General features: G+C 45.0%; 1 protein-coding gene across 4 annotated transcripts; it reads left to right on the top strand.

Annotated features, from left to right (window-relative positions):
* Positions 1-42503: 42503 nt before the first annotated feature.
* CASP6 (caspase 6) lies at positions 42504-127088 on the top strand. Of its 4 annotated transcripts, none has more exons than XM_069743841.1 (9): positions 42505-42609; positions 58644-58802; positions 92091-92132; positions 104094-104136; positions 107480-107629; positions 118573-118649; positions 119069-119244; positions 121295-121454; positions 125891-127088. In XM_069743841.1, the coding sequence occupies exons 1-9, from the start codon at positions 42591-42593 to the stop codon at positions 126121-126123; spliced, it is 1059 nt and encodes a 352-aa protein (XP_069599942.1). In that variant the 5' UTR covers positions 42505-42590; the 3' UTR covers positions 126124-127088. The 4 variants fall into 4 exon arrangements, with proteins under 4 accessions (XP_069599943.1, XP_069599942.1, XP_069599945.1 ...); XM_069743843.1 differs by lacking the exon at positions 58644-58802 and adding an exon at positions 88986-89062 and having other exon boundaries at positions 42516-42609; XM_069743842.1 differs by lacking the exon at positions 58644-58802 and having other exon boundaries at positions 42504-42609.
* The last annotated feature ends 8837 nt before the right edge of the window (positions 127089-135925 follow it).

Genomic DNA, 135925 nt, shown 5'->3' with positions numbered 1-135925 from the left:
GAGGAGGTCTCCTCCTATGGTTGTTGATGGCAGATTGCTATGAGCGCCACCCTGTGGTCGGTGCTCATAGCAAGCCTGTAATTCTGCTGCATAGGAACAATCTGAGCATCGTCTCTATGTAGCAGAGGCGATCGAGTAGTGGATGCTTCAACTTACCATGGAGGCTATTGAAGCATGGCAAAATGTAAAAAAAAAAAGTTTAAAAAATATAAAAAAAAAAAAACTATAAAAGTTCAAATCACCCCTCTTTTGCCCCAATCAAAATAAAACAAAAAAAAAAATCAAACCTACACATATTTGGTATCGCCACTTTCAGAATCGCCCGATCTATCAATAAAAAAAGGATTAACCTGATCACTAAATGGCATAACGAGAAAAAAATCAAAACTCCAAAATTACGTTTTTTTGGTTGCCGCGACATTGCATTAAAATGCAATAACGGACGATGAAAAGAACGTATCTGCACAAAAGTGGTATAATGAAAAACATCAGCTCGGTACGCAAAAAATAAGCCCTCACCCAACCCCCAGATCACCAAAAATGGAGATGCTACGGGTCTCGGAAAATTGCGCAAGTTTTTGAGTTTTTACCACTTAGATAAAAGAGAACCTAGACATGTTTGGTGTCTGAAAACTCGTAATGACCTGTAGAATCTTAATGGCCGGTCAGTTTTAGCATTTAGTGAACCTAGCAAAAAATCCAAGCAAAAAACCAGTGTGAGATTGCGCTTTTTTTGCAATTTCATCGCACTTGGAATTTTTTTCCCATTTTCTTTTTAACGACACGGTAAGACCAATGGTGTCGTTCAAAAGTACAACTTGTCCCGCAAAAAATAAGCCCTCACATGGCCATATTGGTGGAAAAATAAAAAGTTATGGCTCTGGAAAGAAAAAAGCTTTGGGGGTTAAGCTGAAATTTATACAGATTCTTTTTTTTTTTCTGTAATTATTTTACAGTTATCAATAAATGCAGCTGATGTCTTACCAGAATTATGGCCTATATACATGTATCGCTTATAATAATTTATTATGGTTTACAAATGTTTTTTTTTGAGAAGCTGTCCATAAAAAATTAAAAAGCCAAGTTGGCCACCCTGACTAGCTCTTCATGAAAAATGTACATATAAATTGCTTGCGGATAATATAATTTACTGTGAACAATTTTCTTATATACATTTTGAAACACCAGATTCACCATAAATGTGTTAGGCTATGTCTCCACGTTCAGGATTCCCTGCGCTTTGGACGCAGTGGATACCCCGCTCTGCCCAAAGCACTGCCCTCTGTTGTACGCGCGGTGATTCCAGATGTGTTCATTGAAAATAGACATGCTGCCGTCTGTAAAGACGCGCCGCATGTCTGATAACGCAGGGAAGCCGGATGCGGCCCTGCACGCATAGTGGAGATGGGATTTCATAAAATCCCCTCCACTATGCTGCAACATCTGGACACCGCGGTTGTACGCAGCGTCCAATCCGCAGAAAATCCTGAAGGTTTCCTGACCGTGGAAACATATCCTAATAGATGCAAATACTACCATACACTGACCATATAAGAGTCAGATACCTGTTTGACACTAGCTGCAGACTATGCAAGAAAATGCTGTAAAAAGCAAAATTCACACTCCATGCCAGACTTGTAAATCAATCCAGACCCCAGATGTAACGCCACATAAGGATATTGCAATTCTAAATTATTTTATTGATTTTCGGTCAGCTAAAAAGTAGAAATTCACCATGACCTGAGTATATTTATTTACTTTCATTGTGCACCACAGAAGCCAAGATTGACAACCAAAATATTTTATCCTGTAAGTTAAAGGAGTTGTCTCATCCAAATCGATAAGTCTGGATGAATCCCCAACAGCGCACGCAGCTGTTCTCTTGTTTTATTGAGAGACAAGATGACATTTTTATCAATACCATTTTTTTTTCCAATTCAACTTTTTGATTGTGTTTTATTCCACTTTTTGCTTAGCGGTATAATGGAAAAAGCATAGTTTTTTTTTTTACACTTAATTTCATTGTTTTACGGTGTTAACTGAAGGTGTAAACTAGTGTGACCGTTTTATAGGCTAGGCCGTTCCAGATGCGGCGATACCAAATATGTGTACTTTTTTTTGTTCTTTTTTTTTTTTTTTTTTAAAGATAAATGTTTATTGGTTTAACCTCTTAAACCTCGGCTATTTTTGCATTTTCGTTTTTTGCTCACCTTCTCGGGGCCATAACTTTTTTTTATTTTTTGGTCAAAATGGCCATGTTAGGGCTTGTTTTTTGCGGGACGAGTTGTACTTTTGAGCGACAGACACCATTGGTTTTAACATATCTTGTACTGGAAAATGGGAAAAATATTCCAAGTGCGGTGAAATTACAAAAAAAAAGTACAATCCCATGGTTGTGTTTTGTTTTTTTACCATGTTCACTAAATATTAAAACTGACCTGTCATTATGATTCTCCAGGTCATTACGAGTTCACAAACACCAAACATGTCTAGGTTTTTTAAGTGGTGAAAAAAAAAATCCAAAATCTGTTCTGAAAAAAATAAAATTGCGCCATTTTCCGATACCTGTAGCATTTCCATTTTTCGTGATCTCGGGTTGTATGGGGGCTTATTTTTTGCGTGCCGAGCCGATATTTTTAATGATACAATTTTGGAGCATTTACGATTTTTTGATCGCCCATTATTGCTTTTTAATGCAATGTAGCGGCAGCCAAAAAAACTTAATTCTGGCATTTTTAATTTTTTTTCTCATTTAACGATCAGGTTAATTTTTTTTTTTTCACTACACAACTATATTCTTTGTACATCAAGTTCACAGAGATAGGTGGCAAAGAAAAATTTGAAGTTACAACAGATAAATTTTTAAAACTATATTAGATTTTATTCAATTAAATAAAAAAAAACTAAAAAGATATTCAGGAACACAAGATAACTGGAAAGAATGGAGATTACAAAAAGGAAATTACAGCAGACATAAAATTGGCAGTTTACCTAAATGAATATAAACCAGCTCATCCGTGATCCATAAGCTTAGTTTTGTGAGCTTCGCTTTCAACCAACCGGTAGGGCATCATCTCTAACGAGATTAGTCTAGCAATGTGGGCGTTCAAACCCTGTGTACGCGGATGAGAGGATGAGTACATCCTTTTCCTAACGAGAGTCTCTTGTAGGGCAGTCCCACACGTCCAGATAATTCCGGTACCGGAATTATCCGTGTCCGTGTGACCGTGCGTTTCTGTGGCACATCAGTGTTGCACACGTGTGCCGCCCGTGTGCCCACTGGGTACCACACGCACCGTGCAGGAGACAGCGCTAAAGTTTAGCGCTGTCCCCTGCATCTGGTGCTGAAGCTGCCATTCATATCTTCTTTGCAGCAGCGTTTGCTGTAGAGAAGATATGAATATTCCTTTTTTTTTTTGTTTCTCGTGTTTAAAATAAAGATCCATGCGCCCACCCCCCTCCCACCCCCTGTGCGTCCGCCCGCTGTTCTTAAAATACTCACTCGGCTCCCTCGCTGGCGCTGCTTCCTGTCCTGGCCGCACCTTCTACTGTATGAGAGAAAATTACAAAAGAACAACCCAAATAAAATAAAGGCTATATATAAATCAGTATCACAATCATAAATATAGTGATGTTAGCTCACCTGGGTGTCTTTTGAGTAAAATTCCGATACCGAATTCCGATACTTCCCGCGTATCGGATACCGGAATCGGAAGTTCCCGAAATTCAAACAGCACGCAGCAGCCAATGAGGAATGAATTGAAGTGTGGGCATATCCTGTTTAGCATGGTGGGCATGTAACTACTGGCAAGGCTGTGATTGGATGCTGAAATGATGTCACTCAGCACTATAAAAAAAACGCTGCCGCCATTTTGCGCTCACTCTGCTGTGATTTCAGTTAAGGACAGGATGCTGTGTTCTAACTGAGGGCCAGTTGAGATAGCTGATTGCTTTATTTTCCTTTCCAAAGGCTAATTTAGCAAAACGCTGTGTGTTCTTCACTGTTCACCTTGCTCTTGCCTTGCAGCGCTGTTTTAACAGCGTTCTGCAAGGTCTCTCTGTGTGTGTGTGTGTGTGCAGCCATATACCCGGTTGTATTCAGCTCAGGGGGGTTCACACTGCCTCACACAGTTGTCCTTTTTTGCTCATAGTGCAGCCTGCTGCACATTTTTTCTCAAATTTCCTATTAGTGTTTTTCCACCCGTCTCCAGCTAAATTGTGGAAAAACACTACATAGGATAACCTAGAGGAGGGTTTTTGGGCCTTGCAGCGCCGTTTACGGCTGTCTACACGGTCTCCGTGTGAGCGCAGCTCGCCCTGTAGTCTGTGTGCAGCCATAGCCGGTTGGATTCAGCTCAGGGTTCGTTACTGCCTCATACCTTGAAAAAATTTTTCCTTTTTTTCAAATAGAGCAGCCTGTTTAAAATTTTAAAAAAAATTTCCTATTAGTGTTTTTCCACCCGTCTCCAGCTAAATAGTGGAAAAACACTACATAGGATAACCTAGAGGAGGGTTTTTGGGCCTTGCAGCGCCGTTTACGGCTGTCTGCACAGTCTCGGTGTGAGCGCAGCTCGCCCTGTAGTCTGTGTGCAGCCATAGCCGGTTGGATTCAGCTCAGGGTTCGTTACTGCCTCATACCTTTTAAAAATTTTTCCTTTTTTTCAAATAGAGCAGCCTGTTTAAAATTTTAAAAAAAATTTCCTATTAGTGTTTTTCCACCCGTCTCCAGCTAAATAGTGGAAAAACACTACATAGGATAACCTAGAGGAGGGTTTTTGGGCCTTGCAGCGTCGTTTACGGCTGTCTGCACGGTCCCCGTGTGAGTTAAACTTGCTCTGTAGTCCGATTTGCAGAAAAAAAAAAAAGTAAAGTTCACCAAACACCACTTAACACTTGTGTAGGCCACATTTGAAAAATAATAAAGTTTAGTCCACACTTTACAACATTAGTGTTTCTTACACCTGTTAGGAGGAGCATTTCAGGAATAAGCACACTAAGGCCTTAGTACTTTTCTGCTTATCTTTATCTGTCAACCAAGATGAAGAGGGCAGGGAGTAAGGCACGTGGGCGTGGGCGCGGAGCAGGGAGAGAACGTGATTCTGTGCCTGCTGCGGCCACCGGTGACTCGTCGTCACTCAGTTTCAGCAGGGAACAGTCCTTCATGCGCAGCTTTGTCGGAGAGCGCCGTGCACCGCTGCTGCGTGAAGATCAAATTGAAGCGGTTGTCGGGTGAATGGCAGCTAACGCCTCGGCATCGACTTCAGTTAGTGCCACATCCTCTCAGGCACAGAGCACTGGAGGGCAGCCATCTGTCTCTTCACCACCTGCCAAATTGGCCAGGCAGTCAGAGAGCCCAGGACAGGAGCCGTCTCTACTTCTGTTCTCTGAATCTCTTGGCTTGGAAACAGGGGGCCAGCCAAGCAGCATTGGAGAAATGGAAGAAGAGGCAGTGTGCAGTGATGCCCAACAGCTTTGTCTCTCTGACTCTGAAGAGGCTGGTGGGCCAGTGCCTGCGGTGACCACAGCGCAGTACGCATCTGATGATGAAACTCAGGTGCTGCTTTCTGGTGCGTACTGTGCTGCCGAGACTACCCAGGAGGAGCAGTTGGTGGCAGAGGGTAGTGGAGATGATGAGGTCCTTGACCCATCGTGGCGTGAGGAACAGGAAGGTGGTGGGAGCAGCTCAGAGGAAGAGATTCCCCTTACGGGCCAAAGAGGGAGAGGGAGGGGGAAGACTGCGGAGCCTGTAGCCTCCATTTTTGCACCCGTTAGGAGCCTGTCTCTTTCCAAAGCCAAAAAGGGCGCTCCCAAGACTTGCAGTGCCTGGTCCTTTTTTGACACAGTTGCAGATGACATTTGTTTTGTCAAATGCAAGCTGTGTCATCAGAAAGTCAAAAGAGGTAAAAGTGTCAGCAACCTCAATACCACAAATATGTGGAAACATGTGCGGACCAGGCACGCGGTGGAGTTACAGAAACACAGTGAAGACGTAGGCCAACCAACAGCGGCAGCTACCACCTCTTCATCTCGTGTTGCCTCTTCCTCCACTGTTGTCCAGAGACCTAGTGTAATTCCACCCACAGCACCACCTTCCCAGTCATCCTCACACTCCCAGTCTACTCTACAGCCATCGGTAGTAAAGGCATGGGAGAAAAGGCGGGCATTCTCGGCCAACCACCCCCGAGCACAGGCTCTGAATGCAGGCATTGCCAAACTGTTGTCCCTGGAAATGCTCTCATTCAGGCTGGTGGAGACTGACAGCTTCCGTGACTTGATGGCATTGGCAGTCCCACAGTACAAGGTGCCCAGCCGCTTTTACTTCAGCAGGCAAGCTGTCCCTGCCCTGCACAGGCATGTTGAGGGAAACATAAAACATGCGCTACTGAACGCCGTCAGTAGCAAGGTCCACCTCACCACCGATGCGTGGACCAGTCAGCATGGACAGGGGCGATACGTTTCCCTCACTGCCCATTGGGTTAATGTTGTTGAGCCAGGTACAGATCGTGCGATGGCGCAGGACGTGTCCTGCCCACTCCAAGGATTGCAGGAATCCAGTCTGTACGCATTGACTCCTCCTCATACACAAGTTCCTCAGAATCATCTCTGCAGGAGCCGTCACAGTCCACCTCCCGTGAACGTTTACCTATGACCGACATGAGCACAGCCGTGGCCAAACGTCAGCAGGCCGTCTTGAAACTAGTTTCATTGGGGAATCGAAGCCACACAGCGCAGGAGCTCTGGAATGCCATCAAGCAGGAGAGCGATGTGTGGTTACTGCCAGCGAATCTCCAGCCAGGCATGGTAGTGTGTGACAATGGCCGAAATCTGGTGGCAGCTTTGGCCCTTGGCAACCTCACTCACATCCCATGTCTGGCACATGTGCTCAATTTGGTTGTGCAGAGTTTTCTGAGGGACTATCCGGATCTTGATGCACTGCTGCACAAGGTCCGCCTAGAGTGTGCTCACTTGCAGCGTTCCAGCTTGGCAAGATCCTGCATTGCTGCTCTGCAGCGCAGATTCCGCCTTCCGGAACACCGCATCATATGTGACCTACCTACCCGGTGGAATTCCATGTTACATATGTTGGAGCGGTTGTGTGAGCAGCAGCAAGCAGTTATGGAGTACCAGCTGCATCAGGCGCAAAGAAGTCGCAGTCAGCGCCAATCAGACTTCACAACCACAGAGTGGGCCACTATGAAGGACGTCTGCCTGGTTTTGCGTCCTTTTGATTATTCCACGCGGATGGCAAGTGCAGATGATGCACTAGTCAGCATGACTGTCCCCCTTATCTGCCTGCTTCAGCAAACTTTGCAAGGGTTAAGGGATGATGTTGTGGAAGAGGTGGAGGATGAGGAGTCACCTTTTCCATCAGCTTCTGGAGAGTCAGCGCCACGTGGTTCCTCACAAAGGGGTACGCAGGGGCCACTTTGTGAGGAGGATGAGGAGGAGTCAATGGAGGAGGAAGAGCTCCGTCCAGAGGAGGGAGCGACACAATTGTCCAGTGGTCAGTGTGTACAGCGAGGGTGGGGTGATGACGAGTGGGCAGAGATCATGTCTCAAGCAGGGGACAGCGTTTCTGGGCCAGTTGGCAGTCTGCAGCACATGGTGGATTTCATGCTGCAGTGCCTGAGAAACGACCGCCGCATCGACCACATTCTCAACATGCCTGATTATTGGGTGTTCACCCTCCTCGATCCTCGCTACCGGGACAACGTCCAAAACCTCATCCCAGCGTTGACCCGGGAGCGTAAAATGCGGGAGTACCACGACACACTGGTGAATTCCATCATCTTCTCCAGTCCAACTGAGAGGAGTGCTGCTAGTGCTTTACAAAGCAGCTCAGTGCGTCGAGACAGTGGGGGAGGCTCTGCCCAAAGAGGGAGCAGAAGCAGTGCCTCTGCCCAAGGCAAGCCCAGTATGGCACAACTGTGGCAAACTTTTGTGTGCCCGCCCCAAATGTCTACACCATCACCGGCGGCTCCAGTCAGCAGGAGGTAATGGTTCCGTCAGATGGTGACAGACTACATGGCTTGCCCTCTTACTGTACTCCCAGACGGCTCTTCCCCGTTCAAGTTTTGGGTCTCTAAGCTGGATACATGGCCAGAGCTAAGCCAGTATGCATTGGAGGTGCTGGCTTGCCCTGCGGCTAGTGTCTTATCGGAACGTGTCTTTAGTGCCGCAGGTGGTGTACTAACAGACCGTCGCATGCGACTATCCTCCGATAACGTTGACCGGCTTACTTTCCTGAAAATGAACCAGGCCTGGATCTCTCAGGAATTTGCCACTCCTCTGCCTGATTAAGTAATTGGGTGTCATCCAGGTCTCCTGCTGTGTTCATCTTTCTACCACCTGAACTGCTATTCCTGGGCTCCAACACCGCCAGTTGCGGCTCAGAAGTGCAGGCTGCACAGTAAAAACATACGACCCAGTGTTATTGGGTTTCAGTAACGTCAGCTGATCCCCAGCTGTGTAGCCGGCAATGTGTCCTGCGACCGCCACGCTGGCACAACATCCTAAATGGAAGGGAACCTGTCCCCCCCGTCGTTTGTTACTGAAAGAGCCACCTTGTGCAGCAGTAATGCTGCACAAGGAAAAGGTAGCTCTTTTAGTTTAGCTCCTTGCACACGCAGAACTTAACACTTATAAAATGTGTTCACTGATACCGTTATACTGTCCCGGAGCTGGGACTTTCCTTCGTAATGTGACGCAGCACAGCCGTCATTCCTACCCCCTTGCTGCCATGCGCTGCCTCCTCAGTGTTGTTTTAAGCTGTCACGGAGCCTGCGCTGTTCTGTTATCCCTTGGCCATGCCCTATTTGCGCTGCCTGTCTTCTGACATAATTTGGTGTCAGGCTGGCTGCGCCTGTGCGGCCGCGCTGCCCGAGATCCCGCCTCGCAGTGTCTTCTGATTTAATCACACTGCGGGCCTGGGATCCATGGGCATGCGCAGTGCATATCTTCCCCTCGGGCTCTCGCTCATCTCCCTCCGCCTTCTTTAGACTGTGCGCCGTCAGCTGATCCCTAATAGCATGCCACGGCCGTGACACCGCACAGTCTGAAGAAGAGGGAAAGAGGGGAGTGAGAGTCGAGGATATGCACTGTGCATGCCCATGGATCCAAGGCCCGCAGTGGGATTACGTTAGATGACACTGCGAGATGGGATCTGGAGCAGCGTGGACGCACAGGCACTGACAGCCTGACACCAAATTATGTCAGAAGACAGGCAGCGCTAATTGGGCATGGCCAAGGGATAACAGAACAGCGCAGGCTCCGTGACAGCTTAAAACAACGCTGAGGAGGCAGCGCACGGCACCAAGGGGATAGGAATGACAGCTGAGCTGTGCCCCATTACGAAGGAAATTCGCACCTCCGGGACGGTTTTACGGTATAAGGGGACACATTTTTAGTGTTTACTTCTGTGTTTGCAAGGAGCATAATTAAAAGAGCAACCTTTTCCTTTTGCATCTTGCTGCACAAGATGGCTCTTTCAGCTACAAACGTCTTGGGGGGGGGGGGTTAAAGGTTCCCTTTCAACTTGCTCCAATCAGGCTTCGGCCTACACTCTGTTCCTCTGCTCCTCCTGCTGTCCCTGGGATCTAACACTGCCAGTTGGTGCCTGGAAGTGCTGTGTGCACAGTCAACAGTCGCTCCTCTGTTATTGGGGTTCAGTAACGTCAGCTGATCCCCAGCTGTGTGTGCGGCAATACCTCCAATCTGCTCCTCCTGCTGTCCCTGGGCTCTAACACCGCCAGTTGGTGCCTGGAAGTGCTGTCTGCACAGTCAACAGTCGCTCCTCTGTTATTGGGGTTCAGTAACGTCAGCTGATCCCCAGCTGTGTGTGCGGCAATACCTCCAATCTGCTCCTCCTGCTGTCCCTGGGCTCTAACACCGCCAGTTGGTGCCTGGAAGTGCTGTCTGCACAGTCAACAGTCCCTCCTCTGTTATTGGGGTTCAGTAACGTCAGCTGATCCCCAGCTGTGTGTGCGGCAATACCTCCAATCTGCTCCTCCTGCTCTCCCTGGGCTCTAACACCGCCAGTTGGTGCCTGGAAGTGCTGTCTGCACAGTCAACAGTCCCTCCTCTGTTATTGGGGTTCAGTAACGTCAGCTGATCCCCAGCTGTGTATCCGGCAACGTGTCATGCGACCGCCACGCTGGCACAACTAAAATATAAGGGGACCTGTCCCCCCCCCCCCCTAGGCGTTTGTTACTGAAAGAGCCACCTTGTGCAGCACTAATACTGCACAAGGAAAAGGTCGCTCTTGAAAGTATGCTCCTTGCAAACGCTGAAGTACACACTCATGTAATGTGTCCCCTCACACCGTCCAACCGTCCTGGAGGTGGGACTTTCCTTTGTAATGTGACGCAGCACAGCCGTCATTGCTACCCCCTTGGCACCGTGCGCTGGCTCCTTAGCGTTGTTTGATTCCGTCATGGACCCTGCGCTGTTATGTTATCCCTTGGCCATGCACAGTTTGTGCTGCCCGTCCTCTGACATCATTTGTTGTCGTCCTGGCTGCGCCTGTGCGTCCACGCTGCCCGAAATCCCACCTCGCAGTGTTGTCTAATGTGATCCCACAGTGGGCCTGGTATCCATGGCCATGCGCAGTGCATATACTAGCCTCTCACTCCCCTTCTTCACGCTTCTTCAGACTAGGCGGCGTCAGCTGATCCCTTATAGCATGCCACGGCCGTGACGCCGCACAGTCTGAAGAAGCAGGAAGGAGGTGAGTGAGAGGCGATGATATGCACTGCGCATGCCCATGGATCCCTGGCCCGCAGTGGGATTACATTAGATGACACTGCAAGGTTGGATCTCGGGCAGCTTGGACGCACAGGCACTGCCAGCCTGACACCTAAATGATGTCAGAAGACGGGCACCGCTAACTGTGCATGGCCAAGGGATAACATTACAGCGCGGGCTCCGTGACAGAACCAAACAACGTTGAGGAGGTGGCGCACGGCACCAAGGGGGTTGGAATGACGGCTGTGCTGTGTCACATTACAAAGGAAAGTCCCACTTCTGGGACGGTTTGACGGTATGAGGAGACACATTATATGAGTGTGTACTTCAGCGTTTGCAAGGAGCATAATTTTAGGAGCCACCATTTTCCATGTGCAGTATTACTGCTGTACAAGATGGCTCTTTCAGCAACAAATGCCTGGGGGGGGGTTAAAGGTTCCCTTTCAACTTGCTCCACTGCAGGCTTCGGCCTACATTCTGCTCCTCTTTGATTCCCTGGGTTTCAACACTGTCAGTTGCCACCTGGAAGTGTTGTCTACACAGAAAAAAACAATAGCTGATGTGTCAGTGGGGTTCAGCACCGCCAGCTGTTCCCCTGCTGTGTAGTCGGCAATGTGTCCAGCACAAGCCACGCTGGCACAACAGACCAAAAGCTGCCACCAGTGCAGGCTTCGGCCTACACTCTGCTCCTCTCCTCCTCCTGCTGACCCTGGGCTATAACACCGCCAGTTGTAGCCTGGAAGTGCTAGCTGCACAGAGAAAAACACCCGCCAATGTGTCAGTGGGGTTCAGCACCGCCAGCTGTTCCCCTGCTGTGTAGCCGGCAACGTGACCTGCAAACGCCACGCAGGCACATGAACTGAAATTGAAGGAAGCCTGCCCCCCACCCCCAGGTGTTTCTATGTATAACAGCCACCTTGTACAGCAGTAATGCTGCATTTGTACAAGGTGGCTGACTTTTTCTCCTTGCCCACGTGGAACTCAACACGTACAAAATGTGTCTCATTAGAGTCCATTACACTGCCCCTGAGGTGTGACTTTCCTTACTAATGATACGCAGCACCCCCCTTGGTAGGGCTGCCCGTCTTCTGACATCATTGGTTGGCTGGCTGTGCCTGTGCGTCCGCCCTGCCCAACACAACGCCCCTCGTTGTCTCATTTATTTTGACAGCGAGGGTGTGCTTGATGGGCACAAGCAGTGCATATATTCGCCTGTCTTCACTCCCCTCCTTCCGCCTTCTTCAGACTATGCGGCCTCATGGCCGCGGCATGCGATAAGGGATCAGCTGAGGCCGCACAGTCTGAGGCAGGTGTAAGGACATGAGTGAGCGGCGAACATATTTACTGCACAAGGCCATGAATTCCAGACCCGCAGTGTGAATTTTAGAAATCACACTGTGGGTGTGGGATTCATGGCCATCGCTAACCGCACCGGCCAACATGAAATGAGGTCAGAAGACGGGCAGCGCTCACAGGGCATTGCCAAGGGATAACACAAGAGCGCAGACTCCTGTACAGCAAATAACAACGCTCAGGAAGCAGCGCCCAGCACAAAGGCGTTATTTTTCGACACCTGTGCTGCGTGTCATTAAAAGGACAAGTCACGCCTCCAATACAGTTCTACTGTACAATGGGCAAAATTGTGTACGTCTTTCATTCTGCGTGTGCAATGAGCAAAATGTAAAGAGCAACCTTTCACTTGTGTAGCATTACTGTTGCACAAGATGTGGCTCTTCTAAATTTAAACACCTGAGGGTGGGTTAAAGGTGACCTTTGAAATTGGTTCAATTAGGCTGCGGCCTACACTCTGCTCCTCTCCTCCTCCTGCTGACCCTGGGCTCTAACACCGCCAGTTGGGGCCCGGACGTGCTAGCTGCACAGAGAAAAACACCAGCCAATGTGTTAGTGGGGTTCAGCAGTGTCAGCTGTTCCCCTGTTGTGTAGCCGGCATTGTGTCCAGCACAAGCCACGCTGGCACAACCGACCAAAAGCTGCCACCAGTGCAGGCTTCGGCCTACACTCTGCTCCTCTCCTCCTCCTGCTGACCCTGGGCTCTAACACCGCCAGTTTTTGCCCGGACATGCTAGCTGCACAGAGAAAAACACCAGCCAATGTGTTAGTGGGGTTCAGCAACGCCAGCTGTTCCCCTGCTGTGTAGCCGGCAACGTGACCTGCAAACGCCACGCAGGCACCTGAACTGAAATTAAAGGGACCCTGGCCCCCACCCCCAGGTGTTTTTATGTATAATAGCCACCTTGTACAGCAGTAATGCTGCATTTGTACAAGGTGGCTGACTTTTTCTCCTTGCCCACGTGGAACTCAACACGTACAAAATGTGTCTCAGTAGAGTCCATTACATTGTCCCTGAGGTGTGACTTTCCTTTTTAATGACACGCAGCACCCCCCTTGGTAGCGCTGCCCGTCTTCTGACATCATTGGTTGGCTGGCTGTGCCTGTGCGTCCACCCTGCCCAACACAACGCCCCTCGTTGTCTCATTTATTTTGACAGCGAGGGTGTGATTGATGGGCATGTGCACTGCATATGTTCGCCTGTCTTAACTCATCTCCTTCCGCCTTCTTCAGACTGTGCGGCCTCATGGCCGCGGCATGCGATAAGGGATCAGCTGAGGCCGCACAGTCTGAGGCAGGTGTAAGGACATGAGTGAGCGGCGAACATATTTACTGCACAAGGCCAGGAATTCAAGACCCGCAGTGTGCATTTTAGAAAACACACTGTGGCTCTGGGATTCATGGCCATCGCTAACCGCACCGGCCAACATGAAATGAGGTCAGAAGATTGGCATCGCTCACAGTCACAGGGCGTTGCCAAGGGATAACACAAGAGCGCAGACTCCTGTACAGCAAATAACAACGCTCATGAAGCAGCGCCCAGCACCAAGGCGTTATTTTTTGGACACCTGTGCTGCGTCTCATTAAAAAGACAAGTCACGCCTCCAATACAGTTCTACTGTACAATGGGCAAAATTTTGTACGTCTTTCATTCTGCGTGTGCAATGAGCAAAACTTAAAGAGCAACCTTTCACTTGTGGAGCATTACTGCTGCACAAGGTTTGGCTCTTCTACATTGTAACACCTGAGGGTGGGTTAAAGATGACCTTTGAAATTGGTTCAATTAGGCTGCGGCCTACACTCTGCTCCTCTCCTCCTCCTGCTGACCCTGGGCTCTAACAACGCCAGTTGGGGCCCGGACGTGCTAGCTGCACAAACAAAAACACCAGCCAATGTGTTAGTGGGGTTCAGCACCGCCAGCTGTTCCCCTGCTGTGTAGCCGGCATCGTGTCCAGCACAAGCCACGCTGGCACAACAGACCAAAAGCTGCCACCAGTGCAGGCTTCGGCCTACACTCTGCTCCTCTCCTCCTCCTGCTGACCCTGGGCTCTAACACCGCCAGTTTTTGCCCGGACATGCTAGCTGCACAGAGAAAAACACCAGCCAATGTGTTAGTGGGGTTCAGCAACGCCAGCTGTTCCCCTGCTGTGTAGCCGGCAACGTGACCTGCAAACGCCACGCAGGCACCTGAACTGAAATTAAAGGGACCCTGGCCCCCACCCCCAGGTGTTTTTATGTATAACAGCCACCTTGTACAGCAGTAATGCTGCATTTGTACAAGGTGGCTGACTTTTTCTCCTTGCCCAAGTGGAACTCAACACGTACAAAATGTGTCTCAGTAGAGTCCATTACATTGTCCCTGAGGTGTGACTTTCCTTTTTAATGACACGCAGCACCCCCCTTGGTAGCGCTGCCCGTCTTCTGACATCATTGGTTGGCTGGCTGTGCCTGTGCGTCCACCCTGCCCAACACAACGCCCCTCGTTGTCTCATTTATTTTGACAGCGAGGGTGTGATTGATGGGCATGTGCACTGCATATGTTCGCCTGTCTTAACTCATCTCCTTCCGCCTTCTTCAGACTGTGCGGCCTCATGGCCGCGGCATGCGATAAGGGATCAGCTGAGGCCGCACAGTCTGAGGCAGGTGTAAGGACATGAGTGAGCGGCGAACATATTTACTGCACAAGGCCAGGAATTCAAGACCCGCAGTGTGCATTTTAGAAAACACACTGTGGCTCTGGGATTCATGGCCATCGCTAACCGCACCGGCCAACATGAAATGAGGTCAGAAGATTGGCATCGCTCACAGTCACAGGGCGTTGCCAAGGGATAACACAAGAGCGCAGACTCCTGTACAGCAAATAACAACGCTCATGAAGCAGCGCCCAGCACCAAGGCGTTATTTTTTGGACACCTGTGCTGCGTCTCATTAAAAAGACAAGTCACGCCTCCAATACAGTTCTACTGTACAATGGGCAAAATTTTGTACGTCTTTCATTCTGCGTGTGCAATGAGCAAAACTTAAAGAGCAACCTTTCACTTGTGGAGCATTACTGCTGCACAAGGTTTGGCTCTTCTACATTGTAACACCTGAGGGTGGGTTAAAGATGACCTTTGAAATTGGTTCAATTAGGCTGCGGCCTACACTCTGCTCCTCTCCTCCTCCTGCTGACCCTGGGCTCTAACAACGCCAGTTGGGGCCCGGACGTGCTAGCTGCACAAACAAAAACACCAGCCAATGTGTTAGTGGGGTTCAGCACCGCCAGCTGTTCCCCTGCTGTGTAGCCGGCATCGTGTCCAGCACAAGCCACGCTGGCACAACAGACCAAAAGCTGCCACCAGTGCAGGCTTCGGCCTACACTCTGCTCCTCTCCTCCTCCTGCTGACCCTGGGCTCTAACACCGCCAGTTTTTGCCCGGACATGCTAGCTGCACAGAGAAAAACACCAGCCAATGTGTTAGTGGGGTTCAGCAACGCCAGCTGTTCCCCTGCTGTGTAGCCGGCAACGTGACCTGCAAACGCCACGCAGGCACCTGAACTGAAATTAAAGGGACCCTGGCCCCCACCCCCAGGTGTTTTTATGTATAACAGCCACCTTGTACAGCAGTAATGCTGCATTTGTACAAGGTGGCTGACTTTTTCTCCTTGCCCACGTGGAACTCAACACGTACAAAATGTGTCTCAGTAGAGTCCATTACATTGTCCCTGAGGTGTGACTTTCCTTTTTAATGACACGCAGCACCCCCCTTGGTAGCGCTGCCCGTCTTCTGACATCATTGGTTGGCTGGCTGTGCCTGTGCGTCCGCCCTGCCCAACACAACGCCCCTCGTTGTCTCATTTATTTTGACAGCGAGGGTGTGATTGATGGGCATGTGCACTGCATATGTTCGCCTGTCTTAACTCATCTCCTTCCGCCTTCTTCAGACTGTGCGGCCTCATGGCCGCGGCATGCGATAAGGGATCAGCTGAGGCCGCACAGTCTGAGGCAGGTGTAAGGACATGAGTGAGCGGCGAACATATTTACTGCACAAGGCCAGGAATTCAAGACCCGCAGTGTGCATTTTAGAAAACACACTGTGGCTCTGGGATTCATGGCCATCGCTAACCGCACCGGCCAACATGAAATGAGGTCAGAAGATTGGCAGCGCTCACAGTCACAGGGCGTTGCCAAGGGATAACACAAGAGCGCAGACTCCTGTACAGCAAATAACAACGCTCATGAAGCAGCGCCCAGCACCAAGGTGTTATTTTTTGGACACCTGTGCTGCGTCTCATTAAAAAGACAAGTCACGCCTCCAATACAGTTCTACTGTACAATGGGCAAAATTTTGTACGTCTTTCATTCTGCGTGTGCAATGAGCAAAACTTAAAGAGCAACCTTTCACTTGTGGAGCATTACTGCTGCACAAGGTGTGGCTCTTCTACATTGTAACACCTGAGGGTGGGTTAAAGGTGACCTTTGAAATTGGTTCAATTAGGCTGCGGCCTACACTCTGCTCCTCTCCTCCTCCTGCTGACCCTGGGCTCTAACACCGCCAGTTGGGGCCCGGACGTGCTAGCTGCACAGACAAAAACACCAGCCAATGTGTTAGTGGGGTTCAGCACCGCCAGCTGTTCCCCTGCTGTGTAGCCGGCATTGTGTCCAGCACAAGCCACGCTGGCACAACAGACCAAAAGCTGCCACCAGTGCAGGCTTCGGCCTGCACTCTGCTCCTCTCCTCCTCCTCCTGCTGATCCTGGGTTCTAACACCGCCAGTTGGGGCCCGGATGTGCTAGCTGCACAGAGAAAAACACCCGCCAATGTGTTAGTGGGGTTCAGCACCGCCAGCTGTTCCCCTGCTGTGTAGCTGGCAATGTGACCTGCAAACGCCATGCAGGCACCTGAACTGAAATTAAAGGGACCCTGGCCCCCCCCCCCCCCAAGGTGTTTCTATGTATAACAGCCACCTTGTACAGCAGTAATGCTGCATTTGTACAAGGTGGCTGACTTTTACTCCTTGCCCACGTGGAACTCAACACGTACAAAATGTGTCTCAGTAGAGACCATTACATTGTCCCTGAGGTGTGACTTTCCTTTTCAATGACACGCAGCACCCCCCTTGGTAGCGCTGCCTGTCTTCTGACATCATTGGTTGGCTGGCTGTGCCTGTGCGTCCGCCCTGCCCAACACAACGCCCCTCGTTGTCTCATTTATTTTGACAGCGAGGGTGTGCTTGATGGGCACAAGCAGTGCATATATTCGCCTGTCTTCACTCCCCTCCTTCCGCCTTCTTCAGACTATGCGGCCTCATGGCCGCGGCATGCGATAAGGGATCAGCTGAGGCCGCACAGTCTGAGGCAGGTGTAAGGACATGAGTGAGCGGCGAACATATTTACTGCACAAGGCCATGAATTCCAGACCCGCAGTGTGAATTTTAGAAATCACACTGTGGGTGTGGGATTCATGGCCATCGCTAACCGCACCGGCCAACATGAAATGAGGTCAGAAGACGGGCAGCGCTCACAGGGCATTGCCAAGGGATAACACAAGAGCGCAGACTCCTGTACAGCAAATAACGCTCAGGAAGCAGCGCCCAGCACAAAGGCGTTATTTTTCGACACCTGTGCTGCGTGTCATTAAAAGGACAAGTCACGCCTCCAATACAGTTCTACTGTACAATGGGCAAAATAGTGTACGTCTTTCATTCTGCGTGTGCAATGAGCAAAATGTAAAGAGCAACCTTTCACTTGTGTAGCATTACTGTTGCACAAGATGTGGCTCTTCTAAATTTAAACACCTGAGGGTGGGTTAAAGGTGACCTTTGAAATTGGTTCAATTAGGCTGCGGCCTACACTCTGCTCCTCTCCTCCTCCTGCTGACCCTGGGCTCTAACACCGCCAGTTGGGGCCCGGACGTGCTAGCTGCACAGAGAAAAACACCAGCCAATGTGTCAGTGGGGTTCAGCTACGCCAGCTGTTCCCCCGCTGTGTAGCCAGCAACGTGTCCTGCAAACGCAACGCAGACACAAAGCTGCCTCCAGTGCAGGCTTCGGCCTACACTCTGCTCCCCCTGCTTACCCTTTGCTCCAACACCGCTAGTTGTGGCTTTAGGAAGACAATCTTGAATAGGCAACGCATCCGGGTTCCAGCACCGTCAGCTGGTTCTCACCAGTGTCTTTGTCACGGGTACTCCCTCCTGCCCAGCCTGGTTCCAGCACCGTCAGCTGGTTCCGGGTAGTGTCAAGGTCACTTACACGCCTATACGTTGTCCCGTTGTGTTGCGGTCGGATTAGCCAACTCCAGGGTGCCTCCAGTTTAGGAGCTTCCTATGTGGGCTGCATGAATTGGCAGTCAATGCTGGTTCTGTAGTGCCAGTAGGCCAAGCTCCCCCTGTAGGACTGTTGGGGTTCGGTAACTGCGGCTGCCTCGCGGCCTAGCTGTTCTCTCCTCTCCTGTGGGCCTTCGGGTCCACCACCTGGTTCCAGCACTGTCAGCTGGTTCCGGGCAGAGCCTTTGGCTTAGGTGCCTCCTCCTGGGTATCCGAGTTCCGCCATCGCCAGGCGGTCCTTGGTAGTGCTTTTAAGCGCGGGCACCTACAGCTTAGTAACCGGGTTCCAGCACCGTCAGCTGGTCTTCAGTGCCATTGGCTCTTGCACACTGGGGCAACGCATCCGGGTTCCAGCACCGCCAGCTGGTTCCCGGCAGTGTTTTTGTCACGGGTACTCCCTCGTGCCCAGCCTGGTGCCAGCACCGTCAGCTGTTTCCGGGTACTGTCAAACTCACTGAGACACCTATGCGTTGCCCCGTCGTGTTGCGGTCGGGTTAGCCAACTCCAGGGTGCCTCCAGTTTAGGAGCTTCCTATGTGGGCTGCGTGAATTGGCAGTCAAGGCTGGTTCTGTAGTGCCAGTAGGCCAAGCTCCCCCTGTAGGACTGTTGGGGTTCGGTAACTGCGGCTGCCTCGCGGCCTAGCTGTTCTCTCCTCTCCTGTGGGCCTTGGGGTCCACCACCTGGTTCCAGCACCGTCAGCTGGTTCCGGGCAGAGCCTTTGGCTTAGGTGCCTCCTCCTGGGTATCCGAGTTCCGCCATCGCCAGGCGGTCCTTGGTAGTGCTTTTAAGCGCGGGCACCTACAGCTTAGTAACCGGGTTCCAGCACCGTCAGCTGGTCTTCGGTGCCATTGGCTCTTGCACACTGGGGCAACGCATCAGGGTTCCAGCACCGCCAGCTGGTTCCCGGCAGTGTTTTTGTCACGGGTACTCCCTCGTGCCCAGCCTGGTGCCAGCACCGTCAGCTGTTTCCGGGTACTGTCAAACTCACTGAGACACCTATGCGTTGCCCCGTCGTGTTGCGGTCGGGTTAGCCAACTCCAGGGTGCCTCCAGTTTAGGAGCTTCCTATGTGGGCTGCGTGAATTGGCAGTCAAGGCTGGTTCTGTAGTGCCAGTAGGCCAAGCTCCCCCTGTAGGACTGTTGGGGTTCGGTAACTGCAGCTGCCTCGCGGCCTAGCTGTTCTCTCCTCTCCTGTGGGCCTTGGGGTCCACCACCTGGTTCCAGCACCATCAGCTGGTTCCGGGCAGAGCCTTTGGCTTAGGTGCCTCCTCCTGGGTATCTGAGTTCCGCCATCGCCAGGCGGTCCTTGGTAGTGCTTTTAAGCGCGGGCACCTACAGCTTAGTAACCGGGTTCCAGCACCGTCAGCTGGTCTTCGGTGCCATTGGCTCTTGCACACTGGGGCAACGCATCCGGGTTCCAGCACCGCCAGCTGGTTCCCAGCAGTGTTTTTGTCACGGGTACTCCCTCGTGCCAACTCCAGGGTTAGCCAACTCCAGGGTGCCTCCAGTTTAGGAGCTTCCTATGTGGGCTGCGTGAATTGGCAGTCAAGGCTGGTTCTGTAGTGCCAGTAGGCCAAGCTCCCCCTGTAGGACTGTTGGGGTTCGGTAACTGCGGCTGCCTCGCGGCCTAGCTGTTCTCCCCTGTGGACCTTCGGGTCCACCACCTGGTTCCAGCACCGTCAGCTGGTTCTTGGCAGTGTCTTTTGCTCTTGTACCTTCTGCTCCCCATCCTGGTTCCAGTACCATCAGCTGGTTCCGGGCAGAGCCTTTGGCTTAGGTGCCTCCTTCTGGGTATCCGAGTTCCACCAACGTCAGGTGGTCCTTGGTAGTGCTTTCAGGCACGGGTACCTCCTGCTTAGTAACCGGGTTCCAGTATCGTCAGCTGGACCTCGGTAGTTCCATTGGCTCTTGGACCTTCGGCTACCCATCCGGGTTCCAGTACCGTCAGCTGGTTCTCGGCAGTGTCTTTTGCTCTTGTACCTTCTGCTCCCCATCCTGGTTCCAGTAACGTCAGCTGGTTCCGGGCAGAGCCTTTGGCTTAGGTGCCTCCTTCTGGGTATCCGAGTTCCGCCAACGTCAGGCGGTCCTTGGTAGTGCTTTTTAGCACGGGTACCTCCTGCTTAGTAACTGGGTTCCAGTAACGTCAGCTGGTCCTCAGTAGTTCCATTGGCTCTTGGACCTTCGGGTAGCCAGCCGAGTTCCAGTTCCATCAGCTGGTTCTCGGCATTTTCTCAGCCTTCTTGTACCTTCTGCTACGTTTTCAAGTTGAAGACCCTAAAGACGACATCACGGAAGACCACCCCTAAGATGACGACGACGACCCTGGAGATGACGACCCTGAAGACCACCCCGATGACGACGACGGCGGAGACGACGATGGTGGAGACGACGACGGCGGAGACGACGACGGCGGAGACGACGACGGCGGAGACGACGACCCTGGAGACGACGACATGGAAGACCGAGAAGCAGAAGAACAAGAGGCTGCAGAACAAAGAGCAGAAGAACATTAAGCATAAGACTTAATATCAGAGCAAAAGATATGTAAATTATATGCAGAAGAAGACTAAGCAGTGTATGGGGGTGAGTCCGTTCCTCCTCGTGGTGCCCCTGGATAAAGCCTGATGCTGCAGGCCAAACTGAACGCGGACAAATGTAACTTTTGTGACTGGCAGAACGGAAGGTGTAATCTTCAAACTTTTATAGATAACAACTACGGGAATGCCTATCACAAATGTGAATATGATGTAAAAGTAGAATAGGAAGAATAATAATAGTTGGATAAAATGAATATGAAGAATGTAATAAAAAAAATAAAAAAAAGATTTAGAAGAAGATGAATAAGGTGAAGAAGTTGATGTCAAAGATGCTGATGATGATGAAGATGAAAGTGTGGGAAAATTTAAAAAAAAAAAAAAAAAAAGGGGAAGGGCGTGGAATAGTGAAACATCAATATTTAAAAAAAAAAATACATAGTCAATATCTTTGTCAATCCTAACGTCTTTAAAAAAATAAAAAATCATGTTATTCTATTTGATTGGGCTACGCCTCTATGACTTTAATGTCTCCGCCACCTCCCCAAATACATCCTGCATTATTCTTAGTTGTTCTCCTTCATGTAGAATAAACTTACAAGGAAAGAAAGGCTTTATTTTAATTCCGATATTTTGGTCCCATTGACTTGCATTGGGATCGGATATCGGTATCGGCGATATCCGATATTTTTTGAATATCGGCCGATCCAATCCGATACCGATACTTTCCGATATCGGAAGGTATCGCTCAACACTAGTTGCTGAGTACCTTCATTCTGAGCAGGTGCACCAACGCTACGGGATGTTTGGAAGTTAGTCCAGGCTTGCAAATGCATGCTGGTTAAATGTCTAAGCATGCACGTTGTATTTAAATTTTGAAGATTCTTCCCTCTGCTAAAGTTCTTTGAGCATTTCTTACAGATAACTTTTGACTGATCATTAAGATCTTGGTTAAAAAAAATCCCACACTGCACTCTTCCGACTATGGAATACCTTTTCAGGCATTGCACGCAGTGCTACTTTCACCAGATGGCCACGCTGTCCTAAAACTGTTTTTGTTTTTGACAAACGTTTTTGGCCTGATACGGGCCTGCCAGATGACAGCTGTTGCAATGTAGATGGCTGCTGCGGATCATCATCCTCCTCTGCTTCTGAGCTACTGGCAGCGGCACCCTCTTCCCCCAATGGCTGCCAATCTGGGTCAACAACTGGGTCATCTATCACCTCCTCTTCAATGTCATGTGCACCTTCCTCTGTGTCACCATGTAAGGTGCTATAGCGTTCGGGACGGGGCACCATAGTCTCATCAGGGTCAGATTCTGGCTCAGTACACTGCGAGGGCAATGTAGTGATCTGAGTCAATGGAACAGCATTATAATCTAGCTGTGGCTGTGCGTCAGTCAGTGCACTCCATGTCCGATTCATTTTGTAATGGGCAGTTAACAATTTCCCGTTCTAACCCAGGTACGATATGTGTAAAGAGCTCCATGGAGTAACCTGTAGTGTCGCCTGACTCATCCTTCACTTTTGGTTTGGGTGAAGGACACAAGGAAATGTCTTGTTCCTGACCGGGAGCAACCACTGACGACTCGCTGCTTTTATATTTGGAACTTTCTGAAGAGGAGGCGAAAGAGCTAGAGGCTGAGTCAGCAATGAAAGCCAAAACTTTTTCCTGCTGCTCCGGCTTTAAAAGCAGTCTTCCTACTCCCAGAAAAGTGAGCCTTCGAGGCCTTGTGTAGCTAGACGATGATGCTGGCTCAACACCTCCAGCCTTAGGTGCTATTGTGCTTTTGCCACTACCACCAGATGCACCACCACGACCATCAGTACCAGCTGGCAACCACCGCCCACGGCCTCTTCCACGAGACTTCATCATTTTTTGGAAAATCTAACCAAAATAACAACCGCTATATGGTACTGTAAAACAAGGTAGAAGGTGTATATAAACTTGTTGAGAATTTGAATCTCCCTTTTTTTGGGGAGACTGACCCAAAACTCAGGCCCATTGTATAAAACAATGCAATCTAAGTGGCAGAAAGTGGCTGGCTGGCTGACATACACCAAACTAACAGGACTGCAGTAGATCCACTTTGTGAGAATTTGAAACTCCCTTTTTTGGGGGGAGACTGACCCAAAACTCAGGCTCAGTGTATATAACAACGCAATCTAAGTGGCAGAAAGTGGCTGGCTGACATACACCAAACTAACAGGACTGCAGTAGATCCACTTTGTGAGAATTTGAAACTCCCTTTTTTTTGGGAGACTGACCCAAAACTCAGGCCCAGTGTATAAAACAAAGCAATGTATGTGGCAGAAAGTGGCTGGAAGATATATGAAAAAAATACAAGGACTGTAGTACAATTTCAATCTCCCTACAATGATCTCAGGAAAAGTATGGCAGCAATAAAAAGGACTGCTGCACACAAAAGTGTGGACAAATAAACAAGATAACTGCAGAAAGGAGCAACAGGATTTTTGCTTTTAAAAAAGCAGTTGGTTTGCACAGCAGCGTGCAAACAGCAATGCAGCTATCAGGCAGGCTAATAAGCTACAGAGCTGATGCACAAAAATATAGCCTCCATTGTCCCTGCAAACAAATGGTGGTGTTGGACAGTGGAAATCGCTACAGCACAAACAGTTTCGGGGCTTAATCTTCCCTGCCTAACTATATCCCTTCTTCTAATGAAGCTGTGGCAACCTCTCCCTATGCTACGATCGGCAGAAGTAAGATGGCGGTCGGCATGCACGCCGCTTTATAACCCCTGTGATGCTGCAGAAAGCAAGCCAATCACTGTCATGCCCTTCTCTAAGATGGTGGGGACCGAGACCTATGTCATCACGCTGCTCACACTCTGCGCCTCCTTCATTGGCTGAAAAATGGCGCTGAAAGCGTCATACGAAACGCGACTTTGGCGCGAAGATCACATACCTCATGGACGATCCCACACTAGGAAATTGCCGAAAGTCGGCGATTTTTGAATTTGTCTGATCCGTTTCGCTCAACCCTAATCACTATATTTATATAACACTAGATGGTGGCCCGATTCTAACGCATCGGGTATTCTAGAATATGTGTGTATGTATGTATGTATGTATATAGCAGCCACATAGTATATAGCACAGGCCACATAGTATATAGGCGCCATGTAGTATATAGCAGACAAATACTACGTGGCCTGTGCTATATACTATGTGGCTGCTATATACATACATACATATTTTAGAATACCCGATGCATTAATACAGGCCACGCAATATATAACAGTGGCCACGCAGTGTATAACACAGCCCAAACATTATATAACTACATATAATTACAATGAAACCCTGCAAAGTGCCCTGGATGAAGCTGAACCTCCTATACATAGAACAACTCAGGACAGACGGCGACAACCGTGGCACACGCTGCAAACACGTTTCCTGCAGCGGTGCTCCAGGTGCGCAGAACGTCTGTGGAGAAAATCTAATCTACCCAAAGATTTCATTCATTATAAGTTCATGCTAAAAACATACAATTCTGCCCTTCACCTATCCAAACAAACCTATTTCAACACCCTGATCACCTCCCTGTCCAATAACCCTAAACGTCTCTTTGACACGTTCCAGTCCCTACTCAACCCAAGAGTGCAGGCCCCAACCACGGATCTCCACGCTGACGATCTGGCCAATTACTTCAAAGAAAAAATTGACCACATTCGACAGGAAATAATTTCCCAATCTCTTCATACCATGCACTGTCCTCCCTCCCCCACTGCATCTAGTTCACTCTCTGACTTTGAACCAGTTACAGAAGAAGAAGTAATCAGGCTCCTTGCATCTTCTCGCCCAACCACTTGCACCAGTGACCCCATTCCATCACATCTCCTCTAGTCCCTTTCCCCAGCTGTCACCTCTCACCTAACAAAAATATTCAACCTTTCTCTCACTTCCGGTATTTTTCCTTCCTCATTTAAGCATGCCATCATACATCCATTACTTAAAAAACCATCCCTCGATCAAAACTGTGCCGCTAATTATAGACCTGTCTCTAATCTTCCCTTCATCTCCAAACTCCTCGAACGCCTGGTCCACTCCCATTTTACCCTCTATCTCTCAGATAACTCTCTTCTTGACCCTCTTCAATCTGGTTTCCGCTCTTCACACTCTACTGAAACTGCCCTCACTAAAGTCTCCAACGACCTACTAACAGCTAAATCTAATGGTCACTACTTCATGCTAATTCTCTTGGATCTCTCCTCAGCATTCGACACTGTGGATCATCAGATCCTCCTCAATATGCTCCGCTCCATCGGCCTCAAGGACACCGTTCTCTCCTGGTTTTCCTATCTTTCTGACCGATCCTTTACTGTATCTTTTGCTGGTTCCTCCTCCTCTCACCTTCCCCTTACTGTTGGGGTTTCTCAAGGATCAATCCTAGGCCCCCTCCTCTTCTCTTTGTATACTGCCCCTATTGGACAAACAATCAGTAGATTTGGTTTCCAGTACCATCTCTATGCTGATGACACCCAATTATACACTTCTTCTCCTGTTATCACGCCTGCCTTTTTAGAAAACACCAGTGATTGTCTTACCGCTGTCTCTAACATCATGTCCTCCCTCTATTTGAAACTGAACCTGTCAAAAACTGAACTCCTCGTGTTCTCTCCCTCTACTAACCTACCTTTGCCTGACATTGCCATCTCCGTGTGCGGTTCCACCATTACTCCAAAGCATCATGCCCGCTGCCTTGATTCCAAGCTTTCATTCACCCCCCACATCCGATCACTGGCTCGCTCTTCTTATCTGCATCTCCAAAACATTTCTAGAATTCGCCCTTTTCTTACTTTCGACTCTGCAAAAACTCTTACAGTTTCACTTATTCATTCTCGTCTGGACTATTGTAACTCTCTACTAATCGGCCTCCCTCTTACCAAACTCTCCCCTCTCCAATCTGCCCTGAATGCTGCTGCCAGGATTATATTCCTCACCAACCGTTACACCGATGCCTCTACCTTGTGCCAGTCATTACACTGGCTACCCATCCACTCCAGAATCCAGTACAAAACTATTACCCTCATCCACAAAGCACTCCATGGCTCAGCACCACCCTACATCTCCTCTCTGGTCTCAGTCTACCACCCTACCCGTGCCCTCCGCTCCGCTAATGACCTCAGGTTAGCATCCTCAATAATCAGAACCTCCCACTCCTGTGTCCAAGATTTTACACGTGCTGCGCTGACTCTTTGGAATGCACTACCCAGGTTAATACGATTAATCCCGAATCCCCACACTTTTAAGCGTGCCCTAAAAACTCATTTGTTCAGATTGGCCTACCGCCTCAATGCATTAACCTAACTATCCCTGTGTGGCCCATTCAAAAAAAAACATAATCATGTTCCTTGGATCATGTTCTCATACACTTTATGCAGTTAATAGCCTCTGTGTCTCTACTGTTATATACTTAGGCAGTTAACTTGTTCATGCAGCTTTACATGAACACCCGAGCCTTACACTATGGCTGGTCCGAATAACTAAAGCAATTGTTACCATCCACCTCTCGTGTCTCCCCTTTTCCTCATAGTTTGTAAGCTTGCGAGCAGGGCCCTCATTCCTCTTGGTATCCATTTTGAACTGTGATTTCTGTTATGCTGTAATGTCTATTGTCTGTACAAGTCCCCTCTATAAATTGTAAAGCGCTGCGGAATGTGTTGGCGCTATATAAATAAAATTATTATTATATAACAGCCCACGCAGTATATAGCAGCCACGCAGTATATAACACATGCGACGTAGTATATAACACAGGCCATGCAGTATATAACACTGGCCATGTAATATATAGCACATCCCACGCTTTACATAACACAGCCCACATAGTATCTAACACTGGCCATGTAGTATATTGCAGCCACGCGGTATATAACACAGCCCACGTAGTATTTAGCAATGTGGGCACCATATCCCTGTTAAAAAAAGTAATTAAAATGAAAAATAGTTATATACTCACCCGCCGGGATCCAGCGAAGCTGTGCCGATGCACTCGCGCCTGCCGCCAGCTTCCGTTCCCAGGATGCATTGCGAAATTACCCTGATGACTTAGCGGTCTCGCCGCTAAGTCATCAGGGTAATTTCGCAATGCATCCTGGGAACGGAAGCTGGCGGCAGGCGCGAGTGCAACGTCGGACTACGGAAGGTAGAATAGCAGTTTTTTTATTATTTTTAATATTACATCTTTTTACTATTGATGCTGCATAGGCAGCATCAATAGTAAAAAGTTGGGGACACAAAGGGTTAATAGCAGCATTAACGGAGTGCATTACCCGTGGCATAATGCGGTCCGTTACGGCTGGCATTAACCCTGTGTGAGCGGTGACTGGAGGGGAGTATGGAGCGGGCGCCGGGCACTGACTGCTGGGGAGTAGGGAGGGACTAATCGGACTGTGCCCGTCGCTGATTGGTCGCGGCAGCCATGACAGGCAGCTGGCGAGACCAATCAGCGACGCAGGATTTCTGTTACGGAAGTTGCCAACAGAAAGACAGACAGACAGAAAGACCGAAGTACCCCTTAGACAATTATATATATAGATTAATATATTTTATTCTCTGCCATTAGAGCCAGTTAAATTAGTGTAAATCCCTATCTTTATTCATGTGCCAAATAAATAATCTAGCCAGATATACTTAAAGAAGATCAATCACCCAAAGGTATATAGATCCCAGTATTCAATAGCCCCCCAAAAAAATGGCAGGTACAAATGAAATCATTTAGGGAAACCTCACATAAAAATAAGAACACTGCAGTTCATTATTACCTGGATGTCACAATGTTCGCTAGCACAGCCGCTGTAAAGACCTCAACCTCCTGCCCCGACGCGCATGTTTCACCGGTCCTTTTTTTTATATTGATAGATCAGGCAATTCTGAACGCAGTGATACCCAATATGTGTGTGTGTGTGTTTGATTTTTTTATTGTTTTATTTTGAATGGGGCAAAAGAGGGGTGATTTTAACTTTTATATTTTTTAATTCTTTTAATATTTTTAAAAACTTTTTTTTTTTTTTTTTTTTTACTTTTGGCACGCTTTGATAGTCTCCATGGGAGACTAGAAGCTGCCACAATCCGATTGGCTCTGCTACATACAGGCGATGATCAGATCTCCTGTATGTAGCAGAAATGCTCACTTGCTATGAGTGCCGACCAGTTAACTAGTTTAACAGCCGCGGGTGGATCGCGGCTGTTGCGGGCACATGTCAGCTATATATATATATCATATTTCAGATGGAGACGTTTATTCTCAGCGAGGATAGGCAAGTGTAGGACCTGGTATAAGAGAGATGCCGTAAAGTGGCTACCAGGTACACATAAAATTGGCCATTTTTATGCGCTAAACGCTCTCATTTTTCATATTTCTAGTGCAGTAATGCAGTTCAATTTTCATGTTTCATGTTTGCATGTTTTAGCGCTGCAGTGTGCTGCCTTATTTACTTAGCTATATATATATCAGCTTACATGTGCCTGGAAAGGTGTCCGACATCAGCTTACTACGATGTTGGAAAGGGGTTAATATTTGTATATATTTTTTTTTTTTTTACTTTTGTTAAAAAAAATTACTCTCTCTTTGTGACTTTATCTTTTTTTTTATACTCCTGATTGCTGGTATAATGCATTGCAATGCACTAGCACTGCAATGCATTATACCTGTCAATGTTGTACAGATAGAAGCCTCTTAGACCATGCTCTGAGCATGGTCCAACAGACTTGCCGTAGCTTGGTGACTTGGATGTCATTATGACAACCTCGGGTTGCTATGGCAATGACATCGCGGGGGCAAAGATGGGACAGGAGAGGGATCCCTCTCCCTTGCTTCTAAATGCTCCGATCGATATCGACAGCGTCATTTAGGGGGTTAAAATGCCAGGTGCAGTGGCTCCTGGCAGTGACAGCCGAGTCTTGGCTTTAACTTAAGCGTATTCACATCAGTGCATCTCGCTGCATTGTGTTTTATTATTGTGATGATTATTTTTTGTTGTTAAACCTATAAAAAACAGAAAATAAATAATTGCTGAATAAGAAACTGATGAATAAGAAACCAACTTCAGCTCTGAATAAGAAACTGAACGAATAAGAAACCAACTTCAGCCTCGTCATCCTCTGAGACTGTCTACTTGTCAGTATAACTTTGCAGTCACCAACAAAATGGCTGCTCACTGTGTTCCTGAATCCTCTCATCCCTTAGCAAACACCAGAAGGGGACGGGAGGAGACATCACACCCGTCAGCAGACTCCGCCCATAATTACTGCAGTGCAGTAATGTGAGCTAGTTGTACACTAGGTTTTTGTCAAATTTCAGTAGCTGCTCCCCCTAGTGTTTAAAAGTGGAAATGCCAAACCTTTTCAAATTATTTTTCATATTTTACTAAATTATAAACAAATGATAATATTTTTTAAGAAAATGTAAACACTAATTCTTTACAATTTTTCAATTGCTGGAAAAAAATTTTTTTGATGGCACCTTCCCTTTAAGCCAAGCTCCTGGAGGTTATTGTACGAGCACAGCTCCTGTGCACCGCACGATCGCCATAACGTACCCATACGTCAAAGGTTGTGAAGTGGTTAATGCCTTTATTTCTGGCGGCTACATTCTTGGTACGTAGTATCGTTCTCTTCAGGTTTCCCAGGTTTCCTATTTATATTCCTATTTACTTCTATGGATATCTGTAGCATTAGAGATATCTTTCCTCTCACAGATAGATTCTACTGCCCAAAATACCTAGGGCCAAGATTTGTTATTGAGAAGGCGTCAGAGGAACGACATCATGTGTCATTATTATTATTATTATTATTTATTTATATAGCACCATTAATTCCATGGTGCTGTACATGAGAAGGGTTACATACAAGTTACAAATATCACATACAGTAAACAAACTAACAACGGACGGACTGATACAGAGGGGCGAGGACCCTGCCCTTGCGGGCTTACATTCTACAGGATTATGGGGAAGGAGACAGTAGGTTGTGGGTTGCAGGAGCTCCGGTGTTGGTGAGGCGGTAGCTCCGGTGTCGGTGTTGGTCATATCTACACACAACCCTCACTGTGATGTCTCTCACAAATAACTAACGCTGGGGCCCATTATGTGTATGTGTTTGATTTATTTTTGGAGTCCCTCTGGTAATACCTATATACAACCCTCTATTTTTTAAGTCTATGGGCTATACCAGATATGTGCACAGAAATAGGTGCATTAAATGAATATGTATCACAGTAGCATGATCTGGAGTTATTTGTGACAGTATAGCTGATACAACCCCTCCCCACTGAGGGGGCTGATCGGGTTATTAGACCTTTAAGAGGTGTGCTTCAACAATTATACTTTATCACACAAATAGAGTCCAGAGGCGTTGCTCACGGCCTAGTTGACGACCCCAATGGGGTTAATAGCCTTGTTATTGGACTGCACTCTCTGACGGCTAATAACCAATCAGGGCGTGAAACATCACAGCCCTACTGCCCAATGTTAAAACATTAAAGATTGCGTCACTTAGTTATGCCTCTGTGATAGCCATGAATCCAGATGGGTGGAAAATGGCAGAACCTGGTCGTCCAATAGCAAGGCTTCCTGCAGTCACGTCATATAGTCATGCCCTGACATGGCCGGCACTCCTGGTGATAGCTATAGCACTCTATCGGCATTAAGTGAGCTGCAGCATTGCATCCCTATGGAAACGTGGTGAAATATTAGTGTCTAGACAGAAAGTGAAGGATATAGTACACCGCACACTCTATGTGTATATTTGCAAAGTAGTGGAGAATTTATCTACAAGTGGAACTGTGTTACATGAAAAAGCGACCAGAGGTAATTATAGTGACGTTTCGGCCCTACAAGGGCCTTAATCATACAATCGCTATAGAAAGAAAATAAAAAACAAAAACAAAAATAAACATGCAGTATATACAATAAATCATAACTCAACAAAATAAATAGAGTTCCCAACCTGGAAAAAAGGAAACAAAGGAATGGGTACAATAAAACGGGGAAAGAACATAGTAACAGTGACTTAGCATGATATATATGCAGTGCAACACCATGTAAGTTCCCAAATGGGGACATAGTCAGAAGCGAGGTTGCAGGGTTAGGCTAAGATATCAGAAGCCAGTTCATATGACAATCAATATGAAAATTCAATGTACAAATGCATTACCTTAAATGTGCACAGAGAAGAGGAGAGGAGAAGGTCCTTGTAGATAAAGGCATACACTGCAGAAAAGATGTTACAGGCGCGTGAGGTTGAGGAGGTACATAGAAGATGAAGTATAATAATGGTATGAGATGTACCTTAGATGCCGAGTAATTGTGCGTGTAGTAACGCAAAAAGAAGCCCTGAGGTGGGTACTGTGGAAATGAAAGAAATAGCTATGTAAGGGGCATGGAGTAATAATGAGTATCATAATGTAGCGGTGCCGGTGGCAGAGACAGGGACCAGTAGGAAAGGGTAAGTTACCTTCTGAGTGAAGTGGCTAAGCGGCGCTCCCGCGCCCTGCTGCTGGTATGTAGCGTGGCCGGCGCTGTAATGCTTTAAGAGCGCTAAACCGGAAGTAGGACCTGCAGCACCAAAAGTGATGCGGGCGTTCCGGGAGCGCAACTGCGCATGCGCGGCCGGCGATTCAGTGTGTGCCTGGTAACTTAGCAACCCAGGCACTGTGTATGTCAGCGGCTAGTGACAGACTGGTGCATCTGTGCGGGCTATAAGGAGTAGCGGCGTTAGATGCTAGACTAACTCTGGAGCTGCTGAGATGGTCAGGGGGGCCATACATAAAGCAACATGGGTGCCGCGTGTTATAAATAACAGGGGACTATGGAAAGTACCGGTCAGCACTGAAAAGATGGATAAAAGAACAAGGTGGTATATTAAAAATAAACAATAAATGACTAAGTATGTCCATGGCTAATGGCAGATTGGTGTGTCTGTGTGGGCAGCAGGACGTGGAGGCGTACGATACTAAGGAGATGCCGAAGCTGCTAAAAGTAGTGAGGGGGGCCATATATATATATATATATATATATATATATAATTCTAGAACATGCCGGATGGTGTCAAAATTAGAACTGGGCGGTATATAGCAAAGGGAAAAAATAATTGTGGCATAGGTGGCACTAGAAGATGAAAAACGGGGGAGCCAGGGAGGCAATAACGCTGTAGGTAATGTGTATGGTGTAGAGCTAAAGTGGGTAGTACATTACTAAAGGGACTCACCGGGTACCTCAATGGATCTGTAAGGGAAAAGGGACATGTTAGTGAACTCCAGTACTTAGATCAGCCAATCTATTTCCCTGTTCAAGCCCCTAGGTGCCAGGGTGTCTAGTGTGTATATCCAATAGGTTTCCCTGGATTTCAGTCGTTTGATGTGATTGCCGCCCTGTCTAGGACGGGGTACATGTTCTAGGACCTGAAATTTAAGTTGGGCCACTGTGTGTCTAGCTTTCATAAAATGATCCGGTAGGGGAAGCCAGATTTTATTACACCTGATGGTAGATTTGTGGCTCTCGATTCTATCCCGTATGTGTTGCGTGGTTTCGCCTACGTAAAGTAGTCCGCATGGGCACTTGATGACGTAGACTACAAAATTTGTGTCGCACGTGAAAAAACCACGGATAGAACCACGGACAGAAAGTGATGCACAGCACACGTGGAACGCTGAGGGAGGAAAGATGTATATTCCTCTATATAAGAGGTCCCTGGAACAAACACTGAAGGAGGAGGACAACAGTAAATAGGCAAAATCAGGAAGTGTAAATTCATGAGTGGGTGTGAAGAGGTGATTGGGAATAGACCGACCAAAAAAAGACACTGGATTTGAGTTTGTTACGCTGCTATCATTCAGTGGTGTTCAGAAGTCTGGCCCCATCCAGCCCTTGTTCATTTTTATAAGAGTCAGCCTGTCAGCATTTTCAGTTCACAGGCGGATGCGCTTAATAATAATAATTCCACCAGTGGCAGTAAAAACCCGCTCTGACAAAGCGCTAGCGGCAGGGCAGGCAAGGACTCCAAGGCGTAGAGAGCCAGGTCATGCCACATGTCCAGCTTGGATACCCAATAATTACAAGGCACAGAGGAATCACGGATGACATTGGTACGGTCAGCAAGGTACTCCCTCAGCATCTTCCCAAACTTTGCACTCCTTGTGATTGTATCGCGCCTCAGGGCCTGTGCGATGGCAGGGTCTGAGAAAACACTCCCAAAACTTTGACAGTGTTCCCCTGCCTCTGCTGGATTGGAGTTGTGTCTCTCTTGCCTGTACTCCTTGGTTGTCCAATGAACTGTGATCTCTGCCGCCAGCGTTTTCAGATGGGATATTTTTAAAAATTCCACATGGGCCCTCTGGTACTGCCCCATTTTAGTAGACCTGTCCTCCTCGGGGATAAGAGATAGAAAGTTCTCTTTGTAGCGTGGGTCTAGAAGTGTCGCCAGCCATTAATGACTGTCACCCAAAATTTTGAGAACGCGAGGGTCACGGGAAAGGCAGCATAACATAGACTGCTAACAGGCAAGACTTCCGTGTCCTCAACATGAGGACGACTGACCATGCTCTCCTCCTCCATGTCCTCAGACCATCCATGCTGAACAGATGGTATGACAGTTGTGCAGGTAGTACTGTCTATAGTGCATAAAACTAGCTCCTGTTTTTCCTCCTCCTCCTCTTTCTCTTTGTCACCCAATCCATGTTGGGATGAGATGAGGCTGGGCTGTGTGTAATCACCCTGTATGGTCCCTTGCTCCATCTCATCGTGCTCCACCTGCAATGCATCCTCTTTGATTGTGAGCAGAGAGCGTTTCAGAACACAGAGAAGCAGGATGGTGACGCTAATTATGGTGTCATCGCCGCTCACCATTTTGGTGGAGTCCTCAAACTTTTGGAGGATGGTACATATGTCTGACATCCATGTTCACTCCTGAGGTCTTATGTGTGGAGTCTGAACTGAAAACCAACGGCCTTGTTGATGCTGGTAGTCAACAACTTCCCTCTTCTGCTCACAAATCCTTTCCAACATCTGCAGTGTAGAGTTTCAACGCATGGGGACATCACACACCAGTTGGTGAGCCTGAAGCTGCAAACACTGCTGAAGCATGTCAAGGGCGGCCGAAGCTGTAGCTGACTTTCTAAAATGGGCACACAGGCGGCGTACTTTGGCAAGCAGCTCTGGGTAGGCTTTGAGTAACCACTGAACAACGAGGTTAAGCACATGGGCCAGGAATTGTACGTGTGTGAGCTCGCCTCGCCTCAGAGCCGCCACCAGGTTCCGGCCATTGTTTCACACGACCATGCCTGGCTATAGGTTCAGCGGTGTCAGCCACAGATCTGCCTGCTCTTACAGAGTTGTCCACAACCCTTCAGCATTGTGCGGGAGCCATGCATACAGGATGGGGGAGCCATGCATACAGGGTGGGAGAATGGGGGAGCCATGCATACAGGGTGGGAGGAGGAGTACAATTGAGGCTCTGACTGCCGAATCAGAGCGACGTGAGTAGCGTGATTAGATCATGTGATCACGCTGCTGACGTCACTCACTCGCTCTGCAGAGGCGAACACTGGTGGTAAGTGCTCCAGTGGAGCAGAAGACACTGAAGATTAAGTGCACGGGGGGGATAATTTGAGTGGAGATGGGGTTATTTATTATGTGCGGGGAGAATTGGAAGAGGGATGGAGGGATTTAATGTGAGGGGGAGATTTGAGGACACAAAATGAAGAGCAAAAGGGGAGATGGGGAAACAGTACAGGGGAATGGGGTCATGTATGAGGAAACAGTACAGGTGAATGGGGGGGCATGTATGAGGAAACAGTACAGGGGAATGGGGGCATGTATGAGAAAACAGTATGGGGGAATGAGGGCATGTATGAGGAAACAGTTCAGGGGAATGGGGGGCATGTATGAAGAAGCAGTATGGGGGAATGGAGGGCATATATGAGGAAACAATATGGGGGATGGGTGCAGACAGTATGGGGAGCGAATGGGGGAATGTATGCGGGCACAGTATGAGTAGCAATGTGACAAATGGATGTGGACAGAGTACGGGGAGTGAGGGTGATGGGATGTGTGCATACACAGTATGGGGAGTCAGGTGAGCAGGCAGTATAGAAAGTGAGGGGGTATATATATGAGGAGACAGTATGGTGAACAGGGGGGATGTGAGAGGAGACAGTATGAGGAGGGAGGGGAATAATGTGAGGTGACAGTATGGGGGCAGAAAAGTGTGTGGGGGCAGAAAAGTGAGTGGGCACAGAATGGAAACTGAGTAATGGGGGCGTAGCATGGAGGGACAGTGTAAGGGCACAGCCAAGAGGGGACAGTATACCAAGGAGGGGGAGTGTGATGAGAGAGTACAGTATAAATACTGGGCCCTATAGTGGGGACACAGTGTGAAGAGGGGGCCGGTATGGAAAGGAGGGGGTCAGTGTGAAGAGCATGTACCATAAGAGGGACAGTGTGGGGGTCATATTTTGTGCAGACAATATAGTGAGGGGCAATTTTTTTATTCAGGAGCATTATAATGACACTTATATCTTTAAAGGCAGCATGTGGAGATTTGCAAAAGGACAGAGAAGATGGAAGTCTGCAGAGACGAGCTGTGGATGAGAAAACTCATCATGGGATCTGGACAAGATGAAGAAAAGAAGAATGGCTTCAGAGACGACATCATCTATAAGGTACCTGGATGTAAATGTTATTTGTGATACTAACTAACTCTCATGTTTTTATTTATGTTAGGAGCATTAACCCCTTAGTGACAGAGCCAATTTGGTACTTAATGACCAGGCCAATTTTTGCAATTCTGACCACTGTCACTTTATGAGGTTATAACTCTGGAACGCTTCAACGGATCCCGCTGATTCTGAGATTGTTTTTTCGTGACATATTGTACTTCATGTTAGTGGTAACATTTCTTCGATATTACTTGCGATTATTTATGAAAAAAACGGAAATATGGCGAAAATTTTTAAAATTTTGCAATTTTCAAACTTTGTATTTTTATGCCCTTAAATCAGAGAGATATGTCATGAAAAATAGTTAATAAATAACATTTCCCACATGTCTACTTTACATCAGCACAATTTTGGAAACAAAATTTTTTTTTGTTAGGGAGTTATAAGGGTTAAAAGTTGACCAGCAATTTCTCATTTTTACAACACCATTTTTTTTAGGGACCACATCACATTTGAAGTCATTTTGAGGGGTCTATATGATAGAAAATAATGAAGTGTGACACCATTCTAAAAACTACACCCCTCAAGGTTCTCAAAACCACATTCAAGAAGTTTATTAACCCTTTACGTGCTTCACAGGAACTGAAACAATGTGGAAGGAAAAAATGAACATTTAACTTTTTTTTGCAAACATCTTAATTCAGAACCATTTTTTTTATTTTCACAAGTGTAAAAACAGAAATGTAACCATAAATTTTGTTATGCAATTTCTCCTGAATACGCCAATACCCCATATGTGGGGGTAAACCACTGTTAGGGCGCACCGCAGAACTTAGAAGTGAAGGAGCGCCGTTTGACTTTTTCAATGCAGAATTGGCTGGAATTGAGATCGGACACCATGTCACATTTAGAGAGCCCCTGATGTACCTAAACAGTGGAAACTCCCCACAAGTGACACCATTTTGTAAACTAGACCCCTTAAGGAACTTATCTAGATGTGTGGTGAGCACTTTGAACCCCCAAGTGCTTCACAGAAGTTTATAACGTAGAGCCGTGAAAATAAAAAATCGCTTTTGTTTACACAAAAATGATCTTTTCGCCCACAAATTCTTATTTTCACAAGGGTAACAGGAGAAATTAGACCACAAAAGATGTTGTGCAATTTCTCCTGAGTACGCTGATACCCAATATGTGGGGGTAAACAACTGTTAGGGCGCACCGCAGAGCTTGGAAGAGAAGGAGTGCCGTTTTACTTTTTCAATGTAGAATTGGCTGGAATTGAGATTGGACGCCATGTCGCGTTTGGAGAGCCCCTGATGTGCCTAAACAGTGGAAACCCCCACAAGTGACACCATTTTGGAAACTAGACCCCTTAAGGAACTTATCTAGATGTGTGGCGAGCACTTTGAACCCCCATGTTCTTCACAGAAGTTTATAACGTAGAGCCGTGAAAAAAAAATATTGCATTTTTTCTACAAAAATGATCTTTTTGCCCACAAATTTTTATTTTCACAAGGGTAACAGGAGAAATTAGACCACTAAAGTTGTTGTGCAATTTCTCCTGAGTACGTCGATACCCAATATGTTGGGGTAAACCACTGTTTGGGCGCACCGCAGAGCTTGGAAGAGAAAGAGTGCCGTTTTACTTTTTCAATGTAGAATTGGCTGGAATTGAGATCGGACGCCATGTCGCGTTTGGAGAGCCCCTGATGTGCCTAAACAGTAGAAATCCCCCACAAGTGACCCCATTTTGGAAACTAGACCCCCCATGGAACTTATCTAGATGTGTGGTGAGAACCTTGAATGCCCAAGTGCTTCACAGAAGTTTATAATGCAGAGCCGTGAAAATAAAAAATATTTTTTTTCCACAAAAAAGATTTTTTAGCCACCAAATTTTTATTTTCACAAGGGTAACAAGAGAAATTGGACCCCAAAAGTTGTTGTCCAATTTGTCCTGAGTATGCTGGTACCCCATATGTGGGGGTAAACCACTGTTTGGGCGCACGGCAGAGCTCGGAAGGAAGGAGCGCCGTTTTGGAATGCAGACTTTGATAGAATGGTCTGCGGGTATTATGTTGCGTTTGCAGAGCCCCTGATGTACCTAACCAGTAGAAACCCTCCACAAGTGACCCCATTTTGGAAACTAGACCCCCCAAGGAACTTATCTAGATGTGTGGTGAGAACTTTGAATGCCCAAGTGCTTCACAGAAGTTTAGAATGCAGAGTCGTGAAAATAAAAAATATTTTTTTTCCACAAAAAAGATATTGTAGCCCCCAAGTTTTTATTTTCACAAGGGTAACAGGAGAAATTGGACTGCAATAGTTGTTGTCCAATTTATCCCGAGTACGCTGATGCACCATATGTGGGGGTAAACCACTGTTTGGGCGCACGGCAGAGCTCGGAAGGGAAGGAGCGCCTTTTTGGAATGCAGACTTTGATAGAATGGTCTGTGGGCATTATGTTGCGATTGCAGAGCCCCTGATGTACCTAAACTGTAGTAACCCCCCACAAGTGACCCCATTTTGGAAACTAGACCCCCCAAGGAACTTATCTAGATGTGTGGTGAGAACTTTGAATGCCCAAGTGCTTCACAGAAGTTTAGAATGCAGAGTCGTGAAAATAAAAAATATTTTTTTTTTCACAAAAAAGATTTTGTAGCCCCCAAGTTTTTATTTACACAAGGGTAACAAGAGAAATTGGACCCCAGAAGTTGTTGTCCAATTCATCCCGAGTACGCTGATCCCCCATATGTGGGGGTAACCCACTGTTTGGGCGCACGGCAGAGCTCAGAAGGGAGGGAGCACCATTTGACTTTTTGAGCGCAAAATTGGCTGTCGTGTTTGGAGACCCCCTGATGTACCTAAACAGTGGAAACCCCCCAATTCTAGCTCCAACCCTAACCCCAACACACCCCTAACCCTAATCCCAACCTCATCCATAATCCTAATCACTAACCCTAACCATAATCACAACCCTTACCCCAAAACAACCCTAATGTCAACCCTAATTATAACCCTAATCAAAACCCTAAATCCAACACACCCCTAATCCTAATCTCAACCCTAACCTCAAACCTAACCCTAATCCCAATACACCCCTAATCACAACCCTAACCTTAACCCTAATCCCAAACCTAACCCTAATCCCAAGCGTAACCCTAATGCCAACCCTAACCCTAATACCAACCCTAATCCAAACCCTAACCCTAATCCCAGCTCTAACCCTAACTTTAGCCCCAACCCTAGCCCTAACTTTAGCCCCAACCCTAACCCTAGGGCTACTTTCACACTTGCGTCGTTTGGCATTCCGTCGCAATCCGTCGTTTTGGACAAGAAACGGATCCTGCAAATGTGCCCGCAGGATGCGTTTTTTGCCCATAGACTTGTATTGCCAACAGATCGTGACGGATGGCCACACGTCGCGTCCGTCGTGCACTGGATCAGTTGTGTTTTGGTGGAGCGTCGGCACAAAAAAACGTTCAATGAAACGTTTTTTTGTACGTCGCATCCGCCATTTCTGACCGCGCATGCGTGGCCGTAACTCCGCCCCCTCCTCCCCAGGACATAGATTGGGCAGCGGATGTGTTGAAAAACTACAGCTGCTGCCCACGTTGTGCACAATTTTCACAACGTGCATCGGTATGTCGGGCCGACGCATTGCGACGGCCCCGTAACGACGTAAGTGTGAAAGAAGCCTAATCCTAACCCTAAATTTAGCCCCAACCCTAACCCTAAATTTAGCCCCAACCCTAGCCCTAACCCTAGCCCTACCCCTAACCTAACCCTACCCCTAACCCTAACCTAACCCTACCCCTAACCCTAACCTAACCCTAACCTAACCCTAACCCTACCCCTAACCTAACCCTACCTCTAATCCTACCCCTAACCCTACCCCTAACCTAACCCTACCCCTAACCCTACCCCTACCCCTAACCCTAACCCTACCCCTAACCCTACCCCTACCCCTAACCCTACCCCTAACCCTACCCCTAACCCTAATTTTAGCCCCAACTGCTGTTCTCCTGCCGGCCGGATGGAGACTGGGCATGCGTCCGCCATGTTCTGCTGCCGGCGGCCAGGAGGAGCAGCAAGAGGATCCAGGGACCTAGGTGAGTATGCTAGGGTCCCCGAATCCCCCTATTTCTCTGTCCTCTGATGTGCGATCACATCAGAGGACAGAGAATTACACTTTACTTTTTTTTTTTTTTTTTTGCGGTCGCCGGTAAACAGTTAATTACCGGCGATCGCAAAACAGGGGTCGGTAATACCGACCCCGATCGTGCTCTTTGGGGTCTCGGCTACCCCCGGCAGCCAAGACCCCAAAGATTCTCCCGGTGCCGGCCGGCGGGCGCACTGCGCATGCGCCCGCCATTTTGAAGATGGCGGCGCCCACCGGGAGACACGAGGAGCATCGGGGGAGCTAGGTGAGTATTGGGGGGCCACCTGGGACCCCTTTTCTCTGTCCTCCGATGTGCGATCACATCGGAGGACAGAGAAATTAAAAAGAGATCGCTTTTTTTTTCTTTTTTTTTTTTTTTTTGCGATCGCCGGTAAACGGTTAATTACCGGCGATCGCAAATGCGGGGTGGGTTAAAAAACCCCCGAATCATGTTCTCTGGCGTCTCGGCTACCCTCGGCAGCCGAGACCCCGGAGAAAATCGGCCTCTGGGGGGCGCTATGGACTTTTTCCACAGCGCCGTTAATTAACGGCGCTGTGGTTTAAGTACCCTTAGCGGCCGCCGTTAAAAGGCGTATCGGCGGTCGCTAAGGGGTTACAGGGGATGTCCAGGTTTGAAATGATAATAATAAAGATAACCTTGGCACACACGTAGTGAAATGCAGTGAAGATTTAATTAATGAGAGTACATACACTGGACCAGCGGTGGATACCACGTCCGTTAGTCCTTCCATTTGCGCCGGATTCAGCCTTTTCTAAACTGACTTCCTACTAGAAGTGGGGTTTAACCCTTTTGTGACCCAAAAAAACTTAAAATGCTCTAAGATAGGTACATTGATGAAGGTCTAATTTTGACCGAAATGTCTACTGTATGTACCCTCATTAATTAAATCTTCACTGCATTTCACTACGTGTGTGCCAAGTTTATCTTTAATATTGTACGGTTTGGGCACCTACTTGAGCACCACAATTATAGTAGTGCCTATGGCTATATTTGTAAGCAGGTTTGTAATGAGTCTGCAGTCATTCTTTGTGACTGCAGACTTCTGACTTCTCACAGTGCGCACTGCACGCTGTCAGCTTTCTCTCGTGCTGGCGATTTACATACATGCGGTCACGTGCTGACTAGACATGTGTGGCCTCACTCAATGAAAATGAACTGAGTGAGGCCGGGCACGTCTAGTCAGAATGTGGTCAGAAGTATACAAATAACATGCTTGTCCTGACATGACTGTCCACCGGCAAGGGAGAATCCTAAATGTGTGCAGTGCATTAGTTGTGAGAATTCAGAAGCTGCGATGTCAGGATTCAGCTCTGCAGGTTCCAGCAGTCGTCACATGGACACTTCAATCATATGTGATTTTCATACTCATGGTCCTGTGACAACGAGATTCTCTTCTGCTTCTCTGTTTTTCACTGATCATTGAGAACATTAGGGAGAGCGGCTCGTGGGTATATGACTAAGTGTGCAAATCACATATGTCCTTGGTGTGGGGGGCACCAAAATTCTTTCCCCGGGTGCCAGAAACCCTAGATACACCCCTGCCGGTATGCCACTGCTAGCGGTGATTACCGGGTGCGGTGGAGGGATGTCTGTGCACAGGCAGTGAGGCAGGGACTGAGGGTGTGCACAGAGAAAGAATGAAGACCCGGAGACTGCCCGTCCCAGTCTACGCCATAGCCTGGAGCCCTCATTATCAAAGGAATATGTCAGTTAATAAATTGTTTTTCTAAAGCTTTATAGTGTAGTTTTAGGTCAGGGAGGGATGAGCTAGCAAGGTGCAGGGACAGGTAGTGATGGATACTTGCGGACATGTGCGGCACTTGCGGTTTTGCACTTGCGGTGAGACAAAAAAAAACCGCTAGCAGCGTTTTTTTCCCATTGATGCAAGTACCGCATTTGCCAAATCGTGGCAAGACTGCAAGTGCCGCACATGTCCGCAAGTCCCATAGGGAATGAATGAGGCCGAACGCAGTGTTTCCGTGATACGTTACTTGGCAGATGCGGAAAAACTGACGGGTCTGCTGCAAAAGGCTACTTTCACATCAGCGATTTTTGCCAAAGTCACTGCCGATAGTGTCATACTCACCAATGGGGGAGGCAGCACTAAAAGTGCCTAGGGCAGCAGAAACTCTAAATACGGCCCTGATGATGGCCATGTGAAATCAGTGTCCCAAAGTCATTTAACACTTTGATACCAATTCAGCTACCCAGGCTGTAGTGAGCTGTAAAAGGGCATCACTATCCTTGTGTGTCTGCATTGTGAGATAAGTGGCCAACATAATTTAACCCTTTAAATAACGCCCTTTGTTGCCCACTTTTATTCCTATTTTTGTGCCAGTTTTATAATTTTTATAGCTGCTTTTAAGTGTATTCACATCAGGGCACCTCGCTGCATTGTATTTTCTTATTATCCTTTTTCAATTTTTGTTGTTAAACCTGAAAAAAACAGAAACAAATTGCCTAATAAGGAACCAACATTAGCTCCGAAAAAGAAATGAAGTTTAGCCCTGAATAAGAAACTGGAAGAAATTGAATAAGAGACCAATTTCAGTATCATAACTGCAGGTGCAATTCCAGTAATTGCAAGTTACTCCAGGAGAATGAGTGAGAAAGTGGCAGGGAGAAGGAAGGGAACAAGACAATGCCAAACTTCTTGGGGGAGGAGGCTGAGTGTTGCCTATGGGTGGAGATTGCTGATGATGAGGAAGTTTACCTACAAGGAAGTGTGCAGATAGCTCCATGTAAACCCAGGAGCAGGCACAGAGATCCAGCTACAGCAGACACACAAACCAGCATGTCCCTGGAATCCACAGGTCAGTGTGATCGTCAGTATTGTTCTCTGAACACTATATTCCGTAGATATTATCTTTCCATTATACTTTGTATATTTAATATTCTACTACAGCTTGTAGTTACACAAACAATGGAAACTATTAGTAAGGAGCTGCCTGAGCGTTGTGTATAACTGACACACTTGCTGTTTTTGTTACCTGTCATTTTTTTGCCATTCTGCCCAATGTGATCGCTGCTCGTGTGTAGTCATTGTCACTTTTAAGAAATCTGGCATAATGACAGAAGATTACCAATGTGCACATGCCACTATTGTTGATAGAGCCTCAATATTTACCTATCAACAGAACCTGGCGGAGATCTATCAGTACCAGGTTACCTGGCATTGTCCTCCAAGTTATGCTGACTATGTACAACTGGTCATTCATCGCTGTGTGTCCAAAATCGCCAATCTGAGCTACTATTATTAGTGAATCAAAGGAAATAGCAAAACTCACTTATAGAAGACATACAAAAAAAACCTGGAGCTTTACATTCCCCAATAATAACCAGTAAAGATATAATAATGAATGCCTAAAAAAATTGCTGTAAAAATATAACACTCTTTATTAATTATATAGCATAGACAAGGCACACAAGTATATGAAAAAGTCACATAAAGTATACAAAAATGATACCACAACTATTGGACAGGTCTAATAGCAGATGATGCAAAGAATCTGGCGTGGAAGGCTATCCATAACATGAGAGCGTTCCCAGTACCCACACATATATATATGCATAATGGGGGAAACCTCAAGGAATAACCCTACAAAACTGGGTAGAGACCATGCAGGGCTTGTCAATATTATGAATGAGCCACAAGGCTAGAAGTAAGGTGCAAATAGTGCATGTGAGAAAATCCACCAGCCCGTCTTACCCATCGGATGCCAGATGCCACAGCTCAGGTACCCCAACGCGCGTTTCGCCACTGCTTCCGCGCATTTTTACAGCAATTCTTTTAGGCATTCATTATTATATCTTTACCAGTTATTATTGGGGAATGTAAAGCTCCAGGTTTTTTTTGTATGTCTTCTATTGTTTTTTAGGAGTATTCCGGTTTAATATGGTCCTTCGTGATCAGTTCTGGTATGTTATTATAAAACTCATTTATAACCTGATGAGAGAAATAGCAAAAATGCTTTTAATCACGATTAGAACCACAGTCGGGCTGAGATTATGCCCATACTACACATTCTAGAAAACGGACCGATGATGATGTGGTGTTTTGCTGAATTAAGGTTATTGCTGCTGGAAAATCCATAATTTTTAATAAATGAATATGGACCAATGTAAAGAATTTTTTACATATATGGATAGCTTTTATGTAGTTATCCTTGGGGCTCGTTCAGATAAGCGCATCATACAGATGTGTTCACCTCATATTCTTATCAGACAGCACATTGACCGATGGTATTAAATAGGGTCGGCCAGACTGCTCTATGAGAACCACATGAATCTTTACGCAAATTGCTGTGGATTTGGATGCAGGTATCAGCCACGTGGCTCCCACTTGTGAAAGATGGGGGGGGGGGGATATGTTGGAAAAGCAAAAACTTTTCATCTAAAACCATTGGAAAATCATGGAAAATTGTTTTAAAACGTGGATTTGCATCTCACTGGTACGTGGTAGAAGGGTGTTTAGTGGGTCAAAAGTGTTTTATTTTTATAGTGCAGGTTCTGAGACATCAATGTTGCCCTTTCCTAGAGAGTTTTGATACATGAGACATTACGACGATTACCATGTGTAAGTTACAAAGTTGAAGGTGTACAACCTATATTCCTGTTAGGAAGGTTGAGAAACAGGAATGGGAAAGGTCAGTCTGCAGTGTGGGCTTTTGTGTGTCTTTTTGTATAGTATACTAAACGGAAATTCTGGTTTGTCTTCTTTTGTAGCCCCAGGGCCTCCGTTATATTTCTATATGTGAGACATGTCTCTTCCGGCATGATTTAGATATATGTTGCATTTGGTATTTGTTTACTGGAAATCTGGCTGATTTTCTAGAGGGAAGTACCGTATTTTTCAGGTTATAAGACTCAAACTTGAAGGGAAAATGGAGGTGTGTCTTATAATGCGGATATACCTTACCAACTCTATCCAGGTTGGGATGAGGGGGTGTTGAGAGGTGTGGTGCGGCGCACTGGTGCGGGTGTCCGGTGCAGAGATCTCATCTCCTGAGATCTTGGTACCGAGATCTCGATCTGCGCATGCACTGCCCCCGGCTGGCAGCCATTTTCCCGGAGTCCAGTCCACTGCATAGGAAACCATATGACTGCAGGGGGCTCTGGGCTTTCACAAGATGTTGGCAGAGCCCCCATAGCTCCGGACACGCGCAACACCAGGCACCGCACATCCAACCACCCCTCATCCCAGCCTGCAGCAACGCTCCCCTCTTGCCACCTCCAGCGGCAACCCTGGGACCCCGCTTTACCACAGCCACCACCCCCAGTAAGCAATAAGACGCATGGATTATAAGAAGCACCACCATTTAATTTAAAAGTTTTTTTTTTCCTATTTTTCTCCTCAAAATTTGGGGTGCGTTTTATAATCCGGTGCGTCTTATAATCCGCAATATACGATAATTTCCCAATTTTCCTATGTTCCCATTTAAACCCTGTATCTATTTCCTTTTCCTCAGATACTTTGTTATACCGTGCCAGATGAAGACACCTACGTAGTCTCGAAGGCTTGCTTTGCTTTTTAACATCACTTATTTTATTTTTGTCAGCCATTAAAAGATATCAATGTTGCAAGATTATCATTTTGTTTCTCCCACTGAGACCAATCAATCTTTTTTCAACTGGCTATGACTACATGCACACTTGCATACATCAGCATGTCCTGCGAACTGTTGTGAATTCTGTGGCCAAGCTCCCTCCTGTGGTCGTGAGTGGTACTTCGGCTGGTTCTGTCTATGAGCTTCCTTTGGTGGATGAGAGTGGTACTGCGGCTTCTGAGTTTCCTTCCTCAGGTGATGAGGTTAAGTCGTTAGGTGCTGCTCTATTTAACTCCACCTAGTGCTTTGATCCTGGCCTCCAGTCAATGTTCTAGTATTGATCTTGCTTTCTCCTGGATTGTTCCTGTGGCCTGTCTATCCTGCATAAGCTAAGTTTTGCTTGTGTTATTTTTGTTTGCTATTTTTTCTGTCCAGCTTGCTATATTGGTTTTTCTTGCTTGCTGGAAGCTCTGGGACGCAGAGGGAGCACCTCCGTACCGTTAGTCGGTGCGGAGGGTCTTTTTGCCCCCTCTGCGTGGTTGTTTGTAGGGTTTTGTGTTGACCGCAAAGCTATCTTTCCTATCTTTGGTCTGTTCAGTAAGTTGGGCTTCACTTTGCTAAATCTATTTCATCTCTGCGTTTGTATTTTCATCTCAACTCAGTCATTATATGTGGGGGGCTGCCTTTTCCTTTGGGGTATTTCTCTGAGGCAAGGTAGGCTTATTTTTCTATCTTCAGGGCTAGCTAGTTTCTCAGGCTGTGCTCGAGGCGCATAGGACTGGTCAGGAGCGCTCCACGGCTACCTTTAGTGTGGTTGGATAGGATTAGGGATTGCGGTCAGCAGAGTTCCCACGTCTCAGAGCTCGTCCTATGTTTTTGGTAATTGTCAGGTCACTTTGTGTGCTCTGAACTTCAAGGTCCATTGTCGTTCTGAATCACCTATCACAACAGTACTGGAGGCCCAAAGTACTAATGCTTCTCAATAGAGGGAAAAGAGAAGTTCTGAGACCATTTTTTTTTCTTTGCACTGTGTTCTGTCTTTCTTTTCCCCTTTACATCAGGGTGGTTCAGAACACAGGTGTGGACATGGACATTCAGGGTCTGTTCTCTTTGATGGATAATCTCGCTATAAATGTACAGAATATTCAAGATTTAGTGGTTCAGAATCCTATGTTAGAACCTAAAATTCCTATTCCTGAGTTATTTTCTGGAGATAGAACTAAGTTTTTGAATTTTAAAAATAATTGTAAACTATTTCTGGCTTTGAAACCCCGCTCCGCTGGTGACCCAGTTCAACAAGTTAAGATCATTATTTCTTTATTACGTGGCGACCCTCAAGACTGGGCATTTTCCCTTGCGCCAGGAGATCCTGCATTATGTAATATTGATGCGTTTTTTCTGGCGCTCGGATTGCTGTACGATGAACCTAATTCAGTGGATCAGGCAGAGAAAAATTTGCTGGCTCTGTGTCAGGGTCAGGATGAGATAGAGATTTATTGTCAGAAGTTTAGAAAGTGGTCCGTGCTCACTCAATGGAATGAATGTGCGCTGGCAGCTATTTTCAGAAAGGGTCTCTCTGAAGCCCTTAAGGATGTCATGGTGGGATTTCCTATGCCTGCTGGTCTGAATGAGTCTATGTCTTTGGCCATTCAGATCGGTCGACGCTTGCGTGAGCGTAAATCTGTGCACCATTTGGCGGTATTATCTGAGCATAAACCTGAGCCTATGCAGTGCGATAGGACTTTGACCAGAGCTGAAAGGCAAGAACACAGACGTCAGAATGGGCTGTATTTCTACTGTGGTGATTCCACTCATGCTATCTCCGATTGTCCTAAGCGCACTAAGCGGTTCGCTAGGTCTGCCACCATTGGTACGGTACAGTCGAAATTTCTTTTGTCCGTTACTTTGATCTGCTCTTTGTCTTCCTATTCTGTCATGGCATTTGTGGATTCAGGCGCTGCCCTGAATTTGATGGACTTGGAGTTTGCTAGGCGCTGTGGGTTTGTCTTGGAGCCCTTGCAGTGTCCTATTCCATTGAGAGGAATTGATGCTACGCCTTTGGCCAAGAATAAGCCTCAGTATTGGACCCAGCTGACCATGTGCATGGCTCCTGCGCACCAGGAGGATATTCGCTTTCTGGTGTTGCATAATCTGCATGATGTGGTCGTGTTGGGGTTGCCATGGCTACAAGTCCATAACCCAGTATTAGATTGGAAATCAATGTCTGTGTCCAGCTGGGGTTGTCAGGGGGTACATGGTGATGTTCCATTTCTGTCTATCTCATCATCCACCCCTTCTGAGGTCCCAGAGTTCTTGTCTGATTACCGGGATGTATTCGATGAGCCCAAGTCCAATGCCCTACCTCCGCATAGGGATTGTGATTGTGCTATCAATTTGATTCCTGGTAGTAAGTTTCCTAAGGGTCAACTGTTTAATTTATCTGTACCTGAGCACGCCGCTATGCGAAGTTACGTGAAGGAGTCTTTGGAGAAGGGTCATATTCGCCTGTCGTCGTCGTCGCCATTGGGAGCAGGGTTCTTTTTTGTGGCCAAGAAGGATGGTTCGCTGAGACCTTGTATTGATTACCGCCTTCTAAATAAAATTACGGTCAAATTTCAGTACCCCTTGCCGCTGCTGTCTGATTTGTTTGCTCGGATTAAGGGGGCTAGTTGGTTCACCAAGATAGATCTTCGTGGTGCATATAATCTTGTGCGTATTAAGCGGGGCGATGAATGGAAAACAGCATTTAATACGCCCGAGGGCCATTTTGAGTACCTGGTTATGCCATTCGGGCTTTCTAATGCTCCATCAGTGTTTCAGTCTTTTATGCATGACATCTTCCGAGAGTACCTGGATAAATTCCTGATTGTATACTTGGATGATATTTTGGTCTTCTCGGATGATTGGGAGTCTCATGTGAAGCAGGTCAGAATGGTGTTCCAGGTCCTGCGTGCTAATTCTTTGTTTGTGAAGGGGTCAAAGTGTCTCTTTGGTGTTCAGAAGGTTTCATTTTTGGGGTTCATTTTTTTCTCCTTCTACTATCGAGATGGACCCTGTTAAAGTTCAGGCCATTTATGATTGGACTCAGCCAACATCTCTGAAGAGTCTGCAGAAGTTCCTGGGCTTTGCTAATTTTTATCGTCGCTTCATCAATAATTTTTCTAGTATTGCTAAACCGTTGACTGATTTAACCAAGAAGGGTGCTGATGTGGTCAATTGGTCTTCTGCTGCTGTGGAAGCTTTTCAGGAGTTGAAGCGTCGTTTTTCTTCTGCCCATGTGTTGTGCCAACCAGATGTTTCGCTTCCGTTCCAGGTCGAGGTTGATGCTTCTGAAATTGGAGCAGGGGCTGTTTTGTCGCAGAGAAGTTCTGATTGCTCGGTGATGAAACCATGCGCCTTCTTTTCCAGGAAATTTTCGCCTGCTGAGCGAAATTATGATGTTGGCAATCGAGAGTTGCTAGCCATGAAGTGGGCATTCGAGGAGTGGCGTCATTGGCTTGAAGGAGCTAAGCATCGCGTGGTGGTCTTGACTGATCACAAGAACTTGACTTATCTCGAGTCTGCCAAACGGTTGAATCCTAGACAGGCTCGTTGGTCGCTGTTTTTCTCCCGTTTTGACTTTGTGGTTTCGTACCTTCCGGGCTCTAAAAATGTGAAGGCGGATGCCCTGTCTAGGAGTTTTGTGCCCGATTCTCCGGGTTTGCCTGAGCCGGCGGGTATTCTCAAAGAGGGGGTAATTTTGTCTGCCATCTCCCCTGATTTGCGGCGGGTGCTGCAAAAATTTCAGGCTAATAAACCTGACCGTTGCCCAGCGGAGAAACTGTTTGTCCCTGATAGGTGGACGAATAAAGTTATCTCTGAGGTTCATTGTTCGGTGTTGGCTGGTCATCCTGGAATCTTTGGTACCAGAGATTTGGTGGCTAGATCCTTTTGGTGGCCGTCTCTGTCGCGGGATGTGCGTTCTTTTGTGCAATCCTGTGTGATTTGTGCTCGGGCTAAGCCCTGCTGTTCTCGTGCCAGTGGGTTGCTTTTGCCCTTGCCGGTCCCGAAGAGGCCTTGGACACATATCTCTATGGATTTTATTTCGGATCTCCCCGTCTCTCAAAGAATGTCGGTCATTTGGGTGGTTTGTGATCGCTTCTCTAAGATGGTCCATTTGGTGCCCTTGTCTAAATTGCCTTCCTCCTCTGATTTGGTGCCATTGTTTTTCCAGCATGTGGTTCGTTTACATGGCATTCCAGAGAACATCGTTTCTGACAGAGGTTCCCAGTTTGTTTCGAGGTTTTGGCGAGCCTTTTGTGCTAGGATGGGCATTGATTTGTCTTTTTCCTCGGCTTTCCATCCTCAGACAAATGGCCAGACTGAACGAACCAATCAGACCTTGGAAACATATCTGAGATGTTTTGTTTCTGCTGATCAGGATGATTGGGTGTCCTTTTTGCCTTTGGCTGAGTTCGCCCTTAATAATCGGGCCAGCTCGGCTACTTTGGTTTCGCCGTTTTTCTGCAATTCTGGGTTCCACCCTCGTTTCTCTTCAGGGCAGGTTGAGTCTTCGGACTGTCCTGGTGTGGATACTGTGGTGGATAGGTTGCAGCAGATTTGGACTCATGTAGTGGACAATTTGACTTTGTCCCAGGAGAAGGCTCAACGTTTCGCTAACCGCAGGCGCTGTGTGGGTCCCCGACTTCGTGTTGGGGATTTGGTTTGGTTGTCATCTCGTTATATTCCTATGAAGGTTTCCTCTCCTAAGTTTAAGCCTCGTTTCATTGGTCCATATAGGATTTCTGAGGTTCTTAATCCTGTGTCTTTTCGTTTGACTCTTCCAGCTTCTTTTTCCATCCATAACGTGTTCCATAGGTCATTGTTGCGGAGATACATGGCACCTGTGGTTCCATCTATTGATCCTCCTGCTCCTATTTTGGTTGAAGGGGAGTTGGAGTATATAGTGGAGAAGATTTTGGATTCTCGTGTTTCGAGACGGAAACTCCAGTATCTGGTTAAGTGGAAGGGTTATGGTCAGGAAGATAATTCCTGGGTCTTTGCCTCTGATGTCCATGCTGCCGATCTGGTTCGTGCCTTTCATGTGGCTCATCCTGGTCGGCCTGGGGGCTCTGGTGAGGGTTCGGTGACCCCTCCTCAAGGGGGGGTACTGTTGTGAATTCTGTGGCCAAGCTCCCTCCTGTGGTCGTGAGTGGTACTTCGGCTGGTTCTGTCTATGAGCTTCCTTTGGTGGATGAGAGTGGTACTGCAGCTTCTGAGTTTCCTTCCTCAGGTGATGAGGTTAAGTCATTAGGTGCTGCTCTATTTAACTCCACCTAGTGCTTTGATCCTGGCCTCCAGTCAATGTTCTAGTATTGATCTTGCTTTCTCCTGGATCGTTCCTGTGGCCTGTCTATCCTGCATAAGCTAAGTTTTGCTTGTGTTATTTTTGTTTGCTATTTTTTCTGTCCAGCTTGCTATATTGGTTTTTCTTGCTTGCTGGAAGCTCTGGGACGCAGAGGGAGCACCTCCGTACCGTTAGTCGGTGCGGAGGGTCTTTTTGCCCCCTCTGCGTGGTTGTTTGTAGGGTTTTGTGTTGACCGCAAAGCTATCTTTCCTATCTTTGGTCTGTTCAGTAAGTTGGGCCTCACTTTGCTAAATCTATTTCATCTCTGCGTTTGTATTTTCATCTCAACTCAGTCATTATATGTGGGGGGCTGCCTTTTCCTTTGGGGTATTTCTCTGAGGCAAGGTAGGCTTATTTTTCTATCTTCAGGGCTAGCTAGTTTCTCAGGCTGTGCTCGAGGCGCATAGGACTGGTCAGGAGCGCTCCACGGCTACCTTTAGTGTGGTTGGATAGGATTAGGGATTGCGGTCAGCAGAGTTCCCACGTCTCAGAGCTCGTCCTATGTTTTTGGTAATTGTCAGGTCACTTTGTGTGCTCTGAACTTCAAGGTCCATTGTGGTTCTGAATCACCTATCACAACAGCGAACCCAATGTTAAAGATAGGTATGCAGGACGCATGCAGAAGTAGGCGGACCTAAGCAGAAGTGGGCGGAGCTTCAGGGAGGAAGTCCGCAGCTGTCCGCAAAGCCCTGGTACACAAGTGTGCACGTAGCCTAACACGGTGCCAAAACCTTTTTTCTTGTATTCTAACCCTTGCATGGTTTATATATTAGTAGGGACTATGCAAGGTAGTGTATGTGGGTGCCGTATGGTTGCATCATGCACTAACATCTATTATTGAATCTTTGGTATGAGATCATTATTGGATCGACTAATGGAAATTTAGGCAAATGCGATTAGAAATTACTGTAACAAATATCATATCCAACAAGGCCATTGTTCTGTGTGTAGGCATAAAGGGATTGTACAGGATTATAAAGCATGGCTGCCTTTTTCCAGAATCCGAGCCAAAGCCTGTCCAATAATGCTCGCATCCTATATAGATGTGTGGACGCCGTATTTCTGTTTTTCTAGTCCTATACAAATCATTTAATGAGTATGACACAATGATTCCACATTCAAGTGCTTTTTTTTTTTTTTTTTGAGGACATGTGGTCTGGTAATGTGTGTGTGTGTGTGTGTGTGTGTTATTAACATGACCTTCTGGTTCTTTAATATCTCAGTTTACATGGAAGTAAAGAAAACCCTGAACACCAGTGTGAGTAAGCCCTTATGACAACACTCCACTGTTCTTCTTCCGATTGTTACTATTCTTATTGTTCATATGTCAGTCTCTTGTGACTGAATTGTATGAGGCTGTAAACGTGAGTGCTAATGGTAAGTAATAAGTGACGGGCATCTCCTAATGGAACAGGGTTTCACGTTTTTCTTGGTGAAGTAATGAATCCCAAGATACCACTACGCCATTTGTTTTGATCATACAGAAGCTGTATCTGAGCAGGTGCTTCTATCACACACGGAACATAATCAAAACTAGCCTTGTTCTGACACTTCTTTTTGCCGTGACAAATATCTCATTTTTGTTGGTTGTGCTACAACATGAGAACATAATCACATCGTTATCCATAAAATAGCGTGAGACAAGTGTATTCTAACACAGACGCGCATGAAAAGGTTAATGGGGCCATCCATAATTGAAAGAAAAAAAATTCTCCCCCCCCCCAAAAAAAAATTATAAAATATTTCTCTTCTGTTAAATTCCTTACTGTTCTGTTAGGACCTGATTACTGATGAATATGGTAAGATTGCTATCTCTCGATTGCTGTATATGGCTAGGAAATGAATAGCTGAATATTGGATAACTGATCAGATGCCCACAATTCCAGAATTCATAAATAAGATCAACTGGTTGTTGAATTTGGAAAAAGGTATTTATCTAAAAAGAAATGCTGTCACTAAATTCAAAAATTTTGGGCCCCATGGATTGACAGATCCGGCTTGGCATCGCAGAAATTGTAAAGATATACTGTCTGGGTCTATTCTAAACACAAGTGTCATGATCCAGTTCGGGGTTTGTTTTCTGCTATGCTCTCTACTGGTCATGCGGGGGTTAATCCCCTCGGCCTCGTTTTGGAGCTGGTTTGGCTCTTTAAGTCCGCTACAGTTTCCTGGCCAGCGTTAGTGATAGTTCATGCTTCCAGGCTAGAGCAGCTGACCCGTATACCCTGGTGATCCTTTTGCCTCTGACTTCCCGTATTTGTGTGTAAACCATTCCCTATCCCTGACATAGTGTTTGCCTGGTGGTTTCCTTACAGTGTATGACTCGGCCTGATCACTGAACCCCGCCTCTTGCTTTCCCTCTCTGATACTGCGTTCCTAGACCGACTTTGACGTCTGGCTTGTACCCCGACTTCATCTTATGTCTCACGTTTTGGATACCGCGCTCCCGTTTGGCTCTGACTTCTGGTTTGTCTCTGACTTTGTGCATGTTGTGACCTCTGGTACCTCTGCTCCTGACAGTTTCTGACTCTGCTCGTCTGGCCACTCTTTCGTTACCTGTGACACCTGTGCAGCTGCTCTGTGTTGCTACGCTGTTAATGTGCAACCTCTTTTCCCTCACCAGCTCCCCCTGGTAGAGGTTGTGCTAAACTGCACTGCAGCCGCATCACAAAAAGTATCCGAAGTCTCAGATGCAATGAGGATGTTCTTCACATTACTTCTACGATGGTTTGAACTCATTACACGTTCTGATAAATTGACTATAAGGCTAGGGTCACATTGCGTTTTAGTGTGAGCGCTAACGGACAGCGTTGCACGGCAAAATTAACGCCATTCAACGCGCCCGTTAGCGCTCCCATAGCCCGCAATGTAACCAGCGCATTGCTAGCGCATGTCCTTTTCGGCATGCGCTAGCGATGTGCCGGTCTTTTGCAGCGCGCCTCGGACGCTGCTTGCAGGGGATCTGCGAGAGCGGGGACGTTCACGCGGCCCCTTAAAAACATTGCGTTAGCGCAATCCGCTAGCGCTAAACGGATTGCCCTAACGCAATGTGACCCTAGCCTAATTAACCAACTGAGACATTCATTTCTTTACTGAACTGTAATCTTAATTTGCATTTTTGCACCTTAATATGGCCAGTTGTACAAGGGCAGGAAGGACCAGGGTTTGGGATTTGTGTTTTGTAAGGTTTCTAAACTGAAAATTTGGGTGAAAAATATTTGACTAAAAAAAAAAATCTCCACTGTTTCAGCATTGACAGTTCATATGGTCTTTGCTTATTTTCCCAGCGAGATGACAAGCAGTATGTCCACAACACCGCTGCGACCTGTCACTGGCCTCAGGTGCCTTGTGACATCGCTGTTGAGGCCAGTGATTGGCTGCGGCAGTCACATAGATGGATGGTGTGTAATCAAAGCAGGAAAATAGACAGCAGACTGAAAAACGGCATTTGATAAGGTGCTGTATTATCAGCGATTTCTATACAGACCTGGAACTATCATAGACTGTGTGATACAGGCCACATTCTGTAGTACAAAAGTCCATTACGAGGATACTTGGCGCTGGAAACTTACAGTATATGGCAAGGCTGCGAACAAACCCTGGGTACTGGAAATTCCTCACAGTCCTGCAGTTTATGATCCGAGTATTTCCTTGTCTAAAAGAAATAATTCCAATCACTGCCCTGTTTTAGGAAATGCTAATCATGGAAATCGTGTCTGGCAGTGCATGACTTTCTAAGTCAGAATATACTATTCTGCCTGCCAGAACGTTACTCAAGCAACTAATAACACAACAATCTCATTGACATCAAGAGGAATGCAAATATTGAGAACCTGAAATATTGTTTGTCTGACGAATGAGTAAATCAAGTCTTAAAGGGAATCTGTCACCACATTTGACCCATCTATACTATTAATATGGGCATACAAGCTATAAGCTGCTGTGAAGAGTGATCCCTGTATGTCTCATATCAGATGCCTTGTTGTTGAGAAATCCTCTTTTATCACTTTATATAAATGACCTCTTCCCGACTCTGGGGAGGACGCTGCCTGGATAATAACTCTGCCTCCAGAGATTATTTTACACTAGATGGTGGCCCGATTCGAACGCATCGGGTATTCTAGAATATGTATGTATGTACGGTATATAGCAGCCACATAGTATATAGCACAAGCCACGTAGTATATAGGAGCCATGTAGTATATAGCATACAAATAGTATGTGGCCTGTGCTATATAGTATGTGGCTGCTATATACATACATACATACTTATTGTAGAATACCCGATGTGTTGTATATAACGCAGCCCACGCAGTATCTAACACAGGCCACGTAGTATACAGCAGCCATGTAGTATATAACACTGCCCACGTAGTATATAGCAGCCATTTTGTATATAGTACTGCCCACGTAGTATATAGCAGCCATGTAGTATATAATTTTTATTTATATAGCGCCAACAAACTCCGCAGCACTTTACAATTAAGCTGGGACATGTACAGACAATAAATTCAGTACAAGTTAAGACAATTTAAACAGTGACATTAAGGGTGAGGTCCCTGCTCGCAAGCTTACAATCTACAAGGAAATGGGGGGACACAATAGGTGAAAAGTGCTTGTTATTTCAGGTCTGGCAATTGTAATAAATAGGGATTTTCATATAAAGCTGCATGATCCGGTCATCAGCCCATGTATTTAAGTGCAATAGTCAAGTATCAAGTGCAGTTATGTGCATGGAGGGTGTGGAGACAGATGAATAGTAGGGTGCAGATTCACATGCAGATAATATTTGGAAGGAGGGAACAGGACAAAGTTAGTTTACTGAGTAGTTGATTTGGTAGGCTTGTTTGAAGAGATGGGTTTTTAAAGCGCGCTTGAATAGGTCAGGGCTAGGTATCAGTCTGATTGTCTGGGGAAGTGCATTCCAGAGAGCTGGCGCAGCACGAGAGAAGTCTTGAAGACGGAGGTGCGAGGTTCGGATTACGGGGGATGTTAGTCTTAGGTCATTTGTAGAACGGAGGGCACGTGTAGGGCGATAGACGGAGATGAGAGAGGAGATATAAGGCGGTGTAGAACTGTGGAGAGCTTTGTGGGTGAGAGAGATGAGTTTATACTGGACCCTGTAGCAAATGGGTAGCCAGTGTAATGACTGGCACAAGATGGAGGCATCAGTGAAGCGGCTGGACAGAAATATTACCCTGGCTGCCGCATTTAAGATGGATTGGAGAGGAGAAAGTTTGGAAAGAGGGAGACCGATCAGAAGAGAGTTGCAGTAGTCCAGACGGGAATGAATGAGAGCGACAGTAAGAGTCTTAGCAGTTTCAAAGGTGAGTAAAGGTCGGATTCTGGAGATGTTTTTAAGATGCAGGTGACAGGAGCGAGTGAGTGATCGGATATAGGGAGTAAAGGAAAGTTCGGTGTCGAATATCACCCCAAGACAGCGGGCATGCTGCTTGGGAGTTATGGTTGAACCCTCCAGGGTAATTTCGATGTTGGGTAGAGTGAGGTTAGTAGAAGGGAGAAACACAAGTAGTTCAGTTTTGGAGAGATTTAGTTTCAGATAGAGGGAGGACATGATGTTAGAGACAGCAGACAGACAATCCTTGGTATTTTGAATTAGGGTAGGGGTGATGTCGGGGGAAGAAGTGTATAATTGGGTGTCGTCAGCATAGAGATGGTACTGGAACCAAAATCTGCTGATTGTTTGTCCAATAGGGGCAATGTATAGAGAGAAGAGGAGGGGGCCCAGGACTGAGCCCTGCGGAACCCCGATAGTAAGGGGACGAGGAGAGGAAGAGAAGCCGGCAAAAGGTACAGTGAAGGAGCGGTCAGAGAGGTAGGAGGAGAACCAGGAGAGGGCTGTGTCCTTGAGGCCTATGGATTATATAGTACTGTCCACGTAGTATATAGCAGCCATGTAGTATATAGTACTGTCCACGTAGTATATAGCAGCCATGTAGTATATAGTACTGTCCACGTAGTATATAGCAGCCATGTAGTATATAGTACTGTCCACATAGTATATAGCAGCCATGTAGTATATAGTACTGTCCACATAGTATATAGCAGCCATGTAGTATATAGTACTGCCCACATAGTATATAGCAGCCATGTAGCCCACGCAGTATTTAGCAGTGTGGGCACATATCCTTGTTAAAAAACAAGAATTAAAATAAAAAATAGTTACATACTTACCCCCTGGGATCCAACGGCGCTGTGGCGATGGGCGCGCGGCTGCCGCCATCTTCCGTTCCCAGGATGCATTGCGAAATTACCCAGAAGACTTAGTCTTCACAATTTCACAATGCATCTCTGGGACCGGAAGCTGGCGGAAGGTGCGAGCGCATCGTTGGACTGCGGAGGGCGAGTATAGCAGGTTTTTTTTAATTATTATTTTTAATATTAGATTTTTTTACTATTGACGCTGCATAGGCAGCATCAATAGTAAAACGTTGGGGACACACAGGGTTAATAGCAGCGGTAACGGAGTGCGTAACCCGCGGCATAACGCGGTCCGTCACCGCTGACATTAACCCTGTGTAAGCGGTCCCAGAGTGCATCTTTTAAGTCCCGCTTCCCTGATTGGTCGCGCCCAGCCGGCGCAACCAATCAGCGACATTGGAGCGGGATTTAAATCCCGCTTCCCTGATTGGTCGCGCCGGCATTACGTGATCACCCTATTTATTACATTTATGGCTGGACAGTACAATGAAAGTAATTGTTAGCATCCACCTTTCGTGTCTCCCCTATTTCTTCACAAAAACTCCCCAAAATCTCATTGTGGACACACAGCGTAAGGGATCAGGAGGGAAAGCTTAGCTCTTCTGGGGTGGACCGCACCATACATTGTGGACTTGTAACCCTTCCTTTTATCCTTTCCCAATCCTCAGTCGAACTTGATTGACATTTGAGTATTTCAACCATATCTATATATATAATTGTCTAAGGGGTACTTTCATCTGTTTGTCTGTAGCAGAAATCCCGGGTCGCCGATTGGTCGACAGGCACAGTCCAGCCGAGAATTGGCCCCTCCCTACTTCCGTCCAGTCAGTGCCCCCTCCATACTCCTCCAGTCAGCGCCCACATAGTGTTTTACGACTGCGTTACACCACGGTGTAACGCAGTCCGTTAACGCTGCCATTAACCGTGTAAGTGTGCCCAACTTTTTACTATTGATGCAGCATCAATAGTAAAAACATATAATGTTAAAAATAATAATAAAAATTAAAAAACATTATATTCTCACCTTCCGCGCCAGTCTTTCCCGATCCTCGCGACGCTCCGGTCCCAAGAATGCATTGTGGCAATAACCGGACATGACGTAGCGGTCTCGCAAGACCGCTACATCATCACGTTTTATTGCCACAAGGCATTACTGGGAGCGGAGCGACGAACATCGGTAAAGGCCTGGCCTGAATCCGGGGGCCGCCGGAAGGTAAGTATATAACTATTTTTTTACCAGGAATATGGTGCCCACATTGCTATATAATGTGGGCTGTGTTATATACTGCGTGGGTTGTGTTATATACTGCGTGGGTTGTGTTATATACTGCGTGGGCTGTGTTATATACTGTGTGGGCTGTGTTATATAGTACGTCAGCTGTGCTATATACTACGTGGCTGTGCAATATACTACATGGCTGTGTTATATACTATGTGGGCTGTGTTATATACTGCGTGGGCTGTGCAATATAGTAAGTGACTGTGCTATATACTACATACATATTCTAGAATACCCGATGCGTTAGAATCGGGCCACCATCTAGTACACTATATAACCATTTAATGTGATATTACTAATGTTTATTTTTATAGGTCAGCTAAGCAAGCATATCTCTGGATTCTCCCAGGACACACACGGCACACACGTATTGGCAATCTTAGCTATATGTTCCTGTCTTGTTTCCATTTTTAGAAGTGACAAAACCGGCTGAAGAGCAGCAGACTGTGCTGTATTCACAGCTCAAAAGACCAATGCCAATGGTGCACACTGTCAAGGCAAGTCGTCCCAGGGTGCCTGATACTGCACCCACAGATGTCGGTAATGAAAGGGTGTTACCTGGAGAGGTACCAGGTGAGGAGGACAATACACTCCAAATTTGCTCTCTGCTTTATTTTTCCTTTTGTAATTTCTTGCTTGATTGCAGTGAACAATAATTGTAGGCCCATAGAACTAGCATCATCCACTTAATGGAGCCCCATCATTATGAAAATGCACTCAAATCCAGCAAGTGTTGAAAAAAATCGGATCCGTTTTTTTCCCATAGAGTTGTATTAGCGCTGGATTGTGCCTGATGGCCACATGTTTCATCTGTTTTTTGTCAGATCCGTCTAAAATTATTTTTCTGGCGGCCGGAGAAAAGGTTCATACAGGAAGTCCAAACTCTATCCCCAGGTTCATTAAAAAAATCCGGATCCAGAAAAAAAACAGATCCGTTGCATCAGTTTTTCACAATTTGCAATGGATCCGTTTTTTTACAAATTACATACTGATGTAAAAAACTCCCCAAATACTCAACGTGTGCATGTGGCCTTATGGCTCCTTAACACATCCGTGTTTCCAGTACATCTGGAATCCATTTCTCCCATGGCTCCCACACGTACTCATTGTAACCGACACTGCTATGTACATGTCTGTGTTTGTACATGGACTGTGTGTCCTTGAAAAACACAAGGAGACATATCCTTTTTCCTATCGCCACGACAGCACCCACAACGAGAGAGGGGATCCGCCCACCTTCCGGACAGGAACCTACAGGTTAAAAAGGGGCGGTCCCCCTCGCCCTCCAGTTTGGGTTCCTGTCCGGACGGCGGGAGCCTACAGGTCGTTTCACCTACCCGGGTCCGCCAAGCCTCTGTGCGGTGTCCAGGTGAGAACGGCAGAGTCGGGGGCCCGGAAGCAGCGTCGGGGGAAGTCCTGTGTCCAGCTTCCCCCCTCGTCTGGCAAGGAGCGGCTGAATGCCGAAGTGGCGTTCCCAAGGGAAGGCACGCCGCCCTGGGTCGTCCACACGCGCGCGACGCTGCGGGAGCAGGTCGGCGCTTATGACCCGGAAGTGATCGATCGACTTCCGGAGGAGACCGGGAGGAGGAGCGCGGGACTTTTGAAAAGGAGCAGCGCTCAGGTGAGAGGTGTGTGCGGCAATATGTCTTCAGCAGGAGACGCTGAACACCGACAGGCAGGAGAGCACAGGTCTCATAGCGGCGAACGTGGGCAGCAGGATCCTGGCAAACCAGCGTCACGTCGCGCCTCACCCCCTCAAAAACCGGTACTCTACATTTTTTCAGCAGTGGTGAGTGTAATATGTAAACCATTGCCTGATACAGCCGTTTTCTACACTATGCTTTATTATAGGGGAAAAAGGTCTCCAAATCCAAGCATAAGCAGTGTGCTGTATGCACAGAGCCTCTACCTGACACCTATGTTAAAAAGTTATGCCAATTATGCATATGTCGTATGTTAGAAGAAGAGGCCCCTCTCCGGGTATCGGATCTGAGGGAAGTAATTAGGGAAGAAATAAAATCATCCCTTAAGACCAGACGGCATGAAAAAAGCAGTGTGGAGTTGGTGTCCGATTCCAGCCCTTCAGTACAAGAAGGCGAGTGTTCGGAAAGTTCTTCGGCATCCTCTTCAGATGAGGAGGGAAGACCTTGCTTTTCCATGGAGGGTATGGAAACCTTAATTAAGGCAGTCCGTGCAACTATGGGGGTTGCAGAGAGTAAAGAATCAAAAACAACCCAGGAGATCATGTTCGCAGGGCTGAGCCAGAGAAGTCGGAAAGCTTTCCCAGTGATGGATTCTGTTAAAGATCTGGTCAAACGGGAGTGGGACAAGCTGGATAAAGGGTTTTTACCTTCAGCTGCAAAAAGAAGGTACCCCTTTGAAGATGACACTTTGTCACAGTGGATGAAGGTTCCTAAAATAGATGCAGCAGTAGCCTCTACTTCAAAAACAGCCTCACTTCCGTTAGAAGATGTAGGGCTCCTCAAGGATCCTTCAGATAGAAAGGCTGACATGCTCCTTAAAAAACTATGGGAGTCATCATCTGGAGCCTTTAAGCCGGCTATTGCAGGCACCTGTACGGCCAGATCAATCATGGTCTGGGTGACTCAGCTGGAGGAGCAGCTTAAAGTGAAGGTACCCAGGGATAAGTTGCTGAATTCCCTGTCTCAGGTCAGAGAAGGAGCAGCTTATCTAGCAGACGCCTCAATTGATTCTCTGAAATTGGCTGCAAGATCGGCAGGTCTTTCGAATGCAGCCAGACGGGCTCTATGGCTAAAGACATGGAAGGGGGATGCCCAGGCTAAGGCCAAACTTTGCTCCATTCCATGTAGGGGTGAGTACCTATTCGGCCCTGTGCTGGATGACATCCTTGCAAAGGCAGAAGATAGGAAGAAGGGATTTCCTAAAACGTTTAATCCCACTTTTAGGAACGCCTTCCGAAGACGCATGCCCTTCAGGAGATTCCAGCCAGACCAGCAGGGATATAATCGCGATTCGGAAACATCAGATCATAAGAAGAAAGGTGGATACTATAGGAACCCTTCATCTTTCTCAAGACGTAGACGTAACTACAGATAGAACAGATCTACCAGTAGGGGGAAGACTAAAGTTCTTCTCAGATAGATGGAAAAAGATTACTTCTAGTGCCTGGATAATGGGGGTGGTTGAGTCCGGATTAAAATTAGAATTTTTGAGAACTCCCCCAGATCATTTTGTGATAACATCACTGGACACTCCGGCCCAACAACAGGCCTTAGAATTAGAGATTCAACAATTGCTTACAAAGCGAGTTATTGAAGAAGTACCAAAACATCAGGAGAAGACAGGCTTTTATTCTCCGCTATTCTTAATCTCTAAACCTGATGGGTCCTTTAGGACTATCATAAATTTACGTAAATTGAATAGATATCTTCAGTACCACGCTTTTAAGATGGAATCCATTAAGTCAACAACTAAGCTTTTGTTTCCTAGGTGCTACATGTCGGTCTTGGATCTAAAAGATGCGTACTACCATCTTCCAGTTCACAGAAATCACCAGCAATTCCTCAGGATTGCAGTATGGGTAAACCATCAGATTAAACATTTTCAATTTTTGGCAATGCCCTTTGGCCTGTCCATGGCACCTAGAGTTTTTACTAAGGTTGTCTCTGAAGTAATGGCCCATATTAGGGAAAGAGAAACCCTTGTGGTGCCCTATCTAGACAATTTTTTTGATAGTAGGAAATTCAATTGACCAGTGTACGTCTAGGGTAAATGCCATAATATCATCCCTACAGGATCTCGGATGGATAATCAACTGGGAAAAGTCAAAACTGGAACCCACAAGACGTCAAATGTTCCTAGGAGTTCTTCTAGACTCAGAAGATCAGTCATCCTTCCTACCAGAAGAGAAGAAGCGGAAGATCGTTCAAAGGATCACGGCCGTAAGAAAAGCTCCAAACTTAAGTTTAAGAGACGCAATGTCTCTACTAGGATCTTTGACTGCGTGTATATCGGCAGTAAGATGGGCTCAGGCTCATACCCGAATACTTCAGTACGAAGTTCTTCGAGCAGAAAAAGATCTTCACGGTGCTCTGAGCAGAAAGTTCAAATTATCTCCCGCCACTCTTCACGATCTGAGATGGTGGCTCAATCCAGCACATTTGTCAAAAGGAGTTCTCTGGACCATCACTCCGGACAATATAGTTACAACAGATGCCAGCCCGTTCGGTTGGGGAGCCCATATGGGAGACATTCTAACCCAAGGGCGATGGTCGAGTCAGGAGTCCCAGAATTCCTCGAATCTAAGAGAGCTTACTGCAGTCTATCAGGCTCTTTTTTCCTTACTACCATCCCTGAGGAATACGCATGTACAGATACAAACAGACAATATGACTGTGGTAGCCTACATCAATCATCAGGGGGGGACAAGGTCTCGATCCCTGATGACCACTACAGCACAGATATTGTCCCTGGCCGAGAAACACTTACAATCCCTGTCGGCAGTACATATAAGAGGGGAACTCAATATAGAGGCGGACTACCTCAGTCGCCATTCCCTTCGTCAGGGAGAGTGGTCCCTAGACCAACAGATATTCGATCAGATAGTCAATCTGTGGGGTTTGCCGACAATAGATCTGTTTGCTACGAGGAAGAACAGGAAGGTCAGGAAGTTCGCATCCTTACACATAACAGACCAAACATTTATAGTGGATTCCCTTCGTGTCCGTTGGGACTTCCAGCTGGCATATGCCTTTCCCCCAATGTGTCTGATTCCGATAGTTCTCAGGAAGATCCGGGAGGAAAGAGCCAGAGTGATCCTAATTGCCCCCTTCTGGCCCAGGAGGCCTTGGTTCTCTCTCCTCATGACAATGTCTGTGACCGATCCCTGGGTGTTGCCAGTGGTTCCGGAACTCCTCTCTCAGGGCCCTTTTCATCATCCAAATTTGGAGACTCTTCACTTAACGGCCTGGAATTTGAGAGGGAGCTTCTGAGGGAGAGGGGGTTCTCTAACGCTTTAATAGCTACTTTATTGAAAAGTAGGAAGGAGGTCACTACAAAGATCTACTCGAAAATTTGGAAAAAATTCCTTTTGTTTCATCAGCAACCATTAGGAGATAAGGCTCCGATTTCAGCTATTTTAGAATTCCTTCAGAAAGGTTGGGAATTGGGCTTAGCGGTCAACACTCTAAGAGTTCATGTTTCAGCCTTGGGAGCTCTATATAACAGTGATGTAGCTGGTAATAGATGGGTTGCTAGGTTTATTAAGGCATGTCAGCGTTCTAACCCAATCCATATTGTAAGAGTACCCCCTTGGGATTTAAATATGGTACTTGAGGCGTTGACTGAACCTCCGTTCGAGCCATTAGACTCTATTTCAATAAAAAATTTTACCTTAAAAACAGCTCTACTCTTAGCATTAACATCTGCCAGGAGGGTCAGTGATATACATGCGTTATCAGTAGATCCTCCCTATCTAATAATTCTCCAGGATAAGATTGTCTTAAAGCCTGATCCTGCATATTTACCAAAAGTAGCATCTAAATTTCATAGAAGTCAGGAGATTTATTTACCATCTTTCTATGAAAATCCAGGTTCAGAAGAGGAGAAAAAATATCATACCCTAGATGTAAAGAGGGCGATATTAGAATACCTTGATAGGACACAAAGCTGGAGACAGAGTAGGGCTCTGTTTGTTTCTTTACAGAATCGGAAAAAGGGTTCTGGTGTCACGAAGAACTCTATCAATAGATGGATTAAAGAAGCGATATGTCTTGCCTACTCTGCCAGGGGAGTAACACCACCAGAAGGCATCAGGGCGCACTCCACTCGGGCTATGGCATCATCCTGGGCGGAGAAGGCAGATGTCCCCATTGAAATGATATGTAAGGCGGCAACTTGGTCATCACCTTCCACCTTTTATAAGCACTATCGCCTTGATCTATCTGCTAATTCCAGCTTACAGTTTGGCCGTTCAGTACTTAGTGCTGTGGTCCCTCCCAGTTAAATAGTCTTTGAAAGTCTCTCGTTGTGGGTGCTGTCGTGGCGATAGGAAAACCGGTTTTTACGTACCGGTAATAGGATTTTACAGAGTCCACAACAGCACCCATACATTCCCCCCGTATTTAGTTCTTATTCCTGCACTCTGTTGGAAGGTGTGCCGTAGAGTTCACTCTATAGAGGTGGTGGTATTTAGGATTGTTTAATATGATATTGTCATGTACTGATTCATTGGCGGTAACCCTTGTACTCTGGAACACAAACTGGAGGGCGAGGGGGACCGCCCCTTTTTAACCTGTAGGTTCCTGTCCGGAAGGTGGGCGGATCCCCTCTCTCGTTGTGGGTGCTGTCGTGGACTCTGTAAAATCCTATTACCGGTACGTAAAAACCGGTTTTTTTCCGCAGCATAGATGACAAGGTCCAATACAATTCTATGGGTCAGTGAAAAACCGCTACTGCACAAAGATGCCATCCATGTGCCATCCGTGTGCTGTCAGTGTTTAAAGAGAATCTGTCACTCCCAAAATGAACGGTGAGCCAAGCCCACCGGCATCAGGGGCTTATCTACAGCATTATGTAGAAGCGCCGGACCCGGACCAGCAGCGGGAACACCCCTGGGTGAGTATAATATAAACTCTTTTTCTCATCTTTCAGGATACATCGGAGGCTTATCTACAGCATTCCCGAATGCTGTAGATAAGCCCCTGATGCCGGTGGGCTTACCTCATCCTCAATTTTGGGGGTGACAGGTTCCCTTTGCAAAGTATAGGAGAATCTTTGTAACTTATTTATTTACTGATGGCAAAAACAGACACATGGATGACAAACAAAAACATTGATGGCGCCGGTATTATTTTTTTCACGTACATGCTTAAACATGGACGTGTGAAGGAGGCCTTACAGAGCAGCGGGAGCTGAGCAGATTGATATAGTTTTGTGAGAAAAGATACGGTATAACCCATATTTATTAATTTACACCTCTGCCCTTTCTGGTATTTTGGGTCCAGTTGGCGGTCCTATCAGTGACTGACAGCCTTCCTTGTATAAGTGTGCGTACAGAGATAGCTGTCAGTCACTGACCACCTACTGGACCCAAAATACCAGAAAGGGCAGAAGTGTAAATGATGAAATCACAGGTTATACTGAATCTTTTCTCACAAAACTATATCAATCTGCTCAGGTCCCGCTGCTCTATAAGGCCTCCTTCACACGCCCATGTTTTAACATGTATGTGAAAAAAATAATACCGGTGCATCAATGTTTTTGATCAGTTCGTCATCCATGTGTCCGTTTTTACCATCCGTAAATAAATTACAAAGATCTTTAACATGGTGCTTGCAGATTGAATGGCGATTTCAACAAGGAGAGATAATAGACCTGACGGACAAGCTTGAGCTTCTACGGGTCCAAGCTAGGCACTAAATGGACCCTTAGAAGCGCAAGCTAGGTGTGAAACGGCCATAGTCAGCCAGGTCTATTGTCTCTCCTTGTTGAAACTCCCTTGCCACCTGCACAACCGCACTTTATGATGTTATCCGTATAAAGAAATAAAGGATTTTTCACCTTCAAGGATCGGGGGAGTGCTGCCATTTCTTTCCTCTTTGTTGGATAGTTTATGCATTCTCCGGTAATGCACCACCCTGAAAAGATCCGAACAAGAATAATAATAATCTTTATTTATATAGCGCCAACATATTCCGCAGCGCTTTACAGTTTAACAGTTTCAAACACAAAAGTCATAAGTAACAACGTTAATACAATAATTAAAGCAAAATAAGACGACCCTGCTCGTGAGAGCTTACAATCTACAATGAGGTGGGGGAGATACAAAGTACAGGTGTGTATTTACAATAATGTATTTACAATCATGGTCCAGCCATCTTCAGGGGTTGGGGAATAGATGGGGATAGTGAATGGGCTACACACACACACAAACATAAAATGACTTTGATTAGTGAACGTGATAGGCCGCTCTGAACAAATGTGTTTTGAGCGAGCGCCTAAAACTATGCAAATTATGGATGGTCCTAATATCTTGGGGTAGAGCATTCCAGAAGATTGGTGCAGCACAGGAGAAGTCTTGGAGTCGGGAGTGGGAGGTATGGATTAGTGCAGAGGTTAATCGAAAGTCATTTGCAGAGCGCAGTGGTCTGTTAGGCTGATAGACAGAAATGAGGGAGGAGATGTAAGGGGGTGCCGCACTGTGGAGAGCTTTGTGGGTGAGAACAAGTACTTTGAATTGTATCCTGTAATGAATGGGTAGCCAGTGTAATGACTGGCGAAGAGCGGACGCGTCCGAGTAACGATTAGCCAGATGGACGACCCTGGCTGCTGCATTAAGGATGGACTGGAGAGGGGAAAGTCGAGTGAGGGGGAGGCCAATTAATAGAGCGTTACAGTAGTCCAGGCGGGAGTGGATCAGGGCGACAGTGAGGGTTTTAACTGTCTCCATGGTGAGAAAAGGGCGGATTCTAGAGATGTTCTTTAGGTGTAAGCGTCACGAGCGGGCAAGAGATTGTATATGGGAGGTGAAGGAGAGATCGGAGTCAAACATAACACCCAGACAGCGCGCCTGCTGCCGGGGTGTTATTATGGTGCCACCCACGGAGAGGGAAATGTCAGATTTAGGGAGGTTAGTAGATGGTGGGAGCAGAAGAAGTTCAGTTTTGGAGAGGTTGAGTTTCAGATAGAGAGCGGACATGATGTTGGAGACTGCGGACAGACAGTCAGTGGCGTTCTGTAGTACAGCGGGGGTAAGGTCAGGGGAGGATGTGTATAGTTGTGTGTCATCAGCATAAAGATGGTACTGAAAGCCAAATCTGCTGATGGTCTGTCCAATTGGGGCCGTGCAGAGAGAGAACAGAAGGGGGCCAAGGACTGAGCCCTGAGGTACCCCGACAGTGAGAGGAAGAGGAGATGAAGTGGAGCCAGAGTACAGAACACTGAAAGAGCGGTCAGAAAGGTAGGAGGAGAACCAGGAGAGAGCAGTGTCCTTAATGCCTAGTGACTGGAGCCTAGAGAGAAGGAGAGGGTGGTCAACAGTGTCAAAAGCTGCAGAAAGGTCGAGAAGAATGAGCAGAGAGTGGTCACCATTACGTTTTGCTGTCAGAAGGTCATTGGTCACTTTGATGAGTGCAGTTTCTGTCGAGTGTAGGGGGCGGAAGCCGGACTGTGAAGGGTCTAGGAGGGAGTGAGTGGAGAGGTAACGGGTAAGGCGGGAGTATATCAGGCGCTCCAAGAGTTTAGAGATGAAGGGGAGATTGGAGACCGGTCTGTAGTTTGTGCAGGATGGGTCGAGGGTGGGTTTCTTTAGTAATGGAGTAATGATAGAGTGTTTGAAGGAGGAGGGGAAAATGCCAGAGGAGAGGGAGAGATTAAAAGGAACCTGTCACCTGAATTTGGCGGGACTGGTTTTGGGTCATATGGGCGGAGTTTTCGGGTGTTTGATTCACCCTTTCCTTACCCGCTGGCTGCATGCTGGCTGCAATATTGGATTGAAGTTCATTCTCTGTCCTCCGTAGTACATGCCTGCACAAGGCAAGATTGCTTTGCGCAGGCGTGTACTATGGAGGACAGAGAATGAATTTCAATCCAATATTGCAGCCAGCATGCAGCCAGCGGGTAAGGAAAGGGTGAATCAAACACCCGAAAACTCCGCCCATATGACCCAAAACCAGTCCCGCCAAATTCAGGTGACAGAGTCCCTTTAAAGATTGTAGTTAGGTGACTTGTGACAACTGGAGAGAGAGACTGGAGGAGATGTGAGGGAATGGGGTCGGTAGTGCATGTAGTCGGACGAGAAGAGGAGAGGAGCTTGGAGACTTCTTCTTCTGTGATGGGATCGAATGTGGAGAGTGAGCCGGGGCAATGAAGGGAGGCATGGGAGTCAATGAACTTAGTTGTTGGGAGCGGATTTCCTGACGGATATTGTCTATTTTCTCTTTAAAGTGGGACGCCAGGTCACCAGCACAAATGTCTGTGATAGGGGCTTGTGCTTTTGGCCTGAGGAGGGAGTGAAAGGTGTCAAAAAGTTTATTGGGGTTGTTGGATAGTGAGGAGATCAGAGTGGTAAAGTAGGTCTGTTTAGCGAAGTGAAGGGCAAAGTTATAGGTCATTAACATAAATTTGAAGTGTATGAAGTCTTCTGGTGTGCGTGTTTTCCTCCATAAGCGTTCAGCACACCTAGAGCATCGCTGGAGAAATCGGGTTTGCGATGTGAGCCAGGGCTGTTTTATTCTGTGTTTGGAGGTTCTGAGGGTGAGGGGAGCTACTTGGTCAAGGGTGCTTCTAAGAGTGTCATTGAAGTGATGTACAGCCAGATCAGGACAGGAAAAGGAAGAGATTGGAGACAATGATGAGCGTAGGGAGTCTGAAAGTGTAAAGGCCCCTTCACATTAAGCGACGCTGCAGCGATACAGACAACGATCCGGATCGCTGCAGCGTCGCTGTTTGGTCGCTGGAGAGCTGTCACACAGACCGCTCTCCAGCGACCAACGATGCCGGTAACCAGGGTAAACATCGGGTAACTAAGCGCAGGGCCGCGCTTAGTAACCCGATGTTTACCCTGGTTACCATGCTAAAAGTAAAAGAAAACAAACACTACATACTTACCTACCGCTGTCTGTCCTCCAGCGCTGCGCTCTGCTTCTCTGCTCTCCTCCTGTACTGTCTGTGAGCCGGAAAGCAGAGCGGTGACGTCACCGCTCTGCTTTCCGGCTCACAGACAGTGCCTGCGCTTAGTTACCCGATGTTTACCCTGGTTACCAGTGAAGACATCGCTGGATCGGTGTCACACACGCCGATCCAGCGATGTCAGCAGGAGTCCAGCGACAAAATAAAGTTCTGGACTTTCTTCAGCGACCAACGATCTCCCAGCAGGGGCCTGATCGTTGGTCGCTGTCACACATAACGATTTCATTAACGATATCGTTGCTACGTCACAAATAGCAACGATATCGTTAACAATATCGTTATGTGTGAAGGTACCTTAAGAGGATTAATGGCTTGTAGATTTCTGACTGAATGGTATGTAGGAGGGTGCTGGGGTGAGCGAGGATATGAGTGTGAAGGAGAGAATGTTGTGGTCAGAGAGGGGAAGCGGTGAGTTATCTAGGTAGGAGATTGAGCAGAGCCGGGCAAAAACCAGGTCCAGGGTGTTACCGTCTTTGTGTGTTTCAGAGGTTGAGAGCTGTGAGAGGCCGAGAGAAGTGGTTAGTGACAGAAGCTGGGATGCAGATGTGGAAGTGGGGCTGTTAATGGGGATGTTGAAGTCTCCCAGGATAAGGGTTGGTAGTTCTGAGGACATGAAGTGCGGCCTTTATGAACAAGAGGTTCATAAAGTGAACCAGGTTCACTGACTTGTATAAAAGCTAAAAATTGGTGCCCCATTTCGCTTTTGGAAATTCCTTTTTGTACTATGGGAATTAGGTTTGTCATCTGTTGTTTAAGTCTGTTTTCCAGAATCATAGGTTTTCATTGGTTGCTCAAGACAATGAGGCTATGTGCACACAGAATATTTTGAGTTTAAAAGCAGTGATTTTTCAAGTGAAAACCACTTCAGGAAAAGATCCTTTCTGGAGAATTTTTGGCTGCACTTTTAGTTTCTTTCTATGTGCATCTAGAGGATTTTTTTAGGAAATTGTCAGCACAAACTAAAGGAAACTTCAAATCCTCCTAAAAAAACTTGGAGGTTCTTCTTAGTTTCCTCCAAAATAAAAATCAGCAAAAAAGGCTGTGTACACGTATCCCTTAAAATAATTTCGAAGAGTTTTTGTAGTGTTTTGGAATATTTTTTTTCTGACTCCTTTCTGCAGTCTTTATATTGGACAGATCCTAGTTTGGAGTTGATTCCATCAGGAACCACTTCAAAGTAGCGACATTAACTTTTTATTTCCCCACCAAATGTTTTTCAAAACCTGACATGGAAAAAATGCTCAAAAGGCTCAGCATTTGAAGAGTGCTTTTACTATTTTTTTTTCACACTTTTTTTTTTTTTTAACCTGACCAACTAAAAAAAAAGATTCCTCAGGGTATGTGCACACGATGCGGATCCGCAGCAGTTTCCCATGAGTTTACAGTACAATCTAAACCTATGGGAAACCAAAATCGCTGTGCCCATGCTGCGGGAAAAACCGCGTGGAAACGCAGCGTTTTATTTTCCGCAGCATGTCAATTCTTTTTGCAAAATCCGCAGCGTTTTTACATCTGCTCCAATAGAAAACTGCAGATGAAAATCCGCAGCGGAATCTGCAGTAGAATCCGCATTAAAAACCGCAGCGGTTTTCCAATGCTGATTTATCAAATCCGTTGCGGAAAAATCCGCAGTGGCCCATTCTACGTGTGCACATAGCCTCAGACTGTGTGCCCATACCCTTAGGCTACTTTCCCACGTTGAATATTTGAGTTTTTGATGTTGCACATTTTCTGCACCTATCAGGTAAATTAGGTTACTTTCACTTTTTTCATTGCATTTTTGACGCTGTGGTTTGTGTCTCTTTTTGGTATGGCATACTGGAAATAAAGCTGCTTTGTTTTAATATTTCCTGTTATTTGGTTTTCAGAAAACTTTATTGATATACCGGTAGTTATATTTGGATTGCATGCATTTAAAAAAAAAAATGCATAGGCCTTCTTTACCTGAAGATTTTTCACATCTACTGCAGTTCTATGGGGAAAATTTGCACATAAAATTTGGTGTACCCGCAAGACAACTTGACATGTTGCGAATTTTAAACACACACCACAGGTCAGTATACACAGAATAAAAAAAGAAGCCCAGTGGACATGAGATTTCTATAAATCCCATCCACTTTGCTGGAACTGTAAGATGCTGCATTTTTGAAGCAGCGAAAATATGCAGCATCAAAAACTCATCGTGGGCACATAGCAATATTTCACCTTGGAAACTGCTCTGCTAAAAATGCTGTTTTCTATTAAATGGACATGTTGAAGGGGTGGTCCCACAATTACAACTTATTACCAGTCGACAGTAAAGTTGTACAAGGCTGGAATCACACATAACGTATAAAAAAAAAAAAAAAAAATCAGGTATGTTTTTACGTTTACGAGAATCACACAAATGTTCCCAGACAGTGATCTGGATGTCATCTGTGTGCAATGCGAGGATACGATTTTTTTTTTTTCTCATCAAAGTATCTGTCTGACATCCATATGGCATACGTAATGCGGCGAGATTTTCTCGCCGGCTTGCAAAATGGACATATAATGGATCCATGGCCTCAAATATTCGTGAAAACATATATACAGTCTATATATGTGTGTGTATATATATATATATAGAGCTTGATATGTATGTGTGTGTGTATATATAGAGCTGGATAGCAGAATAGCTGATAATTTTACAGAACCCGACAATTGAATTATTACCAAATCCGTCAGGATATGAGACATGGTTTACATACAGTAAACCATTGCATATCCGTTAGATTTTTATATGTCAATCACTAATATTGTTAGTAGTGTGTGTGTAAAATTTTGGAGCTGTAGGTGTTAAATTAAAGGATTAATTCACGGAAAACACTGGCATGGGCTCCCGCGCAATTTTCTCTGCCAGAGAGGGAAATCCAGTGACTGAGGGCAGATATTAATAGCCAAGAGAAGGACCATGGTTATTGGCCCCCACTTGGCTAAAAAAAATCTGCCCCCAGCCACCCTAGCACTTAGCCTCTCTCTTCCCTTTGCCCTATAGTGGTGGCATATTGGGTAATAAGGGGTTAATGTCACCTTGCTATTGTAAGGTGACATTAAGCCTGGTTAATAATGGAGAGGTGTCAATAAGACACCTATCCATTATTAATCCATTAGTATGAATGGGTTAAAAAATATACCCACATTAAGAATAAAGTATTTTAATTAAATAATTAAACACTCTGGTTCACCATCTTTATTACACTCTCAATCCAAGCGAAGCCATCGTTCTCATGTAAAAAATAATCCAAAATAAAAAAAGCAACAATATCCCATACCTGTCCGCTGTACAGTCAAGTCCCACGCTGCAATCCATCTCAAGGGGTTAAATAATATAGTTTATAACCGGGATCGGTGCTAATGCTACCGCCCCAATTGTAAACCACGGAGGAATGAATGATAAGCTGCCTGCGCAACCTCCCCGCCTGATCAGACATGAACTCATTAGCGTGGGAAAGTTTCGGAACATTTTCCCACGCTGTCAAGTTCACCTCAGGTCAGGTGGGGCCGATTACTGCTGATTTCACTGAGCATGTGCAGACTCAGTCTGACTTGCGGTGAACTTGACAGGTTGTGAAAATGTGCAGAAACTTTCCCACGCTAATGAGTTCATGTCCCGTCAGGCAAAGAGGCTGCGCAGGCAGCTTTTCATTCATTCTTCCATGGTTTACAGCACGGCCAGTAGCATTAGCACCGCTCCCAGTTGTAAACTTTTTAACCCCCCTGAAATGGATTGCAGCGTGGGACTTGACTGTACAGCAGACAGGTATGGGATATTGTTGCTTTTTGATTTTGAAATTTTTTACAGAAGAACGAGGGCTTCGCTTGGATTGATTGTGTAATAAAGATGGTAAACCAGTGTGTTTAATTATTTCATTAAAAGACTTTATTCTTAATGTGTGTGTATTTTTTTAACCCATTCATACTATTGGATTAATAATGGAGAGGTGTCTTATTGACACCTCTCCATTATTAACCAGGCTTAAAGTTGCCTTACAATAGCAAGGTGACATTAACCCTTTATTACCCCATATGTCACCACATAGAGAGAGGCTAAGTGCCGGAATAGGCGCATCTTACAGATGAGCCTATTCTGAGGTGGCTGGGGGCAGATTTTTTTAGCCGGGGGGCAATAACCATGGTCCTTCTCTAGCTATTAATATCTGCCCTCACTCGCTGGCTTTCCCTGTCTGGCGGAGAAAATTGTGCGGGAGTCCACAACAGTATTTTTCCGTGAATGAATCCTTTAACCCCTTCCCGACCTTTGACGCACCGTATGCGTCATGAAAACCCGTGCCAATCCGACCTGTGACGCAGCATATGCGTCATGGCCGGATTGGGCTCCTGCAGGCCGGGTGAAAAACTCCAATTTCACCCGGCCTGCAGGGACAGGAGGAGTTGTACTTTAGCCCAGGGGGGGTGGCTTCACCCCCCCCCCTCTGTGGCTACGATCGCTCTGATTGGCTGTTGAACGTGAAACTGCCAATCAGAGCGATTTGTAATATTTCACCTAAAAAACTGGTGAAATATTACAATCCAGCCATAGCCGATACTGCAATATCGGCCATGGCTGGAAACACTAAGGTGCGCCCACCCCACCCCACCGATCGCCCCCCCCCAGCCCTCCGATCTGTGGTCCGCTCCCCTCCGTCCTGTGCTCCGCTCCCCCGTCCTCCTGTCCGCTCCCCCGTGCTCCAATCCACCCCCCCTGCACTCCGATCCACCCCCGCACACCGATCCACCCCCCGCACACCGATCCACCCCCCCCCCCGTGCTCCAATCCACCCCCCGTGCTCCGATCCACCTCCCCATGCTCCGATCCACCCCCCCATGCTCCGATCCACCCCCCCCCCCGTGCCCTGATCTCCCCCCCTTATACTTACCGAGCCTCCCGGGGTCCGTCCGTCTTCTTTCCTGGGCGCCACCATCTTCCAAAATGGCGGGCGCATGCGCAGTGCGCCCGCCGAATCTGCCGGCCGGCATATTCGTTCCAGAGTGAATTTTGATCACTGTGATAAAATCTATCACAGTGATCAAAATAAAAAAAAAACAGTAAATGACCCCCCCTTTGTCACCCCCATAGGTAGGGACAATAATAAAATAAAGAATTTTTTTTTTTTTCCACTAAGGTAGGGTTAGGGTTAGGGATGTGCACATGTATTCTGGTCCTCTGCGGATTTTTCCGCAGCGGATTTGATAAATCCGCAGTGCTAAACCGCTGTGGATATATCGCGGATTTACCGCGGTTTTTCTGCGCATTTCACTGCGGTTTTACAACTGCGATTTTCTATTGGAGCAGTTGTAAAACCGCTGCGGAATCCGCAGAAAGAAGTGACATGCTGCGGAATGTAAACCGCTGCGTTTCCGTGCAGTTTTTCTGCAGCATGTGTACAGCGATTTTTGTTTCCCATAGGTTTACATTGAACTGTAAACTCATGGGAAACTGCTGCGGATCCGCAGCGTTTTCCGCAGCGTGTGCACATACCTTTAGAATTAGGCTATGTCCACACGGTGCGGATTTGGCTGCGGATCCGCAGCAGTGTTCCGTCAGGTTTACAGTACCATGTAAACATATGGAAAACCAAATCCGCTGTGCCCATGGTGCGGAAAATACCGCATGGAAATGCTGCGTTGTATTTTCTGCAGCATGTCAATTCTTTGTGCGGATTCCGCAGTGTTTTACACCTGTTCCTCAATAGGAATCCGCAGGTGAAATCCGCACAAAAAACACTGGCAATCCGCGGTAAATCCGCAGGTAAAACGCAGTGCCTTTTACCCGCGGATTTTTCAAAAATGGTGCTGAAAAATCTCACACGAATCCGCAACGTGGGCACATAGCCTTAGGGTTAGGGTTGGGTTGGAATTAGGGTTGTGGTTAGGGTTAGGGGTGTGTTGGGGTTAGGGTTGTGGTTAGGGGTGTGTTGGGGTTAGGGTTGTGATTAGGGTTACGGCTACAGTTGGGATTAGGGTTAGGGGTGTGTTTGGGTTAGTGTTGGAGTTAGAATTGAGGGGTTTCCACTGTTTAGGCACATCAGGGGGTCTCCAAACGCAACATGGCACCACCATTGATTCCAGCCAATCTTGTATTCAAAAAGTCAAATGGTGCTCCCTCACTTCCGAGCCCCGACGTGTGCCCAAACAGTGGTTTACCCCCACATATGGGGTACCAGCATACTCAGGACAAACTGCGCAACAATTACTGGGGTCCAATTTCTCCTGTTACCCTTGAGAAAATAAAAAATTGCTTGCTAAAACAACATTTTTGAGGAAAGAAAAATTATTTTTTATTTTCACGGCTCTGCGTTGTAAACGTCTGTGAAGCACTTGGGGGTTCAAAGTGCTCACCACATATCTAGATAAGTTCCTTGGGGGGTCTAGTTTACAAAATGGGGTCACTTGTGGGGGGTTTCTACTGTTTAGGCACACCAGTGGCTCTGCAAACGCAACGTGACGCCCGCAGAGCATTCCATCAAAGTCTGCATTTCAAAACGTCACTACTTCACTTCCGAGCCCCAGCATGTGCCCAAACAGTGGTTTACCCCAACATATGGGGTATCAGCGTACTCAGGAGAAACTGGACAACAACTTTTGGGGTCAAATTTCTCCTGTTACTCTTGGGAAAATAAAAAATTGCGGGCTAAAAAATCATTTTTGAGAAAAGAAATATTTTTTTTTATTTTCATGGCTCTGCGTTATAAACTTCTGTGAAGCACTTGGGGGTTCAAAGTGCTCACCACACATCTAGATTAGTTCCTTTGGGGATCTAGTTGCCAAAATGGGGTCATTTGTGGGGGATCTCCAATGTTTAGGCACACAGGGGATCTCCAAACACGACATGGTGTCCGCTATTGATTGGAGCTAATTTTAAATTTAAAAAGCCAAATGGCGTGCCTTCCCTTCTGAGCCCTGCCGTGCGCCCAAACAGTGGTTTACCCCCCACATATGAAATATCTGCGTACTCAGGACAAACTGGACAACAACATTTGTGGTCCAATTTCTCCTATTACCATTGGCAAAATAGAAAATTCCAGGCTAAAATATCATTTTTGAGGAAAGAAAAATTATTTTTTATTTTCATGGCTCTGCGTTACAAACTTCTGTGAAGCACCTGGGGGTTTACAGTGCTCAGTATGCATCTAGATAAGTTCCTTGGGGGGTCTAGTTTCCAAAATGGGGTCACTTGTGGGGGAGCTCCAATGCATAGGCACACAGGGTCTCTCCAAACGCGACATGGTGTCCGCTAACGATGGAGATAATATTTCATTCAAAAAGTCAAATGGCGCTCCTTCCCTTCCGAGCCTTACCATGTGCCCAAACAGTGGTTTACCCCCACATGTGAGGTATCGGTGTACTCAGGAGAAATTGCCCAACAAATTTTAGGATCCATTTTATCCTGTTGCCCATGTGAAAATGAAAAAATTGAGGGTAAAAGAATTTTTTTGTGAAAAAAAAGTACTTTTTCATTTTTACGGATCAATTTGTGAAGCACCTGGGGGTTTAAAGTGCTCACTATGCATCTAGATAAGTTCCTTGGGGCGTCTAGTTTCCAAAATGGGGTCACTTGTGGGGGAGCTCCAATTTTTAGGCACACGGGGTCTCTCCAAATGTGACATGGTGTCCGCTAAAGAGTGCAGCCAATTTTTCATTCAAATAGTCAAATGGCGCTCCTTCCCTTCCAAGCCCTGCCGTGCGCCCAAACAGTGGTTTACCCCCACATATGAGGTATCAGCGTACTCAGGACAAATTGGACAACAACTTTCGTGGTTCAGTTTCTCCTTTTACCATTGGGAAAATAAAAAAATTGTTGCTAAAATATCATTTTTGTGACTAAAAAGTTACATGTTCATTTTTTCCTTCCATGTTGCTTCTGCTGCTGTGAAGCATCTGAAGGGTTAATAAATTTTTGGAATGTGGTTTTGTGCACCTTGAGGGGTGCAGTTTTTAGAATGGTGTCACTTTTAGGTATTTTCAGCCATATAGACCCCTCAAACTGACTTCAAATGTGAGGTGGTCCCTAAAAAAAATGGTTTTGTAAATTTCGTTGTAAAAATGAGAAATCGCTGGTCAAATTTTAACCCTTATAACTTCCTAGCAAAAAAAATTTTGTTTCCAAAATTGTGCTGATGTAAAGTAGACGTGTGGGAAATGTTATTTATTAACTATTTTGTGTCACATAACTCTCTGGTTTAACAGAATAAAAATTCAAAATGTGAAAATTGCGAAATTTTCAAAATTTTCACCAAATTTCCGTTTTTATCACAAATAAACACAGAATTTATTGACTAAAATTTACCACTAACATGAAGCCCAATATGTCACGAAAAAACAATCTCAGAACCGCTAGGATCCATTGAAGCGTTCCTGAGTTATTACCTCATAAAGGGACACTGGTCAGAATTGCAAAAAACGGCAAGGTCTTTAAGGTCAAAATAGGCTGGGTCATGAAGGTGTTAATTTAACACCTACAGCTCCAAAATTTTACACATGCGCACACACACACACTACTAACATTATTAGTGAGGGACATATAAAAATCTAACGGATATGCAATGGTTTACTGTATGCAAACTATGTCTCATATCCTGTCTGGTTCTGTAACAATTTTACAGAACCCGACAATTGAATTATCGGCTATTGTGCTATATAACTCTCTACGAAATATAAAGATATATATATATATATATATATATATATATATATATATATATATATATATATGTTTGTCAATGACATACATACCGTATATATACAACCCCTGGCAAAAATTATGGAGTCACTGACCTTGGTATATGTTCATTCAGTTGTTTAATTAAAAGCAGATCACAGATATAGCACAAAACTAAAGTCATTTCAAATGGCAACTTTCTGGCTTTAAGAAACACTAAAAGAAATCAAGAACAAAAAATGTGGTGGTCAGTAATGGTTACTTTTTTAACCAAGTATAGGGGAAAAATTAATGGGATCACTGAATTCTGAGGAAAAAAATTATGAAATCACCCTGTAGATTTTCATACCCAAAAATAACACCTGCATCAAATTAGATCTGCTCGTTAGTCTGCATCTAAAAAGGAATATGAAAAATGAGAGCGTTTAGCGCATAAAAATGGCCAATTTTATGTGTACCTGGTAGCCCCTTTACGGCATCTCTCTTATACCAGGTCCTACGCTTGCCTTACCTCGCTGAGAATAAACATCTCCATCTGAATGGGTACATGTGAAACCTCTTCCTAGACTAAAATTCTCTCTCTCTGTGGAGGGGTACTGGACCTGCTGTAATTAAAACACAGACATTTATTCTCAGCGAGGTAAGGCAAGCGTAGGACCTGGTATAAGAGAGATGCCGTAAAGGGGCTACCAGGTACACATAAAATTGGTCATTTTTATGCGCTAAACGCTCTCATTTTTCATATTTCTAGTGCAGTAATGCAGTTCAAATTTCGTATTTCAAGTTTGTATGTTCTAGCGCTGCAGTGTGCTGCCTTATTTACTTAACTATATACGAGTTGGCGACTCTAGGTTCAGCACCTGTTCACACTGAGTCTATGTTTGGATGTGCAGGTCAGGTTTTTGAAATGCATCTAAAAAGGAGTGATCACCCCTTGGAGAGCTGTTGCACCAAGTGGACTGGCATGAATCATGGCTCCAACACGAGATATGCCAATTGAAACAAAGGAGAGGATTATCAAACTCTTAAAAGAGGGCAAATCATCACGTGATGTTGCAAAAGATAATGGTTGTTCAGTCAGCTGTGTCTATAATCTGGACCAAATACAAACAACATGGGAAGGTTGTTAAAGGCAAACATACTGTGTCACGGATCCCTACTCCGTGGTGTAACTAATTTGCCACGTGCCCGCTCTCAGCACGCAACTTGGGTTGTGCCTGCAAGGGTTAATCTATCTCCCCACCCTCAGTCCAGCATTCAACCTCTGTCTTATGCTGTAATGGGAGAATAAATCACACACCGACCCAGGCCACACACCCGCTCATACACGCTGCCACCATTCACCGAATACATGGGCGATGAGTCCCGGAAATATTAATACTAATAATGTCTACCACTCATAAGGCTCACCCACCTTAGGCTATGGATTATTTTAGAACATTCAAGGTTCCACTTATTAAAGTTTTATACTTTAATACATAATGTTCAATGCTTACAGTAAGAAAAAGGTATAAAAATAGAATAAAAAGACATACAACTTATGCAAAACTGTATAAAATAACAGGAGAAAACTTACAGAAATCATCTAACTGGTAGTCTGCTTTCTGCTCCCTGGGGGGTTGAATGGAGTTGGTGGAACACATCAGCTTCTCAGGCTGCCCTCACATGTGAACACGATTCTCTGAATATAGGTCTGATTCATAACCTTGGTCTGGAGGTCAGGTTTCTAGAACAGCCCCTCAGGTTAATATCATAATTGCTTGGTTTTTGATTGGACCATAGCCGCGCCCCCCAATGAATATATTATTTTCTCTTGAATACTATCAAGCTGTAATTAACATCTCTCTTCCAAGAGCTAGGAGGTGGCAAATGTTACCTTTCTTCTTGGATCTCAGCACGACCCCCTGGTGAGATTTGGAGACAGAAGTTTACTTGTCCCAGGAAAATATATATTAACACCTGGGTGCGACATGCAGCTTTCAAGACAGATGTTACACAATTGCCAGTGACACAATAAAACTATACACAGTCCGCTGCACACGTGTGTGTGTGTGTATATATATATATATATATATATATATATATATACATATACATATACATATACACACACACATATTTCACCACATACTGGAAGATCAAGGAAGGCATCAAAGCATCAAGACCGGAAACTTCAAGCAATATGTCTCCAAAACAGGAAATGCACAACAATACAAATGAGGAACGAATTGGTGGAAACTGGAGTCAACGTCTGTGACCGAACTGTAAGAAACCGCCTACAGGAAATGGGATTTACATACAGAAAAGCTAAATGAAAGCCATCATTAACACCTAAACAGGAAAAAAAAGTTAAAATGGGCTAAGGAAAAGCAATCGTGGACTGTGGATGACTGGATGAAAGTCATATTCAGTGATGAATCACGAATCTGCATTGGGAAAGTGATGATACTGGAACTTTTGTTTGATGCCGTTCCAATTAAATTTATAAAGATGACTGCCTGAATTGAACATGCCAATTTCCACAGTCATTGATGATATGGGGCTGCATGTCAGGTAAAGGCACTGGGGAGATGGCTGTCATTACATCTTCAATAATTGCACAAGTTTATGTTGATATTTTGGACACTTTTCTTATCAATTTCCCATAAATTCAAAGGATGTTTGGGGATGATGAAATCATTTTTCAAGATGATAATGCATCCTGCCAAAACTGAAAACATTCCTTGAAAAAAGACACATAAGGTCAATGTCATGGCCTGCAAATAGTCCGGATCTCAATCCAATTGAAAATCTTTGGTGGAAGTTGAAGAAAATGGTCCATGACAAGGCTCCAACCTGCAAAGCTGATCTGGCAACAGCAATCAGAGAAAGCTGGAGCCAGATTGATGAAGAGTATGGTTTGACACTCATAATGCCCATGCCTCAGAGACTGCAAGCTGCTATAAAAGCTAGAAGTGGTGCAACAAAATACTATTGATGTTTTTGAGTTTTTTTTGTTTGTTTTTTATGATTCCATAATTTTTTCCTCAGAATTGAGTGATTCCATAATTTTTCCCCTATGCTTGATTAAAAAAGTAACCATTACTGACTACCACATTTTTGTTCTATATTTCTTTTAGTGTTTTTTAAAGCCAGAAAGTTGCCATTTGAAATGACTTTATTTTTGTGCCATGTCTGTGATTTGTTTGTTTTTTCTACAAAATTAATCAACTGAATGCACATCCTCCAAGGCCGGTGATTCCATAATTTTTGCCAGGCGTTGTATATACAGTACAGACCAAAACTTTGGACACCTCATTTAAAGATTTTTCTGTATTTACATGATTATGAAAACTGTACATTCACACTGAAGGCATCAAGACTATGAATATAGTCATGAAAATACAGAAAAATCTTTAAATGAGGTATGTTCAAACTTTTGGTCTGTAGTGTGTGTGTGTGTGTGTGTGTGTGTGTGTGTATATATATATATATACTAGATGGCAGCCCGATTCTAAAGAATCGGGAGTCTAGAATCCATATATACTTTATTTATTCAAATGTAAGAATAATACAATTAATAAATAATAGTAAGAAAGAACAAAAAATGGCTGCACTCACCAGCTCTTGACAATTCTTGTTATTTAAGGTACAGTTACACACACATTAGGAAAATAGCCAGTTAATAATAGGCAATAGTTCTTTGCAGGAATGCAGATATTAATAAATAGGCAGTTTATATTGCAGAGAAATTGCTGGGCAATAATGGACAATGTCCTTATGTGGCAAATAATAGAGCAATATACCCAATGTGGCAAAGAAGAGGTTAATAAACGGCAGTCTCTCAGTATAACAGTCAGTGAATAATAGGCAGTATATGGAGAAAACACCAAACAAAAGTTCAAAATTGGTGTGAAAATGTCACTGAACCACTTCACAACTAAATATATATAGTTTTGGTAAATGGTATTATCATTTTTTTGACGAAATTCGGCAGGAGCTTGAAGAGCAACGTCACTGGGCCCGCCTCCACGCAGTAGAAACTTGCTGTGAGGTAAAAATTCAAAAATCACACCAAAATGGCGGGCGGAGTGTGTCACAGTACGGCACGTTTCTGATTGGTCGCTCGCAGCAGGCGGCAACCAATCAGACACTGGACACTGTTGACGTCACTTATCTCCGGACATTAGCTCCGGACATTAGCTCCGGACAAAGCCACGGAAGTTGGCACAAATTGCAGGAAGTAGTATTCTAGGCAATTAATCTCCGGACATTAGCTCCGGACATTAGCTCCAGACATTAGCTCCGGACATTAGCTCCGGACAAAGCCACGGAAGTTGGCCCAAATTGCAGGAAGTAGTATTCTAGGCAATTATATATTAGATATATATATATCTAATATATAATTGCCTAGAATACTACTTCCTGCAATTTGTGCCAACTTCCTGTCCGGAGCTAATGTCCGGAGCTAATGTCCGGAGCTAATGTCCGGAGATAAGTGACGTCAACAGTGTCCAGTGTCTGATTGGTTGCCGCCTGCTGCGAGCGACCAATCAGAAACGTGCCGTACTGTGACACACTCCGCCCGCCATTTTGGTGTGATTTTTGAATTTTTACCTCACAGCAAGTTTCTACTGCGTGGAGGCGGGCCCAGTGACGTTGCTCTTCAAGCTCCTGCCGAATTTCGTCAAAAAAATGATAATACCATTTACCAAAACTATATATATTTAGTTGTGAAGTGGTTCAGTGACATTTTCACACCAATTTTGAACTTTTGTTTGGTGTTTTCTCCATATACTGCCTATTATTCACTGACTGTTATACTGAGAGACTGCCGTTTATTAACCTCTTCTTTGCCACATTGGGTATATTGCTCTATTATTTGCCACATAAGGACATTGTCCATTATTGCCCAGCAATTTCTCTGCAATATAAACTGCCTATTTATTAATATCTGCATTCCTGCAAAGAACTATTGCCTATTATTAACTGGGTATTTTCCTACTACCTGACATTGTTCTTAAGCAAAGAACCGTTGTTGTGGCATTTGCCACAACACGCAAAGTTGTCGTCTGATGTCTTTCATCCCTCCCCTCATAAGCATGTTCATGGATCCTGTGTAACTGTACCTTAAATAACAAGAATTGTCAAGCGCTGGTGAGTGCAGCCATTTTTTGTTCTTTCTTACTATTATTTATTAATTGTATTATTTTTACATTTGAATAAATAAAGTATATATGGATTCTAGACTCCCGATTCTTTAGAATCGGGCTGCCATCTAGTATATACATATACAGTGGGGCAAAAAAGTATTTAGTCAGTCAGCAGTAGTGCAAGTTCCACCACTTAAAAAGATGAGAGGCGTCTGTAATTTACATCATAGGTAGACCTCAACTATGGGAGACAAACTGAGAAAAAAAAAATCCAGAAAATCACATTGTCTGTTTTTTTAACAATTTATTTGCATATTATGGTGGAAAATAAGTATTTGGTCAGAAACAAACAATCAAGATTTCTGGCTCTCACAGACCTGTAACTTCTTCTTTAAGAGTCTCCTCTTTCCTCCACTCATTACCTGTATTAATGGCACCTGTTTAAACTTGTTATCAGTATAAAAAGACACCTGTGCACACCCTCAAACAGTCTGACTCCAAACTCCACTATGGTGAAGACCAAAGAGCTGTCAAAGGACACCAGAAACAAAATTGTAGTCCTGCACCAGGCTGGGAAGACTGAATCTGCAATAGCCAACCAGCTTGGAGTGAAGAAATCAGCAGTGGGAGCAATAATTAGAAAATGGAAGACATACAAGACCACTGATAATCTCCCTCAATCTGGGGCTCCACGCAAAATCCCACCACGTGGGGTCAGAATGATCACAAGAACGGTGAGCAAAAATCCCAGAACCACGCGGGGGGACCTAGTGAATGAACTGCAGAGAGCTGGGACCAATGTAACAAGGCCTACCATAAGTAACACACTACGCCACCATGGACTCAGACCCTGCAGTGCCAGACGTGTCCCACTGCTTAAGCCAGTACATGTCCGGGCCCGTCTGAAGTTTGCTAGAGAGCATTTGGATGATCCAGAGGAGTTTTGGGAGAATGTCCTATGGTCTGATGAAACCAAACTGGAACTGTTTGGTAGAAACACAACTTGTCGTGTTTGGAGGAAAAAGAATACTGAGTTGCATCCATCAAACACCATACCTACTGTAAAGCATGGTGGTGGAAACATCATGCTTTGGGGCTGTTTCTCTGCAAAGGGGCCAGGACGACTGATCCGTGTACATGAAAGAATGAATGGGGTCATGTATCGTGAGATTTTGAGTGCAAACCTCCTTCCATCAGCAAGGGCATTGAAGATGAAACGTGGCTGGGTCTTTCAACATGACAATGATCCAAAGCACACCGCCAGGGCAACGAAGGAGTGGCTTCGTAAGAAGCATTTCAAGGTCCTGGAGTGGCCTAGCCAGTCTCCAGATCTCAACCCTATAGAAAACCTTTGGAGGGAGTTGAAAGTCCGTGTTGCCAAGCGAAAAGCCAAAAACATCACTGCTCTAGAGGAGATCTGCATGGAGGAATGGGCCAACATACCAACAACAGTGTGTGGCAACCTTGTGAAGACTTACAGAAAACGTTTGACCTCTGTCATTGCCAACAAAGGATATATTACAAAGTATTGAGATGAAATTTTGTTTCCACCATAATATGCAAATAAATTGTTAAAAAAACAGACAATGTGATTTTCTGGATTCTTTTTTCTCAGTTTGTCTCCCATAGGTGAGGTCTACCTATGATGTAAATTACAGACGCCTCTCATCTTTTTAAGTGGTGGAACTTGCACTATTGCTGACTGACTAAATACTTTTTTGCCCCACTATATATATATATATATATATATATATATATATATATATATATAGGAACAGCACAACGTTTTAACTTATATGTGGGTGCAAAGCCTTCAGGAAGCCCGTCCACCAGCTAACCTCAGTCCATAGATTCAACCAAAAAACAGGCAGCACTCTATTGTGTCTTGAATATCTTGTGCAGAGTTTATTCAGACCCACATGTCTTTATCACGACGTTTCGGCTCGAACTGAGCCTTTCTCAAGCAGTGAATGAACCATTTGTGTACATATAAATACATTCTAAGCCATAACCGGCCTTAATTAGCCATTAGTGAACAGTATATGTGTTTATAGTTTACTTATAAAAATACTAATTGGTATCGTAAAGTGCTACAGTGCATGCCTTCTGTGCTAGTGCTACTGTGTATCGTTATCCGGGGCGACCTATAGTTTCAGGGGTAGGCTCTGTCTTCAATAAAATGGGTATATTCCTAGATAAAATACTGAACCCTATTACAAGAAAATGTAAATCTTATATAAAAGACACTACAGACTTCCTAAAGAAAATAGAGTCCATACGGTTGGGGAATAGAGTGTTACTTGCATCATTTGATGTGGTTTCACTCTATGCCTCCATTAATCATGATAGAGGCTTAAAAGCCATTGATAAAATGTTGGATGTTGGGCAATATACACCTGAAGGCAAGAGCTTTCTGTTGGGGATGCTGGAGATAATATTGAGACGTAACTATTTTATGTTTGGAGACGCGTTTTACACGCAAAAACAGGGAACGGCTATGGGGGCCAATATGGCCCCCTCATACGCTAACCTGGTTATGGAAGTCCTGGAGGAGGACCTCATCTATGTGTCCCACCACTTCCGGTATGTGCTGGAGTGGTGGAGGTACATAGATGATGTCTTCCTCCTGTGGACAGGTACAGAAGTAGAACTGGGTGAATTCCATACATATCTCAATACGGTGGACCAGACAATTAAATTTACTGTAGTAAAATCTTGGACTGAAGTTCAATTCCTAGATGTACTAGTGGAGCAAAAAAATGGTCAACTCATTACTCATTATTATGTATGTGAAAAACACAGACAGGAACAATTTGCTCCTATATGATAGTCAACACCCTTGCTCAATGAAAAGATCAATTCCCCTTAGCCAACTACTTAGAGTTAGGCGTATAGTGAGGGAAGAGGATACAGCTGACAGAACAATAGATCAGTTAATCAAGAAATTTTTGAATAGAGGATACCCTAAGAGATTATTAGAAGAAACAAAAAATAAGGTTATGGAAAAAGAGAGACTGCAACTAATTTGTGGTGATCATTTGGTAGACACAGGAGAATCCAGAACAGGGTTCCTTTTGTCTATACATATACTGAAGAAAGTAGGGAAATATCTAACATCATCAAAAAAACACTGGACTATGTTAGGGAGATGCTTACCAAAAATACCAGAATTCAAAATGCCACCACTATACTCCTACGAGAGAAGTAGGAATATCAAAGATATGATTATACAATCTGATATTGGTCCCAAAAGAAAAGACACCCAGAGATATCTTACAGGCAGTAAAAGAAATGGATGTTTTCCCTGTTTGAACTGCGTTAATTGTACGCATATGCTCATGGGACCTACATTTGTACATCCGAAAACGGGAAAGGTATATAATATAAAACAATTCCTTACGTGTAGCTCGGATTACGTTATATATGTGCTCATGTGTCCATGTAATCTTTGGTACGTTGGAGAAACAACCTGCGAGTTCAAAACGAAAATGAACCAGCATAGATACAGTATAAGAAAAAATAGATTGAACCTTCCTGTCCCAAAACATTTCGCTGACTGCAAACACACTGAAAAGGACCTTAAATGTAAAATCATAGATGCTGTTCCAATACAGAGAAGAGGAGGTGATAGGGAGTTGATACTTAAGAAAAAAGAACTTATGTGGATTTACGAACTTAATACCCTGAGACCGGGAGGACTTAATGCTGATTTTAAAATGCATACAATCATCTAATAATGTTCATGAACTCTGTTGTATGATATTTTGGGTCCCAATGAGTCAGTAATGTGACTACTTGTTTTTAATTTTAGATAATACTGTGAAATTCACGAAAATGTATTTTTCTAATTTTATTTAGATTTCGTCTGATGCTCTGATGGGAGCTGAAGATTGTCGGAGAAGTGTTTATGGACATGGAGGACATACAGATAAAAATTTGAGTTTGAAGAATGTTATATATATCTTCTGTTCTTTTTGGTTCCATACTGTGTCGGACCGCGGATTGATAAATAAAAGCAGTTAAAATATTATATAGCAGTTTCTTATTAACTTTATCTTCAGTAGAGTCTATATGCCGGGACGTAGACGCTATCGCTGTTAGTCTAAGCCTGGGGCGAGCTGACCTGAGAGGGTTAACCCGCTGCTAGGCATGTGACTGCATGACCTACGGGCATTGGCCGTTATATTGTTGAGCCCGTAGTGTCAGGGCGATTATATGCGTTGAAAGGTCCATAGGGCACGAATTAATAGAGGCAATAGTAAGCCCGGTGAAATGAAGTTATTACAGCTCTAAGTTTATTATGGTCCCACAGAAGCTGGAATCAGTGCTGGCAAGTGAAGGGTGGCGTTAGGTGCCGTGTAGCGCTGTATGCGCGGGCGCTGTCTCTTGAGTAGAGAATTGACTTCCTTGTATGAGATGCCACTACCAATATGGTGATATGTAGCGCTAATGCGCAGGCGCCAACGTTGCTGATTGGTCCGCGGTCTAGCACAGTGTTGTGACGTAGCGGACATGCGCAATTGCGCTTAGAGAACGCCGAGGTGTATGAAGATGTCCTCCATTGCCTGTAAACAGCTCCGTAAGTAAGAAGTGTATAATAAGGATAACGATACACAGTAGCACTAGCACAGAAGGCATGCACTGTAGCACTTTATGATACCAATTAGTATTTTTATAAGTAAACTATAAACACATATACTGTTCACTAATGGCTAACTAAGGCCGGTTATGGCTTAGAATGTATTTATATGCACACAAATGGTTCCCTCACTGCTTGAGAAAGGCACAGTTCGAGCCGAAACGTCGTGATAAAGACATGTGGGTCTGAATAAACTCTGCACAAGATATTCAAGACACAATGGAGTGCTGCCTGTTTTTTGCTTGAATATATATTATTTATTTATATATATATATATATATATATATATATATATATATATATATATATATATATATATATATATATATATATATATATATATATATATATACATACCTATACTATGTGTAGACCTTTATTTTATCTATTCTATTTTAACCTGTCAGTGTGATTTTACATTACACCACACTGAATTGATGGCTTTTCTGAAGGACACTGGTGCATATTTCTCGCAAGTCACACTGTTGGTCCGTGTGGTGCGTGAGTTTTTCTCGCACCCATAGACTTTCATTAGCGAGTCTCGGCCAATATACGGTGCAAATTGCAGCATACTGCGATTTCACTCACACGTATAATACAGGCGGAAAAAAAAACGATGATGGGAGTTGCCCCATAGATTAACATTGGTCCGAGTGCTAAGCGATTTTTCTTGCATAGCACTCATCCGTATTCCTCTCTAGTGTGACTCCTGCGTAAGAGTATGTTCCCACGGTCAGGAATCGGCAGCGCTTTGGATGCAGCACATGTCCGCTCTGTTTAAAGCCCTGTCAGATTTTGTTAATTGACCCGTGCAGAATCACCGCATCCAATACATTGGACGGGAAATTTATCTTGCGGAGACGCTCAGTCACCGCAAGATAAATTGACATGCTGCAGTCTGGAAAGGCGAGCTGCATGTCTGCCTCCGCAGGGAAGCCTGAGGCGTCCCAGCACGCATAGTGGAGATGGAATTTCTTGAAATCCCATCCACTATGCTGTAACATTTGGCCACTGAGGGTTGGATGCTGCGGATGTACGCAGCGTCCAACCCGCAGCGTTAGCTGACCGTGGGAACATACCCTAACAAGTAGAAAAAGATCCAGTACACCATCATAGGATTTCCATTAGTGAATAATAGTAATCCAGTGAAAAACAATTTAGTTAATTCCAAATTTATAGCATGGCTACAGTATCCATGAAAAAGGCATAGTATAGATCTACGTGTTTCAGATTGGAGTCCTTTTGGTGGGACCCCCCAGTGATTATTCACTTATCACCTACCCACAGGATAAGTTATATTTGTGGGACAACTTTTACGTTTATTGTAATTCACAATATTGTATCTGAGCCAGATCTATAATAATCATAATGTTTTCTTTATAGCGAGCCAACATAATCCATAGTGCTTTACAATTCGGACGCAACAAATCTACTTGATATGTAATATATCTGACACTGTCCCAATATATGGCTAACCATCTTCCCTTTAGTGTGATTGGATCACAGACATACAAAGTATAGTTGTAGAACTAAGGAACTTTGGCCTAGTACTACACCCATTTTCACTTTCTTTACTGTAATCGAGTTCAGTATCAAATGAATATTTGTGCTTCCTTTCTTATCATCCCATAAAGTAATCCAGTGACGGTAGAAAGTTCATCTTTACTAAGCTGGAAACAACAGGACATTGGAATGACTCATGATTACAAAAGTAAGAAATTCTTGCACAACATTCGGAGACTGTTCCACTATATTCTGGCCAAAACTTGGAACACATCTAGAAATTGAAAATGAGATATGATTTAACGGAAGTCACTCAGGTCATAAGATAATATACATTGTGGCGCTGTGCATGATCACCATATTTTTATCCTTGTTACATTGTAATCAGAAGATAAGATGTGTAACTACTTAAGGCCTCTGTCCCAAGTTCTGTGTGTTCTGCTATATGGCTCGCAATATGTGTTGCTACGTTTGATTCTTAAGGTACCGTCACACTAGACGATATCGCTAGCGATCCGTGACGTTGCAGCGTCCTCGCTAGCGATATCGTCCAGTGTGACAGGCAGCAGCGATCAGGCCCCTGTTGTGCTGTCGCTGGTCGGGGAAGAAAGTCCAGAACTTTATTTGGTCGCTGGACTCCCCGCAGACATCGCTGAATCGGCGTGTGTGACACTGATTCAGCGATGTCTTCACTGGTAACCAGGGTAAACATCGGGTAACTAAGCGCAGGGCCGCGCTTAGTAACCCGATGTTTACCCTGGTTACCATCCTAAAAGTAAAAAAAAACAAACACTACATACTTACCTACCGCTGTCTGTCCTCCAGCGCTGTGCTCTGCACTCCTCCTGTACTGGCTGTGAGCGTCGGTCAGCCGGAAAGCAGGGCGGTGACGTCACCGCTCTGCTTTCCGGCCGCTGTGCTCACAGCCAGAGCAGGAGGAGTGCAGAGCACAGCGCTGGAGGACAGACAGCGGTAGGTAAGTATGTAGTGTATGTTTTTTTTTACTTTTAGGATGGTAACCAGGGTAAACATCGGGTTACTAAGCGCGGCCCTGCGCTTAGTTACCTGATGTTTACCCTGGTTACCGGCATCGTTGGTCGCTGGAGAGCGGTCTGTGTGACAGCTCTCCAGCGACCAAACAGCGACGCTGCAGCGATCCGGATCGTTGTCAGTATCGCTGCAGCGTCGCTAAGTGTGACGGTACCTTTATGATATTGCTTATCTAATCAGCCCGTTATAATAATCCCATGTTTGCTGACTGGGATCTTGAATCATGGTACTGGGCAGACTGTTTTAAATTAAATATTTCCTTGTATGTTTGAGATTTATTGGATACTTTTAATTAAAATGAATTTAATCTACAATCAAGTTTGGCTAAGTCTGTCATGTTAAAATTTGTTGATTTTTTTTTCTCCATAAATTGTAATGATCATGTAATGTTATCTAATCAGAATCGGTACTGCCAACTTACTGACTCTTGATCAGATTCCGCTTTGGACACACACCACCTACCTAATCATTGTTTCATGACAGAATGATATATCCTAATGGAAGTGACCTCCTTCAGCAGGATAATACACCTGCTCACACTACAAAGAGTGTTTAGGAATATGTTAAGGAGGCCAAGATATTGACTAAGGGTACCGTCACACAGTGCAATTTTCATCGCTACGACGGTACGATCCGTGACGCTCCAGCGTCGTAACAATATCGCTCCAGCGTCGTAGACTGCTGTCACACTTTGCAATCTACGACGCTGGAGCGATAATTTCATGACGTATGTGCGATGTAGAAGCCGTTGGTTACTATGCGCACATCGTATACGATATATGTTACACCATGCAATCATGCCGCCACAGCGGGACACTAGACGACGAAAGAAAGTTTCAAACGATCTGCTACGACGTACGATTCTCAGCGGGGTCCCTGATCGCAGGAGCGTGTCAGACACTGCGATCTCGTAACTATATCGCTCGAACGTCACGAATCGTGCCGTCGTAGCGATCAAAATTGCACTGTGTGACGGTACCCTTAGTCAACAAATTCCCAGGATCTCCATCAAACTGAGCTTTTGTAAGATATGCTGGAAAAGAAGTCCAATTCATGGAAGCCACACCTCACAACTTACAAAACTTGCTGCCAATGTCCTAGTATCAGATCCCGCAGGACACTATTAGAAGTTTCATAGGCACCATTAGGAGTCTGATACAGCCTTAAAGGGGGTTGTCCAGGCTTTTCACAAACGTCTGCAGCCACTCTATGGTACTGCAGACTTGTCAGTTCTTGCAGTGAGGATTTTAAAGGGCCAAGAACAAGACTGAGAGGTCATGTGTCCACAAGTGTGTGATATACATAATCCTGGCCATATTTAGACTAGAAGTGAGTCGCCTTGGTCAGCTCACTTCTACTGAGCAAGGCCGCGCACCTCTAGTTGGAATATGGATGGGGTTATGCATATCGCATACCTGTAGTCCCATACCCGCTCGGTCTCACTGCCAGCATCGGAAATCCTCACGGCAGGATTGACAAGCTTGCAGTGTCATAGTGACTGCAGACTTTTGTGTAAAGCCTGGACTTCTCCTTTAAGTCCCTTATACACATTAGACTAATGTAGGCGATCCTGCCAATATAATATTGGACTGGCTCACAGGAGAACAGGAGAATCCTCCGGTGGGCTCCCATGCAAGAGTAGGCCACTACACTCTTATATGAACAGTGCCTGACACAATGTACTTGGATCACTATGTACAGACAGAGGCGGCATCTTATTCATTCAACACTATACTCCGTTCATTGTTATATAAATTTGTGAGGATAGTGTCACATTTGCATGTATTTGAAAAGTGGGGTCCTGGAGTTGGTTACTGGTGGACCCTTGGCGCCCCAATCCGACACTGCTGATATTGACTGGTTCAGCCTAAAATCTTCTCTGTATGGGGGCACCGGCCAACTAATGGTCAGGGAAGATGTTGATCAGGCATATCTGATTTCAGTCGGCCGATCGCATTGTTTTCCCAGAGATAAGTCGCCAAGTAATGTCATCTGGAGGCTCTCTCATACAGGACACAGGCAAACTTGGCCGAACGAGTGCATCTGTATCTTGTTCAGCCAACAGCCATGTAATGTGTATTGGGGCTTCTGCCTCAATTACTCTAGAAAATATATCTGCGTAGCTTAACAGTGCAGTGAACAATTCTCATGCCTTATGTATATAACCATTTTATTGTATTTAACAGGTCAGGAGGAGATTGACAGCAGAAAAATACCAGAGAATAAAGGTAGTGATTTTATATAAACTTTCATGTCTATGGCAGATGCATATGCAGCGCCCCAGAGATCTGGTCGTTGCAGTATGACACTCTGCCACTAAGGGGAGTGATGGTACATCTGATGGCACTGAAGGAATTCCACTGACCAGGTATCACCAGCACACATTACACTTCACACTCCGGCCACTAGGGGGAGCAAAAGGCTTTATTTATTGGGCCCCTCCTCACACTGGTAAAACTAGGGGTTGGATAGAAAGTTAGTCAGAAGCTGACTGGGTTGGATTCAGGCAACATCCCGTGGCAGGGGGTGTTGCAGGGAGAAGACACAGGGGGGTCCCTGTCAGGCGTGGGAACCTGGCAGGCACCTAGCGACCAGAATAGAACGTTACGGAACTGCGCCTGCACACCCCGCGGCGGTATCCTAAGAAAGAGACACGAAGCGAAGGATATTGTGAGACAGTGAGAAACGAGATCAAGCACAAAGGAGAGCCAGTAGGAGTCGTGCCGTGAGACCGAGGCAACATCCTACTGAAGCGCGTAGCCGGTGGCCGGAACACCGAGGGAGTAACTGACTCTACGCCTTACTTCAAACTCCGCAGGACAGTTAATTATAGGTTGGCTGTCTCACCTAAACACCTACAAAGACATAGGGGGCAACAGTGGGAGAGGGGCGTCTCTAGGGTCCCGGAAGACCTCCAGGCCTTCCCGTCATACGGGTGCGTCCTAGCCATAACATACCTGGGGGACGTTGAACTAGAAACATCTGGAACTAAAGAGAGAAAGAGCTGTAAAGAACGAACGAGAACAGCAGTTGTGAGGACTATTCCGAATGCTCAGCAGGGTAGCACTACAACACACAGGCGCTATTGGTAGGCAACGATTTCCACCTGCAAAGGGAATTCTGGAAGTGCCCATCGGACCGGCCGGTCTCAGATAGCCCTGTTAAGCGTGCTCTGGATTGCGGATCCTGAAGTTTTCAGTAAAGAGACTGCAACCTTGTGTCCTCGTTATTGCCCGTACCTCACACCATCACCATCCACCTTACTGGGAAGCCCTGGGGACACACTTCACCTGTGGGAAGGTATACCATCCAGCTGCCATTCCATCACCCCAGCGGACCCCACAGCAGCGTCGGTCACCCTGACCGAACACCACAGGTGGCGTCACGAATCCCTGACAGACTGTACCACCTTTATTGGATGCCCCTTAGCAGGGTCGCGGACCGGGTCTAGCCACCGTGACAGCCTCAGAACCGAACCAGAGAGGCCCGGTACCGAGAACTCGTGGCCCTGTATCTGGGGGCGCTCCACATACCTGCAGGCTCTCACAGTTTTAGCAACATGCTGGTTTGTAGTTTTGCAACAGCGTGTGAGCCACAGATCGTACATCAATGCTATGGGTGTAACATACTTTTTTCAGATGTTAATTTTAATTGATAGCATTACTGATTTTGAAGTTCGCCGATGTCGATATCCCTCCCTTTGATGTGGGCTCCAGCGGTGAGCTTACATCTTTCCCGGGACATGTCAGCTGTTTTGAACAGCTGACATGTGTCGGCAATAGCTGTGCCCGCAATTAACTAGTTAAATGCCGCTGTCAAACTCTGACAGCGGCATTTAAATGGCGCTTCCAGCAATCGTGCAGGAAATACGCACACCGGTGACCTGTGTAAGGTGATCGCGGGTCACCAGTGTTTCGGCATATGACAACCCGAGGTTTCCTGGAGACCTCTATGGTTGTCAGTGCCGGATTGGTTTGAGCACCACCCTGTGGTCGGATCTCATGGCAAGTTAGCAATTCTACTACATAGAGGCGATCTGACCATCACCTCTATTTAGCAGAGCCGATCGGCCTGTGGCAGCTTCTAGTCTCCTATGGAGACTATTGATGCATGGCAAAAGTAAAAAAAAAAAAAAATGTTATTAAAAATATAAAAAAATATATATAAAAGTTCAAATCACCCCCCTTTTGCCCCATTCAAAATAAAATAATAAAAATGAAACCTACACATATTTGGTATCGCAGGGTTCGGAATCACCCGATCTATCCATGAGAAAAGATTAACCTGTTCGCTAAACAGTGAAGCAAGAAAAAAGTAAAAACACCAAAATTACATTCTTTTGGGTCGCCATGACATTGCATTAAAATGCAATAACAGGCGATGAAAAAATCGTATCTGCACCAAAATGTTATCATTAAAAATGTCAGCTTGGCACGTAAAAAATTAGCCCTCACTTAACCCGAGATCACCAAAAATGGAGACGCTACGGGTCTTGGAAAATTGCATAATTTTTTTAAACAAAGTTTTGAATTCTTTTTCACCACATAAAAAATAACCTAGACATGTTTGGTGTCTATGAACTCGTAATGACATGGAGAATCATAATAATAGGTCAGTTTTAGCATTTAGTGAACATAGTAAAAAATCCAAACAAAAACAAGTGTGGGATTGCAATTTCACCGCACTTGGAATTTTTTTCCCGTTTTCTAGTACACGAAATGGTAAAACCAATGGTGTCGTTCAAAAGTACAACTTGTCCCACAAAAAACAAACCCTCACATGGCCATATTTACTGAAAAATTTAAAAAAAAGTTATGACTCTGGGAAGAAGAAGAGCGAAAAACGAAAACGCAAAACCAAAAAAAGCTTTGGGGATGAAGGGGTTAAAGTCTTTTTGTATAGAAAATATATTTCTGATATCTTGTGAACAATCTTCCATAGAAGTCAGTGAATTTCTCCAGTTTATTTCATACCGTCCATGTGGCTGGAATACATTTATCATGGCTCTTAACAGCGTCTTAGACAAGATATCCACCCTCAAAATCATGTTCAGAAAATTAAAGAAAAAACTACAATCAGAGTAAAACATTTTAGAACAAAGAGAACCTTTCCCCGTTTATTGGGTTGACATAGTTTAAACCTAATTTAGTCAGCCACCTTGTCTGGCTTGGCAAGATTTATTTTGCAAATTATAGTGAAAAATAAGTATTTGGTCATTAACAAAAGTTCATCTCAATATTTTGTTATATATCCTTTTTTTGACAATGATAGTGGTCAAACGTTTTCTGTAAGTCTTCACAAGGTTGGCAGACACTGTTGGTGGTATGTTGGCCCATTCCTCCATGCAGATCTCCTCTAGAGCAGTCATGTTTTGGGCCTGTCGCTGGGCAACACAGACTTTCAAGTCACTCCAAAGGTTTTCTATGGGGTTGAGATCTGGAGACTGGCTTGGCCACTCCAGAACATTCATATGCTTCTCATGAAGCCACACCTTCATTGTCCTGGCAGTGTGCTTGGGATCATCATGCTGAAAGACTCATCCATGTTTCATCTTCAATGCCCTTGCTGATGGAATGAGGTATGCACTAAAAATCTCAGGATACATGGCCCCATTCATACTTTCATGTACATGGATCAGTCGTCCTGGTCCATTTGCAGAAAAAACAGCCCCAAAGCATGATGTTACCACCCCCATGCTTCACAGTATGTATAGTGTTCTTTGGATGCAACTCAGCATTCTGTCTCCTCCAAACATGGTGAGTTTTGTTTCTACCAAACAGTTCTACTTTGGTTTCATTAGACCATATGACATTCTCCCACTACTCTTCTGGATAATCCAAATGCTCTTTAGCAATCTTCAGATGGGCCCAGATATGTACTGCAGGGGAACATGTCTGGCACTGCAGGATCTGAGTCCCTGGCAGCGTAGTGTGTTACTGATGGTAGCCTTTGTTACGGTGGTCCCAGCTCTATGCAGGTCATTCACTAGGTCCCCCCTTGTGGTTCTGGGATTTTTGCTCACTGTTCTTGTGATCATTTTGACCTCACGGGGTAAGTTCTTGTGTGGAGCCCCAGATCGAGAGAGATTATCTGTGGTCTTGTATGTCTTCCATTTTCTTATTATTGCTCCCACAGTTGATTTCATCACATCAAGCTGCTTGCCTATTGCAGATTGTCTTCCCAGCCTGGTGCAGGGCTAAAATTTTATTTCTGGTGTACTAAGACAGCTCTTTGGTCTTAACTGTAGTGGAGTTTGGAGTGTGACCGTTTGTGGTTGTGGACAGGTGTCTATTATACTGATAACAAGTGTGGAGGACAGAGGAGCCTCTTAAAGAAGAAGTTACAGGTCTGTGAGTGCCAGAAATCTTGCATGTTCTTAGGTGACCGAATACTTATTTTCCACCATAATTTGCTAAATAAATCTTGCCAAATCAGACAAGGTGATTTTCTGGATTTGTTTTCTTATAGTTGTGGTCTACCTATGATGTCAATTACAGGCCTCTCATCTTTTTAAGGCGGCTGCAACTAAAGCCTGTGCCTGCTGCTAAAGAAAAATGAATATTCACTGTGCTGGCGGTGAATATTAATTTTTCTGTAATAGCAGGCACAGTGTCAACCTCAGCCGCCGGCTTCCAGCAGCGGCCGGGCAGTCACAGGTGCATGCTACTAAAGTGAAATGACTATTCACCTCCTTCCACTCCCATGGGCGTGCAGCATAGTGATCGCCCAGCAGCTGCTGGCATCTGAACAAGATGTTGCGAGTAGGATGGTTTTTTTTTGTTTTGTTTTTTAATGCTTTTCTGATGGGGGCCATACATGTTATGATACGGTGGTCTAGGAGCAACATGGAACGAGCTCTGAAGGAAGTGGTAACTGTACTGACCGCAGTCCCTAAGCTCAACACAACACTAGAAGTAGCCGTGGAATGCTCCTAACTCTCCCTAGGCTTCTCATCACAGCCTAAGAGCTAAATACCCCTAAAGAAAGAAGCAGGAAAGCCATCTTGCCTCAGAGAAAATCCCCAGTGGATAGATTAGCCCCCACAAATAATGACTGTGAGTGGAGAGGGAAAAGACATACACAGAATGAAACCAGGATGAGCACAGGAGGCCAGTCTAGCTAAATAGATAGGACAGGATGGAGTACTGTGCGGTCAGTATAAAACACTACAAAAATCCACGCAGAGTTTACAAAAAATCTCCACACCTGACTAAAGGTGTGGAGGGCAAATCTGCCTCCCAGAGCTTCCAGCAAGACAGAATAAATTCACACTGATAAGCTGGACAAACACAGAAAGCACAGAATGGATAAGTCCACAATCTATGGACAGAAAAGAGCAAGCAAAAACTTAGCTTTGCTGAACTGGTCAGGAAAACAGGGAACTCCAAAGAGATGTGAATCCAACCAGGAACCATTTACAAGTGGCACTGGCTGAAGAAAGAGCCAGGCCTAAATAGCCGAGCAGAAGAGACGATAAGTGGAGGCAGCTGATGGCAGCTAACTCCAAGGAGCAGCCATACCACTAGAAACCACAAGAGGGAGCCCAAGAGCAGAACTCACAAAAGTGCCACTTACAACCACCGGAGGGAGCCCAAGAGCGGAATTCACAACAGTACCCCCCCTTGAGGAGGGGTCACCGAACCCTCACCAGAGCCCCCAGGCCGATCAGGATGAGCCAAGTGAAAAGCACGAACCAAATCGGTGGCATGGACATCGGAGGCAACAACCCAAGAATTATCCTCCTGGCCATAACCCTTTCACTTGACAAGATACTGAAGCCTCCGCCTCGAAAAACGAGAATCCAAAATCTTCTCAACCTCATATTCCAACTCTCCCTCAACCAACACCAGGGCAGGAGGGTCAACCGATGGAACAACGGGCACCACATATCTCCGCAACAAAGATCTATGGAAAACATTATGAATGGCAAAAGAGGCTGGAAGAGCCAAAGAAAAAGACACCAGATTAATAATTTCAGAAATTTTATAAGGACCAATAAACCGAGGCTTAAACTTAGGAGAAGAAACCTTCATAGGAACATGACGAGAAGACAACCAAACCAAATCCCCCCACACGAAGCCGGGGACCAACACACCGACGGCGGTTAGCAAAACGTTGAGCCCTTTCCTGAGACAACGTCAAATTGTCCACCACATGAGTCCAAATCTGCTGCAGCCTGTCCACCACAGAATCAACACCAGGACAATCAGAAGGCTCAACCTGCCCAGAAGAAAAACGAGGATGAAAACCAAAATTACAAAAGAAAGGTGAAACCAAAGTAGCCGAACTAGCCCGATTATTAAGGGCAAACTCAGCCAACGGCAAGAAAGACACCCAATCATCCTGATCAGCAGACACAAAGCATCTCAAATAGGTCTCCAAGGTCTGATTAGTTCGCTCAGTTTGGCCATTAGTCTGAGGATGAAACGCCAAAGAAAAAGACAAATCAATGCCCATCCTAGCACAAAAGGCCCGCCAAAATCTAGAGACAAACTGAGAACCTCTGTCAGACACAATATTCTCCGGAATGCCATGCAAACGAACCACATGCTGAAAAAATAATGGAACCAGATCTGAGGAGGAAGGCAACTTAGGCAAAGGTACCAGATGGACCATTTTAGAGAACCGCTCACAAACAACCCAGATAACAGACATCTTCTGGGAAACAGGAAGATCCGAAATAAAATCCATGGAAATATGCGTCCAGGGCCTCTCAGGGACCGGCAAAGGCAAAAGCAACCCACTAGCGCGGGAACAGCAAGGCTTGGCCCGGGCGCAAGTCCCACAGGACTGCACAAACGCACGCACATCGCGCGACAAGGAAGGCCACCAAAAGGACCTAGCAACCAAATCTCTGGTACCAAAAATCCCAGGATGACCAGCCAACACTGAACAATGAACCTCAGAAATTACCTTACTTGTCCATCTATCAGGAACAAACAGCTTCCACACTGGACAGCGGTCAGGCCTATCAGCCTGAAATTCCTGAAGCACCCGCCGCAAATCAGGAGAGATAGCAGAAAGAATCACCCCCTCCTTAAGAATGCCAACCGGCTCAAGGACTCCAGGAGAATCACTCGAAAAACTCCTAGAGAGGGCATCAGCCTTAATATTCTTAGATCCCGGAAGATACGAGACCACAAAATCAAAACGGGAGAAAAACGGGGACCATCGAGCCTGTCTAGGATTCAGCCGCTTGGCCGACTCGAGGTAAATCAGATTCTTATAATCGGTCAGGACCACAACACGGTGTTTAGCTCCCTCAAGCCAATGCCGCCACTCCTCAAACGCCTAATTCATAGCCAACAACTCCCGATTGCCGACATCATAATTGCGTTCCGCAGGCGAAAACTTTCTGGAAAAAAAAGCACACGGTTTCATCAAAGAACCATCAGACTCCCTCTGAGACAAAACTGCCCTGCCCCAATCTCAGAAGCATCGACCTCAACCTGAAAAGGAGGAGAAACATCCGTCTGACGCAACACAGGGGCAGAAGTAAATCGGCGTCTAAGCTCCTGAAAGGCCTCAACAGCCTCAGAGGACCAATTAGTCACATCAGCACCTTTCTTCGTCAAATCAGTAAGGGCTTAACCACACTGGAAAAGTTGGAAATGAAACGGCGATTGAAATTAGCAAAGCCCAAAAATTTTTGAAGACCCTTCACAGATGTGGGTTGGATCCAGTCATGAATAGTTTGGACCTTAACAGGATCCATTTCTATAGACGAGGGAGAAAAAATAAAACCCAAAAAAGAGACCTTCTGAACTCCGAATAGGCACTTAGACCCCTTCACAAATAAAGCATTATCACGAAGGATCAGGAACACCATCCTGACCTGCTTCACATGAGACTCCCAATCATCGGAAAAAATCAAAATATCATCCAAATATACGACCATGAAATTATCAAGATAATTGCGGAAAATATCATGCATGAAAGACTGGAACACAGATGGAGCATTAGAGAGCCCAAATGGCATCACAAGGTATTCAAAATGGCCTTAGGGCATATTAAATGCAGTTTTCCATTCGTCACCGTTTAATACGAACAAGATTATATGCCCCTCGGAGGTCAATCTTAGTAAACCAACTAGCCCCCTTAATCTGAGCAAACAAATCAGTAAGCAAAGGCAAGGGGTATTGGAATTTGACCGTGATCTTATTAAGAAGACGATAATCAATACAGGGTCTCAAGGAGCCATCCTTCTTAGCAACAAAAAAGAAACCCGCTCCCAATGGTGACGAAGAGGGCCGAATATGCCCTTTCTCCAAAGATTCCTTAACATAACTACGCATGGCGGCATGCTCTGGCACAGACAGATTGAAAAGTCGGCCCTTAGGGAACTTGCAACCAGGAATCAAGTTAATAGCACAATCACAGTCCCTGTGCGGAGGAAGGGAACTGGACTTGGGCTCATCAAATACATCCTGGAAATCCGACAAAAACTCAGGGACCTCAGAAGAGGGGGAAGAGGAAATTGACATCAAAGGAACGTCACTATGTACTCCTCGACAACCCCAACTAGTCACAGACATAGTTTTCCAATCCAGCACCGGATTATGTTCCTGTAACCATGGAAATCCCAGTACAACAACATCATGCAGGTTATGCAACACCAGAAAACGGCAATCTTCCTGATGTACAGGAGCCATATACATAGTCATCTGTGTCCAGTACTGAGGTTTATCCTTGGCCAAGGGTGTAGCATCAATACCCCTCAAAGGAATAGGGCTCTGCAAAGGCTGCAAGGAAAAACCACAGCGCCTGGCGAATTCTAAGTCCATTAAGTTCAGGGCAGCGCCTGAATCCACAAATGCCATGACAGAAAAGGAAGACAATGAGCAAATCAGGGTCACAGATAAGAGAAATTTAGGCTGTACAGTACTAATGGTAACAGACCTATCGACTCTCTTAGTACGCTTAGGGCAATCAGAGATAACATGAGCCGAATCACCACAGTAAAAACACAGCCTATTCTGACGTCTGAATTCCTGCCGTTCTATTCTAGTCAAAATCCTATCACATTGCATAGGTTCAGGACTTTGCTCAGAGGATACTGCCATATGGTGCACAGCTTTGCGCTCGCGCAGACGCCGATCAATCTGAATGGCTAGAGACATAGATTCGCTCAAAGCGGCAGGCGTAGGAAAGCCCACCATAACATCTTTAAGGGTTTCAGAAAGACCTTTTCTGAAAATAGCAGCCAGAGCCTCTTCACTCCATTTAGTAAGCACAGACCATTTTCTAAATTTATGGCAGTATAACTCTGCCGCTTCCTGACCTTGACACAAGGCCAACAGGGTTTTTTCTGCATGATCCACAGAATTAGGTTCGTCATACAATAATCCGAGCGCTTGAAAAAATGCATCTACATTCAATAATGCCGGATCCCCTGTTTCAAGAGAAAAAGCCCAGTCTTGAGGGTCACCACGCAGCAAGGATATGATTTTTACTTGCTGAATGGGATCACCAGAAGAACGGGGTTTCAAAGCAAAAAAACAATTTGCAGTTATTTTTAAAGTTCAAAAACTTGGATCTGTCCCCAAAAAACAAATCAGGAGTAGGAATTCTAGGCTCCAAAGCCGGAGTCTGGACAACATAGTCCTGGATACTCTGTACTCTTGCAGCAAGCTGATCCACACGAGAAAACAAACCCTGAACATCCATGCCAAAGCATATATCCTGAACCACCCAGATATCAAGAGGAAAAAAAAGACAAACCAGAGCACAGAAAAAAAAATGGTTCAGAACTTTCTTTTCCTTCTTTTGAGATGCATTTAATTCATTTTTGGCCACTTGTACTGTTATGATACGGTGGTTTAGGAGCAACATGGAATGAGCTCTGAAGGAAGTGGTAACTGTACTGACCGCAGTCCCTAAGCTCAACACAACACTAGAAGTAGCCGTGGAATGCTCCTAACTCTCCCTAGGCTTCTCATCACAGCCTAAGAGCTAACTACCCCTAAAGAAAGAAGTAGGAAAGCTATCTTGCCTCAGAGAAAATCCCCAGTGGATAGATTAGCCCCCTACAAATAATGACTGTGAGTGGAGAGGGAAAAGACATACACAGAATGAAACCAGGATGAGCACAGGAGGCCAGTCTAGATAAATAGATAGGACAGGATGGAGTACTGTGCGGTCAGTATAAAACACTACAAAAATCCACGCAGAGTTTACAAAAAATCTCCACACCTGACTAAAGGTGTGGAGGGCAAATCTGCCTCCCAGAGCTTCCAGCAAGACAGAATTAATTCACACTGATAAGCTGGACAAACACAGAAAGCACAGAATGGATAAGTCCACAATCTATGGACAGAAAAGAGCAAGCAAAAACTTAGCTTTGCTGAACTGGTCAGGAAAACAGGGAACTCCAAAGAGATGTGAATCCAACCAGGAACCATTTACAAGTAGCACTGGCTGAAGAAAGAGCCAGGCCTAAATAGTCGAGCAGAAGAGACGATAAGTGGAGGCAGCTGATGACAGCTAACTCCAAGGAGCAGCCATACCACTAGAAACCACAAGAGGGAGCCCAAGAGCAGAACTCACAAAAGTGCCACTTACAACCACCGGAGGGAGCCCAAGAGCGGAATTCACAACACATACATACAAGGATAGGGATGAGGAACCATGCATAGCAGGATAGGGATGAGGAACCATGCATACCAGGATAGGGATGAGGAACCATGCATACCAGGATAGGGATGAGGAAGCCATGAATACGAGAATAGGGATGAGGAAGCCATGAATACGAGATTAGGGATGAGGGGGCCATGCATACCAGGATAGGGATGAGGGCGCCATGCATACCAGGATAGGGATGAGGAAGCCATGCATACCAGGATAGGGATGAGGAAGCCGTGCATACCAGGATAGGGTTGAGATGGTCATGCATACAAGGATGGGGATGAGGGAGCCATGCATACCAGGATAGGGATGAGGGGTGCCATGCATACCAGGATAGGGATGAGATGGTCATGCACACCAGGATGGGGATGAGAGGACATTGCATACCCGGCTTATAATAGAATCAATAAGTTTTCCCAGTTTTTCGTGGCAAAATTAGGTGCCTCGGCTTATACTTGGGTAGGCTTATACTCGAGTATATACGGTATATACCCCAGTAATGCAGGATTGAAGGGCACTGGGCTGAGATTATTGTATCTACGTTTTATAATATGATATTCTCCATGACTTTCAGAGACATCACCAATGATGTCTCTGCGAAATCTCCTTTTTTTTACACAGTAAGCAACTATGGCATGCTAAATACATAGTGGGCCTGATTTATTGACTGTCTAGCAGAAAAACTGATTTTGTTTCCGATAGTCTCTAATAAGAGCTCAGTTCAATAAGTTTTTCTTATCCAGGGAGCTCCTTACCCAGACAAGTGCTCTGACTATGAATAAACAAGCCTAGCATATAATTAATTCAGGCCACACAATTACCGCTGTGTGCTCAAATCTCTAAGGGCTAAGTCACCTAGGACATTATTACTTTTTTCCAAAGCTTGTTTATTATATAACCAGGCAGCCATCTGTTTCTGGGGTTTCTGAAAATTGGTTTACACGCAAAGTAATATTTTTTACAAGCTACTTGGGTGGATTTTTTTTATGGAAAAGCTGAGATAAAACCCATTGAATGACAATAAGGCTAATCCTTTGCACAAATCGGCATCTCAAACCGAAAATCGGATGTAGAAATTGGATCAATATCAGACTTCTGCAGTTTAAATACAACCCCAATAACAAAGTTGGGTGCTGTGTAAAATGTATAAGACTGCAGTGATTTGGAAATAACTTTTTTTTATAGTATTCACTACAGAACATAGAATACAGAGCAGAAGAGAAAAGTTGGACATTTTTTCCATTTCATTGAAAAAAATTAACTTACCGTGTATAGAAATTGACAGCAACACATCTCAAAAAAAGTTGTAAAAATGTTTTAACTTTCAATTTCTCATCTTTGTTCTATGTTCATGTTCTGTTGTGAATAAAATATGGCTGTAAGAGATCTCCAAATCATTGTATTCATGTTTGTGTTCCAACTGTTTTGGAATTGGGGTTGTACATGACACTTATTTTTCCAGCGTGTGAACGTATTACAAATATCTCTACCTATGTTTTCTCTTATGGGAAATGTTTTATTAAGTTGAAATGTTTCTTTTGAACATTTGTATTCATCCTTTCTAGATGGAGCTTCAAACGTCACTGAGACTGATGGTTGGTTTGCTAAGTGAGTAGACAATTCTTCTAATTTTTAATTGAGATATTTATAAGAAATGGATTCATATAATTCATATTTGGAAGCTTAAAGTATGAACACAAGGCCTCTTTCAAGGGTTTAACACGACAAAGGAGCTAGAAGACCACAGAGTCTGATTTCTCCTACTCCTGCTTGATTAGAAGCACTTCACCTTTATATTAAACGGTGCAAGTTTCTTTTAGCAATGCAGGGGTTATTCTGCTCAGTTGAGAGCTACTGGAAGCTTTCTTGCATTAAGGCTCTCAGCTCTGCACTGTTAGCTACTCTCATCTCCTATATAAACTGAGTTCCTGGCAAGCACTCATTGTCAGAGCTAGCTGTGCTGCATGGCTGGAGGTTGTTATTGGAGAAGGCAATTGGAGGATTTATATGTGACTGTTGCTAGGTTTTGAGTGTGTGTTAATTCCCTTTCTCCTTGGTTTAACCCCATCCTCCACTCCCCAGTACATTCCTCTGTTGTATGTGTGAGTATATTTATATGTTTGGTATTTTTGTTACCCCTGTTTGTATTACCTTGTTAGTCTGGTTGGTGTATTAAGGTACACTAATACTCCGCTCTTCCCTGGGTGGGGGAAGGGTACATACTAAGGCTGGATTCAAGAGGTAAAGCAACGTGGCCCCGGCATCTTCACCATCAGAAGTATTCCGGGGAACAGGGAGAGCTAGGGCGCCCCTAGCATGAAGGACAGGGAAGGAGCCCCTGATCCCGGGACACCCGACAACGGAGTGGTGATATTGAACATGAGTGCTAGCCAGGGCCCAGATTATATGGGAGTGGCTAACAGTGCACTTCTGAGAGTCTTAAAGGGAACCTGTCACCCCCCCCAGGCGTTTTTAACTAAAAGAGCCACCTTGTGCAGCACTGATGCTGCATTCTGTCAAGGTGGCTCTTTTAGTTCGGGTCCCTTCCAACGCTAAAATATTTATTTTCATAATTTGCCCCTCATACCTGTAGTCTGTCCGGGGGGCATGTCTTTTCAGCCCCTCCGTGCGTCACCTCCTCTGCAGTCATTAACGTCCCTGGCGCCTGCGCTGCAAGTTCCCATGATGCGATGGGAGTCGAAGGGCAGCGCAAACTGCGCATGCCCCCCAAAAGAAATTACAACGCAGGTGCTGGGGACGTTAATGACTGCAGAGGAGGCATTAAAAATGCCTGGGGAGGGGGGGGGGTGGGGGGGTGACAGGTTCCCTTTTAATGCAGGAAAGCTTCCAGGAGCTTTTAGCTTCATTGTTAACCTTACGCTATCCATATGGCATCATTTTTATACATCAGCAGTTATTAAAATTTACAAGACCAAAAACAGTTTCCTATGTTAAAAACTGCAATGTATATGTAAAAATTGGATGCTATATGGTTGATTCTCATAGTATCCATTTTTTATTTTTTATTTGCACAGCTATAGACCTTAATGGGGGTGTCTCATACAAAAACATTGCAATTTATTTTCATGATGACATTTGGTCTGTGCAAAACAGAATAAAACTTTAAACATTTTCGGAATGAAAATAGGAATTTGATAAGAATACAGTAGTAAATATGATGATAAATGCTATTTGATTTCCACAAAAAGTGATTAGGTACACTCCTTTCATCTTATTTGCCATATCTATATATATATAATTGTCTAAGGGTTTTTCCGTCTGTCTGTCTGTCTTTCTGTCTGTCTGTCTGTCCTGGAAATCCCGCATCTCTGATTGGTCGAGGCCGCCAGGCCTCGACCAATCAGAGACCGGCACAGCATCGACGTAGAAATCCCGCGTCTGATTGACCAATCAGCAACGGGCACAGCGACGATGATGTCATAAAGGACGTAGACATCTCACGTTTCTGATTCAGCGACGGGCACAGTATCGACGTAGATGTCACAATGGTTGCCATGGCGACGATGATGTCATAAAGTTTGCCTCGACCAATCAGCGACGGGCACAGTCTGCCGCAAATTCTGGAATCATCATTGTCCATATACTACGGGGACATGCATATTCTAGAATACCCGATGCGTTAGAATTGGGCCACAATCTAGTAGCATATATTGGTTGAAAATACTCACCTTTTTATATTGTACCAATAAACCCTGTGTCAATTGACCAAACATCATCATGGGTTTCCAGTTTTTAGATTGGGAATGATCTGAGTTGAAACTACAGTATTGTACAATGTATGTAAAAGGGACTTTATAGAATCCTGTTTGCAAGCTGCGGAAAAAACCTAGATTGTTTTCTATGTCAGTTTGTTCTTCAGACTAATGTTCGGTTGTTGGAACTATCTATATTTCATGTGCCTCACTGCTCATTTTGAGAAAAGTACAGAATTCAAGCAATTCCTAGCAGTTTCTCCGTTGTTCCAGTCACGTTTTGTTCAGAGCAATTAACCTGCTTGGTTAGGAGAGACCGTTCTTAAAAATAGGAGTAGGTCTTTTTAAAGGGGTTGTCCACTAATCTGATATTGATGGTCATTGATATCAAATTGGTAGGGTTAGTCACCATCACTACCTCTGATCAAGTCTGGCGGCGGCTGGCTGTAAACGGTGTACGGCGCAGAACAGCGCAGCTTGATACACTGCTTAGTGGTTGCTCCCAAAAACTGCCACCCAGGTTCTATTCAACGAAGTGGTGTACCTAGCCGTGCGGTTGCTTTCTGTACTTTAGCTCTAGACCTGATAACAGCTGACCTGTGTGGGTGCTGGTTGTCAGGCCCACAGCAATCTGATAATAATGACCTATCCCCAAAATAGGTTATCAACATAAAAGTAGTAGACAAAATAGTTAAAGGGAATATGTCAGCAGGTTTTGCTATGTAATATGACAGCAGCATGATGTAGGGACAGAGACCCTGATTCCAGTGATGTATCACTTAGTTTACTAGTAGTTACGGTAGAATCGCAGTTTCTCTGCTGCAGATCTAGCAGAGCTCAGTAGTTGAGCTGTGTATAACCCCGACCCACACCATAGCTTTTTGTTTAATCAGTTCATGGGGATGTGTTTGGACAAGAAGGCCTGAGGCCAGGTGTCTTGTAATCTCCTGCTGATAAAACACTGACTGTACTGAAACAAAATAACACAGCCTAGTAAGTGACACATTCCAGGAATCGGGGTCTATGCTCCTAGTACCTCCTACTTTATGGTGCTTTCAATTGCATGACAAATACCTGGTGACATATTACTGTTAACAAGTAAAGATATCGAAGTGTGTGTTCTTTTTAATGTCATGTAAACAAAGAATCTATAAAAAATGGTTATGATGTTTCTCTGTGGGGAACACGTCTTCATAACTTCAACACAAGTGATCTAATGTATCTGGTTACGTTTCAAGGTCTCAAGCACTGGACCCGGCTGCAGAGTATAACATGAAAAACAGACGACGAGGACTGGCGCTGATCTTTAACCATGACTGGTTCTTTTGGCAGCTCACACTGCCTGAAAGACGGGGCACTAATACTGACAGAGATAATCTTTACAGAAGGTATACTCAAATTATAATGTATAGGTTTTTATTTTTTTGAATGTGCATAAAACAGTCATATCACAGTAAACAGTTAAAGGGTTTGTCTGGCCTCAGGGTACAAGTCTACAGTCACTCTATGTACTTGTGAATCCTCAGTGTGGGCATTGCACGCTGTGAGGATTCTGCGGTGCAGACGATGGGCGCGTGACCACAAAGTATGGAATATGCATACTTCCGGCCATATTACGACTACACAGGTCCGGCCTCGCTCAATATACCTGTATCAAGCAAGACATGAAGCATTGAATGCAAGTTGCATACTTGTAGTCACCTGCTCCTGGCCCCGACACCGGAGTATACTGACAAGTGTGCAGTCACATGGAATGACTTCAGACTTATAGCCGAAGGCCGGACAACCCCGTTTAATAATACTTCCCTTATTTTGGCTTTATGTCCAGTTATGTTTCGGGACATCAAATGGTTTATAAATTTAGCTGCAATGTTTCACACTTTCAAGGAACTTTCAGAAAACATTTTTAGGGGCAGACTTAGTTTTCAAGTGCCTTTGAGGGGCCTATACAGTTGTGCTCAAAAGTTTACATACCCCGGCAGAATGTTTGATTTCTTGACCTTTTTTCAGAGAATATGGATGAGAACACCAAAACGTTTTCTCCACTCATGGTTAGTGGTTGGGTTAAGCCATTTATTGTCAAACTACTGTGTTTTCTCTTTTTAAATCATATTGACAACCCAAAACATCCAAATGACCCTGATCAAAAATGTACACACCCTGGTGATTTTGGCCTGATAACATGCATAGAAGTTGACACAAATGGGTTTGAATGGCTACTAAACGTAATATCTCACCTGTGACCTGTTTGCTTGTAATCAGTGTGTGTGCATACAAGCTGAGTGGGTTTCTGGGATCCAGACAGACTCTTGCATCTTTCATCCAGCCACTGATGTTTCTGGATTGTGAGTCATGGGGAAAGCAAATGAATGGATCTATGGGAAAAGGTAGCTGAACTGTATAAAACAGGAAAGGGATATAAAAAGATACCCAAGGAATTGATAATGCCAGTCAGCAGCATTCAAACTGAGATTAACCCCTTTCTGACTTCGGACCAGATAGTACGTCCGAGGTCTGAAGCCCCGCTTTGATGCGGGCTCCGGCGGTGAGCCCGCATCAAAGCCGGGACATGTCAGCTGTTTTGAACAGCTGACATGTGCCCATAATAGGTGCGGGCAGAATCGCGATCTGCCCGCGCCTATTAACTAGTTAAATGCTGCTGTCAAACGCAGACAGCGGCATTTAACTACCGCATCCGACCGGGCGGCCGAAAATGACGGCATCGCCGACCCCCGTCACATGATCGGAGGTCAGCAATGCTTGTACATTGTAACCATAGAGGTCCTTGAGACCTCTATGGTTACTGATCCCCGGCAGCTGTGAGCGCCACCCTGTGGTCAGCGCTCACAGCACACCTGATTTTCTGCTACATAGCAGATCTGTTGTGAATTCCGCTCTTGGGCTCCCTCCGGTTGTTGTAAGTGGCATTTTTGTGAGTTCTGCTCTTGGGCTCCCTCCGGTGGTTTTAAGTGGAATAGCTGCTCCTTGGATTTAGCAGTCTGCAGCTGCTTCCACTGATTGTCTTTCTGCTCGGCTATTTATGCCTGGCTCTTTCATCAGCCAGTGCCACTTGTCAATGGTTCCTGGTTGGATTCACATCTCTCTTGGATTTCCCTGATATCCTGACCAGTTCAGCAAAGATAAGTCCTTTCTTTGCTCTTTTCTGTCCACATGTTGTGGACTTATTCGTTCTGTGCATTCTATGTTTTGTCCAGCTTGTCAGTATGGTTTAATTCAGTTAAGCTGGAAGCTCTGGGAAGCAGATTTACCCTCCACACCTTTAGTCAGGTGTGGAGATTTTTGTAAACTCTGTGTGGATTTTTGTAGTTTTTAATACTGACCGCACAGTATTCCGTCCTGTCCTATCTATCCAGCTAGACTGGCTTATTGTGCTACATCCTGGTTTCATTCTACGTATGTCTTTTCCCTCTCCACTCAGTCATTACTTGTGGGGGGGCTATCTATCCTTTGGGGATTTTCTCTGAGGCAAGATAGTTTTCCTGTTTCTATCTTTAGGGGTAGTTAGTTCTCAGGCTGTGACGAGGTGCCTAGGGAGTGACAGGAGCATCCCACGGCTACTTCTAGTGTTGTGTTGAGCTTAGGGACTGCGGTCAGTACAGGTACCACCTCCTTCAGAGCTCGTCCCATGTTGCTCCTAAACCACCAGATCATAACAGTACAAGTGGCCAAAAATGAATTAAATGCATCTCAAAAGAAGGAAAAAAAAATTCTGAGCCATTTTTTTTTCTGTGCTCTGTTTTCTTTTTTTTCCTCTTGATCTCTGGGTGGTTCAGGATTTATGCTCTGGCATGGATGTTCAGGGTTTGTTTTCTCGTGTGGATCAACTTGCTGCAAAAGTACAGAGTATCTAAGGTTATGTTGTCCAGACTCCGGCTTTGGAGCCAAAAATTCCTACTCCTGATTTGTTTTTTGGGGACAGATCCAAGTTTTTGAACTTAAAAAATAACTGCAAATTGTTTTTTGCTTTGAAACCCCGTTCTTCTGATAATCCCATTCAGCAAGTTAAAATCATCATATCCTTGCTGCGTGGTGACCCTCAGGACTGGGCATTCTCCCTTGAATCAGGGGATCCGGCATTGCTGAATGTAGACGCATTTTTTCAAGCGCTCGGATTATTGTGTGACGAACCTAATTCTGTGGATCATGCAGAAAAAACCCTGTTGGCCCTGTGTCAAGGTCAGGAAGCGGCAGAATTATACTGCCAGAAATTTAGGAAATGGTCTGTGCTCACTAAATGGAATGAGGATGCTCTGGCTGCTATTTTCAGAAAAGGTCTTTCTGAAGCCCTTAAAGATGTTATGGTGGGCTTCCCTACGCCTGCTGGTTTGAGCGAATCTATGTCTCTAGCCATTCAGATTGATCGGCGTCTGCGCGAGCGCAAAGCTGTGCACCATATGGCAGTGTCCTCTGAGCGGAGTCCTGAGCCTATGCAATGTGATAGGATTTTGACTAGAACAGAACGGCAGGAATTCAGACGTCAGAATAGGCTGTGTTTTTACTGTGGTGATTCTGCTCATGTTATTTCCGATTGCCCTAAGCGTACTAGGAGGGTCGCTAGGTCTGTTACTATCAGTACTGTACAGCCTAAATTTCTCTTATCTGTGACCCTGATTTGCTCATTGTCGTCCTTTTCTGTCATGGCATTTGTGGATTCAGGCGCTGCCCTGAACTTAATGGACTTAGAATTCGCTAGGCGCTGTGGTTTTTCCTTGCAGCCTTTGCAGAGCCCTATTCCTTTGAGGGGCATTGATGCTACACCGTTGGCCAAGGATAAACCTCAGTACTGGACGCAGATGACCATGTACATGGCTCCAGCACATCAGGAAGATTGCCGTTTTCTGGTGTTGCATAACCTGCATGATGTTGTTGTACTGGGATTTCCATGGTTACAGGAACATAATCCGGTGCTGGATTGGAAAACTATGTCTGTGACTAGTTGGGGTTGTCAAGGGGTACATAGTGACGTTCCTTTGATGTCAATTTCCTCTTCCCCCTCTTCTGAGGTCCCTGAGTTTTTGTCGGATTTCCAGGATGTATTTGATGAGCCCAAGTCCAGTTCCCTTCCTCCACATAGGGACTGTGATTGTGCTATTAACTTGATTCCAGGTTGTAAGTTCCCTAAGGGCCGACTTTTCAATCTGTCTGTGCCAGAGCATGCCGCCATGCGGAGTTATGTTAAGGAATCTTTGGAGAAGGGGCATATTCGGCCGTCTTCATCACCATTGGGAGCGGGTTTCTTTTTTGTTGCTAAGAAGGATGGCTCCTTGAGACCCTGTATAGATTATCGTCTTCTTAATAAGATCACGGTCAAATTCCAATACCCCTTGCCTTTGCTTTCTGATTTGTTTGCTCAGATTAAGGGGGCTAGTTGGTTTACTAAGATTGACGTTCGAGGGGCATATAATCTTGTTCGTATTAAACAGGGTGACGAATGGAAAACTGCATTTAATACGCCCGAAGGCCATTTTGAATACCTCGTGATGCCATTCGGGCTCTCTAATGCTCCATCTGTGTTCCAATCTTTCATGCATGATATTTTCCGCAATTATCTTGATAAATTCATGGTTGTATATTTGGATGATATTTTGATTTTTTCCGATGATTGGGAGTCTCATGTGAAGCAGGTCAGGATGGTATTCCAGATCCTTCGTGATAATGCTTTATTTGTGGAGGGGTCTAAGTGCCTATTCGGAGTTCAGAAGGTCTCTTTTTTGGGTTTTATTTTTTCTCCCTCGTCTATGGAAATGGATCCTGTTAAGGTCCAAGCTATTCATGACTGGATTCAACCAACATCTGTGAAGAGCCTTCAAAAATTTTTGGGCTTTGCTAATTTCTATCGCGGTTTCATTGCCAACTTTTCCAGTGTGGTTAAGCCCCTTACTGATTTGACGAAGAAAGGCGCTGATGTGACGAATTGGTCCTCTGCGGCTGTTGAGGCCTTTCGGGAGCTTAAACGCCGATTTACTTCTGCCCCTGTGTTGCGTCAGCCGGATGTTTCTCTTTCTTTTCAGGTTGAGGTTGACGCTTCTGAGATTGGGGCAGGGGCCGTTTTGTCTCAGAGGGATTCTGATGGTTCTTTGATGAAACCGTGTGCTTTTTTTTTCCAGAAAGTTTTCGCCTGCGGAACGCAATTATGATGTCGGCAATCGGGAGTTGTTGGCTATGAAGTGGGCGTTTGAGGAGTGGCGACATTGGCTTGAGGGAGCTAAGCACCGCGTTGTGGTCTTGACTGATCATAAGAATCTGATTTACCTCGAGTCGGCCAAGCGGCTGAATCCTAGACAGGCTCGATGGTCCCTGTTTTTCTCCCGTTTTGATTTTGTGGTCTCGTATCTTCCGGGATCTAAGAATGTTAAGGCTGATGCCCTCTCTAGGAGTTTTTTGCCTGATTCTCCTGGAGTCCTTGAGCCGGTTGGCATTCTTAAGGAAGGGGTGATTCTTTCTGCCATCTCCCCTGATTTGTGGTGGGTGCTTCGGGAATTTCAGGCTTATAAGCCTGACCGCTGTCCAGTGGGGAAGCGGTTTGTTCCTGATAGATGGACAAGTAAGGTAATTTCTGAGGTTCAATGTTCAGTGTTGGCTGGTCATCCTGGGATTTTTGGTACCAGAGATTTGGTTGCTAAGTCCTTTTGGTGGCCTTCTTTGTCGCGGGATGTGCGTGCTTTTGTGCAGTCCTGTGGGACTTGCGCCCGAGCCAAGCCTTGCTGTTCCCGCGCTAGTGGGTTGCTTTTGCCTTTGCCGGTCCCTGAGAGGCCCTGGACGCATGTTTCCATGGATTTTATTTCAGATCTTCCTGTTTCCCAGAAGATGTCTGTTATCTGGGTTGTTTGTGACCGGTTCTCTAAAATGGTCCATCTGGTACCTTTGCCTAAGTTGCCTTCCTCCTCAGATTTGGTTCCATTGTTTTTTCAGCATGTGGTTTGTTTGCATGGCATTCCGGAGAATATTGTGTCTGACAGAGGTTCTCAGTTTGTCTCTAGATTTTGGCAGGCTTTTTGTGCTAGGATGGGCATTGATTTGTCTTTTTCTTCGGCGTTTCATCCTCAGACTAATGGCCAAACTGAGCGAACTAATCAGACCTTGGAGACCTATTTGAGATGCTTTGTGTCTGCTGATCAGGATGATTGGGTGTCTTTCTTGCCGTTGGCCGAGTTTGCCCTTAATAATCGGGCTAGTTCGGCTACTTTGGTTTCACCTTTCTTTTGTAATTTTGGTTTTCATCCTCGTTTTTCTTCGGGGCAGGCTGAGCCTTCTGATTGTCCTGGTGTGGATTCTGTGGTGGACAGGCTGCAGCAGATTTGGACTCATGTGGTGGACAATTTGACGTTGTCTCAGGAAAAGGCTCAACGTTTTGCTAACCACCGTCGGTGTGTTGGTCCCCGGCTTCGTGTGGGGGATTTGGTTTGGTTGTCTTCTCGTCATGTTCCTATGAAGGTTTCTTCCCCTAAGTTTAAGCCTCGGTTTATTGGTCCTTATAAGATTTCTGAAATTATCAATCCGGTGTCTTTTCGTTTGGCTCTTCCAGCCTCTTTTGCCATTCATAATGTTTTCCATAGATCTTTGTTGCAGAGATATGTGGTGCCCGTTGTTCCCTCGGTTGATCCTCCTGCCCCGGTGTTGGTTGAGGGAGAGTTGGAATATGAGGTTGAGAAAATTTTGGATTCTCGTTTTTCGAGGCGGAGGCTTCAGTATCTTGTCAAGTGGAATGGTTATGGCTAGGAGGATAATTCTTGGGTTGTTGCCTCCGATGTCCATGCCGCCGATTTGGTTCGTGCTTTTCACTTGGCTCGTCCTGATCGGCCTGGGGGCTCTGGTGAGGGTTCGGTGACCCATCCTCAAGGGGGGGGTACTGTTGTGAATTCCGCTCTTGTGAGTTCTGCTCTTGGGCTCCCTCCGGTGGTTTTAAGTGGAATAGCTGCTCCTTGGATTTAGCAGTCTGCAGCTGCTTCCACTGATTGTCTTTCTGCTCGGCTATTTATGCCTGGCTCTTTCTTCAGCCAGTGCCACTTGTCAATGGTTCCTGGTTGGATTCACATCTCTCTTGGATTTCCCTGATATCCTGACCAGTTCAGCAAAGATAAGTCCTTTCTTTGCTCTTTTCTGTCCACATGTTGTGGACTTATTCGTTCTGTGCATTCTATGTTTTGTCCAGCTTGTCAGTATGGATTAATTCAGTTAAGCTGGAAGCTCTGGGAAGCAGATTTACCCTCCACACCTTTAGTCAGGTGTGGAGATTTTTGTAAACTCTGTGTGGATTTTTGTAGTTTTTAATACTGACCGCACAGTATTCCGTCCTGTCCTATCTTTCTAGCTAGACTGGCTTCCTGTGCTACATCCTGGTTTCATTCTACGTATGTCTTTTCCCTCTCCACTCACAGTCATTACTTGTGGGGGGCTATCTATCCTTTGGGGATTTTCTCTGAGGCAAGATAGTTTTCCTGTTTCTATCTTTAGGGGTAGTTAGTTCTCAGGCTGTGACGAGGTGCCTAGGGAGTGACAGGAGCATCCCACGGCTACTTCTAGTGTTGTGTTGAGCTTAGGGACTGCGGTCAGTACAGGTACCACCTCCTTCAGAGCTCGTCCCATGTTGCTCCTAAACCACTAGTTCATAACACAGATCGCTGCTATGTAGCAGAGCCGATCGTGCTGTGCCTGCTTCTAGCCTCCCGTGAAGGCTATTGAAGCATGGCAAAAGTTAAAAAAAAAAGTTAAAAAAATTTGAAAAAAAATAAAAAAAAATATGAAAGTTTAAATCACCCCCCTTTCACCACCAATCAAAATAAATCAATAAAAAAAATCAAATGCCAGAATTACGTTTTTTTGGTCACCGCGACATTGCATTAAAATGCAATAACGGGCGATCAAAAGAACGTATCTGCACCAAAATGCTATCATTAAAAACGTCTTCTTGGCACGCAAAAAATAAGCCCTCAACCGACCCCAGATCATGAAAAATGGAGACGCTATGAGTATCGGAATATGGCGCAAATTTATTTATTTTATTTTTTTTTTAGCAAAGTTTGGAATTTTTTTTCACCACTTAGGTAAAAAATAACCTAGTCATGTTAGGTGTCTTTGAACTCGTACTGACCTGGAGAATCATAATGTCAGGTCAGTTTTAGCATTTAGTGAACCTAGCAAAAAAGTAAAAAAAAAACAAGTGTGGGACTACACTTTTTTTGCAATTTCACCACACTTGGAATTTTTTTCCCGTTTTCTAGTACAGGACATGCTAAAACCAATGATGTCGTTCAAAAGTACAACTCGTCCCGCAAAAAATAAGCCCTCACATGGCCAAATTGACGGAAAAATAAAAAAGTTATGGCACTGGGAAGGAGGGGAGAGAGAAACGAACACGGAAAAATGAAAAAATCCCAAGGTCATGAAGGGGATAACAAATGGAAAAGCAACAAATAGTTTTATTTATATTTTCGTATTTTGCACATTAAAATTACTTTGTAAAAAAAAATAGTTTTGTCACGATATTCTGGCAGACATAACCTTTCTATATTTCTATTAATAGAGCTGTATGAGGGCTTATTTTTTTAGGGCAATTTGTGAATTTTTATTGTGGTCACTTTTTAATTCAACTTAAACAGTGATGTTGACCTTTTCTCATGTTGATTACTGGGTGGGATAGATAGCATGCTCATTTTATAGTTTGGGACTTAATGGATGCATGACCACACATACAGGTGCTTCTCACAAAATTAGAATATTATCAAAAAGTTAATTTATTTCAGTTCCATTAAAAATTGAAACTCATTACAAGGTCACTACAAAAGTGATCTATTTCAATTGTTTATATCTGTTAATGTTGATGATTATGGCTTACGGCCAATGAAAACCCAAAAGCCATTATCTCAGTAAAGTAGAATACTTTATAACACCAGTTTGAAAAATTGTTTTAAAATACAAAATGTTGGCCTACTGAAATGTATGTTCAGTAAATGCACTCAATACTTGGTCGGGGCTCCTTTTGCATGACAATACCCCATAGATTCTCTATGGGGTTAAGGTCAGGCGAGTTTGCTGGCCATCAAGCACAGTGATACTGTTGTTTTAAAACCATATATTGGTACTTTTGGCAGTGTGGACAGGTGCCAAGTCATGCTGGAGAATGACATTTACATCTCCAAAAAGCTTGTCAGCAGAGGGAAGCATGAAGCGCTTTAAAATTTTCTTGGTAGATGTCTACGCTGACTTTGGTCTTGATAAAACAAAGTGGACCTACACCAGCAGATGACATGGCTCCACAATCCATCACTGATTTTGGAAACTTCATACTAGACCTCAAGCAGCTTGGATTGTGTGCCTCTCCACTCTTCCCCCAGACTCTGGGACCTTGATTTCCAAATGAAATGCAAAATTTACTTTCATCTGAAAACACCACCTTGGACCACTGAGCAATAGTCCAGTTCTTTTTTTCCTTGGCCCAGGTAAGACGCTTCTGGCATTGTCTATTGGTCATGAGTGGCTTGACACAAGGAATGCGACACTTGTAGTCCATGTCCTGGATATGTCTGTGTGGTGGCTCTTGTAGCAATGACTCCAGCAGCAGTCCACTCCTTGTGAATCTCTGCCAAATTTTTGAATGGGCTTTTCTTAACAATCCTTTCAAGACTGCGGTTATCCCGGTCGCTTGTGCATCTTTTTCTACCACTTTTTCCTTCCACTCCACTTTCCATTAATATGCTTGGATACAGCACTCTGAACAGCCAGCTTCTTTATTGATGACCTTTTGTGGCTTGCCCTCTTTGTGGAGTGTGTCAGTGACTGCCTTCTGGACATCTGTCAAGTCTGCAGTCTTGCCCATGATTGTGGAGCGTACTGAAACAGACTAAGGCTACTTTCACACTTCCGTTGGTACGGGGCCGTCGCAAACCGTCGGCCCGACGTACCGACGGACGTTGTGCAAAATAGTGCACAATGTGAGCAGCGGATGCAGTTTTCAGACGCATCCGCTGCCCATTATGAGTTCCGGGGAGGAGGGGGCGGCGTTTCGGCTACGCATGCGCAGTCGAAAATGTCGGACGAGTCGCCCAAAAAAAAACGTTACATTGAACTTTTTTTGTGACTACGGTCCTCCAATTACCGACGCATCCAGTGCACGACGTATGTAACGTGTGTCCATACGTCGCGATGCGTCGGTAATACAAGTCTATGTGCAAAAAAAGCATCCTGCGAGCAACTTTGCAGGATGCGTTTTTTGCACAGAACGACGCATTGCAACGTCTTTATAAAGACGGAAGTGTGAAAGTAGCCTAAGGGACCTTTTAAACGCTTATGAAGCCTTTGCAGGTGTTTTTTGTTAATTATTCTAATTTACTGAGATAAATGACTTTGGGGTTTTCATTGGCTGTAAGCCATTATCATCAACATTAACAGAAATAAACACTTGAAATAGATCACTCTGTTTGTAATGACTCTATATGATATATGAGTTTCACTTTTTTGCATTGAATATCTGAAGTAATTTAACTTTTTGATAATATTCTAATTTTGTGAGAAGCACACTGAATGGGAAACCACTGGGTAAATCTGACAGGGAGAAGGACTTGGGGATCCTAGTTAATGATAAACTTACCTGGAGCAGCCAGTGCCAGGCAGCAGGTGCCAAGGCAAACAGGATCATGGGGTGCATTAAAAGAGGTCTGGATACACATGATGAGAGCATTATACTGCCTCTGTACAAATCCCTAGTTAGACCGCACATGGAGTACTGTGTCCAGTTTTGGGCACCGGTGCTCAGGAAGGATATAATGGAACTAGAGAGAGTACAAAGGAGGGCAACAAAATTAATAAAGGGGATGGGAGAACTACAATACCCAGATAGATTAGCGAAATTAGGATTATTTAGTCTAGAAAAAAGACGACTGAGGGGCGATCTAATAACCATGTATAAGTATATAAGGGGACAATACAAATATCTCGCTGAGGATCTGTTTATACCAAGGAAGGTGACGGGCACAAGAGGGCATTCTTTGCGTCTGGAGGAGAGAAGGTTTTTCCACCAACATAGAAGAGGATTCTTTACTGTTAGGGCAGTGAGAATCTGGAATTGCTTGCCTGAGGAGGTGGTGATGGCGAACTCAGTCGAGGGGTTCAAGAGAGGCCTGGATGTCTTCCTGGAGCAGAACAATATTGTATCATACAATTAGGTTCTGTAGAAGGACGTAGATCTGGGGATTTATTATGATGGAATATAGGCTGAACTGGATGGACAAATGTCTTTTTTCGGCCTTACTAACTATGTTACTATGTTACTATGTTACTATGATATTCATAAGTATTGTTTGTTTCTCTTCAGGCTAACTGACCTCGGGTTTGAAGTGAAGAGCTATGATAACCTCAAAGCTGTGGAAATTCTAGAGAAAGTCCATGATGGTAAATTCTAAATTTGAAGAACAAAAGCTCAATAGTTAAAAAAATGTATTCTATAGGCAGGTATCCGATATCTCATGTGTGCCTGATTTTTCATTGCAACATTGAACCCCCCAATATTATGCAGTGGGCCACAGATCTACAAAAGCTGTGACCGTGTGCTGATATGTTGGAGTTAGTGACTAAAGGGCTGGGAAGTGCCTAAAAACTATGGTGGTTTTATGATGGAAACTCAATTTATGTGCACGTTTCACATAAGCCACTAGGGGTAGTATCACAAAATCCCTTGTGGCAAGGGGCAGTTCCACTTTATAATGCACATATAGTTATGCTTACACCATCTCTGAAACATATGTTCTGTATAGTTTTTGTTTGATTCTGCCAGTCTCTTATATGCTTTTGTTTTCCATATGACCCTTCAGTTGCCATGAGTGATCACGGTGATGCTGACTGCTTCCTCTGTGTGTTTTTGAGCCATGGAGAAGATAATCACGTCTACGCTTTTGATGCAAAAATTGAAATTCAAAGACTGACTTCTCTATTCAAAGGGGACAAATGCCAGAGCTTAGTGGGCAAGCCTAAGATTTTCATAATCCAGGTAAACATTTTAACGGTTAATGTGTGTATTATTTTTTCTTTGATTTATATAGACAAGGATTACCCTAACTATACATAGGTTAATGGACCCTTTTTTGTAGATTGTAAGAATTTAAGTAGTCATCAATGACCTAAATGTATACAGGTTATGAGATTCTGTGTCGATTACTATTATTATGATGAAATCTCATTAAAGGGAACCTGTCACCCCGAAATTCGCGGGTGAGGTAAGCCCATCGGCATCAGGGGCTTATCTACAGCATTCTGTAATGCTGTAGATAAGCCCCCGATGTTACCTGAAAAAGGAGAAAAAGACGTTATATTATACTCACCCAGGGGCGGTCCCGCTGCTGGTCAGGTCGGATGGGCGTCTCCGGTCCGCTGCGGCGCCTCCTATCTTCTTTCCATGACGTCCTCTTCTGATCTTCAGCCACGGCTCCGGCGCAGGCGTACTTTGCTCTGCCCTGTTGAGGGCAGAGGATAGTACTGCAGTGCGCAGGCGCCGGAAAGGTCAGAGGCGAGGCGCCTGCGCACTGCAGTACTTTGTCTGCCCTCAACAGGGCAGAGCAAAGTACGCCTGCGCCGGAGCCGTGGCTGAAGATCAGAAGAGGACGTCTTGTAATGAAGATGGGAGGCGCCGCAGCGGACCGGAGACGCCCGTTTGAACGGACCACCAGCGGGACCGCCCCTGGGTGAGTATAATATAACGTCTTTTTCTCCTTTTTCAGGTAACATCGGGGGCTTATCTACAGCATTACAGAATGCTGTAGATAAGCCCCTGATGCCGGTGGGCTTACCTCACCCGCGAATTTCGGGGTGACAGGTGCCCTTTAAATTCAATGTTAGTAAATAGGGGCTGGCTACCCACGAAAGAGATAAAAGGGGTGTATTCACGTTTAGTGTACATGATGTGTACTGTCCATCTTGTAGGAGGAGAATCTTCTGCATATTATAGTAGCAGTCACCACTGTCAGTGCTTTTGTGGCTCTTACCTCGTCCCTTCACCTTCTGTGTAATTTAGTCTCCTCCCATGTGACTGCTGACAATGGCAGGTGATTAATAGTATCAGCATTTACGATAAAGGAATATCCATGTCCACCAATGATTGAGTAGAATGAACATCTCTCATCCTGTTCAGAAATGTCAGCAGCATCTACAATGTCTACATTAACACTTTATAATGCACACTGCAGCTGATTAAAGGGATCCTGTCCGGCGGTTCCAAACTATAGGCAGCATGAATTGCAGCCTGACTGCACGACTTCAGCCAGGTTTATTATTTTATGAAGTTTTCTGGCTTTGAAGATATGGTTGGAGACCATAGCCAGAGACAAGACTAGTCTGGCTCTTCTCTCAGCCGTCTCTTCCCAGCGCCACTGTAGGTGATTGACAGGTCTCTTCTCGTGCTCACATGAGAGAGACCTGTAAATCGCATTCAGCAGCACAGGGATGAGTGCGTCAGGGGCAACCGGACTAGTCTGGTCTCAGGCTATAGTCCCCCATTGGATCTTCAAAGCGGGAGCATTTAAAAAAATTAAAAAACCTGTCTGAAATCGTGCAGCCAGTCTGTATCATGCTGCCAGTAGTTACATTTATTTTAATTTAATTTAAAAACCTGTAGTGTCTATCTCTCACCAGTTGCCGCAACATGTAAGCAGGATCTCGGTGGAGTAACATCAGAACAATGTTTTTACTGAACAAAAAGGACACCGTAGCCATTTTAGTATTTTAGGAAATAATGAATTATGCTGCTTTAAATGGTGTTCTACCAAAAGTACATTATGGCATATGATCATATGACCAGAGTATACCATCACTCATTGATCAATAGGGCTGAACCAGCTATGATCATTAAAACTACTGTTCTGCACGACTAGTGACCTATATTTCACCTGTACACCCCCTATAGGTCAGATGTTAATGTTCATATTAAAAAGATTCTAGTTTTGTTTTTTCTCCTTATTATCCATCACATGTACTGCGCAATTTAATTTTAAAAAAAAAGAAAAGTGAACATGTCACTTATTGTTTCTTCTCAACTCTTTTGGCAGGCTTGTCGAGGTGCTGAACATGATGAGCCAGTCATGGCCACTGACTATACTGACAGCAGCGTGGATATCCCTGAGAAAAATACCACTGAAGTAGATGCAGCCTCTGTATATACTCTGCCTGCTGGGGCTGACTTCATCATGTGCTATTCTGTTGCAGAAGGTATCAGATGCTATATTATGTTTAAAGAACATTTGGGAGCGTTATAAAGATGTGCACTTCTTAGGCTAGACTTACTATATAGTTAACTGAGGTAAAATGTGCCTCCTAATAAATTTGTCACATCGTTTTCCTATCAGTGTCAGAGATGGGAATACCCCTTTAACCTCTTCACGACATATGATGTCATATATAGTGTTTCTGACTTTCCCCGCACTGCTCCCTCCTAAAACATGTTTGTTCCGACCATGACGGCACCTCTAAGACCTCAAACATATTCTTAAAACAGTTAGTAAAATATTTTTACGTTAAATGTACACGGAATTTAACATTTTCTTTTCTTCAACCCGGCACGCATATCAGGTCATCTGTTTCATACATGGATCCGTTCTCTTTTCTTCTTTTAAACACGAGCCTGCATGACCCCGTTCCCTTTGCTCCTGGAACCCGGACACAGCGTGTCCGTTCAAAACACAACAGGCCTATTGGCCACTTACGTCTGCTCTGACAGTTCAAGTGCTCAGTCCTTCCATTTCTGACCCGGTAAGATCCTCGAGTCCTTTTTGTGAATCACCGGCCCTTTAAAAGTGAAGTGCGCTGCCCATCTGTTCCTGGGGTAAAAAAAAAAGTCCAAAAAGTCACAAGGGTTATCGTCTTTTTAAGGGTTCACGGTCCTGTAATCCAGAAGGGGAATGCACAACAAGTAGAGGAGGGGGGGAGGGGGAACAAAACACACTGCACACAGGAAAATAAAATTTGGCCACAGTGGCCAACACCGGCTGTCTCTGGTTACTCAGGGGCTCCTACCCTCAGTGACGCAGAACAGTCCCATTCTTTTCCATGTAACTAGCACAAGAGCAACAATTTTGGATTCACAAATTTTAAGGGGCCACACTCACTCCGAAGTGTCTCTGTGATCAGCATACTGGGCCTCTCTGTGGCCCTGCACATATGTAAAGGTATGACCCAACGATCCACTGGAGGTGCACTCTCCACTGCCTCTTCTACTCCTTCCTTCAGTAGACAACTGGCTCTTTGATCTCAGTGTCACCCATTCCTATGGCCCTGCTGCTGCTGTTACCGTCTCATTGATAGGAGATACCGACCTCAGGGGTATGGGGTCCTCCTGTCTGGCGGCCTCCGCCTGAGCCGTCTCTGGCGACCGCATGATCCCCTGAGCCTCTCACCTGCCGTTCCACTTTGGAGGAGAGCATGGTTACTGCGACTGCATAAGGACCCCTGGGGCCTTCTTCTTTTATGAAAGCCACCCGGTCCCACTCTTGCAGGGACCCGGCCTTCACAAACTGTTTCGCCGGTCCTGGACTCCCTGATGAATCTGTATCCCCGGGAGGGATTGATGTACTGGATTAGGCTGCACGTCATCCGGTCGGCCATTGCTCCTCCTCCTGGATGCCAGAGCTCTTCTTTGATGCAACGCTTCCTTTGCCTTTTCTCCTCCACCACTCCAGATATCCATCGGCCTCTTCTGTGGTGGGTACCTGGGGCTCCTCCTGTTACAGAGGTAGCGGGTAGGGATCAGGGCACATATCTCACTTACCCCCTGTGACACGTCCAACCGGGGTGACCATCCGTGTGGTTTAGGGGCCACAGCTGCAATCATTCCCCAGTCATGGTGTGATTCAAGCACTTCGGCCATATTTGTCTAAAGGCCGTTGTCGTTCCTCTTCACCGGCCGGTCAAAGGGGAACCATTCCGTCGGAAATGGCAGGACATCCTCTTCAAAGTCGTCTTTTCCAGTAGCCACTTTCCACAGGCCTCAAAGTCGCGATTCCAGCTTCGGGCATGCTAGGTATTACTCCCAGTCTTTCCGCCTAATGCCACCTTGGAAGGACATGCTGCTACGCTGCATCTGGGTAGGTCACGTTTCTTCTAATGGCGCTGCACTGCTTTACATGTGAACATCTTCTACCGAACGTCCCCTTCAGTTGCTGGAGCCGATTGATTGTTCTGACTGTTCAGCCTCAGGCTCCTCCTGTTCCTCCTGAATTTGCCGCAGGGAGCAGAGTTTCTTTTTCTTTTGCTGCATTCACCTTGCACGGGCACTACTTATAGTGGGCTGCAACCTTGGTTCAGGCCCGTGCCAGACAGATTTTCGCTCTGGTTTTGGGATTAGAAAGCCCACAATGGGCGGAGCTATTGCCAGCCTTCGGAATCTCATCCGCCATTTTAGGTTTTACCGAAATCTTCCCCACATATTTCACGTTTTCACGATGCATGATTTTGGCGTGCCAACTATGCCAAGTTGTAAGGGGGGGCAGGGTGGTAGTAATGGACAAGGGGCTGCTGTATTCCCACACCCTGGACCCTTGCAAATATACTGTGTCCCGATTCCCATGTACTTGTGTTGGTTGCAGACTTCTGCCTTCTCCTGTTATTTGGGTTCAGGAACCACCGCACACACATTAAGGGACATCCAATTAGTTTTATAATAAACAACTGTACTTAATTGTCCATTTGCATCTTAATGAGACACGCAGTATTGGGCACAAATTTTTTCATTTTCAAAGTCCATAACACAGCACGTTCTGATGTCCATTGTTCGCTTGCCCAGAGCTATCCTTTTCATTTCCAGCATCACTATCTCCTGAGACACTCCTGTGTGAGATTCCCTGGCCGACTTCCCCTCCTAGGAAAATATTGAGGCACGCTTCTATGTGCTCCCGCTGGACTACAGGCCCCGAACGTTTCAGGAATGTTCACTCAGAGTCTGTGGCTGGCATTCTGCTGCTGAACAGCCCGTGCTCTTAGTGCCCTTGGACCTCCAAATGCTATTATCTCTCCATCCCATCTATCACTGCCACCGAAATCAGGAAGCGTTTTTCTTGATCACTAACTCACCCTGCTCCTCCCACACTGGAGCTGCTTCCTGAACAATTAACTGTATCATAACTGGCACTACACACTGCCCGATTCTAATGTGCCCACAACTACACTGTTGGAAATCCTAGCTTACAGTGGGTGCGGTAAGTATTCAGACCCCTTTAAATTTTTACTCTTTTTTTCTTTGCAGCCATTTGGTAAATTCAAAAAAGTTCATTTTTGTTCTCATTAATGTACACTTTACACCCCATCTTGACTGAAAAAAACAGAAATGTAGAAAGTTTTGCAAATGTATTAAAAAAGAAAAACTGAAATCACATGGTCATAAGTGTTCAGACCCTTTGCTTAGTATTGAGTAGAAGCACCCTTTTGAGCTAGTACAGCCATGACTGAGTTGTCTTGGGAATGATGCAACAAGTTCTTCACACCTGGATTTGGGGATCCTCTGCCATTCTTCCTTGCAGATCCTCTCCAGTTCCGTCAGGTTGCATGGTGAACAGCCATTTTCAGGTCTCCCCAGAGATGCTCAATTTGGTTTAGGTCAGGGCTCTGGCTGGGCCAGTCAAGAATGGTCACAGAATTGTTCTGAAGCCACTCCTTTGTTATTTTAGCTGTGTGCTTAGGGTCATTGTCTTGTTGGAAGGTGAACCTTCAGCCAAGTCTGAGGTTCAGAGCACTCTGGAAGAGGTTTTCATCCAGGATATCTCTGTACTTGGCCGCATTCATGTCGTGCAACGGATCCGATGTGTTTTGGCGGACCGTCGTCACAAAAAAAAAGTTCAATGTAACGGTTTTTTTTGTCCGACGCGTCCGCCATTTTCTACCGCGCATGCGCCGCCGAAACTCCACCCCCTCCTCCCAGGACTTCAGAATGGGCAGAGGATGTGTTGAAAAACTGCATTTGCTGCCCACGTCGTGCACAAATTTCAGAACATGCATCGGTACGTCGGCCCGACGCATAGCGACGGACCCGTACCGACGCAAGTGTGAAAGTAGCCTAAGTCATCACCCAGCCCTGGATCCCTCCAAAATGAAAATGCAACGGTTCTTGGATGGTGCCAAATGCAAAAACTTTTTGTTATACAAATTTATGAATTTTTTTTTCACCATTAAAATAAAAAATAAACAATGCATTTGGTATCTGCGTACTCATACTGACCTGGTGAATCATATTGACTTGTCAGTTTTACCATATAGTGAACATGGTAAATAAAAAAAATAAATTGTGAAATTGCAATTTCACTGCACTTAGAATTTTTTGCCCATCTTCCAGTACACTTGTATGGTAAAATCAATGGTGTCTTTCAAAAGTAAAACTCGTGCTCACATGGCTATAGTGATGGAAAAAATAAAGTTATGGCTCTTGGAAGAAGGGAAAATACAAAAATGGAAAATGGCCATGGCGTGACGGGGTTAAAAACTGGTCTATAGCACATTGTTTTTTTTTTTAATGAGATAATTGATGAAAAAAAAACCCACTGCATTGCATTTTCCATTTTGCAGCAAATTAGTTTTTAGTATAATTTATTTTAATTTACATTTAAATGTATTATGATTTATTGTGTTTCACCTCTATTATTTTTTTTTCCCTTTTAAAGGCTACTATTCTCATCGGGAAACTCTAAATGGGTCCTGGTATATCCAGGATCTGTGTGAAGCACTTAAGAAGTATGGAAAAGAGCTGGAGTTTACAGAACTGCTGACGCTGGTGAACAGAAAAGTGTCTCTACGCTCTGTTGAGAATTGTCTTGATAGGAATGCGATTGGGAAAAAACAAGTCCCCTGTTTTGCATCCATGCTGACCAAGAAGCTCTACTTAAGGCCGAAGTAAAAAAAATGTGCAACTTTTTCTTATTACAGAACTAGAATATGGTAAACAGTAAGGGTATGTGCACAGGATGTGGATTTTGCTGCGGATCAGCAGAGGATCTGCAGCGGTGGATCCACAGCAGTTTCCCATGAGTTTACAGTACAAAGTAAACCTATGGGAAACGAAATCCGCAGTGCACATGCTGCGGAAAAAAACGTGCGGAAACGCGTTTTATGTTCCGCAGCATGTCAATTCTTTGTGCGGAATCCGCAGCGTTTTTACACCTGCTGCAATAGAAAATTGCAGATATAAAACCGCAGCGGAATCCGCAATAGAAACCGTGTAAAATCCGCAGTAAAAACCGCAATGGTTTTGCACAGCGGATTTATCAAATCCGCTGCGGAAAAATCCGCAGAGGAGCTTTCTACGTGTGCACATACCCTTAGGCTTTTTCATGCAGTTTTTTTGCGTTTTTTTGCCGGAGGTTCCCAATGCAATAATATAGTGGGAAATGCGCAAAAAATCTGCAAAATTAATGAAAACGCTGCGTTTTTTACCGCTATGCATTTTTTTCACGGAAAAAAGCGCAACATATGCACAAAAATTGCGGAATGCATTATAAATGATGGGATCCATATGTATGCGTTTTTATACCGAAAAAAAACCGCAAAAAAACTTGAAAAATCCTGAAGTGTGCACACAGCCTTACTCAGTTCAGATGAAAAGCCTTTATAGAGACCAGCAAACATTTCAGTTAAGAAGTTTCCGTAGGATTTCCAGTTACGCTGCAATCTATGTTATTGTAGCTGATGGATAAGGGAATTTTTTTAAAGTTTTATTACAAATTCTCAGGAAAAAGTAGGGAATCAGGTCAATAGATTTAGATTCAGATGCAGTTTTTTTAAATACAATATAATACTTCATTGATTCATTTTTTATATCGCAGCATTTGTATCTGTAGCAATAAAATGGAAATTTTCACAATATGTCTGTTTTGTGTAAATATATGCATTAAAACCTGTCATTACTAATGACACTGTGGGAGTGATTCATCAAATTGAAGGTCAGATTTACAACGTCAGTCATTTTTCTTGATCCAATTTTTTTTTATCAGTGTTTGGTTAATGTTTCAGTCTTTACTATCAGTGTTCCAACAGACATTTTTCTTGTCTGGAAAAAAAAATTGCAAAGCTTCTCCTGAGGCCGTTTTCACACGTCCAGATAATTCCGGTACCGGAGAAATCGGTACCGGAGTTATCCGTGTCCGTGTGCTCACGTAGCACATCAGTGTGGCACACGTGCGGCAGCCGTGTGCCGACTAAGGACCACACAGACCGTGCATATTCATCACTGTAATGAGCGGTACCATGTGACCGCTCACACAGGACAGGCTGCCGGCGCTGAGAGCATACATCGCAGGAGCTGGGTGAGTATTTCTCTGCAAGCGGGCGGGCGCACAGGGGATGGGAGGCGGGAGGTGACCCCCAAACCTTATTTTTAACACAAACAAAAAAAAAAACTTGATTTTTCATCTCTTGTCTCCTGCAGGGGACAAGAGATGAATGCCGCCTTCAGCACCACACGCAGTGGGGACAGCGCTTACTGTAGGGCTGTCTCTCCTGCGGGCGGTACGTGCACACGGAGGAGAGTGCACACTGTTCTCCGTGTGCACGTGGGTGGGACGTAAACACAAATGCAGAGAAAAAAGAAGGCAGCACTCACCGATCTTCAGAAGCAGGTCTCTTTATTTACTCACATAACATCTTCACGGCCGGGAGTGCAGGGGTACAGAGTGTGGCGGGGACTGACGACGGCCGTTTCGCACCTACCTGGCGCTTCTACGTGGGTGGGACGTATTGCGGTACGTGCTGTCGGAGAAAAGCGGACATGTCCTCCGTGTTTTGCACACGGACACACGGTCCGTGAAAACTCGGAGACATGGGCATAGACCCATTCATTTGAATGGGTCTACGTGTGTCAGTGTCTCCGGTACGTGAAAAAACTGTCAGTACATGTACCGGAGACATTGACGTGTGAAAGAGGCCTGACCACGTTCACACGTGGCAGTATTTGGTCAGTATTTTACATCACTATTTGTAAGCCAGGAAAAATATATATCTTTGTACTGTGTTAGCCAGTAGATTGAAAAATATGTAAAATATAAACATTTGAGAGTCCTCAGTGATTGATACCTTTTTAATGGCTACCTGAAAATTGGTAACAAATTGCAATCTTTCCAGACTACTTAGGTCTCTTCATCAGGCATAGAATAACACCAAAATCTGAAGTTATATATTTGTACACAACAAGACATAGGATAATGCATATTTTGTTGCACATTTGCAACTTTCTGTGATTCTAACGCAGCAATAGTGTATGGAAAACAAGCTAGGCAAGTAATAGAACCTTTCACTGGATATGATTAAAATGATTTATCACTTGCTGCAGTTTTGATATACCGTGTTCACTGTTTTTTTATTTCTGTAGATCTAGCAGCTCTCTGAATGATGAGCTCTGTATAACACAGTGTACATACTGTGCAGGGATGAGGCAGTGACCCAGGAAAAGTTAAAAGTAAAGTCTCTTAATAAAACAGCGTACTCACAAGCAAAGGAAGTAAATCAGATCCTCCGTATCGCAGCCGGGAAACAAAGACAGTCCATGACTGGTTGTTGTGGGCAACTGCGCCACCGTGTACGCTATGTACTGTCTGCATGCAAGACCAAACAGACACACCCAAACCCTTCCTGCAGGGTATTTGTCTCTAAGTGGAATCTGTGGCCATAGGCCACCTGTAAGGCCCGGCCTGGAGGAAACGGACCGGCCCCACTTCCTTCCTGCAGTCTGTTTAAAAAATAAAAACCCATACTGGCTTTTCCTAAACAATGCTTAGGCCACATAGCTTGACCAGGCCCATGCTTACTCACAGGTGTCCTGCTGTGACCACAAGGCACTCCAGCGGGTCTAATAAGACTCCGTCCACATCCTGGAGGATACATATTGACCCTCGCATATAATCCCCACTTCCTGTTTCACACCTCTTACACCACTGATTGCCTGCATACACTATTATTGGCAGAAAGCTGTTAATCAGTGTTGGGGCAGAGTTATACAGAGGAGGACTACATGACATGAGACAACTAATGATAATCTCCTGCTGATAAAACACAGATTTTATTGAAATTACAACAAGAATCATGGGAATCCGGGTCTCTGTCGCTACATAAGATTAAATAGCAGAAACCTGCTGAAAGATTCCCTTTAGGGCAGCGTCACACGGCCGTAGAATCTCCCTTCCAAGAGAATTGGGCCAATTATGCTAAAAACACTCAAATCAAACTCTGAGCCGAGTGTGATCACAGTGAAATCTGATTCTTAGATGAGGAGAAGATGGAGAGCAAAATTTCTCCATTGTGTGAGTCAGCGGAAATCAGACTGTACTCAGATGTCGATCGAGTGCAATCTAATGATTTCACGCACCCGTAGAATGGAATGGATGTTTCCCGCTTTCAGAGTAAAATGGCAATATGTTGTGATTTTTTCATTGACAGATTCTGTCCGTGAAAAAATTAAAAATCAATCATCAACACTGCTCCACAGGTTCCAAGCTCCGGCCATGGCTGTTAACCAATTAACCCCTTTCTGAAGTTTCCGACATGTGGCGTAATAGTATGCACATGTTGGGCTCCCCCTGTTTGGTGCGGACTCCGGCGCTAAACCTGCACCTTTATGGGCACATGACAGCTGATCTATACAGCTGACATGTGCCCGCAAAAGACGCGGGTAGAATCATTATCCACCCGCAGCTGCTAACTAATTAAATGCCGCCGTCAATCTCAGACAGCGGCATTTAACTCTCGCTTGCAGGAAATGCATCACTAATCCCACCAATCGGTGACCCGGTCACATGGTCTTTTGAACACCAAGGGTCGGCATGACAACCAGAGGTCTGCAGTAGACCTCTATGGTGGTGATTGTTAGATTTCTATGAGCGGACGGCGCTCATAGCAAGTGAGCATTTCTGCTGCAAACAGGCGAGCTGATTATTGCCTGTGTGTAGCAGAAGCGATCAAAGTTCTGCAGCTTCTAGTCTCCCATGGAGACTATTGAAGGATGCAAAAAGTAAAAAAAAGTTTTTAAAAGAATAAAAGTTCAAATCACCCCCCTTTTGCCCCATTCAAAATAAAACAATAAACAAGTAACACATATGGTATCATCATGTTCAGAATCGCCCGATCTATCAATATGAAAAAATAATTAACCTGATCGCTAAACGGAGTAAGGCCGGCGTCACACTTGCGAGTTTTACGGACGTAAGAGCGCAGAATCTACGTCCGTAAAACTCGCAAAAAATACGGCACAATTATTCTCTATGCCCCTGCTCCTATTTGCCGTATTTTACTGATCAGTATTATACGGCTTTCTACGGCCGTACAAAATCGCAGCATGCTGCGTTTGTCACCGTACTGCGCAAGAAATACGCCAATGAAAGTCTATGGAAGCGTGAAAAATACGGATTACACACGGACAAGCAGTGTGACTTGCGAGAAATACGCAGCGGTGTTAGAGAGAAAAGCCGGTAATTCAGTGCGGTGTACAGTAAAATCACACTGACAGCTTACAGTAGAATAGGTAGAATAAATGTGTACACATAGAATAGGTATATATATATATATATATATATATATATATATATGTCAGTGAGACACATATATGTATATATATTAATATTTATTCCAGCGCTATACAGCTTGAAAGCCGGTAATTCAATTACCGGCTTTTTCTTTCTCCTTCCTAAAACCCGACATGATTTGAGACATGGTTTACATACAGTAAACCATGTCTTCTCTCCATTTTTTTTGCAGATTCCACACTACTTATGTCAGTAGTGTGTATCTGCAAAATTTGGCCGTTCTAGCTCTTAAAATAAAGGGTTAAATGGCGGAAAAAATTGGCGTGGGCTCCCACGCAATTTTCTCCGCCAGAGTAGTAAAGCCAGTGACTGAGGGCAGATATTAATAGCCTGGAGAGGGTCCACGGTTATTGGCCCCCCCCTGGCTAAAAATATCTGCCCCCAGCCACCCCAGAAAAGGCACATCTGGAAGATGCGCCTATTCTGGCACTTGGCCACTCTCTTCCCATTCCCGTGTAGCGGTGGGATATGGGGTAATGAAGGGTTAATGCCACCTTGCTATTGTAAGGTGACATTAAGCCTAATTAATAATGGAGAGGCGTCAATTATGACACCTATCCATTATTAATCCAATTGTAGTGAAGGGTTAAATAAAACACAAACACATTATTTAAAATTATTTTAATGAAATAAAAACAATGGGTGTTGCAGTATTTTATTCAACGCCCAATCCAATCACTGAAGACCCTCGTTCTGTGAGTAAAAAAACATAATAAACCAACAATATACTTACCCTCCGCAGATCTGTAACGTCCAACGATGTAAATCCTTCTGAAGGGGTTAAAACATTTTGCAGCAAGGAGCTGTGCTAATGCAGGCTGCTCCTCGCTGCAAAACCCCAGGGAATGAGGCTAAAAATAGATCAATGATCTATATTTAGCTTCATTTGCGGTGAGGCGCCCTCTGCTGGCTGTTCATAGATCGTGGGAAATTACCTAGAAAGCTCCCTGGCTTTCTAGGTAATTTCCCACGATCTATGAACAGCCAGCAGAGGGCGCCTCACCGCAAATGAAGCTAAATATAGATCATTGATCTATTTTTAGCCTCATTCCCTGGGGTTTTGCAGCGAGGAGCAGCCTGCATTAGCACAGCTCCTTGCTGCAAAATGTTTTAACCCCTTCAGAAGGATTTACATCGTTGGACGTTACAGATCTGCGGAGGGTAAGTATATTGTTGGTTTATTATGTTGTTTTACTCACAGAACGAGGGTCTTCAGTGACTGGATTGGGCGTTGAATAAAATACTGCAACACCCATTGTTTTTATTTCATTAAAATAATTTTAAATAATGTGTTTGTGTTTTATTTAACCCTTCACTACAATTGGATTAATAATGGATAGGTGTCATAATTGACGCCTCTCCATTATTAATTAGGCTTAATGTCACCTTACAATAGCAAGGTGGCATTAACCCTTCATTACCCCATATCCCACCGCTACACGGGAATGGGAAGAGAGTGGCCAAGTGCCAGAATAGGCGCATCTTCCAGATGTGCCTGTTCTGGGGTGGCTGGGGGCAGATATTTTTAGCCAGGGGGGGGCCAATAACCGTGGACCCTCTCCAGGCTATTAATATCTGCCCTCAGTCACTGGCTTTACTACTCTGGCGGAGAAAATTGCGCGGGAGCCCACGCCAATTTTTTCCGCCATTTAACCCTTTATTTTAAGAGCTAGAACGGCCAAATTTTGCAGATACACACTACTGACATTAGTAGTATGGAATCTGCAAAAAAAATGGAGAGAAGACATGGTTTACTGTATGTAAACCATGTCTCAAATCATGTCGGGTTTTAGGAAGGAGAAAGAAAAAGCCGGTAATTGAATTACCGGCTTTCAAGCTGTATAGCGCTGGAATAAATATTAATATATATACATATATGTGTCTCACTGACATATATATATATATATACCTATTCTATGTGTACACATTTATTCTACCTATTCTACTGTAAGCTGTCAGTGTGATTTTACTGTACACCGCACTGAATTACCGGCTTTTCTCTCTAATATATGTGTCTACTGATATATATATATATATATATATATATATATATATATATGGACAGTATATATATATTTTCTTTTCTTTTTGGGACACATGGATCACTTCTATAGCGGTATGTTGGTTTTGCTAGCCTGCGAGAAAACCACGCAGTACGGATGCCATACGGATTACATACGGAGGATGCCATGCGCAAAAAACGCTGACACACCCTGCCTACAGAGGAGCTACGGACCACTTTTTTCGGGACTTTTCAGCGTATTACGGCCGTAATATACGGACCGTATTGTTTTACGCTGTGTGTGACGCCGGCCTAACAAGAAAAAAATGAAAAACACCAGAATTACGGTTTATTGGTCGCCGCTACACTGCAATAAAGTGCAATGTGCGGCACACAAAAAAAAGCCCTCACCCAGCCCCAGATCACGCAAAATGGAGACACTACAGGTAATGGAAAATGGTGCAATTTTTTTTTTAAACAAATTTGGGAATTTTTCACTACTTAAATAAAAAAGCACCTAAACATGTTTTATGTCTGTGAACTCGTAATGACCTGGAGAATCATAAGTGCAGGTCAGTTTTAGCTTTTTAGTGAACATGGTTAAAAAAAAAACCCAAAAAACTGGAATTTCACTTTTTTTTGCAATTTCACTGCACTTCAAGTTTTTTCCCATTTCACAGTACACTATATGTTAAAACCAATGGTGTCGTTCAAAAGTACAACTTATCCTGCAAAAAAACAAGCCTTCATATGGCCATATTGACCGAAAAAAGTTATGGCTCTGGGAAGAAAGGGAGCAAAAAACGAAAATGCAAAAAACGGAAATTTTTTTTTCATCATTTAAACGAAAAACATACGCAGTGTATGTTTTGTACTGCCGAAAGTGGACTGACCTGGACAGATCATATTTACCGCACTGTCAACGCCGTATAAAAAAAAAATTGCGGAAATGCGTCATATCATCCCATTTACAATTTTTTTTCCCTGAATTTCAGTACACTATATAGTAAAATGTATGGTGTCATTCAAAACTACAGCTCCTCCATTAAAAATAAGCCCCCACACATCTATATTAATGGCAAAAAAAGTGATGGCTCGAGAATAAAACGAAAGCAGAAAAATGAAATGGTTTTTCTTGTGTGTGTCTTTCTATTTTTAAATACGGGGTTAGTAAAGGGAGAGTTTGATAGAAGTCTCTCCATTACTAACTTTGCACCAAAAAAGAAAAAAATAAGAATGGACAGCAGCTCCAAAAATCATACAATGATCTAATGCCGCTAGGCAAAAATATATATAACTGAACTGGACATGAGGTTCTTAGTTTAACATTCTGATCAGACTGATGAAGCCCACTGCCACGTCACAGCAAACCTCGTAGTGGGTCCTACCGCCCTAACGGAGCGGAGCCGTGCGCCGACCACCGCCACAGCGGCAATGCACCAGCAGGGCAGATGGCCTGGTGCCCCACAGCACCCATGCTGCAAGACTGAAACCCATGACTCCAGACCGTGCCACCCCACCAGCACAAAGCCACAGCAACAATGGCCGCCACACAGCACCCACACCAAATGAAAGGAGCACTGAAACTCGCCTTTCTCCAGCTCTTCAGTGAGAGCAAAAACGGGCTAAACCCCTTACTTTGCAGTCTCCTGCTAATTAAACTCACCTGTGCCAAATACCACTTCACCAGGGCAATCGGGAAGAGCCAAGGCTAAGCGCCAGTATTGGCACATCTAATGGATCTGCCATTTCTGGGGTGACTGAGGGCTGGTCTTAATACGCTGGGAGAGGGCAAATATCCATGGATCTTCCCAGACTATTAATATCGGCCCCCAGAAGACTATTTTGCCTTAGCTGGTTATTAAAAATAGGGTGGACCCAATGTCATTTCTTTTTGCTCCCTCCATTTTTAATAACCAGCAAAGGCAAAGCAGACAGCTAGGGTCTGATATTAATAAGCTGGGGAGGTCCATGGATATTGGTAGTTTCCCAGCATAAGACCAGCTCACCTGGCTAGTTATTAAAGTAGGGGGGACCCCACTCCCCCCCTTACGAAAAGCTATTAGAAAAGCTGACATTCGTAGGATGGAATACATGAAAGCTTTAATGAATGCAAGAGTGGACAGATTTGAGGTTGTATGGGCTTCAAGGGACTATTTTTGTGCTCAAAATAATAGGACTTTCTCGGTTTCTTAACTGGTTTCTTCTTCCATTCCCCTCCCTATGTGTATTATTCATCTTATTTAGTGTTGTTGTTTAACAAGAATTATACTATAAATATGTGGGTGCTTAATTTGACGTCAATTATAACTTCTGTTGGATTTTCTGTCTGTTACTGTTCCATTAAGTAATATGTTTTGATGCCACTAGGGGGAAACATCTCCTAACAGTTTATGCACATTGTACACGGTGGGCCATTTACAGTATATGGATACACCTAAATAAAATGGGAAAGGTTGATGGTATCAACTTCCTGTTTGTGGCACATTAGTATATAGGAGGGGGGAAACTTTTCAAGATGGGTGGTGACCATGGCGGCCATTTTGAAGTCGTTCATTTTGGATCCAATTTTTTTTTCTCCATGGTAAGAGGGTCATGTGACACATCAAACTTATTGAGAATTTCACAAGAAAAACAATGGTATGCTTGGTTTTAATGTAACTTTATCCTTTCATGAGTTATTTACAAGTTCTTTTTGTTTACAGCCATTAACTTGTCGCAGAGGTTAACACGTGAGGAGCGGATAGAAATTGTGTTGATGTCTGGTAGACGCAGTACCCGGGTTATTACAGCAGATTTCAATGCAAGACACGCTACGAGACCATCCATCTCCCATGCTACAGTTAGCAAACAGCTTGCCAAATTTCGTGAAACAGGTTCAGTGTTGGATTTGCCAAAATGTGGACACAAGAAAACTGTCACTAATGAAGAAACATCAGTGGCTGAAGATGCACTGAAGATGGCACGTTCCCTGAATATGGCACATTCACTGAGTTTTTCCAGCAAGATGGTGCACCACCACATTATGGGTGTCAGGTCCGAGCATTCCTACATAAACAGTTTCCTGGAAAGTGGATTGGTTGTCGTGGGCTACTTTAATGGCCACCCACGTTTCCCGATCTGACCCC

Source organism: Ranitomeya imitator, chromosome 1 (assembly GCF_032444005.1).
Source record: "Ranitomeya imitator isolate aRanImi1 chromosome 1, aRanImi1.pri, whole genome shotgun sequence".
Lineage (NCBI taxonomy): Eukaryota > Metazoa > Chordata > Amphibia > Anura > Dendrobatidae > Ranitomeya > Ranitomeya imitator.
The sequence above is the reverse complement of the archived record's forward strand: the minus strand, read 5'-3'. Positions and strand labels throughout refer to the sequence as shown.

Coding starts and splice junctions, on each gene's coding strand:
- CASP6 (XM_069743841.1), top strand. Junction 58,803..92,090: donor GTTACCTGGAGAGGTACCAG/GTGAGGAGGACA, acceptor TGTATTTAACAG/GTCAGGAGGAGATTGACAGC. Junction 118,650..119,068: donor TCTAGAGAAAGTCCATGATG/GTAAATTCTAAA, acceptor ATGACCCTTCAG/TTGCCATGAGTGATCACGGT.